At 41.3% G+C, this 111,285-nt stretch overlaps 1 protein-coding gene across 3 annotated transcripts; it reads right to left on the bottom strand.

The window, feature by feature from the left end:
• Positions 1-10,218: 10,218 nt before the first annotated feature.
• On the bottom strand, positions 10,219-108,243 carry TOP1 (DNA topoisomerase I). 3 transcript variants are annotated; one of them, XM_033186422.1, is made up of 21 exons: positions 107,944-108,243; positions 107,589-107,613; positions 74,195-74,297; positions 58,901-59,024; positions 57,557-57,612; positions 55,014-55,109; positions 53,973-54,048; positions 50,571-50,677; positions 42,174-42,289; positions 37,431-37,552; positions 35,470-35,592; positions 33,560-33,747; positions 32,454-32,598; positions 22,127-22,270; positions 20,650-20,835; positions 19,304-19,372; positions 18,350-18,464; positions 16,437-16,564; positions 12,911-13,005; positions 12,544-12,693; positions 10,219-11,508 (listed from the first exon to the last, which is right to left on the bottom strand). In XM_033186422.1, exons 1-21 carry the CDS (start codon positions 107,974-107,976, stop codon positions 11,406-11,408), a joined length of 2,304 nt encoding a protein of 767 aa, XP_033042313.1. In that variant the 5' UTR covers positions 107,977-108,243; the 3' UTR covers positions 10,219-11,405. The 3 variants fall into 3 exon arrangements, with proteins under 3 accessions (XP_033042313.1, XP_033042314.1, XP_033042315.1); XM_033186423.1 differs by lacking the exons at positions 53,973-54,048; positions 55,014-55,109; positions 57,557-57,612; ... (2 more) ...; positions 107,589-107,613; positions 107,944-108,243 and adding an exon at positions 51,903-51,977; XM_033186424.1 differs by lacking the exons at positions 42,174-42,289; positions 50,571-50,677; positions 53,973-54,048; ... (4 more) ...; positions 107,589-107,613; positions 107,944-108,243 and adding an exon at positions 37,758-37,777.
• Between the last annotated feature and the right edge of the window lie 3,042 nt (positions 108,244-111,285).

Here is a 111,285-nt window from a genome sequence, read left to right as displayed (position 1 = left end):
GCTTTACCCACCACACAGGCACCGATGACTCCAAACCTGCATCTCCCCTACGTTCCAGGCCTCAGCATCCCACTGCATGTTCCACATCCCCCCACCTTAGACAGCTCACCTTCCCTCCCCAAACGGTTCTTTCCAGTCTTCACTTTCTCAGAACGTGGCGCTAAACTCCTCTAAGTTGGAAGGCCAAAAACCTTTCAGATAACTTTGATTGCTCCCTCTGCCTCACCTCCAATCCATCAAGATCTGTTCACTGAACCCACAAGCTGAAGGCCCCATCTCCTGTCACCCAGACTATTCACTTTGGTTTTGCCTGGATCTATTCTCCATGCTTTAAATCTTTACAATGAAATTAAATAATGATCCCCTACATCCAGCCTAAAACCCTCCTTGAATTCCTATTGCACCTAAAATCCACACTCGCTGCCTGGCCTAGCAGGTTCTATATGACCTGTCCATCTCACCAGTTTCATCTCTCACAAGTGCTCCTTCACTCTCCATTCTCCAGCCACAAGGCCTTTTTCTGGTTATGGAATAATTCATACTCTTCGTCTTTCTGAAGCCATTCTTGAAACTCACCCCTGCAATCTATCTGCCCCGTCAGCACCGCCAAAATTGAGGACACCAACCGTCGCGGTGGAGTCTGATATGTTGAGCCAGGCAGTGGGTCGGCTGCCAGACACAGCAGGACAACTTACTGCATTTCAGAGGTGAGAAGCCCAACAGAGCTTCCAGCTGATGCCAGAGAAAGAGCCAGGCTTCCTGGGATTTGTGAGATAGTAGGACTAGACTAGAGTTTGTAAGTATGTAAGATTGTGTGCTCAGGCAACCTACTCAGCTGGATAGTGACCTGGGGCTGCTGCTTCTGACTTTGTCTTGCTGTAGTAGAAACTTGTGTGTTACGTTGATTTCCTCAAGTGCATCCCCTAAGAAGCTCACAATTCAGCATGACTTTCAGACACTTTGTCTTAGCCAGCTTCTGTGGCCTAGGGAGCGGTGGGGTAGCTGAGATGGACTGCCACCTAGTGGCAGGCCTTTACGTGGGCGGGAGGGAGCTAGCATAGACCCTGTGCTGAAGGCGTGCACCTGTGGTCACACCTGATCCTCATAATTATCCTCTAATGAAGAATGATGGTCTGCAGTTTACTGATGAGAAACAGAGATTCAGAGAAGTTCTACAATTTGCCCCAAAGCCCCATAACTAACATAACTAGGTGGGAATTAGAACCAAGTCGACCTGACTCCATGAGTTTTCTGCCTCACAGGAGATCCACTGGCTTAGGTAAGTCCTGGTGGTCAGTAGTCAGTGGGCGTGAAGGCTCTCTGGTTAATCAGCATGGGTGAGGGGAGGCATGCTCACTGCTGGCCTAGGGCACAGGGAATCCAGCAGAACATGAATGCTCACAGAGTGTGGCTTGAACTGGCTTAGGCTTAAAGTTCTGTGGACCCTGCTCTTCCCTGTGTTGGGCCTTGACAACATGAGTTAGGAGCACAAGAGAGACCCAGTGCCAGCTCTCCGGGAGTTCAGACATTAAACACCCTGTTATATAAAGACAATTGTGATGAGGGCTAGGAGGAAAAACATTGGGTCGAGATCTCTTCAGATCTCAGCAGAGGTCTAAAGGAAGTGAGTCAATGGCGAGGTGAATTATTAAAGGTGGGTTGGAGAAAAGTACATTCCAAGTAGAGGTAACAGCGTGTACAAAGGCCCTGAGGCCAGGAAGAGGTTGTGGAATTTAGGGTTACAAAGCTAGAGTTTCCTGGCTGAGGAGGGGATAGGGAGTGATGAGGCCAGGAAGGTGGGCAGGGGCTGAATGGGGCCCCTCTCTGGCTGTCTGATCCTGTTTTTTACAGGAGTCACCCTCCTAAGTGCTGCAGCCCTCACTGAGCTTCCCGTGCTGACTCAGGCAGCCTGTGGGCTCTGATACACTTTTTAAATCTGTTTCTCCATTTTTGGGGGAGCTTCCCAACGTGCAGGGTAAGTCTTCCTTGCTTTTACTTTTGCCTCTGGGGCTGGACCTCCAGGGGCTTAAGAAATCCCTGCCAACAAGAGCTTGAGTTTTCAGCCCGTTGCCAGGCCTGTAATCAGGGAACAGGGCCCATTTCCTCCTGGGACTTCTGGGCCAGCATCCCAGGCCTCAGGTGCCTCCTTCCACCAAAGGAGGTGCAGGAAAAACAGGGCATGCAGAGGGTGTGGTCTGTGTGGGCTTTCCCCAGCTCAGCATATATATGGGTGCGTGGGTGTGAATGGCAATACGTGCAGCTGCGCTGTCTGGGAGGAGCAGCCCAGCACCCACACAAGGCACACGCCTGTGACGTCACCCAGGCTAGCCCTGCTCAGGCCCATTTCTGTGAGCATGCATGCTTCAGCATGCCTTGGCCTACTCTGTACCTGTGCCCGTGCCCAGAGTCTGGGGAGAGTCCCAGCCCAGCTGCCCCTCGGGACCTGTGGGTTTGGCCTCACAGCTGTTTATTAAATGACCACTTAGAACAGTGGTTGGCATATAGTAAACACTATGGAACTGCTTTATCCACATTGTCTCATTTCTTCCTCATTACAGCCCTATAAGTGCTCTTATTACCCCCATTTTCCAGATGAAAAAACTGAGGCACAGAGCTAAAAGGCAGGATTGAAACCCAGGTAGTCTGGCCCCAGAGTCAATGCTGTTTTGCTTCCCATGTATGTATGAACACTTTATTGTATATCCTCTCTCCTTTGTAAAATACCCCTACCTGATGTATTTTCTCTTTTTTTTTTTTTTTTGAGACAGAGTTTCTCTCTCGTCGCCCAGGCTGGTGTGCAATGGCGCAATCTCGGCTCACTGCCAACTCCATCTCCCAAGTTCAAGCAGTTCTCCTGCCTCAGCCTCCTGAGTCTCTTTTGATTCAGTGCTGTCACAGGTTGGGTTCTTTGGATGCGGACTCTGTAACAGGTTAGTGTGCAGCATGTTTATTAGGGAGTGCTCCTGGGATCAACACTCGGCGAGGTACTAGAAAGAAACAGGAGTGGGCACAGGGCAAACTAAATGGAGACGCAGGCCCGATGACAGTCTCAGCCAACCCCCAGGATCTCTGTTGTCTGGCACTAGCCTGGAAAGGAGTTGTAATGTCTTGGGAAGAGCCTAGCCTGGGCCAGACGGCACTCTGCAGCCAAGGTGGTCTTCCAGGGGCTGGCAGCTAAAGATTTTCTGCTGATAGCTCTCCCAATAGTTGGGTCAACAAGTCCTTCCTTGAAGGGGATCTGGGTGGCACATGGCTATGCCTGCCACAAATGTATTCTTTTTCAGCCCTTTAAAAAAAAGTTTTGAGTACTTAAAAATAGAGAACAAAATATAGAAATAGGAGATGAGATTATAAGGAGGAGGATGATAATATGGTTTATGGGTTAACGTAGCTGATGTGATTGAGAATTAAACATGGCTGAGCTTCCTGATAGTCCAAACAATAACACTTTCTATTCTATTAACTGGTTCTTTGGAGTAAAAAAAAAAAAATTCTGGGGTTAAATTATAAAAGAAGTTTCTCACCTGGATACTTATTTAATTGAAATAGTGGAGAATGTTCTCAACTGATTAATAGCAAATGCTGATGCCGTTTTCATTTGTTCCTTGTAATGGCCTTGAGTGAATATCGAAGGCATAATATACAAGTATAGTGTATAGCTCACTGAAGCCCTTTTCACATTAGAAGGGAGCAGATTTATAGTCTTGTAGTATCTAATTTGATCCATGTATAAAACATTGTCCTTTTCCTTTAAACCGTTCTTTTTTTTTTTTTTTTTTTAACTCTTATTGCCCAGACCAGAGTGCGGTGGCGCAATCTTGGTTCACTGCAACTCCTGCCTCCCGGGTTCAAGCAAGTCTCCTGCCTCAGCCTCCTGAGTAGCTGGGATTACAGGCACGTGCCACCATGCTCAGCTAATTTTTTGTATTTTTAGTAGAGACAGGGTTTCATCATGTTGGCCAGGTTGGTCTCGACTCCTGACCTCAGGTGATCCACCTGCCACAGCCTCCCAAAGTGCAGGGATTACAGGTGTGAGCCACTGCACCCAACCTAAACCATTCTTTAATTTTTAGTCAGTTTCTCATGTTAGACATCTGAACAGCCCCTCCTCTGGGTTTGTGAGCCAGCCTGCACCTCAGCATACAGCCAGTATTACTTCCTAAGAACTAACAGTGCACCTTGAACTCCACCCACAACCTGCTGTTTAGGCTCCTGACCCCTGGCCCCCAAATCTGTCTATGGCTCCAACTTAGTCGTCAGGCCTCACACTTCTTAGGTCATGTCCACCTGCTTTCCTCCTCACCTGGGATGTATTATCTGTCCCTCAAGAGCCTCGTGTTTTCTCTCAAGGCAAAATCACACCTGGCTCAGCTGTTCCCAGGGACTGCTCTCTCCATCAACCTTGGTGTATCTCTGTGATTGGCCCCTGTAGTGGGACCCAGATGTTGAGGTTCTCCAGCTGGGCTGCAAATGTACCTTCTTCTGAAAGGTGGCAGGGACACTGTGATTGCATCACTGAGGCGACATATGGGAATAAAGAGAATGGGAAAGCCCTTGCCAGCTACTGGCCCAGGCCAGGGCAGACCTGCACTTGTCTTGTTTTTCTGTCTCCTCCTTGCAACACGCTTCACTGATGCGTCCTCTAGAGCACTAGGACAGCAAGCTGAGTCAGAACAAGTTCCCACTCCAGCAGTGGGTACGGAAATGCCAACAGACCATGACAATTCAGTGTGATGGGAGCCCCTGGAGCACCGAGAAGGGCCACTTGGCTTTATTGAGACCTGTTGGTGTTGTGGAGATAGAGCAGAGTGAGAGACTATATGCCTGAAAGAGATGTGGCCACTCCAGATACAAGGCAAACACTCATTTTCATGATAGGGTCACTCCAAGTTGTTTTGTGGGTTATTATTAAGTTTTTGCAACTAAAATATAAACATTTTTAGAGATGCAAATGTCCACATATAATAGTTTATTTAGTTACATGTACATACTTTAAGTCACATATTTAAAACAATGTATTGATTCATGAATATTGATTTTTCGCACACTCACATTTTCAGTAAATTATATTCAACTCTTTATATGAATCTTGGATTTCTGTATTTTCACCATAAATCGCTTTTTAAGTCATCTAATAGAATCTCTCACATCATCACTTTCCCTCTCTTCTAAGTTTTAGAGAGAGCAAACAACCTTTTTTTTTTTTTTTTTTTTGAGACAGAGTTTCACTCTTGTTGCCCAGGCTGGAGTGCAATGGCGCGATCTCAGCTCACTGCAACCTCCGCCTCCCAGGTTCAAGCGATTCTCCTGCCTCAGCCTCCCGAGTAGCTGGGATTACAGGTGCACACCACCACACCTGGCTAATTTTTTGTATTTTTAGTAGAGATGGCGTTTCACCATGGCCAGGGTGGTCTTGAACTCTTGACCTCAGGTGATCCACCAGCCTTGGCCTCCCAGAGTGTTGGGATTACAGGCATGAGCCACTGTGCCCGGCCAACTTTTTTTACTTAAAATTTTTTTTTACTTAAAAAATAATTTTTGTTGAGGAATAATTTACATATAAATACATCCATTTTTAAGTGTAAAATTTGTGCTTTGACAAATGTATACCCTCATGTAACCTCCACCCAATCAAGATAGAGAATATTTCCATCATCCCAACATGTTTCCTGGTGCCCCTTTGCAGTCAGTCTCCTGCGTCCCCATCCAGCAACCACTGACTGACTTTCTGTCACTACAGATGAGTTTTGCCTATTCTGCAATTTCACATAAATGGATTCATACAGTATGTACTCTTGTGTCTACGTTCAGCATAATGTTATTGAGATTCATCCATGTTACAGCAAAGAGAATACTTTCTGAATTAGTATGTGATGTTATCACTGAAAGTTGTAACCTAAGCATAATTACCTTTTAGTATAACATTAAAATATTGCTTTTTTCCCCCTCAATTCCTCTATGGATATATACTAATAATCTTCAAAATAACCAGTTACTGTATTGCTTTAAACATGTTATGAAATATCTCTGCTGGGCATAGTAGCTCACACCTATAATATCAGCATCTGGGGAGGCTGAGACAGGAAGATTGCTTGACCCCGAGAGTTGGAGACCAGCCTGGGCAACATAGTGAGGCCTTGTCTCTAAAAATATAAAAATAAAAAAATTAGCCGGGCATGGTAGCATGCACCTGTAGTCTCAGCTCTTCAGGAAGTTGAAGTGGGAGGATTGTTTGAGCCCAGGAGTTCAAGGCTGTAGTGAGCTATGATCACACCTGTGTACTCCAGCCTGGGCAACAGAGGTGAGACCCTGTGTCTAAATAAAAAAGACATTTTTAAAGAAAAATCTCGGCCAGGTACGGTGGCTGGGCCGGGTGCAGTGGCTCACACCTGTAATCCCAGCACTTTGGGAGGCTGAAGTGGGCAGATCACCTGAGGTAAGGAGTTCGAGACCAGCCTGGCCAACGTGGTGAAACCGTCTCTACTAAAAATACAAAAAAATTAGCATTACAAGTGGCACATGCCTGTAATCCCAGCTACTCAGGAGGCTAAGGTAGGAGAATCGTTTGAACCTGGGAGGCAGAGGTTGCAGTGAGCCGAGATTGCACCGCTGCACTCCAGCCTAGGCAACAGAGCAAGACTCCATCTCAAAAAAAGAAAAAGAAAAATCTCAAATGTGTCTAAGTGCGTAGTATAGTGAATGCCCACATACCCATCATCTAGCTTCAATAAGGAATTAGTGGCCACTCTTGTTTCATGCCAAATTCCACCCACTAACCCCTCCCATATTATTTTGACCCAAACCTCAACTCTGTCATATTATCCATTACTATCTCAGTTCTTCTAAAAGACTGTGGTATGTGTGTGTGTGTAGATAGAATCTCACTCTCACCTAAGCTGGAGTGCAGTGTTACAGTCTTAGCTCATTGCAGCCTTGGGCTCCCCGGCTCAAGTGATCTTTCTGCCTTGGCCTCCCAAACTGCTGGGATTACAGGCATGAGCTATTGCTCCTGGCCTAAAAGACTCCTTTAAAAACATTTGTGTGGGCCAGCCAGGCACGGTGGCTCATAGCTGTAATCCCAGCACTCTGGGAGGCTGAGGCGGGAAGATCACAAGGTCAGGAGTTCCAGATCAGCCTGGCCAACATGGTGAAACCCCATCTCTACGAAAAATACAAAAATTAGTTGGGTGTGGTGGCAGGAGGCTGAGGCAGGAGAATGGTTTGAACCCAGGAGGCAGAGGTTGCAATGAGCCAAGATCATACCACTGCACTCCAGCCTGGGTGACAGAGCTATACTCCGTCTCAAAAAAACAAACAAACAAAAAAACCCAAAAACACACATAGTACAATTATAAAATCTAAAAAAGGCTTTGCTATTTAGTGATCTCTAAGAGGCTTGTTTAAATGGAATTCTTGGGATTGTGAAAAATAATTACTAAGTCTGTGTTAAATTTCTTTGTCTCCTTGTTTACTGATTTTTGTCAGGGGACTACTTATAAGCATCCAAAACTGGCCTGAGGTCATTTCAGGGTAATGTGTTTTCTCTAAAAAGTGCTTTTTGGTTCAAAACAAGTTGACAGTGTCTCATTATTTGAGGAGTTTCTAAGGAGTAAAATTTTTTTAGAAAAAAATTAAATTTTATGGTATTGAGGAGATGATTTTGGAGTAATTTACTGGGTGTGGAAATGAGAGGAATGAAGGATGGTGGCTACCTTAGTTTCTGGGTTGGGGGACAAAGGATCTGGTGCCCTTCCCTGAGCTGTGAAGCCCAGGCCCAACAAGCTTGGGGTGGTAGGTACTGAGCTCAGTTCTAGAGACGCTGAGATTGAGGTGCCCGTGGACATGCCCTGCAGAGGTGTAGTTGACAGTATGAGTCTGGAGCTTAGAAAAGGGCTCTAGGCTAGAGAGAAAGAGGTGTCATCACCTGTTGGGGCAAATGAAATCAGCTACGCTGAGAGAAGAATCATGGCACTTAGGGCCTGATAGAAGAGGTGACTCAGAAAAAGCCTGATAGGGACCAGGAGGAAAATCAGGAGAGATTGGCGTTATGAAAACCAGAGAGAAGGGAGTGGTCACATATTGAATGATTCCATTTACATGAAATGTTCAGAATGCACATTTAGAAAGGTTAGTGGAGGCTGGGAGTGGTAATGTGGATTAACTATAAGTGAGCATGAAGGATCTTACAGGGAGATGAAAATGTTCTAAAATTGATTTATGGTTAATAGTTGCACCACTCAGCAAAGTTACTAAAAATCATTGTACCCTCAAAATGATGGAAGGAGCGGTCAACAGTGTCCAGTGCCACAGAGACCCTAAGATGCAGAATGGAGAGCCCATGTATTGGTTTGGTCATTTAGTCATTGGTGATAAGTGGTCAGAGTGAAGAGAAGGAATTGGGGGCTCATGGGACAGAAGCTAGTTGCAGTGGGTGGGGGAATGACTGGATGGTGTAGATGACTCATTGCAGGTGCTTGTTTGGGAAAAAAGGGAAAGTAGTGGCTGGAAAGGGCTGAGGGTTGTGAAGGGTTTTTTTTCATATTTTAATGTAGCAGAGGTCTGAAATTTGACAGCTTTTGGCAGGGAGAATGGACACACAGGACTTGCTGGCCAGATTTGGGGGATGGGAGGTGAAGGTGAGGTAAAAAAAGAGGAGCCAAGTCAGCACACAGATATCTGGCTTGCGTAGCACGTGGAAGCCGTTTGCCCACACCGAACTCGGGCATCATAGAAAGGCCTGATGGGAGGAAGTTTCTCAGACCCTGCCCATCTGGCCTGTTCTTGGACGTGGCTGGAAGTAAAACCTACTGGACTAGGCAAGGGGATGTTTACTCTTGACTCCTGGGGTCAGGCATCCTTCAAGGCCCTTTACATCTAGCCCCCACCTACCTGTTCAGCTTCTTTTCTCATCCCCAGTGGCCAGGTCGGCTTCCCATTCTCTGGCTTTGGTCTCCCAGGCCTGCTGCCACCGTCTGAGATGCCCTTCTCAGTTGTGTTGAGCAGCATCTTGTTGCCCAGCATCTGCCCTCAGACTTGCAAGGGAGGTCCTTGCCAGAGAGGTAAGCATTACTTCCTGTTCATCAGCAAGGTCTTCTGCGTGCAAGGCCTCCTTACCTGACCTTCTAGCTTTGGACCAGTTTGTCCCCTAGCTGTGGCATCTGAGGTCCACTTATCACCTACCTACCAGCCACAGTGTATCAAATGGGTACCAAAAGAGCCTCTCTGTTGTATTCCCTGCATTCAGTGGCCAGCTACCTCAACACAGAATTCAAAGACACCTGGCTGGAGTCTCTCTGCTCCAAAGCAGTGATGGCTACATAACCTCCCTTATTCCCTGGGGTGAATGCTGCCTTTTTCACTGGTTAATGAAAATACAGGCTGCCAAGGACCTCTAGGATTCTATTGTAGGCCTAGTACCAGCCCTGCCTCCAGCCTCAGGGAGAACAGAGACTATGGGTTTGCCTCCCCAAAGACACCTACCTGCTCGTGCTAACAAGCTAGAGGGCCCAGGGCCCTTCCATTAATTTACCAATTCTGACCCTTCTGGCCTTCCTGCTCCCTGTAGTCCATTTGACCTAGAGACCTCACCTTTCATTCTGAATTCCAGACTTACCTATAATTTAGGATGAGCAAATGAACAATTTTTGTGGAGACCATAGCCAGCTAGGGTATCTGGAGCATCAGAAAGTGGTCAGAGACCACACTGCCTCTTTCAATTAAGCAGTCAATGCAGGGAGACGTTTGCATCCCACCTGGGAAGGGGCTTCTGGGATCTGGAACCTTAATTCTCCCCATCCTGATTGTAAGCTTAGCCACATGAGCAAACTCAAAGCTGCTCCCTTCTGCTTTTGGCCAGTGCACATGGAAAGCTCTCCAAAACTTGACTCAAATACAGCTGCAACATCCTGCTCAATATACTTTACCTACGCTAGGCCTCTGATGCTGTCTTTGCACCACACCTCTTACTGTGGATTTTTTGCATCCTCCCTTCCTTTCCTTTCCTGTCTTCATCTAAGGATATGGACTTTGGCTCCCCTTTAACCCACACCCACAGCAGCAGGACAGGCACACACACCCCTTTCCAGGCCAGGCCCTACCTCATCTGCTCCTGGGAGGAATCTACTCTTGCTGACCTGAGTGGTGAGACCTCATCCCACACTAAGTCCCAGCCCCAACTCTGGCCTGAGGTCCTTTGTAACAAAGAGGCAGACGCTTAAGTTTCCGTTAAGTTGTAGGAATTTATTTTAAATAACCTACAGTTGATTAAAAGGGAATTCATGATAAAAATAGAAGATACTTGAGGAAAGATGTGGGAAATGGACTCTGCACACACACTAAACTAACAATGCCTCTAAAACTAATGATTATAGCAAAAAAAGTCTTCACATTAAAATTCTGCTTTTTATGTTTTTTTTTTTCCATTTTTTACACAATTACAAAAGAAAAAATAAAAGCCCTAAAATCTTGATTATTTTTCTTTTTTGGACCAAATACTCATTTTCCTCTAAATTTATTGACCTGTGGAACTTTTTATACAATAAAATCTTTCAAGTGAAAGATTAGGGTTAAAAACAAAAAGATGGATATCTTAAAGGGTACAGCGAATGCTCAGAACAAAGGATGATGGGAAAATGGTTTCAGTCACTGATTATTTCATTATCCTTAGACTCACTCGCCCTTCATCCCTCCCCAACCCCAATCTACACGATCTTTAAGATCAAGAAAAAGGTTTAAATATTTTAAAATAATTAAAAATAAAAATTCACATTTAAAAAGGAACACTCAAGTCAGGAAATATTTTCCCATCATGCTTTTCTGTGAACAGGTGTCTGAACCAAAACACTGCCAAAGCCACAACTGCTTCAAGTTTAATGAAAATTGATCCCCATGACAATAGAGAGTGACGTCTCTAACAGGTGCGCTGGGTTTTTTGTTCTACTTAATTTTAAATTCCTGAAATGGGGGAGAGGGGAGGGAGTTTAGGAATTTATTTCTATTAAAATATAGAAGTTATTGCAAAACCCTAACTGTAAAAACGCACCAATATAATCGGACTTTGCATACAGTAGCTAAGAGAATCCAAACATTTCAGTGAAACAGTGAATTTGCCTGGTAGAACGCTGACAAATTCCCATCCACTTGCCCTCTTGAAAATAAAAACAAAATTCAAAACAAATCATACAGCTAGAATTTTGATATCTGAAATATTTTTAAATAAGTTGTCCATAGGACAACTGGCTCAGCTCTCCCTTATAATATCTCCAGGTTTATCTTTTCGCAAAGATGTTGGTTTGTTAAGACTTGCTGCCTCTCTCCCCCAGGCACGAGGGCAAGCGAGGCTCAGTTTATCCATCTTTCCCAAACCACACTGTTCCTTTTTACAGAACCCTGCCTCTTGAGACTGGCTAAAACTCGTAGTCTTCATCAGCCATGTCAATGGCCCAGGCAAACTTTTCCCGCTGGGTTTTGTTGTAAATCTTCTCAATTGGGACGCCCCACTTCTTGCACCTGCAAACAAAGGAGAAATAAGGGGGATTAGGGTGACTCAGCAATGGCCCATATCTGAAGCCCAGGGTCAGATGTTCCATCTTCTCTTTCACATCTGTCTAGTGAGGATGCAAATTAATAGTGCACCAAGCACGTTCTAAAGGTTTTATGTGATCAACTCATTTAATCTTGGCAGTGATTCTAAAGTAGGTGCTTCTGCAGATGTACAAGTGAAAAAGGTACAGATGAAGAAACTGAGGCAGAGACGTTAGGTAATTTACTGATTTTCTTACACAGCTAGCTGGTAAGTGACCTGACATTTGAACCCAAGCAGTTTTTCTCCATGTTCTTAACCCTATACTATATTGCCTTTTAAGAGCTAACCAAACCTCTAGCACCAAACAAGGCAAAACGAGCAGAAAGAGGTACAAAAGAGCTAGGTGGAATCTTTAGCCTGGACTAGCAAGTGCCATAGGGGAGGGTATCTCCACCTATGCTCAGAACTTAACAGCTCAAACTAAACATCTTCTAAAACAAAGCCATTTGTTTCAGATGTTATGTGACAGTGTGTGTGACACACAGAGAGAAACCTAATATTTATCTGCCTTTGTTAAAGGCCCCTCTGCCTCTCTGTGTAAGTTGCTCAGATCTCTAGTCTCATCTTTATCTCTTGTTCCTACCTTCAACTGCAAAAAATTTCAACGAAAAGTTTTGTTGAAGGGTAGAGTTGGATGGGCTCTTTCCTATTTTTCCAGAAGCTAAGAGTTTCCATTCCTGTCCTAAAGTTCCATAAGGAATAGGGACGGAACCTGCCTCTTAAAAACATAACATACACTACAAGGCAGTATGACAGCACTGACCATTTAGGAGCAACCAGAATGTTGCAATGCATTTACAGACAAGGTTCAGCAACCAAAGTAACTTGTATACAGCTGAAGCCAGAAGTTTCCGCAGAGGACTAGAAGTGTGCAGCTTAGGAATGGCATGTAAAGGCCACCAGTGCCCTCCACCTTTCTCAAGCTAGCAGCAGGAGCTCAAGGAGGGTTCAACACTTACCAAGCCACTGTGATCCTAGGGTCCAGATAATTGAGTTTGGAGGTTCCCAAGGCAATCTGTTTATTTTCCTCTCGGTCTGTGGCTTGAACTTCCAGCTTCATCAACTGTTCCTCCAGTCTCTGCACAGCCTTCTTCTTTGACTCTACTACCCTAGAAGAATAGCAGAGTCCTAAAGAACCAGGCCTGGGCTCTAAACAAGAGCACACTGTACCCATGCTGCCACTTTGAGTCAATAAAAGCCCTAGTACAGAGATTTCCAAAAGACATCCCTCAGAAACCATAGAAAAGCCAGGGCCCCAGGACCTCTGAAAGATACTGCACACACTTTTCTCCACCCGCCCCAACTTTTACAATACCAGGTACGTACTTCTTGGTCTTTGCATCCTTCATGACCTTGGCATCAGCCTTAGCACTTTTCAGGTCTCTCCGGGCATCTGCTAGCTGTTCCTTCTTGGCATCAATCTAGGGGAAATAATAGTGGTAAGGTTATGAGCTGTAGAGGAAAAATGGCTCCCTCAAGACAAGGTGAAACCTAGATGTTATCTGGACCAAGCTGTCTCTGTCAGTGGTTTGTCAGATAAAAACACCAAGGGTGGCTTCATGAAGGCAGGGAGAAGATGCACAAGGACTACTGAATTCAACTATTTGTTCTTCAGTGATCTTGCAAGAAACAAGGGTTCTATAGCACAGTAACCTAGGGGCTCAGGGAAAGGAACCCGCTGGGGCTGGGAATCTGGGTGCTGATCTTTCCAACAGAGAACACTCTGCTGTCAGACATCTGGGAGAACGGCTACAAATGACAGCTGTTTATCAAATAGATCCTGTGCCAGTTTTTAGCTTTCATTCCAAGAACACTGTAGGAGCTACTCTTTAGGAAGCTGAGGCAGGATACTTGCATCTACTGGGCAAGCCCAGCTCGTTCCTCAGATCCCACCAGTACTCTGGGAAGACGATGACAGCTTCTCAAGGAAAATGGATGCACTGAAGAGAGTACTCAAGGGGCTACAAACTGGCAATTAAAAGACACCCAGGAAGCCAAACAGCTCAGCCAATCTGTCCCAAACCAGGACATGGCAGGGCTTAGCTTTGGCATTCTGTTTTTAAAAGGAGAGAGGTCACCGGGCGTGGTGACTTATGCCTGTAATCCTAGCACTTTGGGAGGCCGAACCGGGTGGATCACAAGGTCAGGAGATCGAGACCATCCTGGCTAACATGGTGAAGCCTCGTCTCTACTAAAAATACAAAAAATTAGCCAGGCATGGTGGCGGGCACCTGTAGTCCCAGCTACTTGGGAGGCTGAGGCAGGAGAATGGCGTGAACCCGGGAGGTGGAGCTTACAGTGAGCCAAGATCAGGCCACTGCACTCCAGCCTGGGTGACAGAGCAAGACTCCGTCTCAATAAATAAATAAATAAATAAAATAAAAAGGGGAGAGGTCTGAGGTGGGAAGGACCTTAGTTGTCACTCAATGGATGTGAAAACACTTTCAGCTATGGAGCTTTTTTTCCCAAGTGAAATCTCATGGAATCCGTATCTATAAGGGAAGAGACAAGGGCAGTTTCAGCCTTTCTTGCTTGTTAGAATCCTTGAAGCACCACCGGTGACAGTTCTTAGATTCCTGCTTAGAGACAGCAGTGGATAACAACATGGAGCTAGAGCCCCTGTCAGTGAGCTCACGCTGCTCTGAGGGCAGGAGAACCCCATATCTATGATCATCTAGCTGATCTGTGAGGTTAAGACAACCTCCACAGAGTAAATAACATGTCTGACACACACTGGGCTGCTCACTGAGCCCAGAATTGTTTGTTAGATACACACAGCCCAAGACTGGAAACAGAGGCCACCATTGTGAGAGAATCACTAAATATGTTTTACTATGAATGGCTTACTTCCAATATCTATGTTGTCCAAAGCCAAACTGAGGGGACTGATTCTATATACAAAAGCATCACAGACACCACTAGCCAGATTCTTTTTAGGATAGAAATGTAGCAAACCACAATCTTTTAACCATTTCTGTGAATGCTAAAGTGGCAGGCTATGTCAAATTCTCTCAAAGCATCAAAGACTCCATTGATTCACTTGGCAAACAGGGGCGTGTGTTTGCTTTGTGGGCACACAGGAGAGGAATCCTGGGCTTGGAGGGCTCGTCTGGCAGGCAGCCTGGGCTGCCCAAACAGTGGTTCCAGAGTGAGAGCAACAAAAGACCTCCTCATACTCCTGGGAGGGGTTTTCCTGAATTAGGTAAACAGCACCTGAATATTCATGCTTTTATTTCTGGCTTGGAATGATAACATGAGGAGAATAAACAATTCCAGATGACCAGCATTTAACAGAGTGGCAGCAAATGTGAGCTGCTAGGATAGGCCATCTATAGAGTTCTTTGCCTGCCAATCACATGATCCAAGGACTCAAGAGGTCTATGGATGTATATTCATTCACTGTGGACGTGCACATCTCTTCAAGAAAGCCAGATGATATCTGTAGCATAAATTATAGGTTGTGTCCACCTTTTGAACCAGCTGTATTACTCACGGGTACTTATCTTAAGGAAATCTCAACAAATGGAAAACATTCTGAGCCTTAAAATGCAGTCTCATTCCATAGTAGTAGTTCTTAAACTCCAGTTGTACAAGTATAGAATTCCATGAACTTGGATGAGAAAAAAATTACATCTATAATTTCAATAACCTCTTTTTGAAATTTATTTATATTTACTTTTAAATTTTTAATAGAGACAGGGTCTCACTCTGTTGCCCGGGTTGGTCTTGAATTACTCAGCTCAAGTGATCCTCCCACCTCAAACTCCCAAAATGCTGAGATTACAGGTGTGAGCCACTGCACCCAGCCTCTAGCTGAAATTTAGCATTTCTTCTTCAGTTATGAATATGGGGAACAAACCATAGTAATATAATAGCAGCAGCACATATGACTTTATCATCAACAGATGTTAGACATTTTCATTTCATATTTGAATTGCTGCAGAAATCTTAAAGAATCATTGATATACATGAATTACTACCTTGAAATTTACTACAGCCACCTCAAGACCTTAATAAGGGAGCACATCTATTACTGTATCAGACTTTAAAATGTATTTTGATAACTGTATTTCAATATAATTTGTTTCCTTTTTAACCCTGTATATCTGTTCTACAATGAAATATCTGAAAATTCTCACTGTGGACCACCACGTTAGGATGAATTAGTTATGAAGTCATTGCTAACACAAAAATGTTCATCATCAAATGTTAAGTGCCTTATGGTTTAAAAGCTCAGTACCAGGTGGAGTCAGAAGGAGGAAAGAGGCTCAGAGACAAGGAATAGCACCTATTTGCACACCAGTCTTTCCGTCTAGGGCACCAACTTGTCTGGCACATGGCCAGTATTCAACAGATTTTGATGATGAACTATATAAAAATATGATTCATGTGGAATGCGTAAAAATAAAAATAGCTATGTTAGGATTGGAAAGACTTTAAATATATAATTGTTTCATCATCTTTTCAATTTGAAACAATCTAATTTGGAAATGGCTGTATTTCTGAGCTGTGGCAAGGAATTATGAAGACTCTCTTTAAATCCACTTTCCTCATGTACAATAAGGACAGTAATTAGCAATTAGAATGTACACCAAAGTTAGTTTTTCAAAATAGGGAGTGGCCAGTATAGAACTTCTATCTGTAGAAGGAAGAGTTCTTGAACAATGGGTACTCTGATATTCAGTATCTTGATTAGAGATTAACTACTATCATATTTCCATTTGTTTATCTTTAGCATAGACCTTCTACAACAGACCCAGAACTGGCCTGCTGATATTCCAGCCCCAAATCCTCTCATTTGCAGATGATCTGCCCACAGCAGACACAGTTCCCTTCATTTTATCCAAGATACCTTAGATTGTAAGTTCATCATAGACTTCTCAAAAGTTTTTGGTGGTGCCCTCTGATGGTTACAAAGAATTGCAACAGCTCGATTAGCACGGTTGTAAGAAAGGATCTTCGCTGGGATGTTCTCATCCGCTGTAAAGAAAGGAACATGGTAGCAGGAGGGTCAGTTTGCACGCCACAAGTGAACACACAGTATGTCTTCCCCCAGTGCCTCGTCCCCACGATTCTGCTGGCCCTTATCTTACTCAGATGATTAATTCAAGTTGTCCCCAAGGACTAAGGTCAAAATTGAGTCAATAGTCTTAAGAAAATGATAGTAGTAAGTTTATATGTAAGCTTGGTCTGGGTAAATTCCCATCACAAGAGGAACTCTGAGTCTAGGTAATATAATAAAATCTACATCTTTCCTTTTACTCAGGGAACTTGACTAGGGACCCTTCATCTCCTTGCTTCCTCCCCACCCATATGCTCACCATAGGTGCTGCTGCTATTACTATGGTTTGTTGCCCATATTCCTAAGTTCTATGATGGCCACTCCCTACCTCCCCACCTCTCCACCCAACATAGCCAGAACAGAATGAGGAATTGAAGGGACATTAAAAGTTTAAAAGTTTTAAGCCACAGGTGGTAGTAGTATTATGGTTATTATTATTTTAGAGATAGGGTCTCACTCTGTCACCTAGGCTGGAGTACGGTGGTATGGTCATAGCTAATTACAGCCCTAAACTCCTGGGCTTAGCCTCCCAGGCAGCTGGGACTACAGGTGCACACTGCCATACCTACCTAATTTTTAGAAATTTTTGTAGAGATGAGGTCTCACTATGTAGCCCAGGCTGGTCTAGAACCTGGGTTCAAGTTATTCTCCTGCCTTGGCTACCCAAGTGCTGGGATTACAGGTGTGAGCCACTGTACCTGGCCTGGTAGTATCTTATTTAAAAAGAAAAATTATAAATGCCATCCAAAAAAATTGTTTTTATTTGTATAGTGTGGCATTCTTTATACCACCTTAAAATACTGACCCTCAACATACCTACCTCTGGCTTTTCTGGTTCGTATTTTAAGGCCATTTGACGTATTTACAGAGGGCAGTGGAAATTCAATAGTGACTGGGCTCCAGGACAAAAAAGCCCATGGATCTTGGTGATGATATTCTAAAAATCAGCTATAGAAAGTATCTGCTCTCTTATGGGGGAAAAAAATGACAGAAACTTCAGGGGAAGGACTTGTTCCTGTATTTTTCTGGTAACCACGACAACTTTACTCTCTCCAATTTAACAGAACATCACAGCACTGTCTTCACTCTGTGGGCTTTTAAGTAATATACGTGTAAAACACAAATGCAGGCATTTTCATAGCAGGTGAAAAGCTGTCAGCATTCCATGAAATTAATCTTGAAGCTGGGGGTGGGAAGGGGGAAACAGCACTGATCCTATGTTTATACAACTAAGCATAGCATTAGCTGGCTACTAGAGGTCTAAAGCGAAAAAGTGACCACAAGTAGGGAAAAAAGGTAGAACTGAGGCCGGGCGCGGTGGCTCAAGCCTGTAATCCCAGCACTTTGGGAGGCCGAGATGGGCGGATCACGAGGTCAGGAGATCGAGACCATCCTGGCTAACACGGTGAAACCCCATCTCTACTAAAAGTACAAAAAACTAGCCGGGCGAGGTGGCAGGTGCCTGTAGTCCCAGCTACTCCGGAGGCTGAGGCAGGAGAATGGCGTGAACCCGGGAGGCGGAGCTTGCAGTGAGCTGAGATCTGGCCACTGCACTCCAGCCTGGGCGACAGAGCGAGACTCCGTCTCAAAAAAAAAAAAAAAAAAAAAAAAAAAAAGTAGAACTGACTCTAAGACTTATATAAGCAAGGACACCGGATACCATTAGTAGGGGTGTGGGCCCTGTCTGGCCAAGCAATACTTACGGGCTGTGAGTTCTTTTAGCTGCTGCTGTAGCGTGATGGAGGCATTGTATGTACGGAATACCTTGGCTGTCAAGCCCTCCATGAGATCCTGAAGATGCTTATTCAGAATACCAGTCTGGAGGAGACAAAGCAACAGAGATTTAGGTCAAAGCTGTACTACCTGCTCCTTCTGGCAGTCCTAGGAGTAATTTATGCCAGTGCAGTCACAATCTTGTCGGTTTATTGCCCTACAAGTGGGAAGTCAGGGAAAGAGGAAAAGAATTCCAGAATACAGGGTTACATGACGCCTCTCTATGAAGTATTTCAATCTTTTTGTGTGTGTATGACAGGGTCTCACTCTGACACCCAGCCTGGAGTGCAGTGGTGCAATCTTGGTTCACTGCAGCCTCCACCTCCCAGGCTCATGCAGTCCCCCTGAGGCTCTTAAGTAGCTGGGACTACAGGTGTGGACTACCATGCCTGGATAATGGTTTTGCCATGTTGCCCAGGCTGGTCTCAAACTCCTGACCTCAAGGGATCTGCCCTATTTGACCTCCCAAAGTGCTGGGGTAACAGGCGTAAGCCACCAAGCCTGGCCCAGGCTGGTGGGCTTAACAGACCAATAAAGCAAATTTGTCCTTCCCTATTAAGATATCAGGGATAGGTTTTGGCTCTCCAGCAGGGGTGGCTGGGCATCCAGTGAAGTGAAAGTGCTGCAGGAGCAGGGAAGGATAAAAGGTAGGGCTTGTCTACCCCCCACCCTGAGTGCTTTAGCAGTTGTTCTGCAGCAGATGTGTCTTCTTTTGACTACAGATTCACTGTGGGCTCAGAGGGAGGAAGACAGCGTGTACGGGATGCCACAGAGCAGGCCAGGCTAAAGGGAGAGCCCAAGTCGTCTGCCAGCAACCCTCCCCTTTACGTACTGTAAGGCTTTGGCTGGGACTCCCTTCAACATAGTGTGCTTTGTCTACTCACATTGAGTCTATCAAAAAGATCATCCTCAGGCTGCTTGTTCTCCATAAATAGTTGTAGGTTCTTAAAAACCTGGAAGACATAAGTGAATCCTAATTATTACTCTTTGAAAAAATCCTAACTTTAGAAATAATCCCAAACTTAAAGAAACTTGCAAAGAAAAAGGCACAAGGAAGATGCATACATCCATCACTGAGATACACTGTTTCTGTTTACATTTCACCCCATTCATCATTTGCACAGTGCGCATGTATGCTCACTCTCTCCATGTGTATATTTACAGATATATATACATAATTATTTGTTCTGAGCCATTTATAAGCACTTACTTATCATATGGTCCTAAAGTACATTTATAAGTACTTACTTATAATATGGTCCCCAACATTTCAGTGTATATGTTCAAAAAATAGATATTCCCTTACATTTACACAGTATTTATTATCAGCTTCAAAAATTTACATTGATACAATCTACTGTCCACAATCCAATTTTCTCAGTTTACCTGATGATGCCCTTTATCTCACCAGTACAGAATCCAATCTGAGGTCAGGTATTACATTTAATTGTCAAATCTCTTTAGTCTCTCATACAGAGTACTTCCACAGCCAGCAAAGCCTAATTACTGATTATAGTGTCCTTATAAGAAGAGGACTGCTGGTGGGCTGGATTATTAGGATCCTGCACACTATATGTCTCTGGTTCAAGCCCAATACTTATGGAAAAGATTAGACTGGGACTATGGATCTGTAGCACCCTCTTCAGTGATGGGCTCAGAGATCTGGGGACTAACAGATTAACCTTTCACTCAGGAGCTGGAGAGAGGCTGAGCAAAGATGCAAAGTGACAAATGTGCCACATGACCAGGGGATACTAAGATACAGTTAAATCATATGCTGAATTTGCTGTAAGGGCCTATTCTACAGCATGCTCCAAAGAATACTGCTACAGAAGGCCACTCAATTGAATACTGCTACCAGAAGATAGCACAGGGCGGGACAGTGACTAAAAGGAGGTACACAAGATATCAAATAATATGTCTCTCCTCTTTCAAGTCATTTATTTTTATTTTAATTTGAGAGGCACACTCTCACTATTTTGCCCAGGCTGGAGTGCAGTGCTTATTCACAGGTGTGATCACAGCACACTACAGCCTCAAACTTTTGGTCTCCAGTGATTCTCCTATCTCAGTCTTCTGAGTAGCTGGGTCTACAGGCATGTGCCACAATGCCTGTCTCAAGTCACTTTTGCTGGTGCCCAGCAAAGTGCAGAGCACACAAAAAAGCAGTCAACCCATGCTTGTTGAATAATGAAAAACAAGCCAGACAGTACAGGCTACATTAACTTACTCGTTTCTCAACAGGGACCTTGTTATAGTATCTGATGGAGTCCTTCCCGAGGAAGTCAAACTCTACCACATATTCCTGACCATCCAGCTCTGGGTGTAGATTGATGTGCTCCACACGAAGTGAGCAGCAACCCACAGTGTCCGCTGTTTCTCCTTCCTCCTTTTCATTGCCTGCTCTCAAAGCAAGCTGCCCAGGAAAGAAAGAAAAGGTGAGCATGAGACAGACTCTTGCTGTGTCACCAGACTGCAGTGCAGTGGCGCAATCTCGGCTCACTGCAACCTTCGCCTCTCTGGTTCAAGTGATTCTCCTGCCTCAGCCTCCCAAGTAGCTGGGACTACAGGTGTCCACCACCACGCCTGGCCAATTTTTTTTGTATGTTTAGTAGAGACGGGGTTTCACCACGTTGGCCAGGATGGTCTCAATCTCTTGACCTCGTGATCCACCTGCCTTGGACTCCCAAAATGCTGGGATTACAGGCATGAGCCACCACGTCCGGCCTTTTGACCCTTATACAATTTCTGGGAACCCAAAACAGAAGCCTCTCAATTCTGTTTGAAGCCACAGCGTCAGTCAGCATGGCCTGGAAACTCTGGATTCTGCAGTGTTACTTCCTTCCCCACCCACTATGAAATCTATAGGGATGTTAAATATTCAAGCTCCTCTTCTGTCTGTTCTGTCCTCTGAAATGGGGATGGAGAAAACAAAAAAAATAAATAAGGCAGCAAATGAGGGAGTGCTGCTACTCTGGGCAATCAAACTCAAAAAGCTAGTGTGCATTTTGAGACAAGTCTGAACTTATGTTAAAACACAAGACTGGGGGAAAAACATGAACTTTTTTTTTTTTGTTTGAGACGGAGTCTTGCTCTGCCACCCAGGCTGGAGTGCAGTGGCCAGATCTCAGCTCACTGCAAGCTCCGCCTCCCGGGTTTATGCCATTCTCCTGCCTCAGCCTCCCGAGTAGCTGGGACTACAGGCGCCCGCCTCGTCGCCCGGCTAGTTTTTTGTATTTTTTTAGTAGAGACGGGGTTTCACCGTATTAGCCAGGATGGTCTCGATCTCCTGACCTCGTGATCCGCCCGTCTCGGCCTCCCAAAGTGCTGGGATTACAGGCTTGAGCCACCGTGCCCGGCCAAACATGAACTTTTTTTTCCTCTCGTGAGTACCAAGAAATTGATCTCCTCTAGAGCATGGTCTTTAAAACTATATAATGGTGATACCTGCCTGGTTTATTTAACCAATTTTATAAGTTATAACCAACTTTCTAAAGGAATGAAATAAAGTAAAAAAAAAATCAGAATCTACTGCTCACAGTAAGGCTAAGCATTGTTCTGTGCAACTTTTGATTCAGTTATACACACAAATGTATTTCTATGGTGTTGAGTTGTGATATACAGTATGTGGCACAGGGCCTGGGGCAGAGCAGAAACTCCGTTGTTAAGCTCAACACTAGACAATGCCGATGGGAGGATGCTCTCACCTTGTCGATGAAGTACAGGGCTACAGCTCTCTGCCGGACTTTCATCTCTTTAGACTTCCAGTCTTCTCGATACTGGTTCCGGATCTTGTCCACACATTTTTTCAGCCGCCGAGCAGTCTCGTATTTCTGCCAGTCCTTCTCACCCTATAAAGACCCAAACCCAAAAGTAGATTACTTCGGGACAGTGTAGTAAAGGCAGACTTTGAATATAGCCAGGCAAGGTGATGCAAGTCTATGATCCCGGCTAGCTAATCGGGAGGTTAAGGCACAAGAATTGCTTGAACGCAGGAGGCAGAGGTTGCAGTGAGCCGAGATCATGCCACTGCACTCCAGCATGGGTGACAAAGCAACACTTTGAACAAAAGAGCAGGAACTTGACCTTAAGGAAAGGTAAAAAAGAATAGTACTGAAGAGAGAGTTTGGCACATTTAACCTGATAAGAATGCACACTGTCCCATCTCACCGCCAAGCACAACTGACTTCTGAGGCTTTCCCAGAAGAAAGTTTCTAGTTTTAATTCTGTAAAATGTTTATGTTCCTGGGAAAAACCCACATGGGATGTCCCAAAAACTAAATTCTGTCAAGACAAAGCACATAATCACCCTCATTCCCACATCAATTTCACAGCCTTGCTGCCAACTCTGCGACCCAATAGCAGTTTTCTACTAGGACTGAATTCCATTAAATCTAAGTGAATTCCATTAAATTACAGTGTGGTGAAGCTGTCAGAGACGCAGAACCAAAGACTACAACATGTAATTACTAAGGACACAATGACTTCCAGGAACAACCATACTTATTCACCATTTTCTAACTTCTGCATTTCAAAACATTTCTTGATGAGACTGAGAGGAACTATGTTTCTGGGAAGACTTGAAAAAAAAATAAGAGCTTTTGGTGGAAGGGTTAAAAGTTGATTCTAAGGCCAATGAAGGGTTATTAAAACCGTGTGAAAACTGTGTCTAAACAATAGTGAAGAAGATTTCTGCTACCAAGCTGAATGAAAATAGACTCACAAGCAAGAGCCAATTATGACAAGTGAGAAGGGAAAAATTTCAAGAAATCCCAGAAGCAGGAGGTTACATAAAACAGCATAAAACAGACTACATGACATAAACATAGAGAAGGAATTTAAGAATCCAAGAATCTCTGCTCTTAATTTCCCCACCCACAACAAAGGAAAGTGGTAGTGATTTCTGCCCACACATGCCTGGTTCCTGACTATGACGTGGACCCATGGTCCTAGAGACATAAGACCTGTGGTGAAGATAACCAGCCTTTCAGCCTGGGTAATAGAGGACGACCCTATCAAAGAAAAGGGGTGGGTGGTGGGGTGGGGGCAGAACCAGCCTTCTGGGTGTGCATAAGCATGAGGTACCTACAGCAACAATGTCTTCCACTTCTTGTTCCTGAAAGTACTCAGACATTAAAAGCTTACAACAGTAAAGCTAAGGAGTCAGCACTCTCACAATCATGTGTGCCACTGGTATGTACTTGTTTGGCTACAAAACAGGAGTTTCAGTAACTACCTGCTATTATGGGTTGGTGATTTAGTAGTTGGTGACGCAGAAAAAATACCTAAGTCTTAGTACATTTTGACATTTAACAGGGTGAATACGAAAAGGTGAGATACAAGCTGTCCTCATGCACAAGTCAGTAGAAAATCTCCATGACAACTGTTTTTACACATGCATGGAAAAATTGGACACAAAAGGCTCACCTTCAACAGTAGAGTACCCAGCTCAGAAGTGGCCTCTTTCCCCTCACTCTAATGCACACGGACTACCAAAGCCTATTTCAAAGTCCCCTAGGGTTACGTTTGCTCAGTTCCTTAGTCACACCACTGGAATGTAAGGTAGGAGTCAGGCAAATGAGATTTAGAAAAACCCAACCCATAAGTCATTCACAGGATACTACCAGACCAACTTTCTTCACAAGCTGGCTGGGCTCCTGCACAAAGGATCCAGGATTCTCTCAAATAAGCTGAGATGGAGGTGGGGGCAGAAGCTACCCCGCTTAGATCTAGCAGGAGATGGCTGGCTTCCAAGAAGTATGCTTGTCCCTGCAGTGTTCAATGCCCTGAACAAGCTTTCTTAGACTACTTTTAGAAAATAAACTAACCACCTAGGTCTTCCAGGCAAGGTATCACAAAACCATCTCAAGAAGACAAGGAATCCATTGGAGAAGGCTGCCTTTGACCACCTCTCCTCTTTCCCTAATTCAATCACACTTCAATAATGGGTAAAAATCTAATTTAACTGATTGTAGATGACATTCTTTGGGTGACTTTTTTAAACTAGCAGGCCCACTATATTGTCTCTAATATAGCTGCTATCCATTCAGCAGAGTGGTTGGGTGGAATCAGGATCTGGATTCAAGATTACAAAGTTGGGGGTGAGAAGGCAAACTGGACCCCGTTTTCTAGTAACTTTCTCAGATGTTTGTATTGGGGAAGATGACATTTACCAGTATTCTTACATGGCTCTTTATTTCCCTTCTCGGGCAATCTCCATCAAGCAACCACTGATCCTTCAATTTGATTACTATCATCATGGATTAGTTTTGCCTAGTCTAGATTATATAAATAGAATCACAGTATAGACTCCTCTGTCTGCCTTTTTAACGCTTTCTTTTTCTTTTTTCTCTGAGATAGCATCTCGCTCTGTCACCAGGCTGGAGTACAGTGGTGCGATCTTGGCTCAGTGCAACCTCCGCCCCTCGGGTTCAAGCAATTCCCATGTCTCAGCCTCCTGAGTAGCTGAGATTACAGGTGTGCGCCACCCCTGGCTAATTTCTGTATTTTTTTGTAGCGACATGGTTTCGTCATGTTGGCCAGGCTGGTCTGGAAATCCTGACCTGAAGTGATCCACCCCCCTTGGCCTCCCAAAGTGCTTGGATTACAGGCATGCACCAGCCACACCTGGCCTTTAACGTGTTTTTAAGATTCATCCATGTTGTTGAATATATAAGTAGTTCCCTTCTTTAACTGCTGATAAATATAGTATATTCTATGACTGTACCATAATGTGTTATCTATTCTGGGATGTTTCCACTCTTATGAATATAGCACTGCTATGAACATTCTTGTACAAGTCTTTTCATGGACAAATATGTTTTTATTTCACTTGAGGTAAAAATACCTAGAACTGGAATTTGTATCTCCCTGTGGCTAAATCTTCACTCCACTGATAATTAGTGATGTCGAGTACTCTTTCATTTGCTTATTTATTGACCATTCCTGTATCTTCTTTTGTATAGCATATGTTTAAGTCTTTTGCTCTTTTTATTATGGGGATGTCTGTCTTTTTATTATGGAGCTATAGGAATTCTTTGTATAGTCTGGATATAAGCCCTTTGCCAGATAAACATGTTGCAAATATTTTCTTTTAGTCTGTAAATTCTGTATTTATTTTAGCAGTGTCTTTTGCTGAACATAAATTTTTAATTTTAATGAAGTCCATTTAGTCAATTGTTTCTCTTGTTGGTGTTCCTCTGTCCTAAGGAATCTACTCTAAGGTCATATTCTACCATGCTATCACCTACAAGCTTTAATATTTTAGTCTTCACACTTAGGTCTATGTTAGTCTTATTAATACACAGATTTAAAACGTTTTGAATTTTATACCAAGATGCCAGGCTCAGAATATATATGTATATATTTTTAATGAGCTTGTGTCTTATTTTCTCTAATAGAACTCACCAAAATGAGAGCTTTCCAAGATGAATAGTGTAAAGATATTTTCCTTCACATTAAGCCCTTTAATCCCTAGGTGGTTATATAAAAAAGGTTGTAGGCACATACATCTTTGGAACCCCACAGAATTCTAGACTCTAAAGAGAAAAAAGGCAGAAGTGTGTATTTGGCACCGAGAGTATTTTAACAGGATTGAACACAATATGATGTCAACATTGATCCTAAAGTTTGCTGTATTTCATTTGAAAGAAAAATCATGATGATAAATTCTGTATGTAAGGTTAAGGCTGGTTTGAAAAACCTGAATTTTACTAAGGGCTACTTTCCCTCGGTTGTGAGAGCAGGTAATGCTTCCAAACTTAGCAGTGGATTGTACTTAGCAGTGAGTACCCATAAACATCCTTTTTGTAAATTCCTAGATTATGCAGGACAAGAAACTCCTGGGTTATCTGGAATCAGTTTCCTTGGTTGAAACTGCAGGTTCCAGAAGGCTAGCCGTCATTCCAATGCTATTTCAGATCCTATGGGCACCAGGCACAGAGTGGGAGAGAAAGAGAATGGAAATACACTTGCAAGATGTCTGTGTAATGGAAATCCTGGGAGGAAAAGCAAAAACAAACTGGGATGAACATAAAATGAATGAGCTCGGGACAACTTTTCAGTACCTAGAGCAAGTGTTATTGTAGTTCTCAAAAATCCCAATCCTTTCAATGACCTTTGAGGCTAGAAGTAGTGTAACTGTGGCAATGACTGCAAGTAGGCCAATCCAAGTTTCCAGAAAAGGGGCAAAGACAGGATACATAAAAAGATCACACTTCAGCTGTTCTACAACTTTGTGCTTTTTACCCTTCAATGCTCCAATTTTTTAAATTGTTGAAAATTCATAGTTCACATCATGCTTGTGCTACATTTCTTGACAGAGCACAGATAGGATAGAATGATACACTATTGTGTGAGGGAAGTAAGTAAAATATAGACACAAGAGTAAGCAAAGACGGCTCTTAGAATAGGAGACATCTCTGGAGGCTGAGCAGAGATGTGTAGAACAAAAGCGTCGTGATGGCAGTCTCCCATATAGCCGACCTAAAGCCCTCCATGAAGTAAAACCACAAGTTACCACCCTTCAGCACTGTACTAAAAAAACGTTATCCGTTATCTGTTATTGACTGCTGGGTCACAGTAAGTCATACTTTAATTACGTTTGCTCCAAATATGTAGCAATGTAAGTGCTCTAGGCTGAATGTGGTGGCTCACACCTACCCAGCACTTTGGGAGGCCGAGACAGGAGGATCACTTCTTGCTCCATGCAAGAAGTGGGGACCTGAAGTCAGGGGCCTTATTAGCTTGGGCTGAGTTGGCCTAGGAGACTCCCTGCAAGACAGAAAGTAATGAACACAGAAGGAGAAGAAGGGGAAGAAAAGAGAATAATACATAAGCAAAAAACACCTCCCAGTTAAAAGGGCTTACAAACAGAAATTTCAAAAGACACAAGGAAAATGGCTCAGAAAAACTGCCAATGGTAATTAGCACATGAATTCATGGTATGTAACATTTTATAGAACAATCTTACAAAGACTTAGTATGTTTAGTATGCATAAAAAGATACAAAATCTAAAAACATGAAATTATAAAACAAAAATGAAACAAAATCAGATATAAAATTAGAAATTTTGAAAACAAAAAGTAGTAACTGAAATAAATTATAGATGGAATACATTTTAGATTAAATATAATTAGAAACAGAATTAGTGAATTGGAAGTGAGTGCTACAACTCACCCAAAATGAAGTATTCCCCTGAACTTAAAAGTTAAAAAATCAGACCTAAAGAGACAAAGGGTATGAAAATATAGTTTAAAAAAGATGTCTAGATTGAAAAGTGCCAACACTCATCTAGTCCTCAGATTAAAAGTCTGACTATCTATAAATACATATATATCCCTGGATACAGCATAGTGAAACCAGAATCTATCAATGATAAGACACTTTCTTGATTGGAGAAAAGACAGACTATGAGTTAAGATGAAAATAAAGAAATTTTCAGGTAAACAAAGGTGAGTGAGTACCACTGCTGGGTCTTCACTAAAGAAGCATTAAAGGGTGTATTTCAACAAGACAAGAAACCCCAGAAGGTAAGAGATACAGGAAGCACTGAGTATAGAAATTAATAAAACATTTGGCTGTGACTGCTGTTGACTAGGGAAAGGGTTAGGATTTTATGGATAATTGTGTTTAAAAATAAAAATTAAAACTTAAAGAAATATGAAATATATGAACTGAAAATGAACTGTTTTTATAGATAATTATCTACATAGAAACCCCAAATGACAGACACTTTTAGAACTAAGAGTTTAGCAACCCTGAACAACTCTGAGCACCTCTTGTATCTGCTGCCAGATACAAGATCAACACCCAAAATTATAAGCATAACCACTTCAGGAATAACCAACAGAAATGTAATGGAAAAAAATCTCATTCACATTGGCAATAAAAACTATAAGGTCACTTAAAAATAAAAATTTTTTAAATGTAAAACCTTTATGAAGAAAATTACAAAACCATATTGGTGGATACATTCAAAAGACATGAATTAATGGAGAGGTACAACATGTTCCTGAATTGGAAACTCAATTATATTGTCAGTAGCTTTCCCCATTAATCTATAAATGTATTGCAATTCCTATAACAATCTCAACAGTTTTCATTAGAATTTGTTAATTAACAAGTTTGTCAACAGTTTTCATTAGAATTTGAAAAGTTTATCTTAAAGTTAATATGAAACAGCAGAGGACCAAGAATAGCCAAAGCAATTTTGAAGAAGGAAACAAACTTGTCCTACTCAATAGACTTTATAAAGCTACAGAAGTTAGGACAGTATGCTACTGATGCAGAAACAGACACACTAATTAAAGAGGACAGAGAGCCCAGAAACAGTCTGACATATATGTAGATATATCTTATATACAAGAGAGGAGGCCGGGCGCGGTGGCTCAAGCCTGTAATCCCAGCACTTTGGGAGGCCGAGACGGGCGGATCACGAGGTCAGGAGATCGAGACCATCCTGGCTAATACGGTGAAACCCCGTCTCTACTAAAAAATACAAAAAACTAGCCGGGCGACGAGGCGGGCGCCTGTAGTCCCAGCTACTCGGGAGGCTGAGACAGGAGAATGGCGTGAACCCGGGAGGCGGAGCTTGCAGTGAGCTGAGAGCCGGCCACTGCACTCCAGCCTGGGCGGCAGAGCAAGACTCCGTCTCAAAAAAAAAAAAAAAAAAAAAACAAGAGAGGAGGTAATACAACTAAATAGTTCTGTGACAACAGTTTACTCATTTGGAAAATATATTAGATTTCAACTTCTTCCCATATGCAAAAATACATTCTAGTCGATCTAAGACCAAAATGTAAAAAGCAAAACTTTAGAAACATTAGCAAGGATATGGAAAAAGAGGAATACTGTTGTGGGTGGAGGCGAGAGGGGAGGGAGGAGGGGAGTAATGATGTAAATTGAGGTACGTAAGAGAACAATTTGGAAATATCTAATGTGTAAAACAAATTTTCATCCATATACACAAGAAACATGTGTTTCTTCCAGCACTGTTTAAAGGGCAAGAGACTGTATAACAACTCTAAATACCTCTTAAGAAGAGAATAGAGGCAGGGTATGGTGGCTTACACCTATAATCCCAGCACTTTGTGAGGCTGAGGTGAGCAGATCACTTGAGGTCAGTTCAAAACCAGCCTGGCCAACATGGTGAATCCCGTCTCTACTAAAAATACAAAAATTAGTTGGGCGTGGTGGCACACGCCTATAATCCCAGCTACTTGGGGGGCTGAGGCACCAAAAACACTTGAATCTGGGAGGCAGAGGTTACAGTGAGCCAAGATCACACCACTGCACTACAGCCTGGGCGACAGAGCGAGACACTGTCTCAAAAGACCAACAACAAAAACCAACAGAATAGATAAGTTTTTATGATATAATAGAATACCATGTAACAAGTAAAATGGATTAATTAAAAGTGTAGGTTAAGATAATAAAACCTCAAAATCAAAGCTGGAGAGAAATAAACAAGTTGCAGAATGATCCCAGTAACATACCTAATTTAAAACTAAACCCTGTTTTTAGTTTACAATATGTTGTACAATATATATGTCTTTAGCTTACAAGTTTACAACATACTGTAAACTAAAAACAAGTTTTAGTTTTAAATTAGTATGTTACTAGTATGTTACATATTGTAAAATTACATATTGTTTATGCACACATAAATATACTGTAAAAATACAAAACATATATATGAGAATAAAAAACACCGAGTTCATAGTAATCTACAGGGAAGGAGGTGAATGGTATACAGGTGGCTTCAGCTATGTTTATCAGAGTATTTTTTATGAAATGAAATAATTGAGCACATAGAACATAATTTTAAGACGTGACAAAGCCAGATGGTGGACATACAAGTGTTCATTACATAATTATCTATTCCTGCATGTTTGCAATATTTCACTAAAAATAAAACCCGTAATGTTTGTATCTTTCTATTTTTTTAAAAATCTAAAAAGAGAATGCTTCTTCCACTGGCAATATAAAGTTAAAAATGATTCAAGGCACTATCAAACCCCAACCTTTGAAGACCTCACTATACTGCAGAGTACAAGACAGCCTAAAAAGAGAACTGAGAGCAAGCTCAAGAAATCATTTCTTTTTCCCCAATGGCACCACTTTTCCAGGCCTTTAATGACTCCTATTGGGATCCCACTGCAGTTCAAGTCAGGCACTCTGTCCTGAGTATAAGGTTCAGAGTCTAACTCTGGGTGACTTTTAGGTTCACTACCATAATCATCATCCAGAAACTTGCAAAAATGTCTATTGTGTATAGCAGTTAGCTGGATATTGTCTGGAATAAAACTGGCTGGCTCTCTGCTCTTGAGGTGTTCCACTGGCCTATCTAACAAGGATCTCAGCCCTCAGAGAGGCTCCTACAATTAACTCCAATCCTTACCTGTACAAGTACTCAGCATACATTATTTATCTGTCACCTCTCTCCATCCCCATTGCCATCATTTGTCTTAAGTCATCACCGTTTCTTGCCTGGAGTACTGCAATGGCCTCCCATTGATTTCTCTACCTCTTGTTTGTGTCCAATGCAGTCTCCACAGAGCAGCAGTCAGAATGATCAATTATGTAATGAGTTTCCAAAATACAAATCTGGTGTCATTTCCCTCTTTAAATCCCAGGTTGGTAGCTTCCTTTAAGTTTAAAAGGCCCCAAAACTTGCCCAAGATCCAATAGCTAGGAACTCTTAGATCTTCTTAGAGTGTAACTTAGATCTTCAGTCTCTTCATGCTCTCCTGTGACATCCACTGCTAAATGCAGCCAGCTTTAAATGCCATGTTAAAGAGACTGAGCCCTTAAAGGACTTTGAACAGTGGAGTTGTCTTGAACATAGCTTCACTTCAGCAAGACTTACAGGCATTATATGTAAATCACACCAGTAGATTTAAACTGCTGTAAATGCTGCAAAGGAAAAGTACAGGGTGCCATCTGAGAGTATACCAGGGTACCTGATCCAGCCTCTAGGATTCAGGGATGGCCTTTCTGAAGAGGTAACATTTAAGATGATATTTACAGGATGAATAGGATTGTATCCCTGGAAAGAATAGGAGAATGGGTGTTTCTAATAGAGAAAATAAAGCAGCCTTTTGAAATCCAGAGGTGAGCAAGAGCTTGATAGTTCTGAGGGAAGAAGAGGCAGGAGAGGAAGCCATATAGTGAGGCCAGCCAGATATTCAGGTACTACTTTAAAAAAAATATTTTTTTACATTTTCCTTTAAATGTTACCTCTTCAGAAAGGTCCCAGGTCTCCTGCACATAAAACAGTAACAGTCTACATAGAACTAATTCCTTGACTGTGCTTTTGTCTCTATTAGGTTTATATTTCATAGTATGTTGGAGGGAAGAAGTTCGTGGAACTCTCTAAAGCTGGATATACGTAGCTATCTGGCAAACGAGAACTGATTCCCCCCAAGGCAGTTATCTCCTTGCAATAACACTATCAATAAATAACAATGCACAGGTACGTAACATAGTTTATGATGTGCTTTCACACACGTAATTTCATTTGGCCCTGGTGAACCTACCCAGATGAGACTGCAGGAAGCTAGAAGTATGTATAACACTAGATTTTACAACTTGTTTCAGGCTATACAGAAATTACATTCCCTTCTCACAGCCAAGAGAGGTGAGGAAGTAGAAGAGATCTGCAGAGGCCAATATATAACCACCATACTTCAACACATTCTGACCACTGGACGTTAAGCAACGTGAAGGCAGGACCTACGTCTGTCGTTTGCCAACATAATTCCTAGCACCAAATGTATACTCTGCGTGGCACATTGGGATTTCAGTAAATATTTGTGAATTAATAAATAAATAAGATTACAATGTGACCAAAAAAAATGGAGGCACTGTAGGAAGATCACCATAATGCTAACTATGAAAGTACTTGCCTTCTTTCAACGGGAAGGGTTTTTAATTTGTCAAAGTGATTCTGGAGGACGAGAACATTACATTTCAACAGAAAAAGATTATCAGCACCATGAACCAGTGCAGCTCTCAACTATCCCATAACTTACCTTGATTCGTGAACTAGGATTAAGCATGATGTATTTAATGGAACCTTGGATGTTCTCTGTCCAGGAAACCAGCCAAGTAACCTTGTTATCATGTCGAACCTCTTTCCACTTATGTCCTGGAGGAGGAGAAGGAACCTTGGCATCTCTGGAAATAACAGAGCAAGAGGATAGTGAAATGAGATGTGAGGAATAATTTCACCTTTCATGACCCCAAGTGGACATATCTGCTGAGCATATTTTTCCAAGTTTCCTTCTTAACAGTCAATATAGTAGTCCCATCTTATGCATAGTTTTACTTACCCTCAGTCAACTGTCATCCAAAAATATTTAATACAAAATTTCAGAAATAAACATTTCATAAGTTTTAAATTGCACATTATTCTGAGGAGCATGATGAAATCTCTTGTAGTCCCACCTGGGACACGTGAACCATATATACAACATATCCATGCTGTATACGTCACTTGCCCCTGGGTAACCTAGGTGCTGCCTTAGTTATCAGGTTGACTATAATGGTTTTACATTGCTTGTGTTCAAATAACCCTTCTTTTACTTAATAAAGGCCCCAAAGTGCGAAAGTATTGATGTTGGCAATTTGGATATGCCAAAGAGAAGGTGTAGAGTGTTTTAAATGAAAAGGTGAAAATTATCGACTTAATAAAAAAAACTGTATGCTGAAGTTGCTGAGATCTAAGGTAAAAATGAATCTTCCATCTGTGAAACTGTGAAGGAAAAAGAAAGTCATGCTAGTTTTGCTGTTGCACCTCAGACTGCAAAAGTTATAGCCACTGTATGTGGTAAGTACTTAATAAAGATGGAAAAGGCTTTAAATGTGGGGGTGGAAGACATCAACAGAAATGTGTTCCAAGTGATAGCAATTGGGTCGAAGTTTCAGGTATCCACTGGGGGTCTTGGAACATATCCCCTGTGGATGAGGAGAGACTACTGTACCTCAAAAACATCTGGAGACCTATGCATGAAATACTGTCCTGCTCTTAAGTATCTCCCTTCCCAAACTGTCCTGTGTAACCTGGGAAATATTCCCAAGTACAATAAAGGACACCCTCCACCCCCTTTTTGGCCCACAGGATGAAGTGGGAGCTTACTTGCTACAGTTGATGATTATATCCTCAGGCATGATTCGTCTCTTCAGCATGCCCATCTTGGGGTGGTTGCCCCGGCCACGGAAAAGCCCGGGAGGCTCTATCTTGAAGTTAGCAATCCTCTCTTTGTGGTTATCCATAATACAGAAGCCATATTCTTTCAGTAATTTTTCATTCTCCTCTTTGATTTTCTGGAAGACAGCCAAGAAAGTACTCAAAATAGATTCAGATTGCTGTTCTCTACTAATACATTTTTATCTCTTGTGGGAGACTAGGTCAAGATAGAGAAAAGTCTGAAAACGACTAAAAAATGAATTCAAATAAAGGAAAACCTCTAGTGGTTTTCTCAAACTTAAATATCATAAAATTCCCCCAAAAGATCTGCCTCTAAGGACTGATTTCAACTAGATTCAAAACTGATTCCTGTGTCTTAAAGGATATATGTTTATAAATGTTGTTTGGGTGTTTTTAAATGTACTTTAAAAATTCGTACTGTTTATTGAGTACTATCAAAACAGGAAATGGAAAGGGGTCTCTGATAGAGCCTCATAAAAGAATAGCTTGAGCCATTTAATTAAAACAGCGGTTAAACAGCTTAAAAACATAGGTTTTAAAGCCCAGACAGATCTGTCACTAATTCTTTTGTAGGTATACAGGTTATATACTCTATACTATGATCCTTGCTCCAAAAAGGTGGGGTATGGTGGACAAGATTTTGAGCCTCCTTACCCTCTACTGACTCTTTTTATATACTTATTGATTCAATTTAACTAAGCCCTGCTGCCTTGTGGGTGGGAACAGACCTTGCTGGCAGCAGGTGTCCTTGCAGGGACTCTGACAAGGGGATGTTTATAAAATCTATCTTTGGATCAGTATTCTAAGAACGAAGCTCCAAAGTGATCTTTTAAGTTTCAAAATGCCCCTGATGTAAATAATATACTAAATTTCACTAACTTGGAATATTGAGGATAAGATTTACCTGAGACAGAAAGTCTGATGCAATTAACATTCTTATAGTAACACATTAATTTTTAAACTAGTGGCCAAATAAGTACCATGAAACAATGAGTTATATAAATACAATGGCCTGAATTATATAAACATGCAAGTCCTTCAAAATACTGAAACTACAGGAATTTGAAGTGCAAAAAATTCCTTAAAATCCTTAACTTTTGGACTTCCGATTGGAAAAAATGAAATTCTAGCCTGGATTCCTTTAGTTAGGGGCTGACAACTTTTTCTAGATAGAAAATATTTTAGGCTTGAATGCCACACAGTCTCTTTTGCAACTACTCTCTTTTGCAACTACTCATCTCTGTCATTGTTGCATAAACACAGCCATAGATAATATGTAGAAAAGTAGGGGCAGCTGGTTCCAATAAACTTTTGTTTTTCTTTGTTTTGTTTTTGTTTTTGTTTTACAAAAACAGGCAGCCTGTAGAAGAAAAATGACATCCCAGCTGGATACCAGAAAGATTCTTCAGTAATGAGGATGGCCAAGGCTGGAAGATGGAGATGGATAAGCACTGCATCCATAGTAAAACAGATCAAAGAACAGGAAGGTACATGGCCAGTATGACTTAATCTGTCTTAAATCCTTAATATCCAGTAGCCACTGTAGGACAGGTCTGTCCATCCTTAATTACTATATTATTGGCTGGAGTTACTGACTGGTTTTTAGGTCACTGAAGCGCCAGGGTTCCTATACAGAGCTACTGAGCAAAGTACTCATTCACAACTTTCAGTCTAACTAAAACCTTTAAGAAAATTTAGACTCTGAGAATTCTAAGTCTTTAGCACAGAATGATGTGAAATTACTGATGTTAATGTTGTGTCCTAAGAACCAAGAAGAAAATTAAATGAACTAATCATGATTCCAAAATTCTCCAGAGGTTTAATAAATTCTGTTGTACCAGTTTCTCTTCCTTGCTCATCTGTTTCCGAGCTTCCGACTGGGCTTTGAAATACTGGCTCATCTGAGTAAAATCACATTTGCTTAGGTTGGTGATAATATTCTTCTCTTCATTAGTCATTTCCTAGTCAAAAGAAAACGGAGATGAAAGAAAAACAACTAAAATACACTAGTAAGTCCTTGGGTTTCTTTGTGAACATACCCAAGCACCATTTTTTCAGTCAAAGGTTTCTTGAAGCAGCCAATCTCAATTAATGAATTTTGAAAAAACAAAAAAACACAGTTGTATTACTTTATTATAAAATATGTATTTAATAATATTAAAATGTTTTAAAATGACTTATCATGGAAAAAAATGAACTCTTATGTGGTTTCTTAGACTCCATGGCACACTGCCCCCAGGCGTATGAATACAAGTTTGGAATCCCATACTGATTCTCTCTTAGAAACATTACCCCTATTCTATTCATTTATTAAATTTGCTTTTCAGAGCTACTTCAAACTTTACTGTTGCCTCTGTCCACATTATCCAAATTGAGAATAATGAGATTTTAAAAAATCACCTAGGCAAATACAGTATATGTTGTTTCAAGAGTAGAAAGTACCTAGAACACATGAGCAAGAATTAACAGGGAGTGAACAGGGGGTGGGACATCAGATTAACATTTCTCTTTGTGGCTGGGCACGGTGGCTCACGCCTGTAATCTCAGCACTTTGGGAGGCCGAGGCGGGTGGATCACAAGGTCAGGAGATGGAGACCATCCTGGCTAAGACGGTGAAACCCCATCTCTGCTAAAAATACAAAAAATTAGCCGGGCGCGTTGGCAGGCTCCTGTAGTCCCAGCTACTCAGGAGCCTGAGACAGGAGAATGGCGTGAACCTGGGAGGCGGAGCTTGCAGTAAGCCGAGATCACGCCACTGCACTCCAGCCTGGATGATGAGCAAGACTCCATCTCAAAAAAACAAAAACAAAAACAAAAACAAAAAACCAAAAAACAAACAAACAAAAAAAAACATTTCTCTTTGCAACAGCAGACATGGGGCAGTCCTGCAGAGACAAACTTTCCTGTGCGCAACTAGAGTTGAGGTTTTCTGTTTGGCCTAATCTCATAACCCCCTACCTGCCATCACATGACAGCCGATAGCAAAGATATACGAGTATTCTTTTTTTTTGAGACGGAGTCTGGCTCTGTCACCCAGGCTGGAATGCAGTGGCACAATCTCGGCTCACTGCAAGCTCCGCCTCCCGGGTTCACACCATTCTCCTGACTCAGCCTCCCAAGTAGCTGGGACTACAAGCGCCCGCCAGCACACCCGGCTAATTTTTCTATTTTATAGTAGAGACAGGGTTTCACCATGTTAGCCAGGATGGTCTCAATCTCCTGACCCTGTGATCCACCTGCCTTGGCTTCCCAAAGTGCTGGGATTACAGGCGTGAGCCACAGCGCCCGGCCGATATACAAGTATTCTTGTTGGACTGAAACCCTATATAATATAGTAAATGAAGACAAAAAGTGCACAACTTTAAATACAGCAAAATCCATAAAACTCAAATTTTTTTTTTTTTTTTTTTTTTTTTGAGACGGAGTCTAGCTCTATCGCCCAGGCTGGAGTGCAGTGGCCGGATCTCAGCTCACTGCAAGCTCCGCCTCCGGGGTTCATGCCATTCTCCTGCCTCAGCCTCCCAGGTAGCTGGGACTACAGGCGCCGCCACCTCGCCCGGCTAGTTTTTTGTAGTTTTTAGTAGAGACGGGGTTTCACCGTGTTAGCCAGGATGGTCTCGATCTCCTGACCTCGCGATCCGCCCGTCTCGGCCTCCCAAAGTGCTAGGATTACAGGCTTGAGCCACCGCGCCCGGCAAAACTCAAATTTTACATCAGGAAATGTTTTGCAAAATAATTTATTACTTCGTACTTGATTGTTTTGCAAGCTACTAGGATATTAACACACAGGCTACAGTACCTTTCTCCAGTCTTTAAAGAAATTTTTCCTAAATATTTCCTTAGTAGTATATTCATGGTCGAGCATTTTTGCAAAGAACGTAGCTACTTCTTCTGCTTTGGGGCTCAGCTTCATGACTTTACCTAGAGAAAAAAGTGGTTCCAAAAAGTGAGGTATAGTATTCATGTTCTAAGTATAAATACCCAGGGCTAGCGAATTCTCTTTAATAATGGTTTGCCTTCTCATGGTATATAAAGGTCTGGTGACACATAGTAACAACAACAACAAAGACAACATACTGATTTATATCTACTTGTACAAATTCTCCTTCCTTTAGCATATATTTACCTGGGTCATTCTCTGGAGACTATGCCAGTTAATTGTTCCCAGGTGCCTGCTCAGGACAGGGATGACCTGGGGGAGGCCCAGTCACTCTTCCTTTTCCTTTCAGCAAGCAGGGTCCTTTACACCTCTTCAATGGTTTTTAAAAATCAAATCCTCAGAGGGACTCCTGCCACTGCTAAGCTAAGCAGCCTCTGTTCAAGAAGGGGAGGAAGGGATAGGGCAGGGAGTGGAAGAAAGGAATTGTGGGGAAAAGAAATAGGCATCTTTCTTCTTCAAAGTTAGGTGGGTGGAATATGAATAAAAAATATATATCCATACTAGGCAAGCCCAGATTTCCCACATGAAAAGCCTAAATAAGACCTTCTTCTAGAACCTTGCTATTCAACAGTGGTTCACAGACCAGCAGCACTGGCATCACGTTGGAGTTTGTTAGAAATGCAGAATCCCAGTCCCCCTCCTAGACCTACTGAATCCTATACAGAAATTGCATTTTAACGAGACTTGGATGCACACTAGAGTTTGCAATACACTGCCATGAAACACGGGTACCATCATGCTGCCTCTTTCAGGGAACCAGGATGCATCCACAGCACAAGGGATGACTGGGGTTCCTGGTGTATCCAATTGTTTATGTAAAAGCTGTCTGAAGGGGCTGGGCGTGGTGGCTCATGCCTATAATCCCAGCACTCTGGGAGGCTGAGGCAGGCAGATCACTTGCAGTCAGGAGTTCCAGATGAGCCTGGCCAACACGGCGAAACCCCATCTCTACTAAAAGTATAAAAAATTAGCCGGACCTGGTGGTGGGAGCCTGTAACTCCAGCTACTCAGGAGGCTGAGGCTTGAGAATCACTTGAACCCAGAAGGCAGGGGTTGCAGTGAGCCAAGATGGCGCCACTGCACTTCAGCCTGGGCGACAAACCGAGACTCTGTCTCAAACAAACAAAAAGCTGTCTAAAGGGACTCTGATGTTTCACAATGAAAGCTGCTAACTGGTAAAAATCTGAATAGGGCCTAGGGGTTTTATGTACCTGATTTAGTTAATAAAGCAATGAAAGAAAAGTACTTGGGAATTTAATCCACTTTTCAAACAGAACGCTTTTGTCAGTACTCTTAGCATCAATTTCCATTATTTCTTAAAAATCCAACTTTACAACATCACCTGGAACCAATCAATGCTATACTAAGAGCATTTGGCTATACTTAAAATGAGGTTAACTATAAATCCACCACCTTACTATTACACAGGTATTAATAATTCACCAAGGGTGCCCACATTCTTTATAGAAAACTAAAATTTAACCAGAAATCCATTTATTTCGAAACTCAGAAAACATCTTATCTCATAATGATTTGCAATCTGACTGCAGGGGTGTAGAGAACTGTAGCACAAAATTCCAACAGTTATAATAAAAAGAGCCCACTTTGGACACCATTAACTTAAAAGGCCAACAGGTGGCGCAGTTGCCCCCATCAACCCCCAAGCTTCTGCTTTGGAAGGAAGACACTCTGCGGAAGATAGGCTGTGTATTTACAAGATTCCCTGAACTTCTTTAGAAAACTGTAACATGTTTCCAATATAACGGAAAACATTAAGTCATTAGAAATAAAATAAATGAAATAAAATGGCAAGAAAAAAATGTAAACTTTTCAGGTCTGTTTGGTAAAAACTAAATGTTAACACCATTCAAAAAAAAATGTGGCTGAGCATGGTGGTTCACGGCTGTAATCCCAGCACTTTAGGAGGCGGTGAGAGGATCACTTCAGGTCAGGAGTTCGAGACCAGCTTGACCAACACGGTAAAACCCCATCTCTATTAAAAATATAAAAATTAGGTGTGGTGGCGTGTGCCTGTAATTGCAGCTACTGGGGAGGCTGAGGCATGAGGATTGTTTGAACCTTGGAGGTGGAGATTGCAGTGAGCCACCAAGATTGTGCCACTGCACTCCAGCCTGGGTGACAAGAGTGTGACTCTGTCTCAAATAAATAAATATAAATTTAAAAAATTTTAAAAATGAGACTTTGGGCTGTTTTACTGAATTCTGTCCCAAAAGAGGAAGAAGCAACTGTGACTCCTCCTATTTTAGATGAGCTGTCAAAAGATGAAATGATGGCTCCCTGCAGTAGAGTAGTGGGAGGATGACTGGAAGGTTCCTGGCAATGTTAACACTTTGTGGAAAAGGCTGAGCTCCAGGAAAAGGAAACTGCTGAGTCAAAGCTGTAAACTGAAGGTCCTTAGAGGAGGGAGTAATTCACTGCTTCAGCTAGCCCATGTCCCACCTCCCTGGCAGGTTCTAAAGGAGTCTAAGAATTCTCCTCCCCAGAGAGTAGGCAGCACTTACTGTATCAGTTTGAAGTAAAGTCAAATGTGACTTCCTGACTTACTACAGAGTAAGAGTTCACACAAAGAGAAGAAATCCTAGCGGAGGACCAACTGAGAAAATGCTGGAGACTGGGCAAGAATGGGAGGAAAGGACTATGGCAACCTGTGAACTAGACCAGGCCTCTGCTTCCCATCTTGAAAAGGAAGAGAAACCCCAAGACTAGGGAATTTAGCTTTCCCTCCCATCACTCTGAACCTCAAAGTGAGGCTTTACCAGCTGAGCATCCTAAAGCTCCTGGTGAGTCCAGACCAGGGCTATGGAATACCTACACTTTGAGATGGTGCTCTTCAAGGTCCTAGGCCATTTCTCTTAATTAGGAGTTTTGGCTTTGAATTATACTTAAGAGTCTCCAGGAATGACCACTGTGAGGGCTGAAAGAACTATCTTAGGCTCTCTGGTCAACAGTTCAAAATCTTTACGTAATATAAGCATTTGCCAGAGATTATGGAGGCCTGTTAGGCTGCAAACTCCCCAAGATCAGGGTCTAAGTCAGTGGTACTGTCCACTGCTGGGTCTTGGTGTCTGAACACAAATACATTCAATAAATATGTTGTTTTATTTATTATTTTATTTTTTGAGGCAGGGTCTCACTCTGTCACACAGGCTGGAGGGGAGTGGCGCGATCTGGGCTCACTGCAACCTTCACCTCCTGGGCTTAAGCGATCCTCCCACCTTAGCCTCCCGAGTAGCTGGGACTACATGTGTGCACCACCACATTTGGGTAATAAATACGTCATTTTAAAAAACAAATTTCAGCTTGCCAAGTCTGGCATTTTCCTCAGCTGCAGACCCAGCCCTTTAGTGTAAACTGCTACCTAGGCCTACAAGCACTGGTGGACCTACGGCCACTACTGGTGGAAAGAGAGATGCACCAGAACCCCTGAGTGTTCACCACTGACACTTTTCAGCAGTTATCCTGCCCAGTGATTCTCAAAGTTTGGTCAGCAGACCACTTGGTTCAGAAGTACTCAATCCCACCCCACAACTTTTTCTTTTTGGTGGGGGCAGTAGGATGGGTAAGAAGAAAACAGTGGGGGGTTGAGGGTGGGAAAAATGGTGGAGAAATGGGGAGGTGAAATAACAGTGGCCAAAAGACGGTGGCAAGACAAGTGGAGGTGGAAGAGGAATGGTGGGGAAAGGAGAAGGGGGACTGTGGAGAAAGCGGACAGAAGAAGAGGGAAGGATAGTTGGGAAAAGCGAAAGAAGAAGAGGGTCGGTGGGGAAGGGAAAAGAAGCCCACCCCACAAATACTAAATGGGCTCAGATCTACTCTGTTGAGTCGTAAGCACATAAGGGTATAAGGAACAATGCTCTAACCATTCCCAGATAAAACTCATGGAATGAAGAAAATCTGTTATTACCATCTACATACTGCTACACTGCCAACAGGAGGCGTGTCAAAGGCTACCCTCAAATCCTTCAACCCAAGAACAGAAATACCAACGACAGATAAGGGACAATTCTGAGGGTTCTAAGCGACCCAGGCAGGGCATTTCTTTAAAGCAGCTCATCAGACTTGACTGCACATACATCAGAGGCATAGTGTTATGCTACACAGAATAAGTGACAGATGCCTACCAGCCTTATCTAGAGATTGATGACTATTAATCCTCAACCATATACTAGTACTGTTTCTAGTGATGAGCAGCTTGTCCGATTGCATTATTATATTGCTAACATAAAATACTACCATTCAAGTGAGGATTTTCTAGTAACTCTTGCAAAGAGTCACTCCCTAGAAATGAAGTTCAGATCAAAACCTTCAGCTTGTGGACCACACACTGTGAGCCATGTTGACAAACCTTTTTCGGACTATGCAGGGAAGACATGAACAGCCCCTTTTTCACGGCACTTTTTCAGCAGCAAATGGGCCTTTAAGAGTTAACACCTGATGCCCCTTCCTCAAAATCGCATGGCAATAAAACAAAATGAAATAAAAAGGATTATCTATTATATAGGATCCTTCCTTGTTTTCTATTCCTAAATAGAAGCAGATTTCTTTTCTTGGCCAAGAATCAAGAACCTTGAAACAACTCACCATCATAGTAAAACTTGACACTCTCTGGAAGAGGCTCATATGGTGGGGCAAATACTGGACCTTTATGTTCTAGGAATTTCCACTTGATGCCTTCAGGATAGCGCTCTTCTTCCCACCTTCAAAAGACAAAGCACAACCTCATTTAGTGATCACCTTGCCTAACATGGGGGTCATCACTGATTAAATGCCAAATAATTATCCACGCAACTGATTAGTGCTCTGGAATGACTTCTGGGCCTCACATTCAAGGCCTGGATCAAAAGAACCAGTGTCTCTCATTTTGAAAAAGCCAACACTCACAAGAAAGATGAAATACTGTAGTGAATAAAGGAAAATACATTTCAACAGCTCATTTCAAGGATACTGGACAGAAGAGATCAACAATGAAGGAGCTCAGCAACAAGTGAGGGACATGAAAATGTCAACAGCTGTTTTACCACAATGGCATACATGAAAGAGGATTGTTCACATTGTTCATAAGTAGGCTAAGGCCTCCTCAGAGTGGTGATGTCAGCTGGAAGGTACAGGGGAAAACAACCCTATGAGAAAGGACATAAAACAAGAAGACTAGGAAATGACAGCTTAACTGGGGCATGTTGAGTTTAAGGTACTTATGGATTACCTGGAACTATCTAGCAAACACTGATAAGTGAATCTAAAGCTCAGTGGAAACAACTTTTTGAAAACGTATTTTTAAAATGGTTGAACATAAGAAAAAAAATGAGTAATACAATAAACACCATATACGCCTGTAATCCCAGCACTGTAGGAGGCTGAGGCAGGCGGACCACGAGGTCAGGAGGTCGATACCAGCCTGGGCAATGTGGTGAAACCCCGTTTCTACTAAAAATACGAAAATTAGCCGGGCATGGTGGCGCACACCTGTAGTCCCAGCTGCTCGGGAGGCTGAGGCACGAGAATTGTTTGAACCCAGGAGGCGGAGGTTGCAGTGAGCCAAGATCGTGCCACTGCACTCCAGCCTGGGCAACAGAGTGAGACTCCATCTCAAAAAAAAAAAAAAAAAGTTAATAATTTGCGAAATTCCCTATTTTGGCTGAACCATTTTCAAGGTTAGTTGCAGATTTGATACTTCACCACTAAATACTTTCCAGCAAGTTATCTCCATAAAAATAATATTCTTCCACATAACCACAACACTATTATCACATCTAACAAAATTAGTAACTTCCTAGTGTAATTCTAATATCCAGTCCGTATTAAAAACTTCCCTATTTGATCAAAATTTATTTCATAGACCAGGATCCAACTCAGGCTCACATACTGCAACTGGTTGATATGTCTCAAGTTTCTTTTACTCTAATAGATAACTAACTTACTACCCTCATATTTACTTTCCAAGTCCAATATTTTATTTATTTTATTTTATTTTATTAATCATTCAGCCATGGAACAAGTTCAATTTTAAACAAAGTTCAGAAACATCAAATAAAAATTACATGTATCAAACCATATTGTAACAATGGTATTACTATAAAACCACAGTCAACATATATGGTCAAATGATTTACAACAAGGATGCTTAAGGCCATTCAATGGAGAAAGAACAGTCTTTTCAACAATAGTGCTGGCAAAACAAACTGGGTCTTTACATTATACACAAATATTAATTCAAAACGGATCAAAAACCTAAATACAAGAGCAAAAGTATAAAATTCTTGGAAGACAACATAGGGGAAAAGCTTCACAATATTGGATTTGACAGTGATTTATTGGATATGACACGTAAAACACAGGTAACAGAAAGAAGAAATGAATTGCAGCTGGGCACAGTACCTCACACCTGTAATCCCCGCACTTTGGGAGGCTGGGGTGGGCGGATCACTTGAGGACAGGAGTGCGAGAACAGCCTGGCCAACATGGCGAGACCCCCGTCTCTACTAAAAATACAAAAATTATCCAGGGATGGGGGCACACGCCTGTAATCCCAGCTACTCCGGAGACTGAGACACAAGAATCGCTTGAACCTGGGAGGCGAAGGTTGTAGTGAGCCGAGATCACGCGACTGCACTCCAGCCTGGGCAACAGAGAGACACTCTGTCTCAATAAAGAAATAAATTGAACTTCACTGAACTTAAAAACTTCTGTGCATCAAAGGATACTTCAAGAGAGTGAAAGACAACTCACAGAATGGGAGAAAATATCTGTAAATCATGTATCTGATAAAGGGTTAACATACAAAATATATAAAGAGCTCCTACATCTCAACAAACAACCCAATTTAAAAAATGGGCAAAGTCTCAGTCTTAAGGGGGAGGAAAAAAAAGATAAAATCAAAAATCGGGGCTCGGCACAGTGGCTCACGCCTGTAATCCCAACACTTTGGGAGGCCGAGGCGGGCAGAGGGATCACTTCAGGTCAGGAGTTTGAGACCAGCCTGGCCAACATGGCAAAATTCTTATTAAAAATTCAAAAAATTAGCCGGGTGTGGTGGTGCATGCCTATAATCTCAGCTACTCAGGAGGCTGAGGCATGAGAATCACGTGAACCCGGGAGGCAGAGGTTGCAGTGAGCCAAGACTGTGCCACTGCACTCCAGCTTGGGCAACAAAGCAAGACTCTGTCTCAAAAAAAAAAAAAAAAAAAAAAAACACGTGTTGGGGTGGGGGGTTGGGGCAAAGAACTTGAATGGACATTTTTCTAAAGAAGATATACAAGTGGCCAATAAGTACCTGAAAAAATACTCATCATCACTAATCATTAGGAAAATACCAATCAAAACCACAATGAGATACCACTCATACTCATAAGGATGGCAAATAAAACAAAAAATAACAAGCGTTGGTGAAGGTGTAGGGAAGCTAGCACCCTTGTGTGGTCCTGGTAGGAACGTAAAAAGGTGCAGCCAATGTGGAAAAGATAGCATAGCAGTTCCTCAAAAAGTTAAGCATAGAAATGCCACATGACCCAGCAATTCCATTCCCAGGAATATGCCCAATATTCAAACAAATACTTGTACACGAATGATCACAGCAGCACTATCTGCAACAGCCAAAGGCAGAAATAACCTGTGTCCATCAAAAGATGAATGAACAAACAAAATGCAGTATAAACAATGGAATATTTAGCCTTTAAAAGTCAGAAAATTCTAAAACACACTACAACATGGATGAGCGCTGACATTCTGTTAAGTGAAATAAGTCAGTCACAAAGGACAAATACTGTATGACTATTAATATGAGGTACCAAGAGTAGTCAAATTCATAGAGACAGAAAGTAGAATGGTGCTTACCAAGAACTGGGGGAATAGGCTGGGCACGGTGGCTCACGCCTGTAATACCAGCACTTTGGGAGGCCGAGGCGGGCAGATCACCTGAGGTCAGGAGTTTCAGACCAGCCTGGCCAACATGGCAAAACCCCATCTCTACTAAAAATGTAAAAAATTAGCCGGGCGTGGTGGTGGGAGCCTGTACTCCCAGCTACTCAGGAGGCTGAGGCAGGAGAATTGCTTCAACCCAGGCGGCGAAGGTTGCAGTGAACTGAGATTGCAGCACTGCATTCCAACCTGGGCAACAGAGCGAGACTCCGTCTAAAAAAAAAAAAAAAAAAAAAAAAGAACTGGGGCAACAGACAAGTCGGAAATTGTTAATAACTACAGAGTTTCGGTTTTGCAAGATGAAGAGTTCTAGAGATGGTGATGGTGCACAACAATATGAATGTACTTAATGCCACTGAATTGTACACTTAAAAATGGTTAAGATAAATATTATGTCATATGTATTTTACACAAATAATTTAAACAAAAATAAAGATTTAATAGAATCTTAGACCTCAAAGGAACATTAAAGATCTTCTATAATTAATCTACCACTTTTTCAGATATGAAATTGGCAGTCATTGATATATTAATAAAAAGATCTCAATGCAGGAACTCACCCAGTCCTACAGTCTATTACTCTCCAAATAGAGAAAATATACATATATGTAGGTGTATGAGAGCATTTGCAAGGAGCCTCTCACAGAATGGGAGAAAATATCTGTAAATCACGTATCTGATACAGGGTTAACATACAAAATATATAAAGAGCTCCTACATCTCAACAGACAGACATGTAGCAGTCACGGAGTAACCGTGAGGAGATTCAGAATGCCACACTTTCCCTTATCTTGAGACTTTGGCACCATTCTTCTCTTCAATTACAGTGGTTTTTTTTTTTTTTGAGACAGAGTCTCACTCTGTCACCCAGGCTGGAGTGCAGTGGCGCGATCTCCGCTCACTGCAAGCTCCGCCTCCAGGGTTCACACCATTCTTGTGCCTCAGTCTCCTGAGTACCTGGGATTACAAGCCCCCACCACCATGCCCAGCTAATTTTGTTTTTGTATTTTTAGCAGAGATGGGGTTTCACTGTGTTAGCCAGAACGGTCTCAATCTACTGACCTCATGATCTGCTCACCTCAGCCTTCCAAAGTGCTGGGATTACAGGCGCGAGCCACCATGTCCAGCCCTACAGTGTTTTTAAATGAAGACTCCAAACTGTTTTTACAATTCCTATTTCAACATGTGTATCTTCAGACCCACAGCAACTTCTTTACCATTTAAGCAAATTAAGAGATTCAACGAATCGCAACGCTAAACCTCAGTTTAAACAGAAAGAGTATGTCTTTCAATAAGCTCATGTGACTGGGTTGACAGCTATTATTGTACAAATAAAAGCAAACAGTTTTGTCCTTTAAGCCTCCCCATGCGTGCATATATTCCCCCCAAATTTAAAAACAAACAAACAAAAACATGTACTTAGACATCAAAATGGCTTCCCTTTGGCAGCTTGACTAGAATAATCAAGTACCAATTTAATAATAACATCTGCTTGGAAGGGGAAAGGTGGAAAAGTGCTAGAAATATAAAGACAGGAAAGTAAACTCCATGTGCTTTTTAAAATCAAGTTCCCTTGCAGTTAGCAAGCACTTCACAGTATGCTATAAAACTCATATTTAATTTTTTTTAAATTTAGAAATAAAGGTCACATGCTATAGATTCTGAATGCTAATCCTTGAAATTAAGGGCAGTTTTTCTGGTTTGAGCAAAATGTCAATAATCCATATTCCATAAATTTCTTATCACTATCATTGACCATATATTTGAGTCTTGGTCTTGCAACACTAATTCCTTACATTACAGTCCTGACTCCTCACAGCATTTTACCTTTGCTAAGAGATTCAAAACCCCATTTAAAGTCACACCTAACACCTGCAATAAACTCCCCAGGTTCTAATTCTTTATGAAGAATCATCTGTTGAGAATTAACTTGCAACTTATATTCCCACAGGTCAGCCCTGATACAAAAGCGTACTTAATTAACCCAACAATGCTAAAACCCTGTTCAGCTACAATGGCCAACAGTTAAAAATCAGGACATCTGGGATAAATAGGATTTCATGTATGAACCCAAACACACTGCCACCACTTATAACAATGTTTCTATGGAGATAATGTGATATAGCAAAGAAACCCTGAAGGACCTGGACCTTTTCCAACCAAACAATTACCAAAGGAGGGAGATAAAGATCAGAGTAAGTGTTTTTTTTCTGGTAAAGATAAACAGTTCTGCGGACTTAGAAGGAAAGCAAAAGATCTGCAAATTTGTCAAGCTTGTAAAGTGTGTCAAATTTGTCAAGCTTGTAAAGTGTGTACTTATTTTAGTGGGACAGCATAAGGAATAGTTAACGTAAGAGTATCTGTCATTTAAGTTCCCAACTAGATCATTAGTGGCAGTCACTGAGGTACTGGATAACTGACTTCAGAGTACAATACGCAGCCTCTATCAGTTAAGAGGCTCTTCATTCCTATTTTAAACTCCAAAAACTCGACGTGCCATTCAAGCATTGTGCTTGAAAAGAATGTGCAAGGTTTAACCATCGCACCTGAGAAATGATTAGAAGCTGTAGCAAAGTCTGCTCATCCCTCAAAAAACAACTTTTAGTTAAAGACCAGCCAGTTCCCCTTTAACCCAAAATAATAATAAAAACCAAAAGTCATGGTCTCTCAGAGAGAATGTGTGGCAACACTGATAAGGATTTCAACCACAAAAGCAAAATTAGGCTCCTAAACCCCTCAAGGGCACGTAATTCTACACATAGAAGGCCGGACCCAGTGCACTTGCCTGGATTCCAAAAACAGCCAAAGCTCTGAAGTAAAGGGGAGACAGCAGGGAGCTCCTGAGAAGGAAATTTATTTGTTCATTTAACAAGTATTGAGTACCTACCACAGAACCCTGACTGATGAATTTACCAACGTACCATTCTCTTAACTCCAAGTAATAACCCCTAATTTACACAATCACTTTATTTCTAAAAATCACTTTCTTAAAGGTCAAGATCACTGAAAATGTTGTATTAGTTCTAAAGAAAAGTGAAATAAAAACAAGGAAAATAAACTCATGTTTTTTTTCTTTTTTTTTTTTTTTTGAGACAGAGACTTGCTTTGTGCCCAGGCTGGAGTGCAGTGATGCAATCTCAGCTCACTGCAACCTCCACGTCCCGGGTTCAAGCAATTCTCCCACTTCAGCCTCCTGAGTAGCTGCGATTAAGGTGCACGCCATCATGCCCAGCTAATTTTTATATTTTTTTAGTAGAGATGGTTTCACCATGTTAGCCAGGTTGGTCTCGAACTCCTGTCCTAGTGATCTGCCCACCTTGGCCTCCCAAAGTGCTGGGATTATAGGCATGAGCCACTGTGCCCTGTGTTGTTTTTTTTTTTTTTTTTTGAGAGATGGAATCTCACTCTGTCGCCCAGGCTGGAGTGTGGTGGCATGATCTCACCTCACTGCAACCTCCTCCTCCCAGGTGCCAGTGATTCTCCTGCCTCAGCCTCCCAAGTAGCTGGGACTACAGGTGTATGCCACCACACCCAGCTAATTTTTGTATTTTTAGCAGAGATGAGGTTTCGCCATGTTGGCCAGGTTGGTATCAAACTCCTAACCTCAGGTGATTCACCAGCCTCAGCCTCCCAAAGTGCTGGGATTACAGGTATAAGCCACCGCACCTGGCCTTTTACTTTCTGACTCTGACCTCTAGAAAGAGCCAGGGTTCCTCTGCTCTGTGATATTCCTTTTCTATATTTCCCATTTAATCCCACGATGCCATAGCAACATGCCAATCACACAGCTGTCACCGTGTGGCCACATTTCTGCCACTGTGGCTCTCCTCTCTGCCACCTTCCTGGTCAGTGCTCTTTCTCCCTTTCCTCAGAGGTGCTGTGGACATCAAAGTTCTAAATTACAAAAGCCATAAAGGCACATAAACAGGTTTGGAAGGCTATATACCGAGTTATGAACAGTGATTACCTCGAAGCTGGAAAGCTGGAAAGGAAAATGAGAATGGGCAAAGAGAGGTACAGGTGACTTTGATTTTTACTCTATTAAATCTCTCAATCATTTGAGTTTTTTCATCATAAACACAAAATCATGTACTGTTGGTATAGTAAATAGTAGAATATGTTAACAGAAATAAGTATTTTTTAAAAACATGTTTATTTCAAGATTCTAAACACCAAAAGTAGAAAAGTTCTCCACCTAAACACGCTTCTCAAGAGCAACCAGCTATGACTAAACTGTCCTTCATAAAGACTGAATTTTCACTCCTACAGGGAGGGAGAATGCTTGTTTTCTCATATTCACAACTCTAGATATTTTCACTTATTAATCTTTCCCAATCTAAGAGGCATTAAAAAAAGATTTTTTTGCATCTTTGATTACTTATGAAGTTGATCATATTTTTAGATGTTTATTAACCATTTATTTTACTAAACTGCCTGTTCCTCACATTCTGATTAGACCATTCCTTTCATACCTGTTTTAAAAGAGCTTTTTTTCATATTAGGAATATCAGCCCTTTGTGCTGCAAATACTTTGCTTTTTTTCTTTTTTTAATGGCATGAAGTTGTCCATCTGCCATAAATTGAACTTTGATGTATCAAATGTAAAACACCTTTCCTTATGGCTCTGGTTATGTCCTGCTTCAAAGGATCCTCACGATTGCACAATTATAAAAATATTCGCCCACATTTTCTTGTTGAGGTTTCTTCTGTTGTTGAACAAACAGGCAGTTTTCCCAACACGACTTACATAATAATCTATCCTTTCCTATGATTTTAAATGCATCTGTACTCTCTTCGTATGCTACATTCCCACCTCTACATAGGTCTGCTTCTACAGTCCATTCTGTTCACAGTGGTGGAAACCAGTTTGAGATCCAATAGATTTAGAGCCAGTTAATGATTTCACTAGAAGTTGGAAAACTTATTTCGAATGTTATTCTAGAGAAACTGTTTTAAGTATTTTACCCCAAATATCAGGATATTAATTTTAATAACTCAATATTCTTGCTTCGTAAGGATATGCAATAAAAGAGGTGGCATTTTAACCCAGCGCTGAGATGTTACCATTTCCACTTCTGTTCCTCTTCTTTCTTCGGTTTCTTTTTCTTGTTATCTGGCTCAGGAACTTTTTTATCTTTATCTTTATTCTTGGGTTTTCTCAATTTACCATCCTACAAAGAAACATGGTGAGAAAGCACTTAAATAAGGACTGATCACACTTCTGGAGGCAGTTTTTGGGAGCCATGAGGAAGAAAAACTATAATCACAGAGTATTAGAACTAAAGAAGATCTCAGGTCTACTCCTCTCATTTGACAGATGAATAACAAGGTACTGGTGCTCTGTTCTAGAGCAGTATTTCCTAAAATTTCCTGATAAACGACTACCTGAGAAAGTAGTTAAAAAACACACTGCAGGGGAAGAGACTTGAAAACTGTATTTTTTTTTTTTTTAAACCTCAGAGGAGTTTGGAAAAGTACTGCTCTAGAGAGTAATCCGAGTGTGTTTTCCTCACTTAGTTTTTCCTCACTTATGTTTAATCCTACTCATCTTTAAACCTCTTCCAGTACAATCCAATAACGGCTATACGAGGCTTTGCATTAGATATTTAGCATTCAGTATGAAAGAAAATTCCCAGTTGATCTAGTTGAGTATAGTTCTATCGCTGCTGCTTGTATACACAAAGTCATGATGCAGTAAGCAAGTATTTCAGAGGTTCTAAAATAATACCAATTCCTATGGTGGTATTTCTTTATGGCTCTTCTTTGAACTCTGAATGTAAATGAGCTGATCACAGTGGCACAAAAAAAGGGTATCAAACCTAAACAGGCAGAACTCACCAATACAGAGATAAATCTCAAAACATACACACAAAACCCAAACAAAAATGTAATATTCAACAAGTGAAGATCCCACTCAGAATCTGAACTCTTTCGAAGAATATTTTCCTGTGTCCTACCTATTCAACATAATTTAACTATTTATTCAGTCTTTATTCAACAAGTTTAAAGGTGGTTTTGAACCATCTTAAAATCAATTAGAGTGGCACAGCTGGAAAGTGTATGGACGGGTTCATTTAACCATTTCCAGTTACAAGCAAGGACTTTGAAACAGGTTTTTTCACTTGATAAAGGTCATACAGCTGTTATTAACTATGATAAGAGCCTAACTTTATGAGAAAAATAACAGAATGTGACTTACGGCAATAATTGGAATAAACATTTTAGACCCTCATAATAGGAGAGCAATCAGATAGGAATAGAAAAAAGAGGAAAAGCTTACAGTACCACCCATATTTTAAAACAGGCATGGAGAATATAAATATGTGGGTATGTTTGGGAGAAGGTACTACAGGATCATATTAATTCAGATAATGTTTACTATTTAGGGTGAAACACACCACAGGAAAGGGAAATGTTTTTCAGTGAAGATACTCTAAACAGCTTCTGAGCAGGCATGCAGAAGGTCCCATCAGGAAACTACTGGCTACACGGTATGTTTTCAAACCTCAAATTGGGGTATCAGTCACGGAGAGACCTCAGAACAATTCTCAAAAACAAGAGGAAAAAAAAAAACAACAATAACAACAAAAAGCATAGTTGGCGAGTGAGGTTTAATGACAGATTCTGCCATCCGGGGTCCCTGCCACAGTAAGACTGTATTAATTCAGAGTCTTTCAGCCAGCATTTTTCCCCCCAAGTGGTAGGATTGCTAAATAGAATAAAAACTGAAGTCAACTGTTCTTTTTTCCCAATGGTTTAACAAATTCAGAGTATTATTTTTGCATAAATGCAATATAAACATAAAAGAAAAACAACACTTGGAGAATTCAAGTTTTATATTCCTTTACTGACTAGTTTGTACTGATTAGGTACATGGAAGTGGCGTGGTTGACTACCATAATCACTACTTAACATTTCACTCTCAATTCCCTGAATTAGTGCTTATTAATTTGAACTTTGGCCAAGAATAGACTAGTTGTCATAAAAACTATGATCTTCTAAATACAGGACCTGATCATCTCTCTATGGCTCAACTCACTCACTAATAGTCTTCATATGATTTCATTAAAGACCTTTCTTCTCCCTCCTTGCAGAATCAGGGGAATCAACAAAGTCCCAGGGGAGGTAGGATAATCTAGTAGCTGGTGTGCTGGCGCTGAAGTCAGACTGCATGGGATCAAATGCTGGCTTTACCACTTTAGTAGCTATGTGACCTCAGGCAAGTGATTCAACACTTCTATACTCTATTTCTGCATCTGCAAAATGGAGATGATAATAGGGATATAACAACCTTTTCAGGTTGTAAGGATTAAATGAAATGATACATATATAAAAAATGTAGAAGAATGCCTGGCACATGGTAAGCACCTATTACATTTAATTGTGATTATTAATATCATTCTACTATTATGACAGATTATCCTCTTAAGACTCCCTGCCCCTTCACTATCACTCTCTTTACTGCTGGTACTTCAAACTATCCACTTTACATTTGTGAACCCATTTTGCCCATGACAGTGGCTAACCTCAAATGTAGCATAAGAGCTAAGAACTCACACAACCCCTTCTTCTCTTAGGGGAGGGCATCATTAAGACCTCTGTGAATTTCTGACATCTTTTCTTGAATTACCTGCTAACAATTTTTTAGTATAAGAACTCAAAAGTGTCAAAAGGAGAAAGCATATGATTCTATTTTCAATCTACCACAAGCATCAACAAGAACATTTAGGAAAGCATTTAAACGGAACCGAGTTTTTTGAGGAAGGTTATAGGCCAAGAGGATAAAGAAGGGAGCGTGTGTGTTCCAGACAGAGGAACAGCAGGTGCTCCATATATCTCGGAAGTATGAAAGAATTTGGTGTGGAAAAGAAACAAAGGAGGTTAATGTGACTGGTACAAGCAAGCTAGAGAAGAGGCACAAGATGAAGAGAGGCACAAGATGAAGAGAGGCACAAGATGAAGAGAGGCACAAGATGCAGGGGCCAGACTGGGAGGAGCTGCGGTAAAGAGTTTGGGTGTCAATTTTACGTCAAAGGGGCACCCATTAAAGAACTTTAGATAGGAATGGTTACCCAAAGTGAATGATGAGCAAAAAATTCTTAGGGAAATTTCTTCAGGGTTATAAGCCAAAATGTGGTTTCTTGTTAACACTGCTTCTATATATATGAAGATGATATACTTTTTGGAAGAACATCTGTTGGCAGCATAGCTGTGGGTAGACAGACACCCAGGAAGGCTGACAGCAGAATCACTGCTGGTTGTGGTTAACTTAAGACACTGTGGGGATTCATAGAGATCTTAAAACTACCAGTGCCACAGCCATTACTTATTAAATTTTTTTCCCTAATGTTATTACTGAAACAAACAAGCCAATAAATACCTAAAACTCATTTGTCTTAAGAAGCTGCTTACTGGAAAACTCTCACTTCCAAACTCACCCCAAAGGGCCTAAGTCTCTTTACTAACCTCTTCTTCCTCTAGTTTTCTTTTCTTCTCCTTCTTGATATCTTCTGTTTTAATTTTCTTAGGTTTATAATCAGCACTAGAAAGGGGAACATGAATACACAGTTAGCATAATTATGATTCAGGAGTCCTCACTCATAGGAGACCTACCAACTCTTGGAAGCCTCCACGGCAGGAGTAATTGCTGTTATTCTTGGCTGGGCATTCTACGGTCAAGAGTAACAGAAGTGGAGAAAATAATGAAGGTCAGACCAAAGGAATAGTTACAGCCCTATATAGAGCAAAACTAAACACTTACACTGGCCTGGAAGCAAAATAGGGTGGGGGGATATATGCAGAAATAAATACCATTATCAGATGAAAGTTTGGGAAATAAAATAAAAAAAATAAAAATAAAAGATGAAAGTTTGGGAACCAAACGCACAGCACACTAGCCACCACATAGCAGTAACTCACTGGAATGTGGAGGAAAGAAATTCTATATTGAATGAATACAAAGGAGTTCACTAAGTATTTCCCTTCTCCCTTTCCATCCATTTTCTACTATAATAATAGCGTAGTAAGCTATATAAGAGTGAAAATAATGAATATAGTTTAATCTCACTGAATCTGGGGAAAGAGGTACATGTTTTATGAGCAGTTTTATTATTTTTACACACTGAAACTTCACTTAGAATGTACTGACAGGGATAGGTCTAAGAGAAACTGCTTTAAGTTATCTATGGTAGGCAATGAGAAATTTTAAGTGACTTAATTTATTCTTCATGAATTCTGTATTATTTGAAATTTCTACAATAAATATCTATTGCCTTTACAATAAGAAAAATCTATATAATCTTCATGTAAGCCTTGGGAATACTACTTACTTGCTTAGCAAACCCTACTTCTCATAATTCAGAGAAATCAGTCCATTAATCACAAATCCCAAATGAGTAAAAGCCAATTAATGCAGCTTCTATATGTATTATAAAGAAACACATCACATTTATTCTTTAAACTCCTCCTTTTTGTTTTCAAAAGTCAAAGTTTTAAGAAAATACTCACTCATCCTCATCTCGAGGTCTCTTTAATGGCTTTATATCCTCTTTAGGAGGAACAAAATAGCCATCATCTTCAGGTTCATCTTTAATTTGTGGTGGACTAAAGAGAAAAAAAATTGCTGGTCACAGAGTGCTAGAACATCTGTATTGTATTAATACAAAGAAGGAATATGTCATCTCATTGAGAAGAAGCTAATATAAATAAGGATAACCACATATATATTATAAAGATTTTCTGTGAGCACTTTTTCTCACTTCAATCCTGTGAAGTAGACAGTATTTGTCCTCACTGTACATGTGAATGGGCAATATCAGGATTTGGGATCAAGACTCCTTACTCTAACTCAGAATTCTTTCGCATTATTTCTTAGCTGTCTTTGCCAGCATGGCACGAACCACTCCAGAAATAAACCTAAGGTGTTTTCTTGCCTTACACGAGAAACCTACCATATATTTGACCCCACAAGCTGAACTGATTGTTCCAGTACTCCAAAAGCTAAAGTACAGCTTTTACAAGGAAAGGAATAAACAAATAAAGAAATAAACTAAGTTGATTTCCCCAACTTAGTATCTTAAAGTTCTAAAAATCTGGCAATAATGTACATGTATATTCAGTTACATGGAAAGATAACCAAGCTGACAACATTACAACAAAAGAAGGGCATGTGTTAAACCAGAATAAACAGAAGGTATCCTATGCCAAATCTATTCATTGTTCAATGTCCTAACTTAGGTTTACTTTATATACAGAAGAGTGTCTCACTACTATTTGTTAAGATCTTACCTTCAAAATATAAATATAAAAAGACAATCCTTTGAGACAACCATCTTGAACCAAAACAAAGAAGGAACAAGTAAAAAATACCATAGAGCCCAACAATCACTGCCCCACAAGGGATCCTCCGTGGCCTAGCACATCTCTTCAGAACCTCATTGCCTTAACTCAGTACAAGCATTGGCCTCCTTACATGTAGCTGCCCCCTGTGGAGGGATCCAAGGATTAAGAATCCAGACTCCACTACAAAGTATATTCACAGGGTTTCAAGAGTACCTCCAACCAAAAAAAGCATACTGGGTCCCCCTGCTTGTGATAGAATTTGAATGTTTAAAGAACTTACTTTAGCACACTAACCAAATGCCAGCTTCTACAGCTGTTCCGCCTCCTGCCTGAATACTGACATAGACCCTAGGGTCCAGAAGGAAAGAAAGCCTATCATTTACCCAACTAGTTAAGTAAATGATAGATCCTAATTTTGTCACACTGAAGACAAAAACATGTGGGAAGAGTTATTAGGTCTGAAGGAAGAAGTCCTAAAACAATTTAGCAGAAAACTGTATTCCAGTGAAGCATCTGGATTCTTTACAAAGACATACACAGAAGCCAGCAAGGAGTCCAACAAAGTGAACATAGAGACCACTGCCTCAAGAAGGCTGTGTTCCTAATCTTCTAACCCAAAAAGTCTGAAAATGAACTCACAACTACACACCAAGTCCAAAAAGTTTATTCGTATCAGTTTAATAAAAATCCAAGGCCGTCTCTTGGCAGAGATTAGCCCAGCAGTGCCTCGGTCACTTTATCTGAGAAATCAAAATTCCTAGGGCAGCTTGCAGCTCTAATGCTTCTTGAATTTTATTATTCTGCATTCCTAGAACAATTATGAAACACGCCTGAAGAGGGCACCTGCTTCTCCTTGTCTAAAGGACCCAGAGTACCAGGCACAACTGTCAAAAACTTTAACAAATGAAACTGGAAGTTCAAAGATTCAAGGAAGCAAAACTCTCAAAGTGTTTTGTCCTAGTCAATAATGCAAATATTTCCAACTATTTCTAATAAATCCATTCTGTCATTCAGTGAAGTGAGAATATGTAACAATAAACATCTAGTTGTTTCGAAAGTAGAGGGGACCTTTTGGGCTTATTTTAGGAAATTGAGGATGAGGAAAACAAAATTATAAAGGTAAAAGCAGTATAGAAAGTAACCTCTAGATTGTGTGCATTTCCCTCTCCTTCTAGAAAAGAGATAACATAACTCTACCCAAATCTACACTCATCCCTAACATGTAGGTCAAATGATCTTTTATATATAAATCTCCTAATATTACTAAGGACGAATTCAGACTAAGCAATTGTTCAGAAAACTCCATAATCACTACTGAATATGAAGTTCCTTTTTAGAGAAATGAAAATGTTCTGGAATTAGTGAAGAGGCTGTAATACCTTGTGAATATACTAAAAGAAAAACAGTACACTGTATACCATTAAAAGACAAATTTTGGGATATGCAAATCTCAATTTTTAAAAATCTCTCCTGTCAATCTTCTCTACTCGAAATAACCTTCTGGAAAATGTGCTGGTCAGTCTCACTATATGGCACTGTAGAAAGGCTCAGGTTGGCTTATACCAAGTCTTCTCACTGCTGAGTTTCTGGGAACCATCAAGATGGCCAGGTCAGTGTGTTTTGGGTAAACTCAGACAACATTACAACACAGGCAGCTGGCCTGCTGCCCACCCGGAGAAAGGGAAGCCCACGCAGCAGCAAAGTCTTACCTAGAGAAGCCATTTTCCTTCTCCTTCTTTATTTTTGCATCCCCAGAGGCTCGAACCTGAAAAGTCAAACAACAGTAACTAGTACCTTGAAAGGACTAAATCTGAAGAAACCTCTTTTTGAGAATATGTAGCATCAAGTCTTGGGACGTTGTGATCACAGGCTGGCTCTTATGTTAGCAAAACTGAACAGATGAACTAAAGGTCCTGACATTTTCCAACACTCATTTTTAACAATTCTTCTGGGTGAAACTGTCCAACTCACTGAGAAAGGTTTCCCTTCAAAATGGCAGCTTTTTACCTAAGTGATGGCAGGTCTCTTTTCCCCAATAAGTATGTTCCACTACTCAAGAAGCTGCCATTGGCAGTGCAGTGAGGAAACAAAAGCAAAAACCAACCAAACAAAACATATGGGCCAGATGTGATGGCTCATGCCTGTAATCCAAACACTTTGAGAGGATGAGGTGGGAGGACTGCTTGAGGCCAGGAGTTCGAGACTAGCCTCGCCAACATAGTGAGACCCCTGTCTTTATTTAAAAACAAACAAACAAACAAACAAACAAAAAACTGTATGCCCTGCCTTCTGACTTCAGCAAAGTATACTTTATGACCCCCTCCCCTTCAACTTCCTGCTTTGTAGATTCGTCAGAAACTTTATCTTTCAAAAAAATCTTCATATATACACACGAAGGGATACACACATACACACAGATATACACAGAGTATCTCTAGAAGGATACAAAACATAATCAGTATAGCGGCTGCCTCTGAGAAGGATGGGAGACAATGAGTCAGTGGTGAAGAGATGTCTTCTTCACCATATTCCTTATTTCATAGTATCTGAATTTACCAAGTACAAAAATTACTTTTTCAAAGCTAAAATAAAAACAATCTCTTTTTAAAACTATACAGAGTACTATTCATTCTCAGCCGGGTGAGCCTAGTCATTTTTAGAAGGCTTGTACTGGTTATGTTGGAACCAAAAGCCACAAAGGGCACCAGCATCACTAAATTTTCACTCGGGAAGAATCTTTAATGAACAGAAGACCAACAAGGCATTAGGCCTTCTCCCAAAAACAATGAATTTTCCCTAATGCATTCTCAATGTATCCATTGGCAACATAAAAAAAAAAAGGTAATGATATGGACAGATCTGCTACTGTGAGACATATGGTGATAAAAGGCTTAGTTTTTATAGTTTAAGACTAAAGTTTGCTCTGAATTCTCCTGACAAGAGACCTTTCACTCCAAGGCCAAGGGATCTTACTATGCAGTGAAGATAGCTGCTTTTAAAGGTAAACAAAAGTGCATCCACGTCCCTTCCTCCCCCACTAGAAAACTCTGTACCTTTTCCTCTTTTCGTTTTTCCTTGTCTCTGTCTTTGTGTTTGTCTTTATGCTTTTCTGAGCTTCCATCTTTGTGTTTGGTCTTCTCCTTCTCTTTGTGTTTCTTTTCAGAATCTTTATGTTCACTGTAAAAAGTTAAGTCACAAAGTGTTACCCAGAGTAGGGACCACAAGGATTCGTTTCACAAGATATCCTAAGATAACATGAACCATGGAAACTTACAGTACTTAAACAGTACTGACAGAAGGTTCAAGTAGAGGGTCTTGGTTACATCGGACTTTATCTTGTTTGATGTTTTTATTTTTGCAAAGAACAGAAACCATCATTCCAGACACACCAGGACATTTTTTTAAAAGTGACTAAGAATACACAGCCAGCCCTGTGTATTTCTGCAACGTTCTACCAGCACAAAAACAATGAAAGCTCCCACTTCAGCATTCATATCTGATGTGAGGAGGTTTCACCAAGAAAGTGTTTGGTGGCTTTGTGCCAGACTTGAAACATATCACACATGTAGCCAAGCCAGGGTTTATGAAGTGAACAGCCCAATACAGTGGGTATTTCCTTCTAGTTTTAACTAGTCAAGTTAGTCACTTCTAGATGGGACTTATGTTAGTCCTTTCCTCACAATAAGAAAAGACCCATCTGAAAGCAAGGGCATAGGAACATTCTTTAATTAAAGGTTAAAAAAGCAAAATATGACATTATAAGGCAAGAACCACGAAAACTGTGCATAGCTTCTTACCCTGGGATCAAGCTCCTGGAAATTTCTCTTAGGGAAATAACATTACATATAAAGATGTTTATTTTGGTGCTTCCCTTAAACAAACAAACAAAAAAAACAAAAACGAACAAACAAATCCCAAAACTGGATACAACCTAACAAGTAGGGAAACTGTAATATATCAAATTATTTAACTGTTAAGCTATAATTTGAGTACCACAAATACATTTTGAAAGGTTTATGACAGAAAAAGAAATATAATAAAATAACTGCAACTATGTAAAAACATGCATGTGGTCAAAGACTAAAGAAGCAATAAGTAAAAACCACAAGTTGTAGTTTAAGGTGACAGAACGCTATTATTTTTCAGTACACTGGGACAGGCAGTTAAGGAGCCTTGCTTACTGCACTAACCAATGCACAGGAAAAAAAGACTTCATCAGCAATGAGCTCATTAGGCTATGTCCATCCCATGAAGTTTGTTCTGAAGGGACACTTGACTACAGCAGAAGATCATAAAGGGAGAAACAAAGGATGGCATGCAGTTAGGCAGAGCAACAAATCTAGATTGGGAGAACATCTGCTGTTACACACTGCACACAAAAGTAGCTACAACTTGAGAAAGGTATTTGAGTGATGAATAAGCAGAAACTTTAAGAAATTGGCCGGGCACGGTGGCTCAAGCCTGTAATCCCAGCACTTTGGGAGGCCGAGACGGGCGGATCACGAGGTCAGGAGATCGAGACCATCCTGGCTAACACGGTGAAACCCCGTCTCTACTAAAAAATACAAAAAAACTAGCCGGGCAAGGTGGCGGGCGCCTGTAGTCCCAGCTACTGGGGAGGCTGAGGCAGGAGAATGGCGTAAACCCGGGAGGCGGAGCTTGCAGTGAGCTGAGATCCGGTCACTGCACTCCAGCCCAGGCGACAGAGCGAGACTCTGTCTCAAAAAAAAAAAAAAAAAAAAAAAAAAAAAAAAAAAGAAATCTAGCCAGGGAGAAACAGGATACACTGTAGGTTAGGAAAGACTCAAGTACTGAAATAGATGGAAAAACACAACAATGCCCACTTTCCCTTGCTTACATATTTCTCCTTCTATATTGCGCTCATTAGACTGTTATTTACATGTGACACACATTTAAATAACAAGTCTCCATAGGAGGAAAATTCTTTTTAACTCATGAGAACAGAGCTTGTGCATGGTTACAAAATTTCTCCACCATGCTTTTTGTTCTTGGAATTAATATGATGTTCCTCTAACTCAATGTGTTCTCATAATCTGTGTTTTTTACCAAAATGCAGTGTTTTATTTAAAAATGTATCCCTTACTTTGTTTAAAAAAAACAAAAAAAAGTCTTCCAATTGCATTAGCACTCTTATTATCTGTTCTCATTAACTTCTCCAAGCTTTAGAATGAATGGTCAAAGAGCAAGGTTGCTGAGATTATAATTGATTCTTCAGGAGTTACTGTATATATAATCACAGGCACTTGGTTTTTATACTACCAGCAAAATGTCTGAGCTTACCATTCCATTATAAAAGCATGGTAGTTTTGTTTTATTAAGCATCAACTGTAAGAAGGTATGTAAGTCATCTATACAAAGTTCTGCCTAAAAGCAAAAAATCTGGGAACAACTGCATCTATGATATTGATGGACGAATATACTGCCTCCCCTTGCCCTGCCAACTATAGTGGGGGAGGGGACAGCAAAACAAAATTCTACTTTCTAAGCAAGCATTGTACTTGGTATTTTCACATACATTATTTCATTCAATTCTCACAACACTTCTGTGAGGCCAGTTTTATTATCTATCCCCTTATGCTCATACAAACAGGAGACAGTGGTTGAAAGACTTACTCAAAGTTGCAATGTTAAAAGCAAAGTTGGAATTTAATATTTCCACCTCCAAGTTCAGAGCAGCCTCCACTACATATCAATACCTTTATATTTCCACTAAATTGATACCTACTGCTTAAGGTAGACTGGTGTTAAAAAACAGCCATGGTGAGTCTGAGACTTGCTATAAGGTCCTAGCTTTATTTTACCATCAAGCAGAAACTTTCTAGATTAAAGATGTTTGGATACCTGAAAGGATAAACACCTTTGGGGTCGCTTGTTGTTTTTTTTTGTTTGTTTGTTTGTTTTTGTCTTTCCATGAAACTATAAATGGCTAATTCAGGAATCTGAATTCAGGAACACTCCATCTTCCGTTAAGTTCCACCTTTCCCTGACCCATTCTCTTTCTCAATGAAAGCATTTCTTAGAATGTTAGCCAATTTCACTAGAAAACTGGCTTTCTGAGCCTTTTGGTAATCACAGCATAGGTACCTACAAGTGTACATGTGTCCCTGCAGTTTTCAGCTTTGGTGTATATTATCACACCAAACAGAGATCAGGGAAAAGGAATCAACAAATGACAAGGCAAATGAGACATCTGCCAGGAAGCCAAAAGTCAGTGATATTTCCTCTGCCTGCTAACCAGAGAGAAATGTATATAGGAAATTCAAAGTTCCTGCTAGAGAAGTAAACCTCTTTGCAGGTCAAAATTAATCACAAAAACCAGAATGGGATGAAGCTATCATCCTGACTTTCCAAAGGAAGCCAAGTCTCCTCTACTCCTGTTTAGGTATAAGAGCAGATTTGGATTTTTATACTAGCTGACCTCAGATGATTCAGGGTTAAGGACAGCTTCTGTTACAGGGCATCATATAGAAGACTGCTAGAAATTTGGGTTTATAGAGCTCCACTAGGCTTCTGAATACAATGTGCTCATCCCTGCTTGTTAGGTGCTGTTACTGTCCCTGCCTCCACAAATAGAGAGCAGAGTGTCTGGGAGCCCAACCTGGCTTCCATAACCCCAAACCGGCAGGAGTGCTGGCAAACTGCAAACCCCACTGCAAGTCTTTCCTAGGAATGCACCTGAAGGAAGTAGCAAAGGTACTGGGGAACAAGTCCTATGATATAGAAGCATGTCCAGGGCTGTGCCAGGAAAGTCAGAAACAGGATTTGGCCAGCAAATAAAATGGAGTCAATGTGGGGTCAGTCAGGCTGACGCATCCTTCTGAGATTTTCTAACATGTATGTCTTTTTCCAAAAGACTTAGGACATGTTAGACTTTCAAGGTAGCTAAAGAACTGCACTTTTCTCATTAGCCGTGAAATGATGGAAATTCTGACCAGTGCAGCAAGTTCATTTGCTGGCTGCCTGTTTTTTTTTTTTTGTTTTGTTTTTGAGACGGAGTCTCGCTCTGTCGCCCGGGCTGGAGTGCAGTGGCCGGATCTCAGCTCACTGCAAGCTCCGCCTCCCGGGTTTACGCCATTCTCCTGCCTCAGCCTCCCGAGTAGCTGGGACTACAGGCGCCCGCCACCTCGCCCGGCTAGATTTTTGTATTTTTTTTTTTAGTAGAGACGGGGTTTCACCGTGTTAGCCAGGATGGTCTCGATCTCCTGACCTCGTGATCCGCCCGTCTCGGCCTCCCAAAGTGCTGGGATTACAGGCTTGAGCCACCGCGCCCGGCCTGGCTGCCTGTTTTAAGAGATAAAATACTATGTTATCTTCATACTGAACCTGCTACTTTTCCATACAAAACAGACACAATATGTCAAAATAACAAAAGAGCTTTAAAAGTACAACTGAAGGCTATAATATTAGCCAGTTTAGAGGTTGAAAAACAGCTGATTAATTACTGAAGAAACTTCAGTAGGGCTAAATTAGAAAAATGCTGGACACCTGAAAGGGTTGCCTTTTTGGTCTCTTCCCCCCCCACCTCCCATTTTCTCTTTTAAGAGTAGAAGAAAGGCTTAATATCAACCACAGGAAGGAACCCGAAGGTCAGACAAACATATTTTAAGAGTAAGTTTAGTCTGGGATATGCTGAAGGACAAAAATACAGACAGTAGCAGTCCTAGATACTTCTGTAATGGTCACACTTATGGATGAAATATGAATTTACCCCATGGGCAGGAGGAACTCTGAAAGAGAAAACAATCAATTATTGGCAATGCATAGATCTTGACTTCTTGGTTCATAGTTTTGCATCTGTATGGGGTAAGATTCCAACACACTAGCAGGGACTAGAAAAGCAAAAGTCAATGCTAAAGAGAACAAATGGAAAGATCCAAACCCACTTTTCCAGAGTGTTCATGCCATGTATTATGCTTCAATTGGCTGAATTCCACTAAAGAAAAAAATAACCTGGAGTGTGGTGGCTCACACCTGTAATCCTAGCACTTTAGGAGGCTGAGGTAGGCATATCACCTGAGGTCAGGAGTTTGAGACCACCCTGGGCAACATGGTGAAATCCCATTTCTACTAAAAATACAAAAATTAGCTGGGCATGGTGGTGCATGCCTGTAATCCCAGCTACTCGGGAGGCTGAGGCAGGAGAATCGCTTGAACCAGGGAGTTGGAGACTGCAGTGAGCCGAGATCACATGACTGCACTCCAGCCTGGCGACAGAGTGAGACTCTGTCTCAAAAAATTTTTTTTAGAATTAAAAAAGAAAGAAAAAATAACCTACACTATTTTTAAAGTGATGACAGCAAAACCTTTGGTCTATGATAATTGCTGGAGCTAAGCAGACCACAGAAAAGGGTGACCAGGGTCTCTCTAAGACACTTATATAGAAGAGTGGGAGAAAGGGTGGAAGTAGGGAGTCAGTAGGGAAAAATGTTTCCCTTCTGGCAAAGCATTGTTTCTCTAGGAAAAAAGACCACCACTACCACAACAAAATATTAATATTCTGGAAAGCTAGAATGTTGGCTATGGGAAACTATTTAAAATCTGTCCTCCATTCCCCATAAAAGTATTTAACAGATACCTGAGTAGCACCCAGTGCCAGGCACATTTAATGTCGGTAACAAAACTCAGGTAAGTACTGGTATCTCCAATTCACAGATGTGGAAACTGAAGCACAGAGAAGTTAAGTAACTCACCCAAGGAACTACCTTTAATGAAAGAAATAGGATTTAAACTCAGGCAGTCCGGCTCCAGAGTCATGCACTTGACTACTCTGTTACTTCCCAAACAAAGCAAAAAAAAAAAAAAGCACTGTTAAAAGTAGAAGGAGCCTCCATATATTCTGAGAAAAGGACTTAGCCACTCATAGCCCAGCTACCTGTCTACTTCTCAAGGCAGCAGACCTCTGCAGGTCACATGAAGTTGGATCGTGGGGATTCCTGTGAGACAGCACAGAGAGCTTCAAAGTCTTGGTTTAGGAGGGAAACTCATGACCCTTTCAAGGATAGTAAGACAGTTAAAGCTTAAATGATGTTTGTAAAATTAAATATTTAAGTAACTTCAAAAGTTCCCTCTGGGAAAAGAGCGCAGTTTCTGAAATTAGCCAGCTTCCAAAAGGCACTAAGAAACAAGGGTTCCTTAATGTCCATCATCATTATACACTACAATGCCGATTATACATCACTAAACAAAATCACAAGGACTCTAGTATTTTATATTATAGAAGTATCAAAACTTCAAGGTAAATGTAATTTCCTGGAAATTATTTAATCCTTTGTTTTCAGGCTAGAGAGGATAAAAGAATGTGCCCAAAGATGGCAAAACCGATACCCATTCTAACTCCCATTCCTCCCTTAAGTTCTTTGTCTCTATTAATAGTGTAAACAGCCTCCCAGTTATCCAAGATAGGAACCCTTTTTCTCAGATCCTTCACGTCATTTGTGGCTAAGTCCTATTTGCTCAACTATTTCCAATGGCTTCTTGCTCAACTCAGAATCGAGTCCCAACATTTCCCCCTCACCTTTTTAGTTAGCGTAAGTAAAAGTCCCAACTTTTTGAAATGGCATTTAATGGTTTTGCCTCAAGTCACTTTTTTGGGTCTCATTTTCTACTATTCCACCCTGTGTAACCCACCTAACTAGATTCCTCCCAGAACAAAGCATATACTACAATGCCTCTACGTTTTGCTTACGTTTTTCTTTCTAACCATTACTCTCCCTTAGCAAAATTTTAACCATTTTTGAATGGCTAGCTCAAATGCTGTCTCCACCATGAAATCTTAAAAACAATGATGATGGCTCACTATAATAGGGATAAATATACTGAAAATACTGAAAATATCAGGGCTCCAAAATGAATGCTATCAATAACTACTGAATTAGATTCAACTACCAGACTCAACAGCTCCAATTTATCTGCATGATATTATACTAGGCTTTGTGGTAATTATCATCATCACCATCATTATCTCAATTATTTAGTATGTTACAGTTCCCAAAGAGCTATCATGTGCATAAACAAACTTGAAAGCTTGACAAAGCAGGTACTGTTATCAACTCCTGATCAAAATGGAAAATGAGACCCAGAGAAATTAAGCAGCTTGGATCACGACACATAGCTTATAAATGACAGAACCTGGCCTCTTAACTTTCATCTTAGTGTGCTATTCAATATATCACACTGACTCCCACGTGAACGGTGGTGATACTGAGTTTCCTCATTTCCAAACTGTTCAATCTTCTCTGACTATGTAAGTTATCCATTTCCCCTAGGCAGGCTGATATAGTGATGTGTAGACAAAGGGAGGGCTCTGGCAAACCACTCACATGGAAAGCAGCATACGTCTCTTTTAAATTTTATTAATTTCAGAAAAATCTCCCCTAATCTGAGAACTGGATGCTAAAATCAAGTGCATATTCCTAAAATTCTACACGTTCTCAACTACAGTTCAGGTAGGATTTGGAACTGAAAGAAAAGCAGAAGCCAAAAGCATCCTTATTCTCAGATGTTTCTCACACTGACAGTACAGAATAGCACTGCCAATATGGCTGGAAAAGTACTTCCCTTGCTATTTCACAGCAGTTTTCTGTCTTCTCTTGCTTTCCACAAATTTGTCACTCCAGTGTGAATGCCAGGTTTAAAATTGGCAAGAGATGCACAGAGTCAAAAACTAAGAGGAGGAATTTCATTTCACACGATTCTCTTATTTTCTAAAATCAGGCCCCCTCTCCTAAATTGCTTTTAATAATATTCTGTTTATATAAGAGATCTAGTATTAAAGATAAACAATGGATAAGAATGCAACCCTTTAAGAAAGGTAGCTTGTGAGATCCTACAAGCCACGTAATTCCTTGGCATCTAGAAGAGTATTCCTTTTGAGATTATTTATGTATTTTTTTAGAAGAGGGATGGCCATGATGGCTCATGCCTGTAACCCCAACACTATGGGGTGCCAATGTGGGAGACCAGAAGTTCCAGACCAGCCTGGGTAACATAGCAAGACTGCCATCTCTACTAAAAACAAAAAAGTTAATTACCCAAGCATGGTGGTGCATGCCTATTGTCCCAGCTATTCAAGAGGCTGAGGCAGGAAGACCCCTTGGGCCCAGGGAGGCTGCAGTGAACTATAATCACACCACCGCACCCCGGCCTAGGAGTCAATGAGACCCTGACTCCAAAAACAAAAGAAAAAGGACCTGAAGAGCAGAAAGAAGCAGTGTCAAGAGATAAGTGATGATTGATGAAATTATTTTTTAACTTTGGTGTGAGCTGTTCTTGTGATGTTACAAGCCAGACAAGAGAAAGACAGAGATGAAGTTTTCATAGGTTCAGAATTTGATGAGATTAATACTTTCAGTGCCAAAGATTTTAGGGATTTGGGGACAAAGAGAGATAATGGCAGTGCCTGAGATGATCTGACATTTTTAAACCTGAGCTGCCTACCATACGCATACAAGTAAGGGGTGCTTGTATTTAAACAGACAGTTTGGCTACAAAACTAAACTAACTCTTTTTACAGAGGGAGGTATTTTTCACTGGAAGGAATAATGTAGTGGGGACTCAGGATCCTTGGTCTCACATCCTCTTCTTTCTGCTACCACATCACTATAGTTGAGCATGTGACCTCAGACTCCTGTCCACACAAAGAGGAGACAAGATGAAATGATTCTTAATACCTGCTCCCCTGTTTTGCACCTTGCTTGAGGACAATAAAGAGGAAACCAAATGGCATCTCCTGGGATGTGGATCCATAGCCCCATTCTGTTTCTGCAGAAAGGCTACTCTCCCACTCCAAGTCTTCAGTATTGCTACTGCACAGGAAAGTAAGATGCCTCCTGGGCTTGGGTCCTAAGTGTAGCCTGATGACAAATGATTGGTGCTAATATCTAGCAGAGAAGGAAGGGACACAGAAACACTTGTTTTCTCATAACAAATGGCCACAAAATTAGCTACAATTGATAAGCAAGGATTGGAATAAATGAAAGCATTTTGGAACAGAACATGCTACATCCTAATTATTCTGGGGTTCAGATGTGATTACATAATCCTGAAGATTTCTTTAATCTGCTACAGAAGAAATCGAAGAAACCCTAAACTATTAAAAACATCAGAGATACTTTAAAAGGATCACAGTGTATATAAAATTTTACTGGAGGCTGGGTGCGCTGGCTCAAGCCTGTAATCCCAGCACTTTGGGAGGCCAAGGCAGGAGGATCATAAGGTCAGGAGTTCGAGACCAGCCTGACCAATATGGTGAAATCCCATCTCTAGTAAAAATACAAAAATTAGCTTGGCGTGGTGGTAGGCACCTGTAATCCCAGCTACTCGGGAGGCTGAGGCAGGAGAATCGCTTGAACCCAGGAGGTGGAGGTTGCAGTGAGCCGAGATCACACCACTGCACTCCAGCCTGGGCAACACAGCGAGACTCCGTCTCAAAAAAAAATTAAAAAATAAAGTAAAATAATTTTACTGAAATATAACCAATATCCTTGCTTTGTTGCAAAGAGGTACTGTGTCAGTAGACATCAAAACAGGGAAGTACTTAAAAGTCTGCTTACGGCCGGGCGCGGTGGCTCAAGCCTGTAATCCCAGCACTTTGGGAGGTCGAGATGGGCGGATCATGAGGTCGGGAGATCGAGACCATCCTGGCTAACACGGTGAAACCCCGTCTACTAAAAAATACAAAAAAACTAGCCAGGCGAGATGGTGGGCGTCTGCGGTCCCAGCTACTAGGGAGGCTGAGGCAGGAGAATGGCGTAAACCCGGGAGGCGGAGCTTGCAGTGAGCCGAGATCCGGCCACTGCACTCCAGCCTGGGCGACAGAGCGAGACTCCGTCTCAAAAAAAAAAAAAGGCTGCTTACAACAGATCATCTGATTAAACTGTTAAAATTTACTCACGTGAATAAGAGACCAAGGGCTAGATTTAGTCATGTCATATGTAAAGAGAAACTCGGGCCAGGTTTTTCCAATAGCTCTTGGCGAAAAGGCTAGCATTTTTATAGGAATGAAGAAAGTATTAAAAGGCACAAAAGTGGCCGGACGCGGTGGCTTACGCCTATAATCCCAACACTTTGCAAGGCCAAGGCAGGCGGATCACGAGGTCAGGAGATCGAGACCATCCTGGCTAACACGGTGAAATCCCATCTCAACTAAAAACATAAAAAATTAGGGAGGTGTGGTGGTGGGCGCCTGTAGTTCCAGCTACTTGGGAGGCTGAGGCAGGAGAATGGTGTGAACCCAGGAGGTGGAGGTTGCACTGAACCGAGATCATGTCACTGCACTCCAGCCTGGGCAACAGAGCGAGATTCTGTCTCAAAAAAAAGAAGGGGCACAAAAGTACATATAACAAATTATTGAATTTGCCTACAATATGATCTTGGAAAAGTATGCTTTTAAATAGATGTAAAAGTGTCATCTCTGCACATCTGTAGAGCAGTTCACAACTGAAGAGCTTCTGTATTTATTTACTCCCATGGTTCCCCTGTGAAGCATGTATCAAGATGAAGATGAAGAAACTGAGTTAAAGAAGGTTAGGTAACCTAGTCAAGATCACATGAGACCTAAATGGATGCACAAGGATGAGGAATTCTTCTACAAAAATCACACCCTTTTTTTTTTTTTTTAAAGAGAAGATTTTTATAAAACAGGACAAGGCCAAACTTACATGTCTCAAAGCCCTTTATGTCACTTTTACTGTATCTTTCCTCCCAAAACAAAGTAGAACGTGTTAGAGAAGATAACTTTTCAAAAGCTTATGTTTTAAATATTAACCTCTTTCTTCTTAAAGTCTTTTGGAATTTCTTCTTACAGTCTAGTAAAATAAAAATCAACATTCTTCATCTGATCTGTAAGCAGGTCTCTCACATCCTCAGATGATACTGTTCATGGTCAAAGGTTATCTAATTTTTTTTTCACACTTCACATCAATTAGCACAGTATAAACATAGCAGGCAGCCATTGCTGGACATGATCTAGCAATTCTACTCCTAGGTATATACCCCCGAGAATGAAAGCAGAACTCAAATACGTATTTGTAGCCAAAGGGACACCCAAGTGTCCATCAACAGGTAGATTTTTTTAAATGTGGTAACAGGCATACAATGGAATACTATTCAGTCATAAAAAAGAATGAATTTCCGATATGCTACAATATGGATAAACCTTGAAAACATATTAAGGGAATACAAAACAGACGAAAAAAGATAAATATTGTATTATTCTGCTTATATGAGGTACTTAGAATAGGCAAATTCATAAAGATAAAAAGTAGAAAGGGAAAGAGAAAAAAAGACAAAGTAGAAAGATATTGGGATGGGGGAACAGAATGAAAAGTTATTATTCAGTGAATTCAGAGATTGTCTGGGATGATGAAAAGTTCTGGAGATGAACAGTGGTGATACTTGCGTACTACTGTCAATATACTAAATGCTACTTTAAAATGGTAAATTTTGTTATGTTTACTTTACCACACACAATTGTGTGAAAAATGAGATGAGTCAAAGTGACTTCATAACTATCCTATAGAAGATTAAGAGTATGTGAGAAGAAAGAGAGAAGATGGGAACTAATGTACCCATAGATCATCCACTCATTAATTCAATAAATATAGACTAGTAAGTGCCACCTATCTGCCAGGTATCATACTAAGCCTGAAGGATGCAAAATGAATACAAAAGGCTGGGTGTGGTGGCTCACACCTGTAATCTTAGTACTTTGGGAGGCCAAGGTGGACGGATCACTTGAGGTCAGGAGTTTTGAGACCAGCCTGGCTAAGATGGTGAAACCCCGTTGCTACTAAAAATACAAAACAGTTAGCTTCGCTACTAAAAATATAAAAAGGTTAGCTGGGTGTGGTAGCATGCACCCTAATCCCAGCTACTTGGGAGGCTGGGGTAGGAGAATCACTTGAACCTGGGAGCTGGAGATAGCAGTGAGCTGATGTGGCACTACTGCACTCCAGCCTGGGCAACAGAGAAAGACTCCATCTCAAAAACAAACAAACAAACAAAAACACCCCCCCGCCAAAAAAAAAAAAAAAAAAAAAATCCCAATTCTGCTTTCGGGACTTTAGAGTGCAGGAGGCCATAGAGAAAAGTAAAGAGACAATTAAATATCATAATTATTATTATGATAGGAATATATTCAAGGCACCAGAGAGCACACAAAAGTGGCATTTAATATGAGAAGATGGGTAGAAAGGATACCTGGAACAAGTCAAGTCTAAGCTGCAACTAAAAAAATGACAGCAAAAGGGCAACAGAGTTATTACAGAACCAGCAACAGCATGTTTTAAGGCTTAGTGGCATCAGAAAACATGCTATGTTTAAGGAACTGAAAATAAGTTCACAAGACTGAATATGGAATGCAAAATAAGGATAAAGAGCAAAACAGGTAGCAGAGAAAGACAGCCAAAAACTGTTAAGGAATGACTGTGCATTAGAAAGAGGTGAAAAGGGTGGCCAGAAAGATGGAGAGGCATGGAGGCATTAAAGCCAAAGGAAGATGGTTTAAAGGAGGGTGGGGTCCAAAGTATGATCTACTTTGGCACATTTCATGTGCACTTAAAAAAATGTATTCTAACAGCATGGTAATGGTACAAAAACACTAACACCATGGTAATGGTACAAAAACAGACACATAGATCAAATGCAACAGAACAGAGAACCCAGAAATAAAACCACACACTGACAGCAATCTAATCTTCAAGAAAGTCAACCAAAATAAGCAATAGGGAAAAGACTCCCTATTCAACAAATGATGCTGGGATAACTAGCTAGCCATATGCAGAAAACTGAAACTGGACCCCTTCCTTACACCACATACAAAAATAAATTCAAGATGGATTAAATATAAAACCTAAAACTATAAAAACCCTAGATGACAACCTAGGCAATACCATTCTGGACATAGGAATGAGCAAAGATTTCACGGCAAAGATGCCAAAAGCAATTGCAGCAAAAGCAAAAATTGACAAATGGGATCTAATTAAATCTATAAGGAATCTAAATGATTCAACAAGCAAAAAACAAGTAGCCCCATTAAAAAAACAGGCAAAAGACATGAACAGACATTTCTCAAAAGATGACATACAAATGGCCAACAAATTTATGAAAAAATGCTCCATGTCACTAATCATCAGAGAAATGCAAATCAAAACCACAATGAGATCTCTCACACCAGCCACAATGGCTATTAAATATCAAAAAACAGCAGATGCTGGCAGGCTGCAGAAAAAAGGGAACACCTATACACTGTTGATGAGAATGTAAATTAGTCCAGCCACTAGGGAAAGCAGTTTGGAGATTTCCCAAAGAACTTAAAAACACAACTACCTTCTGATCCAGCAATCCCATTACTCGGTATGTATCTAAAAGAAAACAAATCATTTTACTAAAAAGACACATGCACTCACATGTTCACTGCAGCACTATTCTCAATAGCAAAGACATGGAATCAACCTAGGTGCCCAGCAATGATGGAATGGATAAAGAAAATGTTGTACATATATACCACGGAATGCTAGATGGTCATAAAAAAAGAACTGAATCATGTCCTTTGTAGCAACATGAATGCAACTGGAGGCTGTTATCCTGAGCAAATTAAGGCAAGAACAGAATACGAAATGCCACATGGTCTCACTTATAAGCAGAAGCTAAACATCGGGTGCTCATGGACATAAAGATGGCAATAATAGACACTGGGGACTACTAGAGCAGGGAGGGCGGTTAAGGGCTGAAAAACTAATTGTTGGGTTCTATGCTCAGTACCTGGGTGACGGGATTATTTGTACCCAAACCTCAGCATCACAGCAATATACCCAGGTAACAAAGTTGCCTGTATGTACCTACTGAATCTAAAATAAAACCCGAAAAAAATTAAAATCTGAAAAGTAGACAGAAAAGAAAAAGAAAAGAAAAGAAAAGAGAATATTCTAATATTGTTGGATGGGAAAAACCTATAAATGTCAATTAGATCAAGTTGGTTGATATTGTTCAAGTCTTCCATATCCTTAATTGTTTTCTATTTAGACTAAAAATTATTAAGAGGTGGTAAAACCGTAATTATGAATGTTTGTTTCTCTTTGCAGCTCTATCAGATTTGCTTCATGTATTTTGAGGCTGTGATGTTAGTTTATAACTGTTATGTTCTCCTAATGGGTCCCTTTTTATCATTATGCAATGAACTCTTTTATCCTTGGCAATATTCTTTGCTGTATGGTAGATATTAACATGAGCTAGACAACTGTAAACTAGAAAAGATGCAGAGTAGATTCAACTACCGAGATTAAATTTACCAGAATAATGAAAATGGAAACTAGATGATCAAGTGATAAGAAATGAGTGAGGGACAGGGAAAAAAGGCCACAGGCATGATACATGATTCCCAAAGAAATGTCCCCAATAGAGAAAATTAAATCTGGTTATTTTAATAATTCGCAAAAAAGAACAGACTTGGAAAGCAATTCTCACTTTAACTTGTCTACAGACAATAATACAAGTTAATAAAGAAGTTCTAAGGAACTCTAGGATGAAGACACTTGTTCTAATGTGTAACAGATCTTTACATTCCCTAACCAAGCTCAGGCCACTATGGGAATGGGAATACCATACGGCTTTCTCACCAACAACTGTCTTCAAATCAGAATGGAAGTGCAAGTCCTCATTTTTAATAACTAGATTTAACCACTTGCCTCCTACACCAAAAAAAATGGGAGCAAAATGAACAAGAGAAACATCTTCTTGAGGCTTGCATCCCAGAAGACAGCACTATTGAGTTTCATTCATATTGGTGATTGTAGGCTTTTGTGGAAGCCGAACTCCTCTGATAACATGATGAAAGCTAGGAACAGTCTCTCCAAGAAATCTCATATACTCAACAATTTGCATATAATTTCAGGGGCTAACAGACCATGGAAGCCCAAGTTAAGAATTTTTAATGTAAAGTCTTTAAAATATAGAAAGAAGAAGAAAAAAATCAGGTCTCCAATCCAGTTACCTTTTATCAAGGGAAGTTTGCTACAGACTTGATTAAATGCCATCATGTGTCACAATGAATCCTTACCTATCTTAGTGAACAACTGTATTTTTAACGAGGTATATATTAAAAGAAAATCAAACATACTTGCTTTCTACATCTTGATCTGAACAATGGCATCCCATTTAAGGCCTTGAAATCAGGGCCATCCTCTTAGCAACTCTAGGATCAAATACAGTTTCTACTTACTTTGCTATCTTTACCGGTAGCTCAAGTTAAGACCTATTTATTCCAGGTAAGCCAAGCAATGGCCAACCCACTGCTGAATGATGAGGGACTTGCTTGATTCCACCCTTACCTGTTGCTATGCTTGGACTTTTCCCGGTCCTTTTCCTTGTCCTTCTTGTGTTCTTTGTGCCGGTGTTCTCGATCTTTGTGTTTATCTTTGTGTTTATGAGAATCTGCAACCATAAGAGATGAGTCAGTTAACAGGAGTCATGAACTATCTTCTGTATGCCTACCCTGACAAGATGGTCAAGAAGTACAATGACAGGATTCAAATGGCATGGTAGGCATAATAGCACATGCCACCGAAAAAAAAAAAGCTTTCACAAAGAAGCCTAGACAAAGTGTCCCATTAGCCTACTTCTACAATCAAGACATGTTACTAATATGCGGAGAATGAGGAAATGAGAGCCAATTATTCTGTGAAAAGAAGCCACAGTTTGGCGTTTTTCTCCCTAGACATAATACTATTAAGCCTGACTTATAAATGATAACAAAGGGATAAATATTGAACACTGATTCTAAAGATCAGATGTTATAACTTCTGAAAAATCCAAACTTCAAGAGATATGTTTCCAAATAAATGTTAATAAGGTATAATTTCGAAACAATAAAATACAGTCAGCCCTTCATATGCACAGGTTGAGCACCGTAGATTCAACCATGTGCAGACTGAAAATATTCAGGGAAAAATAAAAAGAGTAATAACAATACAACCCAAAAATACAAATCCCCCCACAATATAACAACTATTTATATAGTTACACTGTATTAGGTAATCTAAGTAACGTGGTGATGAGTTAAAGCATATAGGATTGTATAGGTTATATGTAAATACTGTGCCATTTTATATACAAAAAACTTGAACATCTGCAAATTTTGATATACTAGGGGTAGGGGGTGGGGTGGTTCTGGAACCAATCCCCTACAAATATTAAGAAATAACTGTAATAATAAACAATTCAAAGACACCCACAGGTGCAATCCCCACTACAATAAAGATTTAGAACAAGTCCATCACCTCAGAAAGTTTCCCTTGTGCTCCTACCCAGTTATTTCCCATCTTCCACCCCTTGCCCAAAGGAAGCACTGCTCTGATCAAGCTATAGATCAGATTTGTCTAGATTTCTAGATTTCATGTAAGTAACATCGTATAGGATTTATTCTTTTTGTGTCTGATTTCTTTCTCTCAGCATAGCATTTGTGACATTCATCCATGTTGTTGGATATATCAGTTGTTGGTTCCATTTTATTGCTGAGTGGTGTTACATTGTATAGATACACTGTAACTTACCCATTCACCTGCTGGACAATTTAGTTGTTTCCAGGCATTGATTATTATTTATCTGCTACAAACATTCATATACAAATATTTCTGTAGACATGTTTTCATTTCTCTTGGGTACATACTTAGGAGAAAAGTTACCGGGTAATATAAAAAAAGTATGTTTAACTTTATAGGAAATTGTCAAATTGTACCATTATATTTCTCCATCAAAAATTCATTAGTGTTCCCATTGTTACAAATTTTCACCAATATCTGATAGCAGTCTTTAATTTTAGCCATTCTAGCAGGTGTGGAGTGGTATCTCACTGTGGTTTCAATTCACGTATTTCTGATGATTATATGATGCTTAATGACAAGCATCTTTTCATGTGCTTGTTGGCCACTCATATACCTTCTTTGGTGAAGTATCTGCTCAAACCTTTCTTGGTCTTCTTATTACCGAGTTGCAAGAACTCTTTGTACATTCTGGATTATCAATTTTTTGCTAGCTATATGAACTGTGAATATTTTCTCCCCATGATTTTCTTGTCTTTATTTCTTTTTTTTTTTTTTTTTTTTTTTTTTTTTTTTTTTTGAGACGGAGTCTCGCTCTGCCGCCCAGGCTGGAGTGCAGTGGCCGGATCTCGGCTCACTGCAAGCTCCGCCTCCCGGGTTCACGCCATTCTCCTGCCTCAGCCTCCCGAGTAGCTGGGACTACAGGCGCCCGCCACGTCGCCCGGCTAGTTTTTTGTATTTTTAGTAGAGACGGGGTTTCACCATGTTAGCCAGGATGGTCTCGATCTCCTGACCTCGTGATCCGCCCGTCTCGGCCTCCCAAAGTGCTGGGATTACAGGCTTGAGCCACCGCGCCCGGCCTATTTCTTAATGGTATCTTTCAAAGAACAAAAGTTTTAAATTTTAATCAAGTCCACTTCAACAATTTTCCCTTTTAGGGTCTGTATGTCTTGTACTCCAAGATATCTTTGCCTACTCAAGGGCCACACAGATTTTCTCTCTCTCTTTTGGGGGGAAAGGCAGAGAACGAGTCTCATTTTCTTATATTACAATGTTATACAGGCTCCTCTCAAACTCTTGGACTCAAGCAATCCTCCTGCCACAGCCTTTGGAATGGCTGGGATTACAAGGGCATACCACTACTTACTTACTTACTTACTTACTTTATTTATTTATTTATTTATTTTCTAGCAGTTTTACAGAGGTAAGGGCCAGTTTTCATTTTTTCCTAAATCAATAAAGATGTCAAGTTGTTCTAACACCATTTTTTTTTTTAAACTTTTAAGTTCAGGGGTACATGTGCAGGTTTGTTATACAGGTAAACTTGTGTCATGGGGGTTTGTTGTACAGATGATTTCATCACCCAGGAATTAAGCCTAGTGCCCACAAATTATGTTTCCTGATTCTCTCCCTCCTCTCTCCCTCCACCCTCCAAAAGGCCCCTTTATCTGCTATTCCCCTATATGTACCCATGTCTTCTCACAATTTAGCTCCCACTTATAAGTGAGAACATGCAATATTTGGTTTTCTGTTCCTCTGTTACGTTTGCTAAGGGTAATGGTCTCTAGTTCCATCCATGTTCCTGCAAAGGACACAATCTCGTTCTTCTTATGGCTGCATAGTATTCCGCGGTGTACATGTGCCACATTCTTTTTTTATCTGGTCTACCATTAATGAACATTTAGGTTGATTCCATGTCGTTGTTACTGTGAATAGTCTAGCATCATTTTTTAAAAGATGGCCCTTTCCCCATTAAATTGTCTTGGCTTTTTGAGCTGTCATATAATTATAGGTCTATTTCCAGACCCTCTATTCTAACCTTACACAAACACATACTATCTTGACTATAAGACTGTTTGGTACTCCGCTTTTCAAGAGGTATAGCCTAATTCCTCTCCCCTGAGTGTGGGCTGCACACTCTGACTCACTCCTAACAAATAGGATGAAGTGGAAATGTGAGGGGGCAACTTCCGACTCTAGGCCATAAAAGGCATTATTAGATCTTCCTTCCTGCTCTCTCCTTGCTCTTGGGGAGGCCACTGACACACTGTCATGTACTCACTCAGAAGCTCTCTGGAAAGGCCCATGTAGTAAGAAACTGAAGCTTCCTGCCAATTAGCCATGTGAATGAGCCATCTTGGAAGTGGACCTTGTAGCTCAAATTAAGTTTTCAAATGACTGCAGCCCTGGCCGACATACTGACTGCAATCTACAGATGGTAAGCCAAAGCCACCCAGATAAACTACTTCTGGATTCCTGATTCACAGGAACTACATGAGAAAATAAGTGTCTGCTGTTTTAAGCTATTATATTTTGAGGCAACATGCTTTATAGCAATCAATTAATAATGTATAGGCAATGTGTCTTCATCCCTTGAGTGGCTCACAGCAAAAGAAGCCACATGTGTCATAATCTGCTGAGTATCTATTTTGTGCCAGGCCCTGGGGAAAAGAAATCTGCATGACTGTAGTACTAACTGTAAGAAATTCCCATCCTACAGAGATGGGAACAACAAAATCATATGGTGTCAGAAGTAGGATTTGAACTCAATCTTCATGCAGCATACAGAACCCTTCAGCTTCTTCTAAAAACCTCGAGTCTATAATTTTAAAATGCTAACTTGATTCACACAAGGTTAGTGGCCCCTGTTTACTTGACAGCAATATCCCATTACTTCTGCCTCAAACCGAACACTTATGGCTAAAATCATAATAATGACAATACATGTAATAGCACTACAATCTGGAATAAAGCACGTGTCATTTAATTTTGTTTGCAGCCCAGATTCAATAAACAAGCCTCAGAACATCAAGATCTGCTAATATAGCCCTAGGATATGGCAAGGACATCACATTAAAAACAACAACAACAACAACAACAACTACTCTGTGTATAATTCAACAAATGCATAAATATATATGAAGAAGACTGGAATATAGACATCAAAATATTAAAAGCAGTAATCTTAGGTAGTCAATTTATGAGTAACTTGAGTTTTTGTGCACATACTTCATGTTGTTTTCTACTTTTTCCCCACAATAAATTACTTCTATAGTAAAAAATGGACGAAGCTTTAAAAATTTATTTTGACAAATACTAGTGTACATAGGAAAATTTGCTTAAATCGCTAAAAAGCTCTAAACTTAAAAAAGAAATCAAGAAAATGATAAATTGAAATTAATTCCAGGAAGGTTTCAGATAACAGTCTGCCAATAACATTTTTTTTGGAGACGGAGTCTCACTCTCACCCAGGCCAGAGTCCAGTGGTGCCATCTCAGCTCACTGCAACCTCAGCCTCCTGGGCTCAAGCAATTCCCCTGCCTCAGCCCCCCGAGTAGCTGAGACTACAGGTGCACGCCGCCACACCCGGCTAATTTTTTGTATTTTAGTAGAGATGGGGTTTCACCGTGTTGCCCAGGCTGGTCTCGAACTCCTGAGCTCAGGCAATCCATCCGCCTCAGCCTCCCAAAGTCCGGTGCTGGGATCACAGGCATGAGCCACCGCGCCCAGCTACATTCTTTTTCTTAATGCACAAAATTTCAAAATTGATTTTAAGCCAAGTCCCCAAATTTTTTAAAGCAACTGCTATCTAAAAATGCAAATCAAAAATGTCTTGTGAGAAACTCGGGGCTGTGGCTCATTAATCTCACTGATACAAATAAGACGTAGGTCACAGATCTGAACCCCAAGTATTCCTATTTTAAAGGAATGGCTGAGCACGGTGGCTCATGTTTGCAATCTCAACACTTTGGGAGGCCAAGGTGGGAGGCTTACTTGAGGTCAGGAGTTTGAGACCAGCCTGGGCAACACAGCAAGACCTCGTCTCTACAAAAACTTTTTAAAAAATTAGTTGGGCACCTTGGTGCACCTGTAACACTGGCTGCTCCGAGAGTGAGGTGGGAAGACTGCTTGGGCACAGGAGTTAAAGGATGGAGCTATGATTACACCACTGCACTCCACTTGGGCTACAGAGCAGGACCCTCTCTCTAACATACAAATGAAAGTTATTACATGTGCTATGTGTGCTGTGAAAGGTGTGTCCAAAAAAAGTGTATTACATGGCAACTTCTTCAAATATCTTAATGACTATTATATTGAATTATATAAATTTACTCTGTAAATTTGTAATTTCTGAGTAAATATAAATGTTTATCACTGCTGAGAAATGATAGGGAGGCAAACCGAGGTCAGTACAAAAGAACTAACCACTAAAAGAATGGGATGCCTTCTGAACGCCAAAAGCATTTAAACAAACTAAATAACCAACTGACAGCAAAACTGCAGAGATAATCTGCAGTAGGTAAATTGACAAATTAGAGAATCTCTAACGATGAATACTGAAGTACTTCCATGTAAATGATGCCTGGAATTTGCTTATAATACTCTCTGGGGTGGGGTGGGGGGATGCCACCAAGAGATATGGGGATAGACAAAATTCGACTAGCAAAAGGTTGATAATTATTGAAGCTGAGTGACAGATAAATGGGAGTTCATTATATTTCTCTATGTGTATGCTTGAAACATTTCACAAGGAAAAGTTAAACATTATCTTTAAGCTTCTTCCTTTCCAACCCTTCATTTTTGTGTTATTATATGAGGGTATGGCAAGAAGACTGGCCTAGTTCCAAGAGAGGGTTTGTGTTAAAGAATAGTAAGAGATAAAAGTAAAAGCAAAATAACTAGCTAGAAGTTTCTGAAGCAATCTACAAAAAAAATGATAGCAAAGGAACTGAGAGGGAAGGAAAAAATGTAAAAGCACATTTGGGAAAAAGGAAGTAGACCCCAGTTTCAGGAACTCACTACTATGTGTAATAAATGCAGTGTAATAAAGAGTCAGAGAAAGTCTTTATGTCCAGGTGACTGGGGGAACAAGAGTCCTTGGCAAAAACAAGAAACTTGTGCATAATAAAGATGGTGAAAAAGAAAAGACTGGAGAAATGATGGACCAATCTGAGCCATATTCTATCTAAGGTGACAGTGGGACATCTGACTAAAGATGTTGTTCAGAAGAGATGCCAATAATTGAAAAAGTAATGCCAATAAGGGCACACAGAGATCTACATCCCTTGTGGTGAAAAACAGGTGTTTGGAGAGAACATACTGTGGCCTTGAAGACTAGTTTCAGCACATACCTTTTCCCCTTAACTGGAATTCATCTACTAGTGTTATTTAAAATGTTTTAGAGGAAGGATCCTGCCACTTCAAGTACCTGTTAAGTGCAAAAAGAAATGTGTTGAACTTAACTGACAGATAAGTTATGAAAGATGCAAACCAGTGCATATTAAATCATCAGAAAACCTAATTCACTGTGAATTCAGGCCAACTAATGCTTTCTAATAACAAATATTTTAATTCCTAGTGAAAATTCTAGATGAAGACATGGAAGCCCCCTGAAATAAAGCAGTCTTGAGAAAACAGAAGACTTAAGGCAACTAACTAACTCCTTTCACTGCAATTTAACTGGAGTTACTCCCTAAGGACAGGTAAGTTAAACAGATAGGACAGGAATCAACATATTTTGCTATTGTTACCTAACATATTCCCTGGGGTTTAAAAAGCTTTAAGTAAAGAAGCTTCCAACTAACAAAAGGAAAGTGTCTGTGTCTTTTCCCACTGTAGGAATAGGTGTTGGGTACCATTACCCAGGAGTTGAGGGTTAATGTGTAAAAAAAAAAGAAAAAAAAATCCTTTTGCTACCATTTCAGAAATATATTCTGAAGGCTAATTCAATTTAAAACCAAATATATTCAAGTCCAAAGCATCCTGCTAAAGACTCACCAGACAAGGACTGTGCCCTCAAGCAGTTTACAATCTATTAAGGTAATTAAGATATAATCTCAAGTAGCTGGCTGCCCAAGGCACACAAGAGAAAAAGGCATTAATATGGGTGCCAGCACCATGCTAGGGTGCTTACAAACACTATCTCAACTAAAGTTTCTTTCCACTCTTATGATAGAGAAATAGTACCAGTTCACAAAAGATAATAATAGGTATCTAGGTATCTGTATTAGTCCATTCTCGCACTGCTAATAAAGACATACTCAAGACTGGTTAATTTACAAAGAGGTTTAATTGACTCACAGTTCTGCAGGGCTGGGAAGGCCTCAGGAAACTTACAATCATGGTGGAAGGGAAAGCAAACCTGTCCTTCTTCAAATGGTGGTAGCAAAAAGAAGTGTGGAGCAAAGTGGAGTGGGCGGTGGGTGGGGAAGCCCTTTATAAAACCATCGGACCTCATAAGAACTCACTATCACAAGAACAGCATGGAGGTAACTGCCCGGGTGACTCAATTACCTCCCACCGGGTCCCTCCCACAACACATGAGGATTACGGGAGCTACAATTCAACATGAGATTTGGGTGGGGACACAGCCAAACCATATCAGTATCCTTTACTAAATGTATATTCTGTGCAAGGCAGTATTACATATATCACCTCTAACTTTCACAACTCTGGGTGGTAACGATTTCCTCAAATCTAAGATACTGTTGCCTCATTTTAACATCTCTGATGAATAAGGTGCATCTAGTTGGTATAACCCCCCATGAAGGAAGAATTTGGCAAAATCAAACAAACTCACACACTCTCCCTCTTTAAACTCAGCCCATGCCTAACAATTTAGCCTGAAAAAACACTCCAAGGTGTATCTAGAGAAATAAGTGCATGATGACAAAGTTAAGAGGCAGTACTTTTAATAAGTGATGGGGAAACAAAGGAGGCAGAATGTAGAATGGTAGATTAAGGGAATACCAAAAGGGTTAAGAAAAGAATTTGAATCCCAAAATTTCGAATGTCAATTAACATTAAAGTAACAGTTTCTATTGCATCATGATGCTCCTGTATTTAGAAACTATACAAACTTTTTACAAAGGTAATAGACATTTTCCAAATGAAGCATGTGGGTACCATTACTTCCACATCTCTTACATGATAGCAAGATTTTCTATTTTTCTGCCCTGCTGCTATTTTTCAGTAAGCGCAGTAAGGCAGTAAGATTACTTAATTTATGGGCATTTTGGGGGGAAAAGTCGTAAGAGTAAAAATACTGAATCTAGGTTTCCTTGTTTCAAAGTGAAGAGTAATATAATGAGATAAAACAGCCTGGTTCCACCAGAGAACAAGATGAAATAAAGACCCTGGATCCAAGAGTGGCAGTTAGGAGTTAACATAGGATTCCTGGAGGATGCAGTTTGAGCCAAACCTTACTGAAAGCTAAGAGGGAGTTAGCAAGACAAAGGAAGGTGAGAGGGCATTCTTGGCGGATGTGCTACACTGCAGCAAGAAATGAGCTGCGACAGCCAGCTATTGCTATCATTTCCGAAAAATTCATCCTCTCCTGAATGAGCAAAATTAAGTGAGACATACTTCTCCCAGCTAGGAAATGGGAGAGTTGACTGTTTTCAGGAGCATATTAAAAAATAAAATCCCAGAGTTATGTTTATCTCCCTAAAGTCATGTGTCCAAAGCAGAATTTTGTTTTTGTTGTTGTTGTTGTTGTTTGTTTGTTTAGACAGAGTCTCACTCTGTTGTCCAGGCTGGAGGGCAGTGGTGCAATCTCAGCTCACTGCAACCTCCGCCTCCCAGGTTCAAGCGATTCTCCTGTCTCAGACTCCCAAGTAGCTGGGATTATGGGTGCGTACCACCATGTCGAGCTAATTTTTGTAGAGATGGAGTTTCACCATGTTTACCAGGCTGGTCTCGAACTCCTGACCTCAAGTGATCCACCCGCCTTGGCCTCCCAAAGTGTTGGGATTACAGGCGTGAGCCACTGTACCTGGTCCTTTTTTTTCTTTTAAAAAAGTTATAGATATACTCCTACTTCTCGTAACTCTAGAGTCCTAGTTCTCTGCTTAGATAGAAAGGAAACAAAATATACAGGAATAAGAAACTCAGTATCAAATGAATCCAACAAAATTTGATCCAACTGTTAAAAAATTTCTGAAAGCTGGCCTAAACCCAAAATGACAATGAAGCTGCAGATATGGAAACCAAGTACAAGGTCAACCCCAAGTGGCCAAATCAATGTCACATCAGGCATATATAAGATAAAAAGTTGCCGGGCGCGGTGGCTCAAGCCTGTAATCCCAGCACTTTGGGAGGCCGAGACGGGTGGATCACGAGGTCAGGAGATCGAGACCATCCTGGCTAACACGGTGAAACCCCGTCTCTACTAAAAAAATGCAAAAAATTAGCCGGGCGATGTGGCGGGCGCCTGTAGTCCCAGCTACTCGGGAGGCTGAGGCGAGAGAATGGCATAAACCCGGGAGGCGAAGCTTGCAGTGAGCTGAGATCCGGCCACTGCACTCCAGCCTGGGCGACAGAGTGAGACTCCGTCTCAAAAAAAAAAAAAAAAAAAAAAAAAAAAAAATAAGATAAAAAGTTCATTCTCCATAGGGAAACCAGACAAATACACAAATTACATGAGGGGAAGAAATAACCAAGTCTGTAAAATACTTTGTTAAACATGTTCAAACATGATGAGCACAAAAGACCATGACCAAACCCTAATATGATAAAGGCATCGCAGAGCAGCCTCTGCTGGAGAAAGCAGACTAGTTCAACAGTGAAAAATATCTTATTCAAAATCCTTGTTCTATCACTCAGTATATGACCTTGGGTAAAAGTCACTTAATTACTAGATCTATGACACGGTAGCATAAATCAGTGGTAAAGAGCTTCAAATCTCTGTCCCTCATGTACTAGACACTCATGACCTTAGTAAATTTGCTTATCTTACAGATGAAGAAACTTGGGCTCAGAAAATTTCAGTGATTTTAAAGAATTTTATTTTGAAAGTCAAACAATATTTGTGTATAGTTGTAACAGAATTCCTGGCTAATCTCCAAGAAATTATAAACATGTTAACAACTGTCAAAGCGGTACAACCATTCCTAAACCTTCTCCTTAATTTACATAGAACTGAAGTCAGCCTACTCAATCATTTCATACAACTTAGCTCAAGTTGTATATGTGCATTTGAGGCAGCAACCATACCCATTCACAATGCCCACCCAGCCAACAACTGGGTCAGACAGCAGACAGAAATGCTGTCTGATTTTCTCTCCTATACTGAGATGCAGGAAAGAAAAGCACATATGAAAAAGGAAGTAAACTTTGGTCTACTCTAACAACCCTGTACCCGGAAGCCTAAAGAACTTACAGGTTTTAAGGAAGGCACTGTTAATGCCATAGCATTCCCCATGCAGAAGCACATTTGCCTGTTTAGCTGTGGTCAGTAGGTGACTAACAGTGTTGCCTATCTTATTCTACCTGGAGTCTCTAAACTCAATCCAAGCAAAAACATTTACTTCTTCTTAAGGGAGAAAAGGATAAGTCATCAGCACAGAATACTGATTGTTTTATCAACTATTCCATGATCTTAAAGCTTTTAGGGTAATCAGATTAGGGCAGGAAAGAAGAGTCCTCTGCTGCCTTATAAGCAAAGGCAGAAAGCTTTCTGATATAAAGGAGACTCTTTGCCATGTTTTGAGCCAGTCCCCTTTACACTGTCTTTTGATGATAGATTTGAGACTTAGGGCAGCTGTATAATATGATGGGCTCCTCCTTCAAAGATAATCATCAAATCAAGTGTGTGGGGGGATGGAGGTGGGGCACAGTTACACAATCAATACTTTCTGCAAAAAGACACAATACAACTTCTGACAAAGATAATCTCTGCTCTTCTCTGACATACATATATACAGCTAGTGCATAAGGAAAGTGAACACTAGAACCATTTGAGTGAACATAATGGGTGAATAAATTATTTAAAGAAAATATCACCTCATTATTAAAACTTACATACTGGGATAAACCCTTACATCTTCTACTTCCTGACTTTCAAACCCATATCACATCCCCAAAAGCAGTTTTAACAAAATCAACATTCTCTTTAACACTCTATACCCAGTATGTTCTAATACTTTTAAAAGAAGACTGCTTCTGTCTAGGACAGATAACAGGCTGGTCTTGAGTGATAAAAGACTGGCATCCGGGAGTGCGGTAAATATCAAGGGTGTGTCAATCTCCCAGGAACTTACTGCAAAACTAAAGGCAGTGAAAAAGCCTGAAAACTTGTCATCATTAAAAAGGGAATGGTTAAGGAGTAAAAACAAGTATCCCCCAACTGTCAGGGGAGAGGGAAGGGCATATTTCTTTACTCCTCAAATTCAGACTATACCAATGTCGGTCCAGTTTCAATCCAGGACACCCTGTCTGTGATCCATCTTAATGGTGGCTGGTTTCAATATGTAGCCTACAGAAGAGTCCTTATCACTACTTTACAGCAATTCTCAAGGAGAATATTTCCAAAATTCCAGGGCATAGTTAATAGCCTTTCAAAGTAAGCAGGACAGAGACGGTTTCTGGCTAAAGGCCCAAAGAGCTCTGGAATTTAAAAAGAAAGAAAACTGCTGAGAGGATTTCAGTTCTAAAGAAACCCTTAAGAAACTGAAGAATGGGCCAGGCGCGGTGGCTCAAGCCTGTAATCCCAGCACTTTAGGAGGCCGAGACGGGCGGATCACGAGGTCAGGAGATCGAGACCATCCTGGCTAACACGGTGAAACCCCGTCTCTACTAAAAAATACAAAAAACTAGCCGGGCGAGATGGCGGGCGCCTGTAGTCCCAGCTACCCGGGAGGCTGAGGCAGGAGAATGGTGTGAACCCGGGAGGCGGAGCTTGCAGTGAGCTGAGATCCAGCCACTGCACTCCAGCCCGGGAGACAGAGCGAGACTCCATCTCAAAAGAAAAACAAAAAACTGAAGAATGGGGGTACTGAGCAGTGGCTCATGCGTGTAATCCCAGCACTTTGGGAGGCCAAGGCAGGTGGATCACCTGGGGTCAGGAGTTCAAGACCAGCCTGACCAACATGGTGAAACCCCATCTCTACTAAAAATACAAAAATTAGCTGGACATGGTGATGCACACCTGTAATCCCAGCTACTTGGGAGGCTGAGGCAGGAGAATCACTTAAACCTGGAGGCGGAGGCTGCAATGAGCCAAGATCGCACCATTGCACTCCAGCCTAAGCAACAAGAGTGAAACTCCGCCTCAACACAAAACAACAACAACAAAAAAAACTAAAGAATGAGAGAAGAGACTAGTAACATTTCCAATTTTTAAAGTCCAAATGATCATTTACTCTCCCTAAATGTGTACTGCATATAAACAAGAATTTTTGTCATGGACTTGTTCATCTTGAAACTACGGGGTTCCCCCGTTAGGGACCTGGTATTGAAAGCTAACAAAACAAACAAACAAAAAATCTCCACTGAGAAGATGGCAGACAGAAGTATAAATAGTTCTTCTGTCCTTAAGGAAGTTGGGGTTCACAATATTCATTTGTTCAAGTATTTACTGAGTGCCAGTTCAGCGCTGAAATACAACTCAGCCACAAAACCGAGTCCCTGCCCTCATCAAGTTTCATAATAAGCATAACACCCACCTGACCCCATCCCAACAGTAGCAGCTGTTGACTAACTTTGAAAAGGGAGGAGGGAAAAGGGTCCCCCTAACTGCCCAAGTTTCACTGGACTTGCCTCCATGAAGTTCCAGAATCAGCCTCTAATGTTACAGTTGGAAAAGACCCTCAAAAGAAGTTACGAAGACCAAGTTCAAGATAGGGTCAAACTGAATTAAATCAAAGTTGCCAATTATTTTGCAAAGTGTGGTTTTTCTCTTCATTATTCAAAACTTGGGGAAATACCATCGGAAACTTAGAAGTGCATTGTATTAAAAGACTCAGAGTTGCTCAAAGACCCAATTTTGTTATCAACTCTGCAACACAACTTCAAATTTCTAAAACCTGTCACTACAGTTTCCAAAGTGCCCATGTGTTCAGAAGAAACACTTCAAGAATTAGGTTCTTAAACATCAGCAGCTGTGTGAGATTAGTGGTCAGCTATTACCCTTAAAGGCTTTGCTATGGAAAAGACACACAAGAAGGAGCCTATTAGTCTACTTTAGGCCTCAAACTGACACACACAAAAAAGGGTTAAATGGTCAGAGAATGTTTTCTCTTCCAGTCCACTTCCGCATTTAAATTTCTTTAATGGCTTTACAACACCACAATTACTTTAATCTGTCTCTCCACAACCCCTTCCTGTCTTATTTTACAATCTTCCCTCCCATCCCACTCCTTCCATTATGCTCCTTAAATTCATGTTCATCTTCTTGTCTTCCTCTGGTTCTCATTTCCAGGGACCAATTAATTATATTTAAAAATCAAAAAGATAATTCAGACTTCAATGATAGGACGGCCAAACTGTCTTTCAGAGAAGTATGTTACTTGATCTACAAGAAGGTCTTCTGATCTGGAGATTCTGGGTGCAATTAGAGCCAGAACAGACTGTTCATTGTTTTATTATTATGCCGAAAACTAAATGACAGATTTACAAGTCAATTTCACTTTCTAACAGCAAGAAGACATGCTTAGAGCAACACCTTTAATGCAATGTCCTGGTGGGGTTTTAGATAACTTATTTCTCCGCTTTGGGTCTGTTTTCTGATCTGTAAAATGACCTCTATTGACCCCTTACATGTCTGGTCACAAGAATTCTATGAATTTTTAAAATTGTCTTGGCCCATGTGGGTTTAGGTAAAAGGAAAATTTTAAATGCTTGAGGGCAGTGGTTCTCAAATATTCCTGTGTATGAGCCCTGGTACTTGGACTCATTCTCAGATATTTTAACAAAAGCTCTCCAGGTAACTATAATCCACTGTCCAGAACCATATTTTGAAGAAACCCTGCATTGTTATTTCTTATTCCTGAATCTTCTGAGCAACATTAATACCAAATATGAGCCACCTACAAAAACTGATGTGCTACTGATTTCATTTTCAGTTTCTATTTCAATTAGGTCTCTCTGTTCCTTTAAAAGGCAGGCATGTGCTGAGTCAGCCTCTGGGGAATTTTTTTTTTTTTTTTTTAATTTATAGCCTAGACTATTGAGTCTCTACAACTGAGGAAGAAAGAGGTTGTTTTCACCTGCTATTCTTCCAACCCCTATTTGAGAGGAAGGAGGAAAAGCTACTTAAGGGATGGCACAGCTACTCTAACTTAGACAATAAGGAGGGGGTTAGTCAAGCTCTTTAAAATAGACGTTCTCTTTGTTGTCTTGACACTAGTGAGTGGAGTCATGCTGAGAGACAGGTAACTGAGTCCTGCCAGTGGGGCTCAGATGACTTCGGGAGCTAGAGGTTACGTACCAAGAGTCCTGGCGCGCTTCCTGTGATACACACAAGCACACTCAATCAGGTCAGCAAACTTTTTCTGTGAAGGGCCAGGTACTAAATAGTTTAGGCCTCGTAACCCATTCAAGTTCCACTGCAAGTATTCGATTCTGCCACGGTAGCACAAAAACAGCCACAGATTACATGTAAATGAATGAGCATGGCCACATTCTAGTAAACTGTATTTATGGACACTGGAATTTGTATTTCACATGATTTTCCTATGTCGTGAAGTAATACTCTCAATTTTTTTTTCCTCCAACTACATTCTGAGAAATGTGTCATTAGGCGATTTTGTCATGCAAACATCATAGTGTGCTTACACAAACCTAGATGGTATAGCCTACTACCACCTAGGCTGTATGGTATAGCCTGTGGCTCCTAGGCTACAAACCTGTACAGCACATTACAGTACTGTAGGAAACTGTAACACAGTGTTAAGTATTTGTGTATCTGAACGTATCTATGACATAGAAAAGGGGCAGTAAATATATCATCTTCTATCTTATGGGACCATCATTATATAAGTGGTCTATTGTTGACAGAAATCTTGTTATGTGGCACATGCCTTAATTTAAAAATACAAAAACCATTCTTAGTTCATGGGCCACACAAAAGCAGGTGTAGTCTGCAGAACACTGAGTTAGCATTAACTAGAAAGTATCTGCAATGTCTCCTGTAGAAAGGTATCTTACTCAAGCTCGGGGTCTAAATGAAGAATATCCTCCCTGATTTACCTACTCCTGTCTAACACACCTCAGCTTTCTGCTAACTTGTTCTTATCTCTCTTCTCGCCCTGCACACAGTCCATGAATGGCCAACCAACTTGACTTGAAAGTGGTTAAAATCTACCTCCACTCTGCAAAACTAAGTAAGTCACATGATAACTCTGAAGCGAGGCCAATGAGTGGCCCACTGCTAATTCTGCTTCTTAAGCAACAAGCTGGTTAAATTTGTTACTTACCCCCTTGAAGTGGGAACAACATCATACTTGTTCACAAAATGCTAACCACCTCTGATGAAATTCCTTAGTAAATAAGCAGACTTCAGGGATCCTTATAAAATAAGGTTTCTAGTTAATCCTTATTTAACAAAAAGATCCTTTTTCTTGAATACTCAAATAGGTTTTACTGATTTCTGGAATAACTGGGTCCAAGCACAAGCTGAACTGCTAAAAAAAAAAAAAATAAACTATCCAGGGGGCTTTGCTGCAAAGGCAAGCAAGCTTCCTTTAATAGGGAAAGAATTACATTAAAGTGCAGCAAAGCCTGCATTTAGTCTGTTAAGGACACATCGTTAAGTGAAGAGATGAGAGCCCCCAGTCTAATGGGTAATTCCACCACAGCCCAGAATTCTCAGGAGGCAACTAAGTCACCCCAGGCCCCCCTTTACCTTGTTTTGTGTCACAATTAGGAACTCAGACTGTGGCATGAGGTAGGCCTAGATTAGCCCCCCTGCTCTGTGGCTTAGTTATAATTATATAGCCTTGAGCTAGTTACTTTAAACCGTGAGCTTTAATTTCTTCAAAAGTAAACTGGCCCAGTTAACATTACTGGAAATAGTAATGGTAACTACCTCAGGATTGATAAATGAAAGCTTAGAATTCTTAAGGCACTGCCTAGGGCATTAAAAATGTTCAGGCTGGGCGCAGTGGCTCACGCCTGTAATCCCAGCACTTTGGGACACCGAGGCGGGAGGATCACAAGGTCAGGAGATCGAGACCATCCTGGCTAACACGGTGAAACCCCATCTCTACTAAAAATACAAAAACTTAGCCAGGCATGGTGGCGGGCGCCTGTAGTTCCAGCTACTCGGGAGGCTGAGGCAGGAGAATGGGGTGAACCCGGGAGGCGGAGCTTGCAGTGAGCCGAGATTGCGCCACTGCACTCCAGCCTGGGTGACAGAGCGAGATTCCATCTCAAAAAAATAAATAAATAAAAATAAATAAAAATGTTCAAATATCAGCTACTTATTTCATTCCTATTCATTTCCTCCTTGCATCCCCCCAAAACTGATCACAACTTGAAGCTAAACCTGGAGGAATCTGGATCTATTCCCAGTCCTTAAGCAATTTTTCAAGTTGGTATCTAAGACCTTATATGACAGTGGTCCTCACAGTGGTCAAAGCTACAATCCCATTTTGTTCCATCAGACTAATAACATATGTCTAGCTAATTGTGAGCCAGATTACTTATAAGATGCAGCCTACACTGGTCATGAGCATGCAAGTGAGAAGATAATCCCAGATAGAATACAGAAGCTGAGTTCTGATCTGCTTTTACTATAAGCAACACCTTGCATGAGTTAGCCTCTTGGGTGCTATTTGGTAGTCTACAATCTTTGCTTCTCTACCGCTTATAGTAGGCTATTGACTTATTACTGATAACAATTTAACAAACAGAAATAAATTACCTTGTTATAGGCAACATGCTAGAAACTTACAATTTCAAATGAAGTTGTGGGATAAAATCAACCATTTTAAAAGCTACTAATCCATAAAGGTGTATATAAACGTAAGTTCATCTGTTTTGTCAACTACACAATAGACATAACCTACCTCATAGGGTTGCTGAGATAAAATGAGAACTTACTTCATCCAAAGGACCTGAAATTTTCACCTGTTTAGCTCTAAGGGGTCAAATAAAACGGACAAACAAAACTGCCTGAGCTTCCAACTGCTTTGGTAAACACAACATTACTTACCAGTTGTAAGCCCTCTTAGCATGTCAGTCAGGATAAAACAATGTAGACACACTGAAGGAAGGTTGTTATTCAAACTCATAACACATCAAATTCACATGTGTCTTTGGATTTTTAAATTCCAAGAGCCCCAATCACTCATATTCCAAGTAGAATCTAAACCACAATCTCTTGGGTCTTATCTAAATTTTATCTACAGCTGTGCTGTCCAATATGGTAGCCACTAGCCACATGTGGCTAGTTTATATTTAAGTAAAATAAAATAAGTTATCTGGTCTCACTTGCCACATTTCAAGGGGGCTCAAAAGCCTCATATGGGCCAGATGCAGTGGCTCAAGCTTATAATCCCAGCACTTTGGGAGGGTGAGGCAGGTGGATCACTAGAGGCCAGGAGTTGACACAAACTTGGTCAACATGGCAAAATCCCGTCTCTACTAAACACAAAAAAATTGGCTGAGTGCGGTGGCCCACGCCTGTAATTCCAGCTATCGGGAGGTGAGGGTCGAATCACTTGAGCCTGGGAGGTAGAGGGTGCAATAAGCTGAGATCGCGCCACTGCACTCCTGCCTGAGTGACAGAGCAAGACTCTTGTCTCTCACGCACACACGTACACATACACATACACACACACACACACAAAAACCTCATATGGCTAACAGCTACCATACTAGACAGCACAAATATAGGACATTTCTATTATGACAAAAAGTTCTATTGGATGAAATGATCCAGGACAATACTTTGCTTCCTAGCACTCTCCACTGTACCTGTTGGAGCCCAGTCAAGGACCTTTTCCCTACATGGCACTGCACTATTCTGTGTGCTTCCCAGGCCTGGCTAAGCTGGCTGTCTCAAAGTAGCCCGCTTCTGCACAGAACCAGGCCCTCAATGCGCACCTGCCCAGAAAACATTTCAACTGAAGTTATTAGTCTGCCAAAGTGTTAAGACAAAACTGAGAAAGAGCAATTATTTTAAGCTTCAGGAGCAGGGCAAACAAATTCCATTTTTACCAACTACCTTTGTTCTCTTAATAGAAGACAATGCTGGAATTTTTTTACTTATCTCCATAACTTAAGTAGTAATTTTTTTACTAATTACTAGTTAAGTAATTAACTAGTACAAGACCCTTAAGATGGGCAATCGCGTTTCTTTTTTTCTTTTTTTTTTTTTTTGAGATGGAGTTTTGCTCGTTGCCCTGCTGGAGTGCAAAGGCATGATCTCGGCTCACCGCAACCTCCGCCTCCCGGGTTCAAGCGATTCTCCTGCCTCAGCCTCTTGAGTAGCTGGGATTACAGGGATGCGCCACCACATCCGGTTAATTTTGTATTTTTAGTTGAGATGGGGTGTCTCCATGTTGGTCAGGCTGGTCTCGAACTCCCGACCTCAGGTGATCCGCCTGCCTTGGCCTCCCAAAGTGCTGGGATTACAAGTGTGAGCCACCGTGCCCGGCCGGGCACTAGCATTTCATATGCTGCTCTATAGCAAGTCACATTTTCACAAGGACATCCCTGCACTACAAATGCATCTCCTTTCTGAAGAGGTAGAACTTAAAAGGGAAAAAGGACTTGTCTAACCTGAAAATGTATCTTCTCAGGCCAGCTCAATTAGGGCAGGCCCATTCCTGTAGGCTTGTCCTCCTTTGCTTCCATTAAGGAACCCTTAATGCCTGGGAAGAGTGAGAGTGACTACAAACCTCTGGCCTACATGGGGATCCACAGCTCAGCCTAAACTGCCTTTGTTTCCAATGGTCCGGGGCCTCCAAACACACTAAGTCCACACCTATCTCGCCATAAAGATTTTAAGTGTGCTGATACATTGTTTCATGTATCCTGTTACTAATTCAACCAAGGTACCTTCTTTGTCTAGACAATTCTCACTGAGGGGGCTTGAAATGCACAGGCCATTCTCTGGGCCACTAGCTGTAGAAAGAGTAAGACTGAACACACCTCTCCTACTGAGGTGGTATATATTCTTCAGAAATACAAGAAGCCTTTCTGGTGTTACTCATATAACTGCTCCTTAAATTTTTTTATACTCCAGAAGATCCTCCCCCAATTATGAATTACTCCAACTTCACAACTATAAGCACACACAAGTAATAACCCCATCCATGATTCCTTGTGAAAGAAGAAGGAATACTGCTTAACAGGTTGATTTACTACAAAACTAGTATCTTGCTCTATTCTATTGGTTCTGAAACTTCAGTGCACGTCTGATCACCTGGTAGACACTCAGTAAAACCTGAATGGCTAAGCCTCTACTCCCAGAGTTTAAGAGTCCGCAGGTGTGGGTGAGGCCCAAGAATCTGAATGTCCAAGTTTTCAAACAATGCAGTGCTGCTGACCAGGAAACCACACACTGAGAACCACAGGTGACACCTGAACAATATGGGTTTGAAACGCTTGAGTCCACTTACATGAAGGTTTTCTTTCTCCTCTGCTATCCCTGAGACAGCAAGGCCAAACTGTCCTCTTCCCCCTCAGCCTACTCAACAAGACAATGAGGATGAAGGCTTTTATGATGATCCACTTTCACTTAATAAAGAGTAAACATATTTTCCTTATGATTTTCTTAATATTTCCTTTTCTCTAGCTTACTTTACTGTGAGATTATAGTATATAAAACATATACAAAATATGTGTTAATTCACTGTTTCTGTTATCAGTAAGGCTTCTGGTCAACAGTAGGCTATTAAGTTTTTGAGGAGTCAAAAGTTATAACTCGAAGTTCTGACTGCACAGGAGTTAGCGCCCCTAACCCTCGTGTTGTTCAAGGGTCAACTATACTGCTCTATTCAAATGCTTCCATTTCAATCAGTACCATCAGGAGCTGAAGTCCCCAACTAATTTAATCTAAAGGTAGTGAGCTCCTTAGATTGGATTTTTAGTATTCCACTAAACTATGCTGTACCCTACTTACTTTCTAAAGTCCTGATTTAACCATCCTAGTATTAGTATGAAACAAACCTTGCTCTTTGTGCTCTGCTTGTCACCCAATCCGAAAAAGTAACATCAGAATTAAATGGTTTGTTAAATACTGAAGTGGTAGAAAGGATTAGGATTCTGACACACAGTAAAACAGCTGCAAAGGCAGTTAACTATATCTGCTATTTGGTAAGTGCTCACTGAAAGGTAGAAACTATTTAACTTAGAGCAAAGTATCAAGCTTTTATAAACATATATTAAAAAACACTGTTCGGGTCCTTTAAAAATATCCTGTAAGCTTGGCTGGGTGCGGTGGCTCACTCCTGTAATCCAAGCACTTTGAGAGGCCGAGGCAGTCGGATCACTTGAGGCCAGAAGTTTGGGACCAGCCTGGCCAACATGGCAAAACTCTGTCTCCACTAAAAATACAAAAATTAGCCGAGTGTGGTGGTGTGTGCCTGTAATCCCAGGTACTCAGGAGGATGAGGTAGGAGAATCACTTGAACCCAGAAGGCAGAGGTTGCAGCAAGCCCAGATTGTGCCACTGCACCCCAGCCTGGGCGACAACGCGAGACTCTGTCTCCAACTAATAATAAACATCATCATCATCCTATAAGCGTTATACTTTAACCAATGGAGTACTGTAATTGAATGAAGCAAAATACACATCCTTAGCCAAATAAGATAGTAAGGTTCAGAGAGATAGATCAACTTCCCCAAAGGAGGTTATGGGTCACCCGCATTAGTCAGAATCATTTGGGATTGTTGAAGATATATTAAAAATGCAGATTTTCAGTACCCTCCACTACAAGGTGTACGAGTAGGAACACGTATTTTCACCAACCATCCCCAGGTGACTTTTAGGCACATTAGCTTGAGAACAACAATGAGCCAGGCAGGCTCACGCCTGTAATCCCAGCACTTTGGGAGACCGAGGCAGGCGGATCACGAGGTCAGGAGATCGAGACCATCCTGGCTAACATGGTGAAACCCCCATCTCTACTAAATATACAAAAAATTAGCCAGGCGTGATGGTGCGCGCCTGTAGTCCCAGCTACTTGGAGGCTGAGGCAGGAGAATGGCATGAGCCCGGGAGGCGGAGCTTGCAGTGAGCCGAGATCGTGCCACTGCACTCCAGCCTGGGCGACAAAGCGAGATTCCGTCTCAAAAAAAAAAAAAAAAAAAAAAGAGAACAACAATGAAAACTTACTGTTAAGCTCTCAAAGCTTCTCACTTGATCTTCAACCAGCTGGCAAGCTACGGGAGAAAGGAGTTTGCACTTCACAACTGAAACGTTTGTTGAAAGCATCTGTATTGACCATACAGAAAGAAACAGTGCCCTTACTTTTTTTTTTGAGACAGGGTCTTGTTATGGGGCACAGTGGGGCAAACACAGTTCACTGCAGCCTCGACCTCCTGGGCTCAACTGATCCTCCTTCCTCATCCTCCCAAGTAGCTGGGGCTGTAGGCGCACACCATCGTGCTTGGCTAATTTTTGCACTTTTGTAGAGACGGGGTCCCACCATGTTGTCCAGGCTGCTTTAGAACTCCCAGGCTAAAGCAATCCACCCACTTTGGCCTCCCAAAGTGCTGGCCACTTCTTAATAAGGAAAACACATAAATACAGACTACTACAGAATGAAATATTCAAAGAGGATAACAAAAGCTCAATGAAAGCCAGAGAAAAGTGGTTACACTTCTGGCTTGGGGTTAGGTGGTAATTGCAGGCAGACTTCCCTAGAAAGGAAATGGAGTATGTGTGACTATGCCATCAATACTGAAACAGGCTCTGAGATGTTTAGAACTCTCAAGGAGTTCACAATACTTAGTGCCTTCCTAAAAATATGTAGTAAAACGGAGACGTATTGGGTATACCTAGCTAAACCTTATCAAATTCTAAAGACTAAGAGGCATTCATTCATTCCAGGGTATAAGAAATACTACTTAAACAGAACCTAACATGGTCTTTTTTTTTTTTTTTTTTTGAGACGATGCCTCGCTCTGTCTCCCAGGCTGGAGTGCAATGGCGCCATCTCGGCTCAGTGCAACCCCTGCCTCCCAGGTTCAGGTGACTCTCCTGCTTCATCCTCCTGAGTAGCTAGGTCTACAGGCATGCGCCACCACACCCAGCTAATTTTTTGTATTTTTAGTAGAGATGAGTTTTTTTAAAAAATCGAATTTCTAATAAACGTACTTCTTAGCGACTTCTCAGCGTTGGGTGCCTGGCCTGGAAATCAAGTGTAACAAGCCAGTAGTTATAAAGATTAGCCAATTTGTGTCCTTCTCCTCCCTTTCCTTTCCTCTCCTGGTTAAATGGAAACACTAAAAATTAAGAAATAGATACTGAGCCACAATCAATTCCTTAGAAGCTCTTGTTTCTTCATTTCTGGTATTAAACAGTAAGAACTACTAACACTGCATCCATTCCTGCAAAAATGCAGGAAGAACTACTTACAGTAGTAAGAACTACTAACACTGCATCCATTCCTGCAAAAATGCACTGACAGTACGATTAAGACACAATAAGTCTAACATTTTGTCCCGATCACTTTTCTAGTATTCAAACCACTGTAAGTAACACCACTATGTACTCTGTACCTTTCTCTGAAGAGCTTTAACAGCTTTTATGTATTACCCATATCAAGATACTTCATGGATTAGGAAGGGTCAATAATATTTAAATAGTCTCATAAAATTAGTTTCCCAGGATTAGAATTTATTCTCTAAGATTTTAGTTCTTCAAATATGTGAAGATGGTGATTTTAAATTCAAGGATTTAAATTATTTCAAATACTTGAATTAGCTATTGTCACATGATTTCTCACGGGCGCGGTGACTCAAGCCTGTAATCCCAGCACTTTGGGAGGCCGAGACGGGCGGATCACGAGGTCAGGAGATCGAGACCATCCTGGCTAACACGGTGAAACCCCGTCTCTACTAAAAACACAAAAACTAGCCGGGTGAGGTGGCGGGCGCCTGTAGTCCCAGCTACTCGGGAGGCTGAGGCAGGAGAATGGCATAAACCTGGGAGGCGGAGCTTGCAGTGAGCTGAGATCTGGCCACTGCACTCCAGTCCGGGCGACAGAGCAAGACTCCGCCTCAAAAAAAAAAAAAAAAAAGAATGTGAACATCTCCAGCCATTCTGACAACCTACCTGCTCAGGAAACGTGAAAACCATTTTTTTGTTTGTTTGTTTTTGAGACGAGTCTCGCTCTGTTGCACAGGCTGGAGTGCAGTGGCACAATCTCAGCTGACTGCAAGCTCCGCCTCCCAGGTTCAAGCCATTCTCCTGCCTCAACCTCCCAAGTTGCTGGGACTACAGGCGCCCGCCACCACGCCCGGCTAATTTTTTGTATTTTTAGTTGAGACGGGGTTTCACTGTGTTAGCCAGGATGGTCTCAATCTCCCGACCTTGAGATCCACCCACCTCGGCCTCCCAAAATGCTGGGATCACGGGCGTGAGCCATCACCGCGCCCAGCCAAAAACTATTTTTCTAAAAATCATGCAACATGGGTGTCTGATACAAAAAGATAATAGGAAAAAAATACATAGAACTTAAATCTTTCTGCCTATTTCAGGCAAAAAGGTTTAATGGGAATATAAGTATACTAAAAAAAAAAATTTTTTTTTGTAACATTTTTAAGGAATAAGAGTTTGGAAATCTTTGGAAATCCAAGGTCCTAGGTCTCCAATTTCTTTAAGGGGGGAAAAAACTCACGATTAGGACTAAATGGAGATGTCGCTCTCTTGCACTGATAGTGAAATATTAACTGCCAGAAAGTACCTCCAGTCCCCATTCATGTTGTATGACAGGAGCCTTTGTGCTGAGGCCTAATGAAAAATCTCAACAGAGGAAGTGACTGTATATACCTAACAACTTACCAATTTCAAAGTTCATCCTGATAGGCATGTAGGTTTGCCTTGTTCATCTGTGTCTAGTTACAGATATTCACTTTCTGAATGTTTCTACGAATGAATACGGCAACTTGAACTTTTCCATTTACAATTAAACGTGAAAATTTTAGTTTCCTAAGTAGACTGCCAAATATTGCACCATCCCAAGTGTGAAAGGGGAAAGTTAATCACTGCCAAAGATGATGATGATTAGTATTGTTTTTTTGAGACAGGGTCTCACCCTGTTGCCCAAGATGGGGTAGATACAGTGGCATGCTCACGGTTCACTGCAACCTCTACCTCCCAGGCCTCAAGCAATCCTTCCACTTCAGCCTTCTAAGTAGCCAGGACTACAGGCATGCACCAATACACCTGGCTAATTTTTGTATTTTTTTTTTTGTTGAGACGGGTTTTTCCCATGTTGTCCAGGCTGATCTCAAACTCCTGGACTCAAGTGATCTGCCCACCTCGGCCTCCCAAAGCGCTGGGATTACAGGCATGAGCCGCCAGCCCTGCCCCCAAAGATTTTTAATCCACAATTTAAGGTATGAGAAACAAACAAAGTGGTGTGTACACAGCAAGTGCTTATGACTGGGCAACTGAAGTTGCCACAAAGTCAAAGCAAGTCAGCACCCTCCCGAGCTGGCCTTTCTATGATTTACAGCAATAGTATCATACTCAATGCTCTCTAGTGACCCCTCCAGCTTGGTTAAAATTTCACAATAGACGTATGTCCAAATTTAAAGAAATTAAAGATGCTCCCTTTGTACAAGAGACTAATAAAGCAATTTCTGAAAAAGGTGTTGGGGGTTTTTTTTTTTGGTATTGGCAAGGAACTAAAAATTCTGTTCTAAGCTTCACCTTTCATAAAGTAATCCTCACATGCTCTTTAATCCTCAATGTTGTAAAGTAAGTATTAAACCTACTTTACAGGTGAAGAACTAAGGCTCTGATATTAACTTGTTCAAAGACCTAGCCATTGAGCAGAAGCTCAAGAACTCAAATTTAAATTCCCTTTAAGTCTCTGTTATGGGGTGGTGGGGACGTAGGTGGGGTTGAGGGGCAGGAGACTATTCGCCCTCTGTATCAGAAGAACATGAAAGAAAAAGAGACCAAAGCTTTGAAGACTTAAATCCAACCCTATTGCGGGCACATTCCTTGTATACTGAGGGCAATAGAGCTACAGAGCATTAACAAATACCCATCTTCCCAGGTTTTTTCTCATATTTTATGAACTATATTTTTCCTAAGCTGTTTATCTTTTAAGACTCTTTAAAATTAGGCCCTGTTCCATAAATTCTACACTACAAAATCATGTCCTCCTGCCTACTTTTAATTGAATTTAACTCTGCGCCTGTTGTGATGCTTCTGTGATAATCCTTTTGCTGAATGGCATAAGATCTCTACTAAGATCCATTTGGCTTAAATCTAATGAACACTAGTGAACACATCCTTAAATGACTTTCGTTTATGTCCTTTAAGTAGCACTTCCAAAATAACAAATTCAAGGCAATTCAATATTCAGCATTAGCTAGACTTATGAGTCATTACTGAAATTTTCTGCTGAATTTATCCAATTTGTTCATGGAATCTCCCAAATGCCTATACTCACGCATAACTGTTAACATGGCATTTGGTACTAAATTCTCACAGATAAGCTTTATTATATTATTTAAGGTATTCTTATTCCCAAGAATTACTATTTCAAAGAAAACCAAGTTGCTCACTTTAAGCAACTATTTGAATAAATGAAAAACTGAATTCTCAGGTGCTTTGAGACTTCTCTGTTTAATTTAAAATGCTTTGGGGGAGAAGTAAAATAGTGGCCTTTGAAAAAAATATGCTGACACAAGACATATTGAATTTTGTAGTTTAAAAAAAATTAACAAATAATGAACGTGGCATTTTATTAAATGCATCGAAAAGGGTCAGGTTATTTTTAATAGAAAATCCATAATTCTATTAAATGGTTGAGAAATTAGTCACATGAATAGACTTCTTTCATTTCTGAGCCCATCTTCAGTCCTGCTAGAAGTTCTTTCGACAATGACCATTTTGCTGTAAACTCGTTCTTAGAAAAGTAGGAACCAGATATACATTGGCTCCTACTTAGCCCAAACCTAGATATGAAGACACTTTTTACTTTATAGCAACTGCTTTGTAATTGGAAGAGATCAGTGTAGGCTATGCTGATTCAATTAGGTAAAGACTCAACAACACTAGTTACATGGTACAATTCACTGTGTAAATGTCAAGAAGATTTAAAACCAACACAGAATACCAGTGAAAGACTCCCCAACATCAATTACTATTTCAAACCTAACATTCAAAATAAAGATCCAGTTGAGAATAGAAGCTGTCTGTTCAAAGTTTACATTTTACAATGAGGAATGAGGCACCTTCATTGAGAAGCACCTTCATATACTTATCCAATTCTCAATAGTTTGTGAAACATAAATATTATCCTTGCTTATGGATGAGAAAACAAGGTTCAGTGGCCAGACCACATTTCATAGGAAAAATAGGGACTTATCTAGATTTTTCTGAATCCTATACCAATTTTCTATTTTAACACAGCTGTCTCCTCACACCCCCACTCTTCACCGCTACACCCTAGACCTAACATTCCACACACAAAGGGTCCAAGCTATCTCTACCAGCAGATAATCAAGGGCAGGTTGTGACACCTGTACTAGAAGCTTATCAATTACAGCCTGAGTGGAGTTTCCAGAATCCGGACTAAAGCAGCATCAAAAAGGGGACATGAAAAGGCATAAAGGGTAAAAAGAAAAAAACATTTCCTTTCCTGGTCTCTGGTTCTCCCCATAAGCCTGTGCAATCTATACTATCTTCATTCAATTCAGATTTAATGCACATAAAAATGTGGTGCCTAATACGTTTTCAAAATTAGTTTCCTTCATCCCACTTCTCCTTGTGCTGCTTGGCAAGAGCTCAGATAGTCAACGACAAGGAAACAAAGGGGCTACCTTACTGGAGTCAGGTTAAGTAAAGGGTCTTAGCCAATGAGATCCACAAATGACAGTGATTCTGAAACCTACTAGTCTCCTCCTGCACAATCAGTAATATACCCACAAAGCTTTATAAATTTGGGTATTCATACATATATGATAGCAAGATTAACATTTGGACTTCTACTAAGGGGCAAAAGGGTGTATTATTCTGGTGGAGGACTAACCTTCAACAAAGAACTTTTTTTCTGTAAACTCCAACAGCCAAGAAAAGTCCTAGGCATCTATCTTTGCTAGGGTGTGCTAAGAAAAACAATATAAAGAATAATGGGACCGTGTGCTGGCTGGGTCGGTTTCGTTCCTAAAATATAGGAAAACGTCAGAATACCCAGGGATCTGTGAAATTTTTTTCCCAGCATCATCATTTACAACAACAAATACTGGAGATCTAAAGTCCCTAAAAATGCTGATTGCTTTAACATCTTTTGTTGGAGCTTACCTAGGTGTTTCTTAGGTATGCTAATGAACTGTGTTCTTTAGGTTCCTTGAATCCACAGAAACAAAAATGTTAATTTCAAAGGCTCAGAGGGGAATTAATGGCCTGGTAGAGACGCCTCCCCACCCCAAATCTGATGGGAAGGGTAGAACGAAAGATGGTAAATTAAAACATTTATTACATATTTCAGAAAAATTTAGCAGAGATAAGTGGGTGAAACTAGAAGCTTAAGACAACAAATGAAAAACGAATACCTACCAAAAGGAAACTAAGGGTCGGGCACAGTGGCTGAAGCCTGCGATCCCAGCATTTTGAGAGGCTGAGGCAGGCAGGCTGCTTGGGCCCAGGCGTTCAAGACCAGCCTGGGCAACATGGTGAGAAAACTCGTCTCTACAAAAAATGCAAAATTTAGCCCAGCATGGTAGCGTGCACCTGTAGTTCCAGCTACTTGGGAGGGTGAGGTGGGAGGACTGCTTGAGCCCAGGAGGCAGAGGTTGCAGTAAGCCAAGATCACACTACTGCACTCCAGCCTGGGAAACAAACAGAAACCCTGTCTGCCCCCCAATCCGCTCAAAAAAAAAGGAAAGAAGTTAATTAAAAGTTGCCTACCTCCCTTGGAATTTCTTTCTTCACTAAACGTTGAGACATAAATGACACACACAAAGACAGTTAATACAAACTTTGATACAGATAGCCAAAGTTGATATTATGATCTACATACTCCAGAGATATGCATGAGATACCGGTAATGTCACTTCTCTCCCAGTTTGAAAAATATCTAGGATCTTTCTTATACACACAGAAAATGTTCAACAATATCTATTTACTATAAAATCATTTCAGCAAACTATCAGCCATTTCTTATAATACCACCAAAATACCACTAATATCTAATAGACATTCATCTACAAGCTTCCCCGCAACTCCCAAACTTCGTCCACCCTTCCCAGGCCCTATGCTATCAACACAGCACATGCTGCCCACATCTAGACAGGCAGGTGGCAGGGAGGGTGGGGATTGGCAAAATGCTAATTATTCCAACCCTGGCCTCTATTTTAGATTTTCTACTGCAGCTATTGGTCTGTAGCCATGGGAATAGAAAGCTGCTGCTCAAACTTGAGATGTCTGAGACATGGAAATAGGGAGAAAAGACCTGTTCCAAATATTACTACTCAAAGTTTAAACACAATCTGAAAGCTTCCTTTAAACACAATACCCATTCGCCTCTTAAGGGCTAGTTTGGAAGTCTCTAAACTCTTTACCTTAAGAAATTCATGTGTCAACTGTTTGCCTAAATGCCCTTATTATCCAAAGTTAATGGTTTCAAAATAATTAAGGGACAGTCAGATAATCTAAACCACACAACACAGAAAATTCAACTGACTCTCACCTCCACATCCAATATATTTTACTATTCTTTCAAGAGTTTTTTTTTTTTTTAAACCTCCAGGTCCAACGTCAAAATACTCATTTCAAACATTTCCACAGCTTCATTCAAACTAATTACATTTGAATTCATTTTCCCAAGTGAACCCAGTTTACTGGAGTTGGACGCAGTTTCCACATGGGAAAGATGCAATCCCTCACAAAACACACTTCTGAGGAAACAACTTTGGATTTGAAGAGTATCAGTTTTACTTTGCACTAAAAAGATGGCAAAAGGCAAAAGTTGATAATGATGTGTCACGTAAATATGCATTCATGTCCAACTAACATGAAATAACACGGTTTTGGTATAATCTCAAATCTTCTAAAATGATATGCATTCAGAAAGCACAACAGAATCATTTTCCATACCACTAGCAGCAGGGGACAACTGTTATTATATAATTAATATACAACACAGTTGTATATTAAAAGGCAAACTTTTTTTGCACCTCCCCACCCCACACACGCACTGAAAACAAGCAAAACAAAATAACTTCACAGCCCAATTTTGGAATATAAACTTTAAGACATGTTATTTAATAATCTGAACAAACTAATGAATGTCTTCCCAACTCTCTCAATTCCTCATCTTTATGCTGACAGCAAGGGGAAAAAGACTCAATTCCTTTTTTTTTTTTTTTTGCTGCTATTCGTTAAAACGAGATTTGAGGACTGACCTTGGTTTCCTATTTTCCATTTTACTCTATCTACTGAACCAAAGAAAAGTGGGAGTTGGTGACTGTTACTGCTAGCTATATTATTTAGTTTGCACCTTTCAAGCCACAACATATTTATGATTCTTTTAGTGACGCCTGGATTTTCTTGTTTTTACCAGAAACATCCAATCCGAGCCTAAAATTTGTCTGTGAGATCTGATATGCTGGTAAACTAAAAAATACATGCTGACAAGCAACTTGGTTTTATGTCAAAGTGTAGTATAAAAATCCTAGCGGCTCACTAATTCTAAAAAGGTGCCTGAACGAGTCCAGTTGCGACTTAAGGAAAGACAACCACCTTGGAGCATAATGCTTAAGTGTTTCCCGATTGAGGATGCTGCAGATTTCATTTGGTGGTACCATCACTTTTCAGTTTTAAAAATGTAATGGCAATTTTCAGAAAGCCACATCATCAGCTACCTGAAATCCCCCCCACCGCAATCAGCTATGCTACCACCTATCCCAACCCATAACCAATAGCACAGAAGTACAACTGTCTATTAGCATCAGAAACAATTCATATTTAATTACCTTCATCCAATTTGATTCCATTAAGCCAACCACAATCAGCACAAGATGTCAAACCATGATCCCATATATCATTTCTTAGAATAAAGACTGATGGAGTCAAGTATTGAGATTCGCTAAGGGGGTCAATTGGGGGAGAACTCCCTATCTCCATTGCAGACAGGCAAAAACTTCAAGACATCTGAAACACCAGAAGAATCGCTAACACTTTAACCTGGTATTACCATTATCAATTCTACAGATAGCTACACAGCCTGTACAGTACTGTAATAATGACTCAGCCCCCCTACAGTTTGTTCTACCAATACTTAGGAAGTCTTTTCACTTAGACCTAGATATGGTTTCTGCTCCAAATTCCTAACTCACTGTCAATGTTTTAAATATAAATAACAGAGTTTCCCAGCAGTTGAGTATGGGCCAGAATGTTCTAAATTACATACAAACAGCTACAATTTTAAATATTGTGAAGAATGAGCTCCAAAAGGTGTGGGGGGTGGGGCGGGAGGGGAATCTTTTATATCTTAGGGGATGAAGGCAGGCAAAATGAGAGATGTTTGATTTTAATATATGAACTTGTACAGTTAATCTGTAAGATGGGTTAGGCCCTCTTAAAATCATGCTTAAGCAATATCCTCTTAATACAAAGTTCAATAATGACATATCTGGGCATAATTAAACACTGATTTCTACTTTTTTAAAAGTGTCTTTCATAGTTACATAAATCAATCACTGGTTAACAATGTATTACTTGAGACAGCAAGCATAGTTACTAACACCACATCTTCCAGACAATATTCACAAAGAATAATTACACCAGTGTCAGACCTTTACGGTGGCAGGGAGACAGTCAAAGCGCTTTTTCTTTTGAAGAAGCATGTTTAGATAAAAAGCAAATGACAAATTATCAAATCCTTCCTTCCCTCTCTCCTTTTTCAGCTCTGTAAGAAAACAGAGATTTGCGGCTTTTTATTTTTTCATGCTAGTATCATACAGTATCACTCTAGCATAGTGGCTCAGCTCACGGGATTTAGAATGGTCAACTCACGGCCCTTGGGCAAGCTAGTAAATACACTGAAGCCTCAGTTCCCTCATCTACAAAACAGAAATAACAGTACTTAACTCACGATGGTCCTTCCAAGGATTACATTTAATTAGATGACCCATGGAAAGAGCTGAGATTCATGCCTGGCAGTAAGTATTCAATAAATAATAGCTATTATGGCTATTAAATGTGAGCCAACACTTCTAAAAGTCAACATAGGCAGATTACTTCAGCCTCTATAAAAATGTCAGTAAAGATCAATAACCTAACCAGCTCACAATCATTCACGTGACTTAGGTAAGAACCATGTAAGTTAACTTTCTCACAAGAAAGGGCTAAACTTTGTTTCATTACTTACATTACCTACTCAGCCCAGCCTGACAGCCAAAAGAACACATTCTATATTAAGATCCCACCTTCCTCTAGCGAGGTCAAAAGGACTTCTTACAGCCTCACCTGCACATCCTTTCTTTGCCCCTGTATCCCAAAGAAACATGTCTATACTGTGGTTTTCTAAACTGCAGGCCTCACCTCCTCCCTCTTTTAAAATCGTGATAGGTTGGTTAAATGTACTTAAGAAACACTCCAACCCCTGACAATTCTCTGCGTCCAGTCTTCCACAACCCCCAGCTCAGAAGTCACCTCCTCTGAGAAATTTCCCCATCTTCAGACAAAATTAAGTCCCCTATACTTCAAAGCATTTTGGGTACACATATGCCCCAGTAGTTACCTTATAATTGACTAATTATGTCTCCCCCAATAGACTGAATTGAGAGCAAGGGAGTGTTGTGGTTACAGGATCAGCTCTACACTAAGCACAGTGGTTGGCACATAACTGGTGCTCAAGAAATGCCATACTTTAAACCAGATTCTCTCCTGTTGGATGCCCCACTTCAAACTCTGAACATAAGGTTGCTCTCAGTAGAGCAGGCTAACATGATGGACTGCTGATTACAACACTAGAAAACCTACTCATCAGCTTCTCCCATTGGAGAGGTTCCCGGAACCCAAACTCAATTGAGCAGGATTATGCACCATCAAAATCAGTGGGAATTCCCAGCACACTACAGAAGGTACCTTCTCCTTCAACAGGGTTGTTCGAAAGCCTGCAAGGATGAGCTTTTTATTGGAGGAATCTTCCCTGGGTAACTGAAGTGGAAATACACAAAGAATAAATGCCTTGATTTGACTGAAAAGGGTTCAAAAATATAAAGAATTGGAAAAAACAAGCTAGTTCTTGATTCCTGAAAAACAGTGGCTCGTGAAAAAGAATGAACAGGAAGCAGGGGTGGGTGCTGGACATTCTTTGTTTCAATAAATAAAATCTTTTTTCCTCCCTACAGCCCAAACGAAAAGGCCAACACACCAGGTCCACAAGAGATGCTCAACAATCTTTCCTTCCAACAAGTACAAACTAAACTGCGTTTCCAAAAAAACACTACATTGGGAACCTCGGCCACAATGAAAAGTTCCAGTCACTAACAGTTTAATTTTTTAAAAATCCAACATTTACAGTGGGTGACCCACAGAGAACTTGCAAACTTTCTTTAATGAGGTACTGCTACCTTTGCAAAGAACGTAACTTGGGAAAAACAACCTGGAAATGTAAAGAACTCCACAAACAGTGACTTTGGTTTTAGAGCCATAATTCCTATCATAAACATCCTATCGAAAAAAAAAAAATTAACAGTTGCCTAAGGAAATCTTTCATTCTGGAAGCAAAAAAGGAAACAAACATGAAGCAGAAAGGGTATAACCCCCAAAATAAAGTTTAAAAAATAATAATTCAGTCCCCCACCCTTCCCTCTCTGGTGAAGTATGTGATTTATACAGCTTTGCTCTGCAGAAAGCTCGTTCTGGGCAGCTCAAGGAAGGAGCCGAGGGAGGGAGAGAAAGAGACACAGGCACAGAAAGGAGAGGAGAGAGAAAAAGAAAATGGCGCAGAGACTAAGTCCCGACCGTCGACAAGGCGACTTTCCCGGGAGGAATCCCGGCCCGGAAAGACCGCCCGAGGCCGGGTGGCGGACGACACGGGGTCTCCGTTGCCCCCTCTTGGGAGGGCCGGGATCTGGGGGAGCTGGGGTCCCCGGAAAGGGGGTCAAGAGGCGGCCCGATGGGAACAATGGGGCCGGTGAGCGAGGAGCCGGGACTTAGTCTCTGGGACGCCATGTCTGTCCTCTGCCCGGCACCGGCAGGGCGCGGGGGAGGCGGCCGGCGGCTGGGGGGCCCCGGAGTCGGGGCAGGGGGCACACTCACCATTCAATCGGAAATCCGCTTCGATCTGGAAAAAGAAAAGGAGAGAATATCAAACAACAGCCACTTTAACCCCTCTGGCGGCGAGCGCGCGCGGCTGGGGGCCTGGCCCACCCGGCGCCCCCAGGGAGGACGGGGTCCCGGGGGTGGCCACGGAGGGCAACCATCTCCCCTCGAACTGTAACTTCACGGCCCTTGCTCGCGGCCTAGCGAGCCGATCTACTCCGGCGGGCGGCACCTCGCCGGGGACCCCGGCCTGTCAAAGCGGCCGGGCCGGGGCTGGGGTAGCGGCCTGCGCCGGGGGTCGCGGGACGGCCAGGCCAGGGTCCGAGGCTGTCGGGGAAAGGCCGGGCCGTACCTGGGAATCGTTGTGGAGGTGGTCCCCACTCATGTCGGCCCGGAGCGGCGAGCTTGGCGGCAGGCTAGGCGGCGTGGGGGAGACGCAGACGGCGAACCGGCCTGTGCGGGCGGACGGGGACCCCGGAGCCTCGAGGAGGCGCAGGTAAGCGGCGGTGACTGTGGGCCCGAGACTCCAGAAACGGCTGAAGCTGCTACCACGGCGGCGACGCTGCCTGACTGCCGGGCGGGCGGCGAGAACAGACCCCACCAGTTGTGTAACAGCCTAAGTTCGCATTTGGGCTCACTGCGCCTGCGCGGTCGCTTTTAAACAACACGTCGACGACGTCAGCGCTCGCGGAAAGAGGCCGAGGGTTGCGGCCCGCCCCCTCGCGGTTCGCCGGACGGACCCGGCTTTGCATCGCAAGCCCCGCCTCCAGACCGTGCGCGCGCCGCTGTGATTTGCATAAGGAGCCGACTCCTCCTACGGCGTCCCACCCCAAGCAGCCTCCCCTTCCTCTCCCGACGCCTTTTCTCGGAACCCGGACCGGTCTGCTAGGCGGTGCGCAGGCGCCACCCGGGCACCGCCTCCTGGCCAGGGCTGGCCGCGCAGCCACGTGGTGGGCCTTTAAAGGCCGCGGCGGGACCCAGGCGATCTTGGGCGAGCTGGTGTCCCGCGTTCCCATCTATTTGGAGCGGCGAGTACCTTGGCGGCCGGGACCCCAGATGTCTCTCCGGCGCCTCCTTTCTTGCTAAGCCGGCCCTGAGGCTGCCTGGTGGGAGGAGTCCCCTCCCCAGCCTTTGTCCAAGCCCTCCAACTTCTGGAGTATTTCACGCTCACTTTTTAAAAATTATTTTAATTTTTCAACCAACCAAGGGTCCGGTTTAGCCCCAGTTTTCCGCCGAGTACATGTAGCCCTGGGTCACCAAGGGTCTGATTTCTTTGGTTCATTCTACAAATACTGAGCATCCGCTATGAGCCCAGGAATTGTGCTGAGGGGAGGGGGAATGCAAGAGACCAAAGGGAACTGAACCTGTCTCTATCCGCGGCTGTATCCCTAGCGTGTTGGGAGGACGGAGCAAATGGGGAAAAGAACTACCTTTTATAGAGCATCTATTCTGTGCCCAGCTTTGAATTCTGAACAATAGCTCTGTAGTCGCCTGTTTTACAAAAGGCAAACTGTCTTAAAGACAAGGCACCAACAACCACCTACCTTGCCTCTATAGTTGGATGCCTCTTAAGCTTCTCTGGGGATGAACTCAACTCCACTTAACTAGAAAAAGCCCCATGCTGACACCTTCCTTTCCCTCATTTCCGACCAGTCCCGCTGATTGCTTCTCTTCACTCCATCTACTTCTCTCTGCCGCCCATAAGCCTTTGAAGTCTGCGTTCTCTTGCTTGGATTAATACAATACGCTGGCTGGGGGTGGTGTCTCACACTTATAATCTTAGCACTTTGGGAGGCTGAGGCTGGCAGATCACTTGAACCCAGGAGTTCAAGACCAGCCTGGGCAACATGGCAAAACCCCGACTCTACAAAAAAATACAAAAACTGGCAGGGCGTGGTGGCATGTGCCTATAGTCCTGGCTACTCGGGAGGCTGAGGTGGGAGGATCATCTGAGCCAGAGGAGGTCGAGGCTGCACTGCACTCCAGCCTGGGCAACAGAGTGAGATGCATTCTGAAAACAAAAACAAAACAAAACAAAACACAAAAAACACTGCACTCCAAAACACTACACCCTAACGGATTGCTGCTTCCATTCTTGGCCCTCTCCTAAACTGCATTCCAACAATTACCAAAGTGATCTTTTCAACATGCTAATCGAACCATTACTCCTTTGTGGATATTGCCGCATCTATTACCACTTTCACTATTATTTTTAATATTTTAATTGATCTTTTTATTTACCTTCATCCTGTTATCCGTGAAATAGTATCTATGAAATCATTTGGAAGTAAATATGAAAAATGTTCATCCAGTGGACCATCAGTATCTTTATCACATCTAATGGTAAACATTAGATGTGTTTACCACACCTTGTGAATGCTTCAAGATCAACCTAAATATCACTTTTTCAAAGTGACTTCCAGGCACACTACTGACCCTGCTTCCACTGGCTGACCAAGGGTGCCTTATAGGCCAGGCGTGGTGGCTAATGCCTGTAACCACAGCACTTTGGGAGGTCAATTTGGGTGGATCACTGGAGGTCAGGAGTTCAACAACAGCTTGGCCAACATGGTGAAATCCTGTCTCTACTAAAAATACAAAAATTAGCAGAGTGTAGTGGTGCACACCTGTAATCCCAGCTACTCGGGAGGCTGAGGCAGGAGAATTGCTTGAACCCGGGAGGCAGAGGTTGCATTGAGCCGAGACCACACCACTGTACTCCAGCCTGGGCTACAGAGGGAGTGAATCTCAAAATATAAATAAACAAAAATAAAACAAAGGGTGCCTTGTAGTATCTATCTCCTTTGTAACACTTATGACACTTGTTATTAAGTTACAAATGGAGTAATTGGTTTCCTGTCTATTTCCCCTATAGAAAGTAAGGTCTGTGAGGGGGTGGGGGGGAAACTTGTCCATCTTGCCTACCACTGAATTCCCAGCACCTAGCAACAGGCCCTCCTACAGAAGAGGTGCTCAAGAAATGGGCAAATCAAAGCAGGTTACCCTGCTTTGGTTAGGAGCACACATTTGGAAGTCAAATCAACTTAGGTTTGAATTCTGCTCTGCTGTTTGTTACCTGCGTGATCTCAGGCAAGTTGTTTAACTTCTCTGAGTCTCAGTTTCCTCATCCATTCCGTGGTGATCATTGTGGGTATTTAATAGACTATCAAAAAATAATTGTTTGAGGGCAGGCACCTAGTAAGTGCTGAGTCTTGGATTCATCCTCAGGTTGGCCTGACTCCAAAGCTATACTCTTTCTCTGAAGCAAGCTGCCAGAGCCAGTTTTGCCTTGCTCTTGCTGTCTCTTCTCGTACTCTTCCCATCTCAGGATCAATCCCCGGCCAGAAGATGAGGCATCTGCTTGCTGCAGTGAGTCCAAGATAATTTGAGGACTGCCTTCAGGAAAAATGGTACATCCACACTACTCCACTCTCCCAACCCCCATTTCCCAGGGAGAATCTGCATTTGCTTTTTTTTTTTTTTTTTTTGAGACAGAGTCTCACTCTGTCACCCAGGCTGGAGTGCAGTGGCGCCATCTCGGCTCACTGCAACCTCCGCCTCCTGGGTTCAAGCGATTATCCTGCCTTAGCCTCCCAGGTAGATGGGATTACAGCCATGCGCCACCACACCCAGCTAATTTTTGCAATTTTAGTAGAGACTGGGTTTCACTATGTTGATCAGGCTGATCTCGAAC

The sequence above is a fragment of the Trachypithecus francoisi genome, unplaced genomic scaffold, assembly GCF_009764315.1.
Source record: "Trachypithecus francoisi isolate TF-2019V2 unplaced genomic scaffold, Tfra_2.0 Lachesis_group21, whole genome shotgun sequence".
Taxonomy (NCBI): domain Eukaryota; kingdom Metazoa; phylum Chordata; class Mammalia; order Primates; family Cercopithecidae; genus Trachypithecus; species Trachypithecus francoisi.
Note: the sequence above shows the minus strand (reverse complement) of the source record. Positions and strands in the feature narration are given on the sequence as shown.

What these genes read in the sequence shown, in the direction of transcription:
- TOP1 (XM_033186422.1), bottom strand. Translation starts at nt 107,976, where the DNA reads ATGAGTGGGGACCACCTCCACAACGATTCCCAG. An exon ending in ATAATCATCAACTGTAGCAA is followed by an intron (nt 32,599 to 33,559) that starts GTAAGCTCCCAC and finishes TGTTATTTCCAG; the next exon opens with AGATGCCAAGGTTCCTTCTC. An exon ending in CCTAGGATCACAGTGGCTTG is followed by an intron (nt 11,509 to 12,543) that starts GTAAGTGTTGAA and finishes CTTTGTTTGCAG; the next exon opens with GTGCAAGAAGTGGGGCGTCC.